This window comes from Medicago sativa, chromosome 6, assembly GCF_051527215.1.
Source record: "Medicago sativa cultivar Bolivia chromosome 6, Bolivia_mono, whole genome shotgun sequence".
NCBI classification, from domain to species: domain Eukaryota; kingdom Viridiplantae; phylum Streptophyta; class Magnoliopsida; order Fabales; family Fabaceae; genus Medicago; species Medicago sativa.
Window position 1 is genome coordinate 61,371,872 of NC_140754.1, and position 144,179 is coordinate 61,516,050.

The 144,179-nt window shown below is 35.9% G+C and overlaps 8 protein-coding genes, 3 long non-coding RNA genes, 1 other non-coding gene and 2 pseudogenes across 41 annotated transcripts; 7 read left to right on the forward strand and 7 right to left on the reverse strand.

The window, feature by feature from the left end:
• Positions 1 to 4,698: 4,698 nt before the first annotated feature.
• Positions 4,699 to 7,660, forward strand: LOC146916091 (uncharacterized). The gene is made up of 2 exons (XR_015014866.1): positions 4,699 to 5,417; positions 7,374 to 7,660. It is a non-coding gene; the product is annotated as an uncharacterized LOC146916091 (long non-coding RNA).
• Positions 7,661 to 9,868: 2,208 nt separating this feature from the next.
• LOC146916092 (uncharacterized) lies at positions 9,869 to 12,310 on the forward strand. Its single transcript, XM_085721542.1, has 2 exons — positions 9,869 to 9,876; positions 11,686 to 12,310. Exons 1-2 carry the CDS (start codon positions 9,869 to 9,871, stop codon positions 12,308 to 12,310), a joined length of 633 nt encoding a protein of 210 aa, XP_085577668.1.
• A 10,950-nt stretch (positions 12,311 to 23,260) lies between these two features.
• On the reverse strand, positions 23,261 to 25,181 carry LOC146916093 (uncharacterized; annotated as a pseudogene). The gene has a single exon (XR_015014867.1). The product of XR_015014867.1 is annotated as an uncharacterized LOC146916093 (transcript).
• Positions 25,182 to 30,874: 5,693 nt separating this feature from the next.
• On the forward strand, positions 30,875 to 46,245 carry LOC146916094 (cytokinin riboside 5'-monophosphate phosphoribohydrolase LOG3-like; annotated as a pseudogene). Its single transcript, XR_015014868.1, has 7 exons — positions 30,875 to 31,050; positions 31,474 to 31,571; positions 43,682 to 43,712; positions 44,183 to 44,282; positions 45,479 to 45,549; positions 45,652 to 45,793; positions 45,889 to 46,245. The product of XR_015014868.1 is annotated as a cytokinin riboside 5'-monophosphate phosphoribohydrolase LOG3-like (transcript).
• Positions 36,458 to 43,699, reverse strand: LOC146916095 (uncharacterized). Its single transcript, XM_085718258.1, has 2 exons — positions 40,717 to 43,699; positions 36,458 to 37,106 (listed from the first exon to the last, which is right to left on the reverse strand). The coding sequence occupies exons 1-2, from the start codon at positions 42,271 to 42,273 to the stop codon at positions 37,086 to 37,088; spliced, it is 1,578 nt and encodes a 525-aa protein (XP_085574384.1). The 5' UTR covers positions 42,274 to 43,699; the 3' UTR covers positions 36,458 to 37,085.
• A 6,529-nt stretch (positions 46,246 to 52,774) lies between the features above and the next one.
• LOC146916096 (uncharacterized) lies at positions 52,775 to 53,987 on the reverse strand. The gene is made up of 2 exons (XR_015013703.1): positions 53,879 to 53,987; positions 52,775 to 53,436 (listed from the first exon to the last, which is right to left on the reverse strand). It is a non-coding gene; the product is annotated as an uncharacterized LOC146916096 (long non-coding RNA).
• Positions 53,988 to 56,381: 2,394 nt separating this feature from the next.
• On the forward strand, positions 56,382 to 66,353 carry LOC146916097 (uncharacterized). The gene is made up of 3 exons (XM_085721543.1): positions 56,382 to 56,985; positions 57,220 to 58,048; positions 66,232 to 66,353. The coding sequence occupies exons 1-3, from the start codon at positions 56,563 to 56,565 to the stop codon at positions 66,351 to 66,353; spliced, it is 1,374 nt and encodes a 457-aa protein (XP_085577669.1). The 5' UTR covers positions 56,382 to 56,562.
• Positions 57,016 to 57,122, reverse strand: LOC146916098 (small nucleolar RNA R71). Its single transcript, XR_015017030.1, has one exon. It is a non-coding gene; the product is annotated as a small nucleolar RNA R71 (small nucleolar RNA).
• Positions 66,354 to 68,527: 2,174 nt separating the features above from the next.
• On the reverse strand, positions 68,528 to 82,771 carry LOC146916099 (protein CNGC15a-like). The gene is made up of 5 exons (XM_085721544.1): positions 82,628 to 82,771; positions 70,632 to 70,694; positions 70,090 to 70,326; positions 69,003 to 69,667; positions 68,528 to 68,644 (listed from the first exon to the last, which is right to left on the reverse strand). Exons 1-5 carry the CDS (start codon positions 82,769 to 82,771, stop codon positions 68,578 to 68,580), a joined length of 1,176 nt encoding a protein of 391 aa, XP_085577670.1. The 3' UTR covers positions 68,528 to 68,577.
• A 9,795-nt stretch (positions 82,772 to 92,566) lies between these two features.
• LOC146916100 (UDP-glucose:glycoprotein glucosyltransferase-like) lies at positions 92,567 to 97,707 on the forward strand. 27 transcript variants are annotated; one of them, XM_085718264.1, is made up of 11 exons: positions 92,567 to 93,005; positions 93,101 to 93,204; positions 94,380 to 94,622; positions 94,903 to 95,130; positions 95,835 to 95,914; positions 96,214 to 96,312; positions 96,415 to 96,561; positions 96,657 to 96,725; positions 97,036 to 97,147; positions 97,238 to 97,337; positions 97,435 to 97,707. In XM_085718264.1, the coding sequence occupies exons 6-9, from the start codon at positions 96,220 to 96,222 to the stop codon at positions 97,078 to 97,080; spliced, it is 354 nt and encodes a 117-aa protein (XP_085574390.1). In that variant the 5' UTR covers positions 92,567 to 93,005; positions 93,101 to 93,204; positions 94,380 to 94,622; positions 94,903 to 95,130; positions 95,835 to 95,914; positions 96,214 to 96,219; the 3' UTR covers positions 97,081 to 97,147; positions 97,238 to 97,337; positions 97,435 to 97,707. The 27 variants fall into 27 exon arrangements, 25 of the variants coding, with proteins under 25 accessions (XP_085574390.1, XP_085574389.1, XP_085574396.1 ...); XM_085718263.1 differs by lacking the exon at positions 94,380 to 94,622 and adding an exon at positions 95,209 to 95,272; XM_085718270.1 differs by lacking the exon at positions 94,380 to 94,622 and adding an exon at positions 95,209 to 95,272 and having other exon boundaries at positions 95,835 to 95,896.
• Positions 97,708 to 99,147: 1,440 nt separating this feature from the next.
• LOC146916101 (uncharacterized) lies at positions 99,148 to 102,022 on the reverse strand. Of its 2 annotated transcripts, none has more exons than XR_015013704.1 (6): positions 101,638 to 102,022; positions 101,154 to 101,241; positions 100,795 to 101,040; positions 100,076 to 100,193; positions 99,543 to 99,622; positions 99,148 to 99,380 (listed from the first exon to the last, which is right to left on the reverse strand). It is a non-coding gene; the product is annotated as an uncharacterized LOC146916101 (long non-coding RNA). The 2 variants fall into 2 exon arrangements; XR_015013705.1 differs by having other exon boundaries at positions 100,795 to 100,889; positions 101,638 to 101,973.
• Positions 102,023 to 108,469: 6,447 nt separating this feature from the next.
• On the forward strand, positions 108,470 to 111,045 carry LOC146916102 (F-box/LRR-repeat protein At1g55660-like). The gene is made up of 4 exons (XM_085721545.1): positions 108,470 to 108,678; positions 108,944 to 109,436; positions 109,738 to 109,934; positions 110,897 to 111,045. The coding sequence occupies exons 1-3, from the start codon at positions 108,509 to 108,511 to the stop codon at positions 109,906 to 109,908; spliced, it is 834 nt and encodes a 277-aa protein (XP_085577671.1). The 5' UTR covers positions 108,470 to 108,508; the 3' UTR covers positions 109,909 to 109,934; positions 110,897 to 111,045.
• A 14,486-nt stretch (positions 111,046 to 125,531) lies between these two features.
• Positions 125,532 to 126,032, reverse strand: LOC146916103 (uncharacterized). The gene has a single exon (XM_085721547.1). The coding sequence runs from the start codon at positions 126,030 to 126,032 to the stop codon at positions 125,532 to 125,534; it is 501 nt and encodes a 166-aa protein (XP_085577673.1).
• Positions 126,033 to 138,869: 12,837 nt separating this feature from the next.
• On the forward strand, positions 138,870 to 140,923 carry LOC146916104 (F-box/FBD/LRR-repeat protein At1g78750-like). The gene is made up of 3 exons (XM_085716862.1): positions 138,870 to 139,784; positions 140,114 to 140,311; positions 140,643 to 140,923. The coding sequence occupies exons 1-2, from the start codon at positions 138,870 to 138,872 to the stop codon at positions 140,288 to 140,290; spliced, it is 1,092 nt and encodes a 363-aa protein (XP_085572988.1). The 3' UTR covers positions 140,291 to 140,311; positions 140,643 to 140,923.
• The last annotated feature ends 3,256 nt before the right edge of the window (positions 140,924 to 144,179 follow it).

Genomic DNA, 144,179 nt, shown 5'->3' on the forward strand with positions numbered 1-144,179 from the left:
ACTCTTTTGGTGTGCTGGCAATTTCATAACGTCTCTTTCACACCTCTATATAAAGGAGTGAAGACTTAGAGATTTGGGAATGTTGAACGAAAGACTCTCGATATTTTTACAAGTGTCCAACCTCTGCTGAAATTGTTCTGCATTCACTTAGAATTTCTGTTTCTCAAATTCTTATTCTAGAAATTCTTAAGTCTTAGAGTCTGTATCTGATTTGTATTGTGAGCACCTCTGATTGTATATCAAGTGTTCATCTTCAAACATTTTTCTTTGTAATCTTGTTTGTTTAGAAGTCTCTTGCAGTTGTGCTTGAGCATAGAAGTCTCTTGATTGTGTTCTTGAGCATAGGAAGACTCTTGCAAAGTGTGCTTGAGCAAAGGAAGTCTCTTGCTGTGTGCTTGAGCAATTGTAATCAGATATTACATTTTAGTGAAATCTCCTTGGAAGTGCAAAGGGGACTGGACTACTTCCGGATTGTGGAAGGAACCAGTATAATTATTTTGTGTCTTTCTTTTTCTCTCTCTGTTTTTATCCGCTGTGTTCAGATTCTGATTATCACTTCAGAAGCTGTCTCGCTTAGCTTCTGACCAGTGTGTTTCAGTTTTAAGAGAATCGAAGAATTTTTCAAAACACAATTCAACCCCTCTTCTTGTGTTTTTCTCACCTTCATCATTCATCATAGATCTTGTGTAGAACACCACAACAAAATTCCAGAGTTGAAGGAAAACATCAACATATCCTTAATGTGGCAAGAGCTTTATTATTTCAATCTAAACTTCCTAAACAATTTTGGTGTTATGCAATCAGTCATGCTGTTTTTCTTATCAACAGAGTTTCTACTCTTTTACTTGGTCACAAAACACCTTATCAACTCTTATATGATTCCTTACCTAACCTTAAACTTTTTAAAGTTTTTGGCTCATTGTGTTATGCTTCAACTATTATGTCTCACAGATCTAAACTTGACCCTAGAGCCAGAAAATGTTGTTTCTTAGGCTACAAGTCAGGTTTCAAGGGTTCTGTTCTTTTTGATCTACATTAGAGAAATTTTCATCTCTAGACATGTAATTTTTCATGACCACATTCTCCCTTACCCCTCTTCATATGAGAAAACTTTATCATATTTTCCCTTTTCTGAATTTCAAGCTTCAGAATCTTCTCATGTCTCTCCTGATTCTCCTTCTTATCCTCCTTTTGTTGACATTCCCATTGCACCTCCACGAAGAGTTTCTTCTCCTCCTTTTGTTGATACTCCAATTGAACCTTCACAAAGAGTCTCCTCCATATGCAGAAATCCACCACCACATCTTAAAGACTACATATGCCAATCATCTTCATCCTCATCTTCTACTAATAATAAACATGCTTATCCTATTTCACATTATCTGTCTTATAATAAATTGTCTAATGATCACCTTCACTTTGCTTTGTCTCTTACCACTCACACTGAGCCCAAAACCTATATTGAGGCTAGAAAATTTGAATGTTGGAACAAAGCCATGGAGACTAAACTCACTGCTCTTGAACAAACTGGCACTTGGAAACTAGTTGATTTACCTCCAGGCATCAAACCAATAGGCTGCAGATGGGTGTATAAGATCAAACATCATACAGATGGTTCCATAGAAAGATTCAAAGCACGTTTGGTTGCTAAAGGATACAATCAAATTGAGGGTTTGGATTATTTTGACACATATTCACCTGTTGCAAAACTTACAACTGTCAGACTCATTATTGCTTTGACATTTATTCATCATTGGTTCATTCACCAACTTGATGTTAGTAATGCTTTTCTTCATGGTGTGTTGCAAGAAAATGTGTATATGCAACTTCCACCAGGTGTTAAATCCTCCAAACCAAATCAGGTGTGCAAATTGATTAAATCTCTCTATGGATTAAAACAAGTAAGCATGAAGTGGTATGAAAGGTTGACATCCTTACTTGTGGCTCAAGGTTTCAAGCAAGCCAATTCAGATCATTCTTTGTTCACCAAATCTTCATCTTCCTCATTCACAATTCTTCTTGTGTATGTGGATGATATCATTCTTACTGGGAACTCACTTTCTGAATTTCAAAACATTAAAGACATACTCCACAATTCTTTCAAAATCAAGGATCTTGCCCAATTAAAATATTTTCTTGGTTTAGTAGTTGCTCACTCTAAACAAGGAATTTCATTATGCTAAAGAAAGTATTGTCTGGACTTGCTTACTGATTCAGGTCTCACCAATTCTAAACCAGTCTCTACACCTTCAGATCCTTCTGTCAAATTGCATGGTGATTCTAGTCCTCTCTATGAAGATATCTCTTCTTACAGAAGATTGATTGGTAAACTGTTATATCTGAACACAACTAGATATGATATCACCTTTATAACACAACAATTGAGCCAATTCCTCACTAAACCTACACATATACATCACACTGCTGCAATGAGAGTACTCATATATCTCAAGAGTTGTCCAGGAAAAGGTTTATTCTTTCCCAGAGATTCCACTCTCCAACTTCTGGGCTTATCAGATGCTGATTGGGCAAAATGTTTAGACTTTAGAAGATCAATTTCAGGCCAATGTTTCTTCTTGGGCAAATCACTCATTTCTTGGTGCACTAAGAAACAGTTAACTGTATCAAGATCCTCTTCTCAGGCTGAATACAGGGCACTTGCAGCAGCCACCTGTGAGCTACAGTGGCTTCTCTATCTCATTCAAGATTTGCAACTTTCTTGCATCAAGCCACCAGTCATTTATTGTGACAATCAAAGTGCACTTCATATTGCAGCAAATCCTGTTTTCCATGAAAGAACAAAACATCTTGAGATAGATTGTCAGTTGGTTAGAGAGAATCTTCAAGCTGGTGTGATGAAACTGCTTCCTATCACTTCTCAAAACCAAATTGCAGATTTCTTCACAAAGTCTTTACTTCCTCAACCATTTCATACTTTACTATCCAAGTTGGGATTGGTAGATATTTACCAACCTCCACCTTGTGGGAGGCTATTGCATGGTGAAGAGATTAGTGATGATACATCTTAGTTATAGAGATAACTTGCTCCCCAAGTTATTTAGTTGTCACTTTGTAATAGAATGTATGATAGAATGTAGCTAGTATATGACAGTTATAGTAGTCTTTCAGTTACCTGTATAAGTTGTAATCATACTTCATTTCCAAGTAATGAGAATTATTTCATTCATTTGTTTCATTCATAATAGTTTCTATTTTAACTATTCCATTGGTTTATTCAAGATTAGATCTCACGAATTTAGACCAAGTTCAATTGGACTATACAAGGCTCTTTCCATATTAGGCTAGGACTGCAAGTATAATTGGTTTTTCTCTATGCTCAATTGATATAAATGCACCTCTGTTGGTAATTATTTTAAATTACACAAAAAAATGTTGCTTTGTTTTTTATTTGTTTCTTTATTGAAACTCATTTGGATCATCGCACTGACATACAAATATAGATAATATGCATGTTACCTTTTAGATATGTGAAATTTATAAAAAGTTAAACAATTTTGTCAAGCTACTAATAATTTAGCTTCAAAATAACCAATGGTGGCCTTTGCAGTGGAATGGTGGGGGTGTGTACTAGACACTCTGACGCTCAAGTCAGTAGAGGTCCGAAATGGGGGTTAAGAGATAAGAGAGAGTCTACCTTGGGGACTGCGAGGAGTCCCCTTTATATAGAGGTGGGTGTTTGCAGAGCAGTTGTTCGGTACACGTGTGTCCGGCGGGTACGAAATCGTGGAAAATGTAACCGCCGGTGAGAGATTTATGGGAATGTGGGAAAAGAGACGTTATAGTTCGTTATTGGTCTCTGTTGCACTGTGCACCCCCCCTCCCCCCCTCCCTTCCTTCGCGAGGAAGAGGTGTGTTGCGAGTAAACTGTCAAATGCGGTATTGGTCTGGATTTGTTATTGGGCCTAAGCGATTGGACCCTATGTCTTTGACAGGTCCCGAACAGTTTTTATAATAAATTATTATTAGTATATTGTAACTATTTTATTTTTTATTTTTATTTAAAAGATAAAAAAAATTATGTTTAACTAATTGATTGGTGACAAAAAGTTGCTCATGTATGAATTGTACTTTTCAAAAGCAATATTTAATAATTCATTTGTAGAAAATAACATGAGAACTTGCCGGTTTTTATTAAAAAATTAACAAAAAAATGTTCTAAAGAAGGACAATTGTCAAAGAATAAAAAGGGAAAGGGTATAATTGTTAATAGACTTAACAATGAGAAGTCCCTAATTGAAAATAGACTTGAGCATCTGCAGGCCAATTTTTATGAGTAAAAACTACCTGAACAATGTAGGCTAGGCTACATTGAATACTGAATAGAATACAAACAACATAAGTTGATTTTGTTAAATTGTGTTTATGACAGAATCAGATTTGTTAGTTTGATTTCCTAGGGAGCTATGTGCTGCCATTCATGAATTTGTGTAGTTCGTGTGCTCAAAGTAGGATCATATGACAGCTATAGCAAAAATCTAATTTAATTATTGACACTTATGACAACAATGCTAAATACGTCGTTGTTTGAAATTAATACAGTTAAACTGAATGCTATTTGTTGAGCAGATCAATTTTAGTTATTCCAGGCACAAAGCAAGAGTACTCAGTGTCATAAGAAAGTAGTGTAACGTGTTTATTATTAGCATGTGATGCCTTTGATGATAATGTTGGCACATATACTCAAGGTTCTAAAAAACGGTCGCGGTCGCGATTGCGGTTGCGTTAAGGTTGTCGCGATTTCGGCTGTAACGGACGCTGCGATACAAATAACGGTCTTCGCGGTGTGAATTAATCAAAACCTTTCACAAAACCTATTAAAACGATTTATATTATCATATAATGTATAATAACTTAGATTAATACTTTTTCCCATAATTATAACATCAAAGTCCCAATTTTTTCTCTAAAATTTCATCTAATATTTGTTACCTAAATACTCAAATGAAATGGTTGTATTGAGAGTGTCAATATAAAATTACGTTAAACTTAATAAATAAGAGATGAATGCACACTTTTTTTTTATTTGAGTTTAATAAATAAATATATGAATAAACAAATAAACCATCTAAAAGTAATTATTAATTATTATTATTAATTTATTATTATTATATGAAGAGTGAAGCTGCACAAACGTGTCTATTTCGTAACCAAGTGATAAGTGATAACAATTAACAAACCTTATTCACTCAAAATAAAAATAAAAAAACAGAACAAACCAGAATCGGCAAGGAAATTGGAAATTGGAAAACTGAATGAAGCAAGAAACCAGAATCGGCAAGCAGGAAGGAATCACACAACACCAGAAGAATAACAACCCAAGAGAAGCATGTTTGTTTGTCCCCACCACCACTGTATGTTAGTAATAGTTACTACCACCACAAGAGAAGAGAATAGAAGTAAGTAATTGATTTGTGTCTGAGAAAGGTTTAATTGAGAGTGAATGAATTGAGTTTCAGATTCCTTCTTCTTCTGTTCTTGTATTCTTGTGCTTTTTTTAATCTGAGATTCAATTCCTTTTCTCATATACAAATTTCTCTTTTTAAGTCTGTAATGGCGTTTTCGCGTCCGTAACGGCGTTTTCGCGGCCGTAACGGCGTTTCGCGGCTGTAACGGCTTCTGTAACGGCCGTAACGGCGTTTTTCCTGTGATTTTCGTTCTCACCGTTAAAAGGTCCAAAAACGGTCACGGTGGCTGCCGATACCGTTTTGTAACGGCCGTTTTTGCCGTAACGGACCGTTTTTTAAAACCTTGTATACTATCTAGAACCAGTTGAACATTTAATGTTCTATTTTCACCCAAAGTTTACCTGTATGATTGGTTTTATTTGAAAGGCAGACACCTGATTTGTTGAGATCATGTTTGTATGTGCCTTAACCTTTAAGATGATCTAAGCTTGAAATGAACCTCTATCATTTTTTGGAGGTTTATGCTCCTTTATAGGCTGGAAAATTCAGTGGATTGAGTAACAACTGTAATGTTTTCCTTTTTCTTTAAATACATGTTATGATTAGCACTTTGAATTAAGTTGTCTCTTAGAATTGGTTTCTCAAGCTGTGTCATTTTATTTTTATCAATGCTTAGCCATGTCAAAACAAGAGAAAAATGAACACTCTTCTAAACAAGAGAAAAATATTAATAACATGCTTAGCCATGTCAAATAAAATATATTAGACTTTTATTGTAAGTCCAATTTATTCTGTTAGATTTTCATAAGTTTATAGGATAGAAAATGTTGTTGAAGATATTTGAGTTTGTTTTTTTCTACATGGCTTATGAATAAATATTTAGAAGTGCTTACTCATTTCTTTTCCTCATCTCAAGTATAGGTGCAAACTTGACTATTGATATGCGTGTGATTTAGAATTGTTATGTATAATGACATGTATGGTTCAGGCACATATGTTTTAATGACTATAATTGAAAAATTGTATCTTATCTATTCGGATATGTTAGTGTTGCTTTGAGTCTTGAAGAAGAAGTAAGAAGGGTATAGCGAAATCTCATTGAGTTCAAATTGGCTTATGTTGTGCATGCTTTCTACTAGGAAAATGTTCCTTCATCTACTCCATGTATAAGCCTAGAGTTGCAATATAAAAATAACATAACTTCACATTCCAAGATGACCACCCATATATTATGTATTGCACAAGTAGGTTTTGTTAGGTTCTGTTTATGACAAAAGCACTTTTTATAATGCGTTTGAAAATTAAATCCAGTATCGTTGAGACGATTTTAAGACACAAAGAAAGATCATTCAATGTCATTTTCATTAGAAATGGTGTCTGCTTACATCAATAACATTATATTTGATTGTCATTATTTTTGCAGATATGTGATGGATGTTAGATAATATAACTTAATATGTTAATAATAATTCAATATTAGTTGTAAAAAAAAAATATAACAGTCTAAACCCATATTAGACCCGTGCGATAACACGGGTCAAGAGTTAGTTGATGAAAATGCTATTGAAACCAATTCATGGAATATGATAATGTTCCCTAGGGACTGTCACGAATCCCAAAAGTTTCCTGAAAAATATTTAGACAAAGATAAGGAATTCTAAAGTTGTTTGGCGAGGGGTGATTGGCATCTAACTAGGGCCGGCACATAATAGATGGGTATAGCTATGGTGGTAGCAATAGAAGACCAGCCTAAATTATTTCATCCAAACACACTATAGATTATTAGTCTTTGACTTCCAAGTGTACACTCTAGACCAACACGTTTTGGTTGGCAATCACTTCACTCCCCCCATGTCCTTCATGACTCATGATGCAGGCATGATCGGTTTGTAAAATTGTTCATATTCCAAAAGCCTGATTTCAAGGAGTTTCATTTTTTTTTTACAGGTTCAAGGAGTTTCATGTTCCTCTAAATTGGTAAAGTGATGGCGTAATCGAGCTTGCATTTTTTTTATGGAGCCACATTGGTCAGTTTTGTCTGTATGTTATAGTGTTTCATGGTGTTTATATAGCAAGAAACTATATGAGCTTTTTACTAGTTGATTTTGGTGTCAACCTAAGAGCAAATGTTTAAATTTTGACGGTAAGAGCGTCTATAATTGTAGCTTCTTGATATTTAAATGGATCTCATGTGTACACATCACTCATTTATAAAAAAAAAAATTTACTGCTCATTTATAAATTTTTTAATAGTGATACTTAATAAACACTCAATTCCTTCAACTCAACATTTCACATAAATTTTTTAAATGAGTCTTACTAATATTAAAAAAAATGTAGATCCCACTTAAGAATGAGGTCTTAAGTGAGACCTTGTGTCCTAAAAGACCCCAAAAATTTATCTCCCCAACGTGGTACCTAATAGATATCGAGTTTTAAAAGTTTAAGACTTCACAATTGGAGATGATCTCAGACCCACTAATCAACTGTTAATAATTTTATAGCATTGCATTTCAAATTTTTAATATTAAAATAGTGTGAGTCCCACTTAAGATTGAGAGTCTTAAGTGAGACTTCGAAAAAATTTCTCCCTAATGAAGATACCTAATAGATATCAGGTCTTAAATGTTTAAGATCATCCATTGAAAATGGTCTAAGATGTGTTCACATTTTGTATTTAACAATACTTCAAATATGATTTTTTTTTTGAAGGAATACTTCAAATATGATTATATTCAATTGAAAAAACATGTGAAAAATTAAAAATAAATAAAATGAAATGATTAAAACTTGATTTGCCGATTGCTATACAATAGTACAACTACAAGACATAAACGCATGCATTTAAAGTTCTTTTTTCACTTTTCCTTAAGGTATTGCAATTTTCTTTTTAAGGTAAATTTTTTCCCAATCGAATTTTTTGTTTCTTTCCTTCATTGGAAAAAGAATAAAGATCATGTAATGCTATCATTATTAGATTATCTTTCGAAAAAATACCACTTTTTTGACTGCAATTTGCGAGTATCTTTTTAGAGTAATGATATTTTGACATCTATTTGATGACAACTTTGTTGGCAACCTTGTTTTTCTCACTTCTTATTGGTCAAAAACAATGGAGAGAGAAAAAGGAAGAGAGAGGATAACAATATCATGTGAGTATGAGAGAGAAAGTTGTCCAAAAGTTGTCAAAAAGTGGTTGTCAAAATATCATTTCTCATCTTTTTATTCTTTCTAACAAAATTTACATTGAGTGAAAACAGAACTTACATACGACAAAACAAATAAAAGCTTCTTTAAATTATGGTAGTATAGGTGGGGAACATGTTTTCCTTTCCTTTTTTAATTAACAAAGTAACAACTTTGTACCCAAAAAAAAAAAAAAACAAAGTAACAACTTCATGAAAATAAAACGTAATTGTGAAATGGGTCTGCAGTTAGATTTTTTTTGGTTACAAAAAGTTTAGGTGGGTTCGGCTCCGGTCACCACCAGGGTCAGGGCACGCCTCTGGGCCCAAAGGGCACTTATAGAGGTACTTACAGATAGGCATGGCAACAAAACCCATACCCCTGGTTACCCACCCGAACCAAATCCAATTTGACGGGTATTCCCCGTTTTGACTGGGTTCGGGTATGGGTTTGGGTTTTCCCCGATGTCAAAACACGGGTATGGGACGGGTAATGGGTATATATGTACCCACCCCGAACCCGTACCCAAACCCGTCCCGAATGCAGAAAATTACTTTATGTTCATATATCATGTTATTTTGTTTGATAATTGCCGTGTTATAAAAACTACCATTGATATTTAAAGAAGCAACTAAATCAAGTGGTCTAACAAATGTTAAAGTGAACATATTGTTGAATAATGCATTGCAACATTTCTCTAAGGGTTGCAAAAAAACTTTTATTTTTTATTAAAAAAATGTATTCAATGCGGGGATGGGGATGAGCCGGGGATACCCGAACCCGTTGGGGACGGGCATGGGGTTTAATTTCTCATCCCCGTTGGGTATTGGTAGGGTAACGGGTAAGTATATAAGAATCGGGTATGGGGATGGGGAATGTAAAACCCGTCCCCACCCTGCCCCATTGCCATGCCTACTTACAGATCACCCACCAACACTGCCCTCACATCGGCAGAGGGAATCGAACACACAACCTTCTGCAAGGAAGTGGCCCGTTCCTTACCAACTGTCTGCAGTTAGATTACTTTCACCTTATTGCTTTTGTTTAGAAAGATAATTGGGTAAATAATTTAACTAACCACTTTTTCATTAAGTGTTCATTACATAAGAATTATATATAAAAATTACATTTATATCTAGGAGGCATAAAAAACTTATACATAATATTTGGAACCCCACACTTTTTGTATCTTTGAAATTCACATCACAATCAAACATTTTTCTGATGAGATTGTTCGTGACTTTAAAATGCTATAAATGAATAGGTGAGTTTTTCATTTGTTTTTGTTAAATGTGATGCCAATTGAGATGCTCCTGGGTTGGCAAGGCTAGCCTTAGCAAGCCAAAAATAGGGAACTACTTTTTATCCATGTTGCTCCAACTCAAAAGAAAAAAAAAAAAACTATCGGAATCTAGGATCCGAGATATTTTAGTAAAAAAAATACCGATCGAAACTTATGTTCCGATATGTTTGTTTCATCGGAATAGTAAAATAACTAAGTAGGTACAATCCAATCGAATAGTAAAATTAAAATAACTAGGTACCACATGTCCATCGATCATACACATAGTGTACCAATTGTAATCTACAAAAAGGAATGATTGTGTCCACCGGTCTTATCAACTTATAGTCACATGCAAGGGTTTTACAAATCGAGAGTTTACCTCAACTCGTTTTGCCTAGGTAAACTCGACTCGTATACTCGACTCGAGAACTCGTACGAGTTTACCTAAGTTAAATTTATATAAAATTTTATTATATGCATGACATATATAAGCTAATATAGTATTGTAAATAGGTCAATATTGCAAAATATGACTTAATTACAAAGACAAATTATACCAAACTACCATAATAAAATGTTATGCTCAACTTAGCATCAAAATACAAAAATTAACTCACAAAATCATAAGATTCATAAGTCTCTAAGTTTAAGTCATCCATAAAACCATCCAAAAAAGTAAGTTTCACAAGTTTTCAAAGTTGTTAATAAAACTATCTAAAAAATAAACTAGTTAATTTATTCAAAAGGTTAACAAACACCACCACCCCAACCCTAACCGACGTCGCAATCACCGGCGTCGAAATCTGAATTTCCAACGTTGGAATCGCAACCCTAATAGGTATGTGCTCCCTTGTTCATTGTTTGAGAACTCAGAGAAGAAAGAAAAAGAAACGTTTCATTTTCATGAACAACGTGTTACTGTAAAGGTAACTATGTAAATGTTTCAGTTTTTGGGCTAGTAGAAAAGGAATCGGGCTTTAAAAAAAATGGGCGCAAAAAAAAAAGTCAATTTTTTTATATAATTTTTTAGATGTAAACTATGTAAACTCGGTCGAGTTTACACAAGTTTACCAAGTGTTAACTCGGTCAAACTCGTCAAACCTTCCGAGTTTACTAGAAACCGAGTTTACCTTAGTGTTAACACGATTTTAGTACCTAAACACGTAAACTCGGTAAATTCGGAGTGTTAACACTCGAATTGTGAAACATCACATGTACAACCTTAGTAACAAATTTACTAAAAAATATCCAAAATACATGACCACAAAAAGATATGCTCTCATAGCAAACCTCCAAAATGATATATCCTCAAAGCATCTAATATCTTAAGAAACAATACTAGGTGGGGTATCCTCCTCCAGGTAAATGAGATGGACCAACTCTCCATAACTTCAAGTACCTCAAATTAGTTAATACATTAAGAGACGATATCAGATGAACCAACTCTCCACACCTTTAAGTACCCATTACCTAACACCCCCTCATAGACCGGTCAGGGAAGTCCCAAGTGGTCACCATCTTCAGATGGAACAGTTGAAGCATCTGGTCTCCCATTGCCAAAGGGCAAAGCCCATATATCCACAAGTAAAGTAGCGAGTCATGATCTAAAAACAACATAAGTAAAAGAATACGACACATATGAAGTATAACATGGCATAACATAAACATAACATTTGATTTCACAAATAAATGCAATGCACATTTCGCCTAACAAAGCATAGTCTACATCAATGTGAATCTAATCCCAAGCTTGTCACATTCATATTATTCGGGAAATCTTGGTGGTAGGCCTTCGGGCCTTCGTGGGGCGTCCTCCTGGTTGTCCAGTATTTCCCTATTGGGTTGGGACAAGGAGGCCACGGGGGATTGGTTTTCTGATGGGGTGGTTAGAGTAGTTGGGGATGGTCTATCTACTCAGTTCTGGCATGACCCTTGGGCTTTAACCCTTTGGGCTAGGTTTAGCCGACTTTACCGTCTATCACTCCAAATGGATGTGAAAGTGGGTAACCTTGGGCGTTGGGAGGTAGGCGCCTGGGTTTGGAACCATTTGTGGAGGAGACCTCTCTTTGTTTGGGAATCAGATCTGCTTGCTGACCTTCTTATGGTCGCGACCAGAAGTTCGAGGGTAGACACGGAGGATATGTGTTCTTGGTCTAACTGCACTGATGGCCGGTACTCGGTGAAATCGGCCTACTCGATTCTTATTAAGGGCTTGCCGATGGTAGGTACCCCTGTTGGGGAGGAGTTGCTTGCTGTCTCCAGGGTCTGGAACTCTTGGGCTCCGTCTAAGGTGATTGTTTTCTCGTGGCAGCTTATCCTTGATAGGATACCTACTAGGAGTAATCTTATTAGGCGTGGTGTGCAGCTCCCTGTGGATGGGGTGGGGTGTGTTTTCTGTGTTGAGCTGTCGTAGTCTACGGTGCACCTGTTCCTTTCTTGCCCGTGTTCCTTTCCGGTGTGGTACCAAGTGTCTAGGTGGTGGTTGGGTTGGGAGTTTGTTATGCCTCTAGGGCTAGCTCAGCATCTCCAGACCTTTATAGGATTGGGGGGGAGTAGGAGGGTTAGGTTAGGGTTGCTTCTTGTTTGGCATGCTGTTATTTGGACCATTTGGGCGTCCTAGAATGACATTATCTTTGCTGGTGGCTTACTCCGAGAGGAACCAGTTATGGATAGAGTTAAACTCTTAGCTTGGAAGTGGTTTCGGGCTAAGTGCTTGCTAGTTCCTGCTCCATCTATGAATGGGAGGTGCAGCCCGTCCTGTGTTTGGACCAGTAGGAAGTTGTGGTGGTTTGGTGTGGTTGGGGTTGCTTGCAGGGTTCGGTGGGGTTGTATCTCCCCGTCCTCCCCGGTGTAGCTCTTAGGTTATTCTGGTTGTTTTTTGTTGTCTACAGGTGATTGCTGAGTTCGTTGCTTTTAAGGGCGCTCGGATCTTGGTGCTTTTTTTTTTAGGTGTTTTGTGCTCCTTTTGGAGCCTTGAGGGTGTGTGTTTCGTCCCGTTTGTGGGGTTATGGCCGTCCCGTGTTTTGTGGGTGTGTCGCTTGACGACTGTTTATGTATATTCGGAACTCATTTCTCCTTTTTATTATTTATATGTATATATATTTGCCTTTCAAAAAAAAATTCGGGAAATAATCGATCTGCAGAGGAGCATATGAAATTGTGTCGCCTCTACACAAGGGTATCACATTTTTTGGGCTATCACAACACATCATCGATTCGATAAAATTTTACAATATTAAGGTGGGTCATCCCGACAACCACACGCCATGCCCTATCAATGGGTTATATATCATGTAATTATGATGAGCATCAGCATACAATATAATTCACCATATATACTAATACAATAGCTTAGACACTCCCTCTGATCTTAAATATAAGCAAAAGTCAAAATGTATTTGACTCAAGCCTAATACATGGCTCAAGCCTTTCTAATCTTTTTTTCTAGATATCATGGACTCATACATGTCATCAAACTTTTTTGCGTGTGTGTCTATATATGATGTCCAAATCTTTGTAACCACACAAGACCTCCTTCGGTATGTCACCTCCAAATTTATCACATGTCTCGTTAATTTTATCACATACTATCAGTTTGATCAAGTAAATTTAGCTTCACTAATGTTAAAAATATGTGCAGACCAAAACCTAAAAATTTGAGAAGACTGAGGAATAATTTAATAAACCCTGAGTATATTCCTTGAATATTGTCCCCTGTGTGTATTATCATGATTAAATTAGACCGGCTTAGACAGTTTGAAAATATTATTACCTTAAGGTTAATCATGCATATGTCTATATGAAAAATTACAAACACACAAAAACATGATTTTAAACTCGCATGCAAGCATGCGGGAGGTTCACATGAATATTTATATAGATATGAGCTCAATTCCATTATGAAATTGTCATTATTTACCTTAAGGTTAATCATGCATATGTCTATATGAAAAATTACAAACACACATAAACATGATTTTAAACTCGCATGCAAGCATGCGGGAGGTTCACATGAATATTTATATAGATATGAGCTCAATTCCATTATTACAAACACACAAAAACATGATTTTAAACTCGCATGCAAGCATGCGGGAGGTTCACATGAATATTTATATAGATATGAGCTCAATTCCATTATGAAATTGTGTTCACATGAATATTTATATAGATATGAGCTCAATTCCATTATTACAAACACACAAAAACATGATTTTAAACTCGCATGCAAGCATGCGGGAGGTTCACATCATTATTACAAACACACAAAAACATGATTTTAAACTCGCATGCAAGCATGCGGGAGGTTCACATGATTATTTATATAGATATGAGCTCAATTCCATTATGAAATTGTCATTATTAATTTTGTCATTATTAATTTTGTTTAGGATAATCTCCAAAGACACGTGAGAGGGCAGTCTTAGAAATCGTGGTTGGGCCTAACACAACCCCACAAAACCGGCTTGTGAGGTGAGGATTGCCCCCACGTATAAACAAATTGTCAGGCCAACTCCTAACCGATGTGGGACTCTTAACACCCCCCCCCCCCCCCCCCCTCACGCTCAGGATTAGGATAATCTCCAAAGACACGTGAAAGGGCAGTCTTAGAAATCGTGGTTGGGCCTAACACAACCCCACAAAACCGGCTTGTGAGGTGAGGATTGCCCCCACTTATAAACAAATTGTCAGACCAACTCCTAACCGATGTGGGACTCTTAACACCCCCCCCCCCCCCCCCCCCCCCCCCCCCCCCTCACGCTCAAGATTAGACATTTGAATGAAGCGTGAACATAAATGACGGGTGGCCCGATAACGGAAACCTGACAACAGATGGCCCATAATCGTGAAGAGGCTCTGATGCCACATAAGTGACGGGTGGCCCGATAACGGATGACGGGTGGCCCGATAACGGAAACCTGACAACAGATGGCCCATAATCGTGAAGAGGCTCTGATGCCACATAAGTGACGGGTGGCCCGATAACGGAAACCTGACAACAGGTGGCCCATAATCGTGAAGAGGCTCTGATACCATCTTAGAAATCGTGGTTGGGCCTAACACAACCCCACAAAACCGGCTTGTGAGGTGAGGATTGCCCCCACTTATAAACAAATTGTCAGGCCAACTCCTAACCGATGTGGGACTCTTAACAAGCAGGAAGTAGACAAACATGTGTAGGTGTTAATCAAAGCTAAACAAAGAAAGCCAGAAAGGCGATATTGGGATTAGAGCTCTCAAACTATCAACTTAAAGGCATGGGTTCAGTGACAGTATAACCCTGACAAAACAGCTACTACTACTAACTTAAACAATTAATATGTCATAGTAATGTACTCCATATTGAATTATAAGCCAAATGGCAAAAGAGTTTTTAATATTAAGATTGAACTAAAATTAAAATATATTCACAATGGGGTTGAATATAAGCTAAGGTATTATGTCATGAGAGGGTTTGGAGAATTATCACATTTAAGTAATTAAAAATTATATAAATGAGAGAAACGTCACAATTTCTAACCTAAAAGTTTAAGACATAGGTTTATGAGTCCCTCACATATAAATTGTTTAACATTCACTTTTCTATTCAATGTGAAACATATTACTCGCATTTGATATACCAACTATATCTCACTCAAATTTGAGCGCATCTATTCTCTATGGGAATGCTACCAATGAAACATAAGTTTTTTCATCCATATCTGCTTGCACAACCGTTGCCGCACTCAACAGAACTTGCCGCCTTAACACCCTTGGGAAGGAAGACTTCTGACACAAGGAGCCTGATGAATCCTTGCCAAGCCTCGACTCTTATACCACTGTTGGTAATGAGGTGGTTCGGTGGATCATCACATTATGTCTTGACCAATCATAAAAGTGATAAAGACACCATACTTTAACTTACAAAGAGAGTAGGCTTCGATATTATATCAAATCAACATTCAATTCAATTAAGAAATATAGTTCTTAAATAGGATAAATACTTTCGATGAAGAGGGGTATGAGAAATCAATATATGTTCTACCGGTACACCTCATTTTACGAGGTATACCGTAGAAGTTCCCTTATAATAAATGCAAAGTGAAAAATATTAACCTAAAAGTAATGTATAACTCTACCGCATTTTATTGTACATCTAAAAACAATTTATTAATATCACATTAAAATTTTAAAATGACACATTTTAGTTTGCAAATGTGTTACTATAATAAGAAAGAGTTCATACTCACGAATTTTGGGGGAATGAATGAGGACAAGATGTTTAAGGAATTGTGGAAGAGAGAATATGGGTAATGGTAATGGAAAGGGGCGTGTGAAATAAAAATCATGTGTTTCCTATGTGTATAACAAGTGTGTCGAGTAAGTGAAGTTGGATAGATGAAGTGATATAGGGCACTACTAGCTTACACTATGTTTTCTTATTTAATCAATCAACGCACATTCCTCATTCTTATTTAATCAATTAATGCACATTCCTCAACACCACTATAGTATAGAGCACCATCTTAACTAGTTTCGGTTTATTATTACCCATAACTTGTTCAGCATAAACAATTTTTATTATTACCTCAGTTTTTTTTTAATAAAGTTTGTGATTTTTTTCCTTTGATGGTGGAGGGGGTTTCGTTAAGCTAGAAAGTTTTTGATGAATGATTTGGTTAATGACACATTCCTCTTATGGATAGAAACCTTTTTCTATGATTTGTTGGACACTTTTGAGTAAAGAACCAATACAAAACAGAACAAGTGGAAAGGAGATGAGGGGAACATAAATACCAGTGTTGCACTTGTACACATAATTGGCACTATAATCACTAGTGACTGGCCTTGTGTGACAACTTATTTTCTTGGATAAACTCAAATTCTTCTCTTTCATGTTAATTGTCTCAAGACACATTCCTCCCCATTTATCAAAGATATTTATCAAACAAATTAGTTGGTGGGTTATTGGCTGTATTCCAATTGTTCTAAAGATTGGTACTTACACGTGTAATAAACAAACCTCCTTGCATTTTGTGATTCACGCATCTAAAATGAAGAGTTCTATAAGACGGGCTCACCTGAGATCTCTAGATCGTAAGATCTCATCTATGTAGTTGTGCGTAAAAGATATCCAATTTACATAAAAATAAAAATGTAAACAAATTTAAATTGTAAAAATAGAATCAGTAAAATTTCCCTCACCTCTAAAATTTACACCAACAATGGATGTTTGCATTTTTTTCTTTCTATCATGGTATAAGTACGAAATTTCCACCACCATTTAACAATGACTAATCTTCGTTGAAAAACATATAAAAACACAAGGTGGATTCTCGTACTTCAATCTAATTTTCCCTGTTCGCAAAAGTCGATACATCAAATTATTGACCACTTATTTAAAGAGTCAGAAACTCTTAACATTTGAATCTGTCATTGTTGATTATTGTTTACTAGTAATAATATTTAACAACAAAAAAAAAAAACAAACTCAATATTGTAATTAAGAGTGTTTAGACGACAAATAGAGTCATTGTTGCATGTATGATTTTATAAACATTAAAAGGATGATTACCTTACATGTTAGTTAATACTCCTATTATCTTACATGTTAGTTAATACTCTTCTGTCCCTCTGTTTCAAAATGAGTGTCACTTTAGCCAAAAACATCTATTTTAAAATGAATGTCACTTTCAGTTTTCAATGCAATAATAACTTTTTCTTTTCAATTGTATCTTCCAACTAATAATCTGCACTGCAAAGTATTACTTTTAAAACTAACCAATAGTTAATAAGGATAATTGGGTAAAATAATATTATCTTTCTTTTAATTATTGCATTTCTTAATATGTGTGTAAACACCTAAAACGACACTCATTTTGAAACGGAGGGAATATTAATTATGTTAGTAGTACTAATGTTGTTTGTTACTGCATGAATAGAAAGAAAAGAATGTTGTGACGATGTTGATTGTTGATTAGGCGGAACAGAACACAAGGACATTGTGTAGACCCCACAACAATAGCTGTCTTGTCCGCGTGCTTCAAACTCACTCATGTGCGATTGCTATTATGTTGTTATTGTTGTGTGTGTTTAGGGTGGACAAAAACTCGCGCCCCGCCCGAAACCGTAATAACCGAATGCAGAATTTGACCAACGGGTGGGTTCTATCGGGTTGTCGGGTCATCTGGTTGTCAATTTCGATTTGGAATGGTTAATACTGGACGAGTTCGGATGTTAATAATACACCCGTAACAAATCCGAAACCGACCGTATTGCAATGTTTATACATAAATACTCCCTCCGTTTCTTAAAAATTGACGTTTTTTTAAAAAAAAAACTAGCAGAATTATTGTCGCTTTGTAATTTCAATGTAGAATTAAGCAAGTTTTTCAAATTTTGCCCCTGTTAGCCTTTTACGCCTCCTGTGTAGTAACTGCATGCACACTTCTTTTTGAAAAAAGCCATCTTGAGCCATGTGTGAAATTAACTGCATGGATTTTGAGAGAATTGCAGATGAAGGAGATGAAGAACATGAATTTGAAAGAGTAGAAGATTCTTTTGATTTTGAGATAGTTGATGATGAAGAAGATGAAGACCAGTGGCATATCCAGGACCCTGGTTCAGGGGGTGAAAAAAAATTGTGAGAAAAAAACTTTGCAAATTCAATAAGTTTTGTCTTGTCAAAACTACTTTTATTTTAATTACTATATTTTTATTTAAATTTGAATTATCATTAAATTATTTTAGATTTTATCTTTACTAGAAAAATTGGGAATAGAGACGGGCAAAATCCGTCTCTAAAATGAAAAAAATATTTCTCTATATGTGTCAGAGACGGAATCAGAGACGGAACAAGGTCTGTCGTTGTTTCTGTCGTCTCTAAACTCTTTAGAGACGGATTTTAATTTTCCGTCTCTATTCAGAGACAGAATAAATCCGTCTCTAACAAATAGAATCCGTCTCCCACACTTTTCGGAAAGTTAAGAAGAATCCGTCTCGGTGGAGATGGAAAATACCGTCTCCAATATAAAAAATACGTCTCTAAAAATTGTCACCTGGTTATGCCAAATCAAAGATGCTGCTGGATCCGCAGGAGGAGTATTCTTTGTAGTCAACAAGTGATAAGAACCACGAACAGAGTAACCCTCATCAGGGTTCGGCAACCACACCCACCTGTCTAAAACAAAATCTTGCAGAGAAACATCACACAATAAAGCCCTACACTCCTCTAACTCCTCTTCCTCCCAAGCCCACAACCTCCTCCTCCACTTCCACGCCTCCCCTCCTTCGACAACACCAAGAGAGAACAAACTTGCCACCGTAATGGATTTGTTCTCAGAAAGATCAAACAACCGGGGGAACATGTCGCTAAAAGAAACCGAACCTAGCCACTTATCATACCAAAACAAGGTGTCTGAACCATCCCCCAGCTTCTTCGACAAGCACTCCCCAAACCAGCCTCCGCCGATATCACCGCCCCCATCTCTAATCTGCCCTACCTCCCTCCACCAAGAAGAACAACTCCGGCCCCCAACCTCCAACCTCCCACCTACTTCGCCATACCGGGCGACTAAAACTCGATACCAGAAGCCACTCCTATCAACTAGCATCCTCCAACACCACTTTCCTAATAAAGCCTAATTAAATTCCTTCAACTGTCTCCCCCCCAAACCTCCAAACTCCTTTTGAAGGCACACATTGTGCCATCCTATCCAAGATATTTTCCTATGGTTCTCACTCCCCCCACCCCCCCCCCCCCCCCCCCAAAAAAAAAATTATTAAATAAAGACTAAATGGAAGAGATTATACCTGATGGAAAGAACCAGACGGCCGCCGATAGATAAAAAACGACTATTCCAATAGAGTGAGTAGTAGTACAAAGTAGTTGATATTGCTATAAGCTTAGTAAGTTGCAAGAAACAAATACAAATGGAGACAAATGGTGTGTCAAAGTTCAAGAGGGTTTGTGTTTTTTGTGGAAGTAGTCCTGGCAAGAAAAGTAGTTATCAAGCAGCTGCCATTGAACTTGGAAATGAATTGGTATATATTAGTAATTAGTAATATTAATGATTTTCCCTTACATTATTTTTTTTTTCATTTTTGAGAGAAAAAAATCTTATTTATTTTTTGTGGATGGGGTGAAAATTTTTAAACTTTATGATATGACATGTTGAATATTCTAATTCCTTTGTAAACTTCAGTTGGGTCAGTTCCTTGTGTTTATAACATGTTTGTTACTTTGTAACTTGAAATTATGTCTCTCTATTTGATGCAAAATATATATTTTTTTTTTGTTTTTTGGATCATTACTTAATCACATGTTCTTAAGTTTAAACTATCCTAAAGTATTTTTCATATATATTTTTTGGATTTCTATGATCTTTTTTTCAGTTTTTTAAAGTATCCATTTTTCATTTCAAACTGTTAATAACTTATCATAATCAATCTTAATGGTTTGTGAAGGTGTCAAGAAATATTGATCTAGTTTATGGAGGAGGAAGCATTTGGTCTAATGGGTTTGGTTTCACAAGCTGTTCATGATGGTGGAAGACATGTCATAGGGTATGACCCTTTATCTCTTTTCCTCAAATATTTCATTTTTATGAAATAGTAAACCATAATAGTCTATTGTGCTTGATTGAACATGTTGGTCTCGTTGTCCATTGACACTGTTTATTTGTCATGTTATTTTTTTTTGAACAAATGAAAATGGAATATATATTAATCACCAAAAGCAACTCCTCTAGCACAAGATGTGCCAAAAGAATTACCGTAAATACAAAGAATCAAAACAAGCAATCAAAATCAAACCATTAAGCGATGCCCAAACATTGAAAAGGACTTGAGCACCACCTATGTGTGCCAAACTTAAAAACGACCTTTTTAGATTTTAACTAGGCTGAAGACATATATTTCACTTTATCTAACAACCTGTTAAAAGAAGTTACAACATTATTGAAAAGCCTGTTATTGCGTTCATTCCATAGAACCCAATCACATAAAAGCCAAATAAGTTGTAAGAATGACCGAGTAGCTTTGCCACCACATGTTAAGTGCACAAACTAAAGAAAATGCTCTTGAATAACATTTGTGTCAACACCTACAATACCCAACCACTGATGCGAAAGAGGCCATATAGATGAAAAGGTATCACAAGATAAAAACAAATGTTGCGCCGTTTCCACAAAGCCACAATCGGAAACACACAAAGAAGAAATTGTGTCTAACACCGCTCTTTTGATAAAATTAGCTTTAGTAGGTAATCTATCACGAAGCAACCTCCAGGCCAATATAGAGACCTTCAACGGCACCTGGTTATGCCAAATCAAAGATGTTGCTGGATCCACAAGAGGAGTATTCTTTGTAGTTAACAAGTGATAAGAACCACGAACAGAGTAACCCTCATCAGGGTCCGGTAACCACACCCACCTGTCTGAAACAAGATCTTGCAGAGAAACATCAAACAATAAAGCCCTACACTCCTCTAACTCCTCTTCCTCCCAAGCCCACAACCTCCTCCTCCACTTCCACGCCTCCCCTCCTTCGACAACACCAAGAGAGAACAAACTTGCCACCGTAATGTATTTGTTCTCAGAAAGATCAAACAACCGGGGGAACTTGTCGCTAAAAGAAACCGAACCTAACCACTTATCGTACCAAAACACGGTGTCTAAACCATCCCCCAGCTTCTTCGACACGCACTCCCCAAACCAGCCTCCGCCAATATCACCGCCCCCATCTCTAATCCGCCCTACCTCCCTCCACCAAGAAGAACAACTCCGGCCCCCAACCTCCAACCTCCCACCTACTTCGCCATACCGGGCGACTAAAACTCGATACCAGAAGCCACTCCTATCAACTAGAATCCTCCAACACCACTTTCCTAATAAAGCCTAATTAAATTCCTTCAACTGTCTCACCTCCAAACCTCCTAACTCCTTTTGAAGGCACACATTGTGCCATCCTATCCAAGATATTTTCCTATGGTCGTCAATCCCCCCCCCCCCCCCCCAAAAAAAAATTATTAAATAAAGATTAAATGGAAGAGATTATACCTGATGGAGCCTTGAAGAAGGAAAGCGCATAGACAGACAGAGAGGTCAAGACAGACTTTAAAAGAACCAGACGGCCGCCAATAGATAAAAAACGACTATTCCAATCAGACAACCTAGCTTTTATGCGAGTCACAATAGGGTCCCACAAATTCAAAAGCCGAGGATTACCTCCGATAGGTAGACCTAGTACAAGAACGGAATCTTACCGACTTTTCAACTTAAAACAGACGCCGCCTCATTCAACCAAGAGGGGGCGATATTCACACCCACCAAAATGCTCTTATGAAAATTTACCTTCAAACCAGACATAGCCTTAGAAATAACAAGAGCAGACCTTAGAGCACGGACATTTGCCCAACTTTTAGTTCCCAACAACAAGGTGTCATCATCAAATTGAAGGTGAGACACCACGACCGGATTAGAAGCCCCTATACTATAACCAGAGAACAATTGTGTCTGAACCATAGATTTCATCAGAATATTAATTCCCTCTGCAGCCAACAAAAATAGGAACGGTGATAAAGGGTCCCCTTGCCATAACCCCCTTTGTAACTGGAACTCATCTGTCGGACTACCATTCACAAGCACCTTGACATTTTCCCAGAATTCTCATTAATGATTTTTAGTGATAAATAAATTATAAAAATGAGATAGAAACGCTGTACATTGAAATCATTCAAGGAACTCTATTATCTAAAATTGAATTTTGTGTACTAAAATTATGCAATTCAAAGTTCAAACAATCCTAATCTCTCTTTCTTCCTCTGCGGTTTACGGTTTGTGTCTGTGATTTGTGAACTCTGATGGTGGTTTGGTGCTGCGATTTCAGATTTGTTGTTTGTCTACCACTTTCAGGAATTTTATTGCGTGGTTGTTTGTTGTAGATCTTCTGCTGTATTCTAACTCTCGAATTTGCTCCCAATTGCAATTGCCAACTAATTTCAATTTCTACTCTTGTAAAGTTGTTTTTATAACACAAGAAATCAATAATAACAATTTTGATGCTTCACGGCTGAAGCTATTTTTTCTATGTTGTATTGAGCGGTAGTTAACTACCGCTGGGTCCAACGGCAGTTAACTACCGCTGGGTCCAGCGGCAGTTAACTACCGGCGCTTATACCGTTAACTACCGCTGGGGGTAAAAGCGTCATTTACTTGTGTCAATAGAATGTATTCTATGTCTGAAAAGCAATTTTCAACTTTATATAAACCCAATGGCCATTTTTATAGTGTAGCGGTGAAGCAAGAAAACAAACCAAGCAATAGCATTTCATTTCAACTAGTTATTAGTCACTGAGTGAACTGTGTAGTTAGAGTTTGTTCATCTTTCATTTTCATAATATTCATTTTCCATTTATATATATAGCATATGCTTATATAATCTTTGAAAGCATTGCATCATCACATAGTGTGAGTAGTAGTACAAAGTAGTTGATATTGCTATAAGCTTAGTAAGTTGCAAGAAACAAATACAAATGGAGACAAATGGTGTGTCAAAGTTCAAGAGGGTTTGTGTTTTTTGTGGAAGTAGTTCTGGCAAGAAAAGCTGTTATCAAGATGCTGCCATTGAACTTGGAAATGAATTGGTATATATTAGTAATTAGTAATATTAATGATTTTCCCTTACATTATGTTTTTTTTCCTTTTTTGAGAGAAAAAATCTTATTTATTTTTTGTGGATGGGGTGAAAATGGTTAAACTTTATGATATGACATGTTGAATATTCTAATTCCTTTGTAAATTTCAGTTGTGTTTATAACATGTTTGTTACTTTGTAACTTGAAATTATGTCTCTCTATTTGAGGCAAAATATATTTTTTTTTTGTTTTTTGGATCATTACTTAATCACATGTTCTTAAGTTTAAACTATCCTAAAGTATTTTTCATATATATTTTTTGGATTTCTATGATCTTTTTTTCAGTTTTTTAAAGTATCCATTTTTCATTTCAATCTGTTAATAACTTATCATAATCAATCTTAATGGTTTGTGAAGGTGTCAAGAAATATTGATCTAGTTCATGGAGGAGGAAGCATTGGTCTAATGGGTTTGGTTTCACAAGCTGTTCATGATGGTGGAAGACATGTCATAGGGTATGACCCTTTATCTCTTTTCCTCAAATATTTCATTTTTATGAAATAGTAAACCATAATAGTCTATTGTGCTTGATTGATTATGTTGGTCTCGTTGTCCGTTGACACTGTTTATTTGTCATGTTATTTTTTTTTTTGAACAAATAAAAATGGAATATATATTAATCACCAAAAGCAACTCCTCTAGCACAAGATGTGCCAAAAGAATTACCGTAAATACAAAGAATCAAAACAAGCAATCAAAATCAAACCATTAAGCGATGCCCAAACATTGAAAAGGACTTGAGCACCACCTATCTGTGCTAAACTTAAAAACAACCTTTTTAGCTTTCAACCAAGCTAAAGACATATATTTCACTTATCTAACAACCTGTTAAAAGAAGTTACAACATTATTGAAAAGCCTGTTATTGCGTTCATTCCATAGAACCCAATCACATAAAAGCCAAATAAGCTTTAAGAATGACCGAGTAGCTTTGCCACCACCTGTTAAGTGCACAAACTGAAGAAAATGCTCTTGAATAACATTTGTGTCAACACCTACAATACCTAACCACTGATGCGAAAGAGGCCATATAGACGAAAAGGTATCACAAGATAAAAACAAATGTTGCGCCGTTTCGACAAAGCCACAATCGGAAACACACAAAGAAGAACTTGTGTCTAACACCGCTCTTTTGACAAAATTAGCTTTAGTAGGTAATCTATCACGAAGCAACCTCCAGGCCAATATAGAGACCTTCAACGGCACCTGGTTATGCCAAATCAAAGATGCTGCTGGATCCACAAGAGGAGTATTCTTTGTAGTCAACAAGTGATAAGAACCACGAACAGAGTAACCCTCATCAGGGTCCGGCAACCACACCCACATGTCTGAAACAAAATCTTGCAGAGAAACATCAAACAATAAAGCCCTACACTCCTCTAAATCCTCTTCCTCCCAAGCCCACAACCTCCTCGTCCACTTCCACGCCTCCCCTCCTTCGACAACACCAAGAGAGAACAAACTTGCCACCGTAATGGATTTGTTCTCAGAAAGATCAAACAACCGGGGGAACCTGTCGCTAAAAGAAACCGAACCTAACCACTTATCGTACCAAAACATGGTGTCTGAACCATCCCCCAGCTTCTTCGACACGCACTCCCCAAACCAGCCTCCGCCAATATCACCGCCCCCATCTCTAATCCGCCCTACCTCCCTCCACCAAGAAGAATAACTCCGGCCCCCAACCTGCAACCACCCACCTACTTTGCCATACCGGGCGACTAAAACTCGATACCAGAAGCCACTCCTATCAACTAGAATCCTCCAACACCACTTTCCTAATAAAGCCTAATTAAATTCCTTCAACTGTCTCACCCCCAAACCTCCAAACTCCTTTTGAAGGCACACATTGTGCCATCCTATCCAAGATATTTTCCTATGGTCGTCACCCCCCCCCCCCCAATTTTTTTTTATTAAATAAAGATTAAATGGAAGAGATTATACCTGATGGAGCCTTGAAGAAGGAAAGCGCATAGACAGGCAGAGAGGTCAAGACAGACTTTAAAAGAACCAAACGGCCGCCAATAGATAAAAAACGACTATTCCAATCAGACAACCTAGCTTTTATGCGAGTCACAATAGGGTCCCACAAATTCAAAAGCTGAGGATTACCTCCGATAGGTAGACCCAAGTACAAGAACGGAATCTTACGGACTTTGCAACTTAAAACAGACGCCGCCTCATTCAACCAAGAGGGGGCGATATTCACACCCACCAAAATGCTCTTATGAAAATTTACCTTCAAACCAGACATAGCCTTAGAAATAACAAGAGCAGACCTTAGAGCACGGACATTTGCCCAACTTTTAGTTCCCAACAACAAGGTGTCATCATCAAATTGAAGGTGAGACACCACGACCGGATTAGTAGCCCCTATACTATAACCAGAGAATAATTGTGTCTGAACCATAGATTTCATCAGAATATTAATTCCCTCTGCAGCCAACAAAAATAGGAACGGTGACAAAAATAGGAACGGTGACAAAGGGTCCTCTTGCCGTAACCCCCTTTGTAACTGGAACTCATCTGTCGGACTACCATTCACAAGCACCTTGACATTTTCCCAGAATTCTCATTAATGATTTTTAGTGATAAATAAATTATAAAAATGAGATAGAAACTCTGTACATTGAAATCATTCAAGGAACTCTATTATCTAAAATTGAATTTTGTGTACTAAAATTCTGCAATACAAAGTTCAAACAATCCTGATCTCTCTTTCTTCCTTTGCGGTTTAGGGTTTGTGTTTGTGATTTGTGAACTCTGGTGGTGGTTTGTTGCTGCGATTTCAGATTTGTTGTGTGTCTACCATTTTCAGCGAATTTTGTTGCGTGGTTGTTTGTTGGTGATCCTTCTGCTGTATTCTAACTCTCGAATTTGCTCCCAATTGCAATTGCCAACTAATTTCAATTTCTACTCTTGTAAAGTTGTTTACAAAACACAAAAAAATCAATAATAACATTTTGGGTTAATATGTGTTTACCCCCCTGTAATATAGGCCATTTCCGGTTTTACCCCCTGTAAAATATTTTTTTTGGATTTCGTCCTCGTAATTTGAAGATTTTTGGTTTTGGACCTTCATGAGTTTTGACAGTACAAAATCAAAGATATGGCAGGGGGTAAACCGAAATTTGCTCAAATGAACAGGGAGGGTAAACCAAAATTTTTTCAAATTACAAGAGGGGTAAACCGAAATTTGCTCAAATTACAGGGGGTGAAATTTTCAATGAAGGTCTAAAACCAAAATATTTTCAAATTTCAAGGATGAAATTCAAAAAAAATATTTTACGGGGGGGAAAACCGGAAATGACCTATATTACAGGGGGGTAAACACATATTAACCCTAACAATTTTGATGCTTCACGGCTGAAGCTATTTTTTCTATGTTGCATTGAGTGGTAGTTAACCACCGCTGGGTCCAGCGGCAGTTAACTACCAGCGCTTATACCGTTCACTACCGCTGGGGGTAAAAGCGTCATTTACTTGTGTCAATAGGAAGTATTCTATGTCAGAAAAGCAATTTTCAACTTTATATAAACCCAATGGCCATTTTGATAGTGTAGCGGTGAAGCAAGAAAACAAACCAAGCAATAGCATTTCATTTCAACTAGTTATTAGTCATTGAGTGAACTGTGTAGTTAGAGTTAGTTCATCTTTCATTTTCATAATATTCATTTTCCATTTATATATATAACATATGCTTATATAATTTTTGAAAGCATTGCATCATCACATAGTGTGAGTAGTAGTACAAAGTAGTTGATATTGCTATAAGCTTAGTAAGTTGCAAGAAACAAATACAAATGGAGACAAATGGTGTGTCAAAGTTCAAGAGGGTTTGTGTTTTTTGTGGAAGTAGTTCTGGCAAGAAAAGTTGTTATCAAGATGCTGCCATTGAACTTGGAAATGAATTGGTATATATTAGTAATTAGTAATATTAATGATTTTCCCTTACATTATGTTTTTTTTTTCTTTTTTGAGAGAAAAAATCTAATTTTTTTTTTGTGGATGGGGTGAAAATGGTTAAACTTTATGATATGACATGTTGAATATTCTAATTCCTTTGTAAATTTCAGTTGTGTTTATAACATGTTTGTTACTTTGTAACTTTAAATTATGTCTCTCTATTTGAGGCAAAATATATATTTTTTTTTTGTTTTTTGGATCATTACTTAATCACATGTTCTTAAGTTTAAACTATCCTAAAGTTTTTTTCATATATTTTTTTTCGATTTCTATGATCTTTTTTTCAGTTTTTTAAAGTATCCATTTTTCATTTCAAACCGTTAATAATTTATCATAATCAATCTTAATGGTTTGTGAAGGTGTCAAGAAATATTGATGTAGTTCATGGAGGAGTAAGCATTGGTCTAATGGGTTTGGTTTCACAAGCTGTTCATGATGGTGGAAGACATGTCATAGGGTATGACCCTTTATCTCTTTTCCTCAAATATTTCATTTTTATGAAATAGTAAACCATAATAGTCTATTGTGCTTGATTGATTATGTTGGTCTCGTTGTCCGTTGACACTGTTTATTTGTCATGTTATTTTTTTTTGAACAAATAAAAATGGAATATATATTAATCACCAAAAGCAACTCCTCTAGCACAAGATGTGCCAAAAGAATTAACGTAAATACAAAGAATCAAAACAAGCAATCAAAATCAAACCATTAAGCGATGCCCAAACATTGAAAAGGACTTGAGCACCACCTACCTGTGCCAAACTTAAAAACGACCTTTTTAGCTTTTAACCAGGCTAAAGACATATATTTCGCTTTATCTAACAACCTGTTAAAAGAAGTTACAACATTATTGAAAAGCCTGTTATTGCGTTCATTCCATAGAACCCAATCACATAAAAGCCAAATAAGCTGTAAGAATGACCGAGTAGCTTTGCCGCCACCTGTTAAGTGCACAAACTGAAGAAAATGCTCTTGAATAACATTTGTGTCAACACCTACAATACCCAACCACTGACGCGAAAGAGGCCATATAGACGAAAAGGTATCAACAGATAAAAACAAATGTTGCGCCGTTTCGACAAAGCCAGAATCGGAAACACACAAAGAAGCACTTGTGTCTAACACCGCTCTTTTGACCAAATTAGCTTTAGTAGGTAATCAATCACGATGCAACCTCCAGGACAACATAGAGACCTTCAACGGCACCTGGTTATGCCCAATCAAGGATGCTGCTGGATCCGCAAGAGGAGTATTCTTTGTAGTCATCAAGTGATAAGAACCACGAACAGAGTAACCCTCATCAGGGTCCGGCAACCACACACACCTGTCTGAAACAAAATCTTGCAGAGAAACATCAAACAATAAAGCCCTACACTCCTCTAACTCCTCTTCCTCCCAAGCCCACAACCTCCTCCTCCACTTCCATGCCTCCCCTCCTTCGACAACACCAAGAGAGAACAAACTTGCCACCGTAATGGATTTGTTCTCAGAAAGATCAAACAACCAGGGGGAACCTGTCGCTAAAAGAAACCGAACCTAACCACTTATCGTACCAAAACAAGGTGTCTGAACCATCCCCCAACTTCTTCGACACGCACTCCCCAAACCAGCCTCCGCCAATATCACCGCCCCCATCTCTAATCCACCCTACCTTCCTCCACCAAGAAGAACAACTCCGGCCCCCAACCTCCAACCTCCCACCTACTTCGCCATATCGGGCGACTAAAACTCGATACTAGAAACCACTCCTATCAACTAGCATCCTCCAACACCACTTTCCTAATAAAGCTTAATTAAATTCCTTCAACTGTCTCACCCCCAAACCTCCAAACTCCTTTTGAATGCACACATTGTGCCATCCTATCCAAGATATTTTCCTATGGTCCTCACACCCCCCCCCCCCCCCCCCAAAAAAATTATTAAATAAAGATTCTATGGAAGAGATTATACCTGATGGAGCCTTGAAGAAGGAAAGCGCATAGACAGGCAGAGAGGTCAAGACAGACTATAAATGAACCAGACGGCCGCCAAAAGATAAAAAACGACTATTCCAACCAGACAACCTAGCTTTTATGCGAGTCACAATAGGGTTCCACAAATTCAAAAGTCGAGGATTACCTCCGATAGGTAGACCCAAGTACAAGAACGAAATCTTACCGACTTTGCAACTTAAAACAGACGCCGCCTTATTCAACCAAGAGGGGGCGATATTCACACCCACCAAAATGCTCTTATGAAAATTTACCTTCAAACCAGACATAACCTTAAAAGTAACAAGAGCAGCCCTTAGAGCACGAACATTTGCCCAACTTTTAGTTCCCAACAACAAGGTGTCATCAGCTAATTGAAGGTGAGACACCACAACCGGATTTGCAGCCCCTATACTATAACCATAGAACAACTGTGTCTGAACTAAAGATTTCATCAGAATATTAATTCCCTCTGCAGCCAACAAAAATAGGAAAGGTGACAAAGGATCCCCTTGCCGTAACCCCCTTTGTAACTGGAACTCATCTGTCGGACTACCATTCACAAGCACCTTGACAATTTCCCAGAATTCTCATTCATGATTTTTAATGATAAATAAATTATAAAAATGAGATAGAAACTCTGTACATTGAAATCATTCAAGGAACTCTATTATCTAAAATTGAATTTTGTGTACTAAAATTCTGCAATTCAAAGTTCAAACAATCCTGATCTCTCTTTCTTCCTTTGCGGTTTCGGGTTTGTGTTTGTGATTTGTGAACTTTGGTGGTGGTTTGTTGCTACGATTTCAGATTTGTTGTGTGTCTACCATTTTCAGCGAATTTTGTTGCGTGGTTGTTTGTTGTAGATCCTTCTGCTGTATTCTAACTCTCGAATTTGCTCCCAATTGCAATTGCCAACTAATTTCAATTTCTACTCTTGTAAAGTTGTTTACATAACACAAAAAATCTATAATAACAATTTTGATGCTGCAAGGCTGAAGCCATTTTTTCTACGTTGTATTGAGCGGTAGTTGCCTACCGCTGGGTCCAGCGGCATTTAACTACCGGTGCTTATACCGTTAACTACCGCTGGGGGTAAAAGCGTCATTTACTTAAGTTAATAGGAAGTATTCTATGTCTGAAAAGCAATTTTCAACTTTATATAAACCCAATGGCCATTTTGATAGTGTAGCGGTGAAGTAAGAAAACAAACCAAGCAATAGCATTTGATTTCAACTAGTTATTAGTCATTGAGTGAAGTGTGTATTTAGAGTTAGTTCATCTTTCATTTTCATAATATTCATTTTCCATTTATATATATAACACATGCTTATATAATCTTTGAAAGCATTGCATCATCACATAGTGTGAGTAGTAGTACAAAGTAGTTGATATTGCTATAAGCTTAGTAAGTTGCAAGAAACAAATACAAATGGAGACAAATGGTGTGTCAAAGTTCAAGAGGGTTTGTGTTTTTTGTGGAAGTAGTCCTGGCAAGAAAAGTAGTTATCGAGATGCTGCCATTGAACTTGGAAATGAATTGGTATATATTAGTAATTAGTAATATTAATGATTTTCCCTTACATTATGTTTTTTTTTCCTTTTTTGAGAGAAAAAAATCTTATTTATTTTTTGTGGATGGGGTGAAAATGGTTAAACTTTATGATATGACATGTTGAATATTCCAATTCCTTTGTAAATTTCAGTTGGGTCAGTTCCTTGTGTTTATAACATGTTTGTTACTTTGTAACTTGAAATTATGTCTCTCTATTTGATGCAAAATATATATTTTTTTTGTTTTTTGGATCATTACCTAATCACATGTTCTTAAGTTTAAACTATCCTAAAGTTTTTTTCATATATTTATTTTGGATTTCTATGATTTTTTTTCCAGTTTTTTAAAGTATCCATTTTTCATTTCAAACTGTTAATAACTTATCATAATCAATCTTAATGGTTTGTGAAGGTGTCAAGAAATATTGATCTAGTTTATGGAGGAGGAAGCACTGATCTAATGGGTTTGGTTTCACAAGCTGTTCATGATGGTGGAAAACATGTCATAGGGTATGACCCTTTATCTCTTTTCCTCAAATATTTCATTTTTATGAAATAGTAAACCATAATAGTCTATTGTGCTTGATTGATTATGTTGGTCTCGTTGTCCATTGACACTGTTTATTTGTCATGTTATTTATTTTTTTGAACAAATAAAAATGGAATATATATTAATCACCAAAAGCAACTCCTCTAGCACTAGATGTGCCAAAAGAATTACCGTAAATACAAAGAATCAAAACAAGCAATCAAAATCAAACCATTAAGCGATGCCCAAACATTGAAAAGGACTTGAGCACCACCTATCTATGCCAAACTTAAAAACGACCTTTTTAGCTTTTAACCAAGCTAAAGACATATATTTCACTTTATCTAACAACCTGTTAAAAGATGTTACAACATTATTGAAAAGCCTGTTATTGCGTTCATTCCATAGAACCCAAACACATAAAAGCCAAATAAGCTGTAAGAATGACCGAGTAGCTTTGCCACCACCTGTTAAGTGCACAAACTGAAGAAAATGCTCTTGAATAACATTTGTGTCAACACCAACAATACCCAACCACTGACGCACAAGAGGCCATATAGACGAAAAGGTATCACAAGATAAAAACAAATGTTACGCCGTTTCAAAAAAGCCACAATCGAAAACACACAAAGAAGCACTTGTGTCTAACACCGCTCTTTTGACCAAATTAGCTTTAGTAGGTAATCTATCACGAAGCAACCTCCAGTCCAATATAGAGACCTTCAACGGCACCTGGTTATGCCAAATCAAGGAAGTTGCTGGATCCCCAAAAGGAGTATTCTTTGTAGTCAACAAGTGATAAGAACCACGAACAGAGTAACCCTCATCAGGGTCCGGCAACTACACCCACCTGTCTGAAACAAAATCTTGCAGAGAAACATCAAACAATAAAGCCCTACACTCCTCTAACTCCTCTTCCTCCCAAGCCCACAACCTCCTCCTCCACTTCGCGGCCTCCCCTCCTTCGACAACACCAAGAGAGAACAAACTTGCCACCGTAATGGATTTGTTCTCAGAAAGATCAAACAACCGGGGGAACCTGTCGCTAAAAGAAACCGAACCTAACCACTTATCGTACCAAAACATGGTGTCTGAACCATCCCCCAGCTTCTTCGACACGAACTCCCCAAACCAGCCTCCGCCAATATCACCGCCCCCATCTCTAATCCGCCCTACCTCCCTCCACCAAGAAGAACAACTCCGGCCCCTAACCTCCAACCTCCCACCTACTTCGCCATACCGGGGGACTAAAACTCGATACCAAAAGCCACTCCTATCAACTAGCATCCTCCAACACCACTTTCCTAATAAAGCCTAATTAAATTCCTTCAACTGTCTCACCTCCAAACTCCTTTTGAAGGCACACATTGTGCCATCCTATCCAAGATATTTTCCTATGGTCTTCACCCCCCCCCCCCCCCCCCAAAAAACAATTACTAAATAAAGATTCAATGGAAGAGATTATACCTGATGGAGCCTTGAAGAAGGAAAGCGCATAGACAGGCAGAGAGGGCAGGACATACTTTAAAAGAACCAGACGGCCGCCAAAAGATAAAAAACGACTATTCCAACCAGACAACCTAGCTTTTATGCGAGTCACAATAGGGTCCCACAAATTCAAAAGCCGAGGATTACCTCCGATAGGCAGACCCAAGTACAAGAACGGAATCTTACCGACTTTGCAACTTAAAACAGACGCCGCCTCATTCAACCAAGAGGGGGCGATATTCACACCCACCAAAATGCTCTTATGAAAATTTACCTTCAAACCAAACATAGCCTTAAAAATAACAAGAGCAGCCCTTAGATCACGAACATTTGCCCAACTTTTAGTTTCCAACAACAAGGTGTCATCAGCAAATTGAAGGTGAGACACCACAACCGTATTAGCAGCCCCTATACTATAACCAGAGAATAATTGTGTCTGAACCAAAGATTTCGTCAGAATATTAATTCCCTCTACAGCCAACAAAAATAGGAACGGTGACAAAGGGTCCCCTTGCCGTAACCCACTTTGTAACTGGAACTCATCTGTCGGACTACCATTCACAAGCACCAAAGCCGTAGTTGTGCCAACACACTCTCTTATCCACTTTCTCCAAAGAACCGGGAAAGACATGCGATCCAATACAGAATCCAGATAACCCCAATCGACAGAGTCATAAGCCTTTTTGAAATCCACCTTAAACATCATAAGCTCTTTCTTCAATTTCCGAGCTTCATCCACAACCTCATTAGCTATAAGAATACCATCAAGAATTTGTCTGTTTTTAACAAACGTCGACTGAATATCCGAAATGAAAGAACCAATAACCACACGCAGTCTATTAGCTAATAATTTGGCTAGAATTTTATACAGACTCCCAACCAAAGAAATGGAGCGAAAATCATTAAGACGTTGAGGGTTGTCTACCTTCAGAATGAGAGAAATGAAAGTAGTGTTGATGCCTTTGGATAATTTACCGTTCCAGTGAAACTCAGAGACAAAACGAAAAATCTCATCCTTAAGATCAAACCAAAAATCTTTGATGAAACCAAAGTTTACTCCATCAGACCCAGGGCTTTTGAAGCTATCCCAGTCCCATACAGCTGTCTTAACTTCATCAATCAAAAAAGGTTTGATAAGACCCACACCATCCGCAACGGACAAAGTTTGAAACTGTAAATTAGTTAGACTGGGGCGCTCGACTACCTCAGACCGAAAGTGATTCTCAAAATGTTGAAAGACAACTTCACGAATAGGGCGAACACCTTCCACCAAGACCCCATCCACCAAAATAGAGCACAGCGACGGCGACGCCTGTTAAAAAGAACAGAATGAAAGAACTTAGAATTAGCATCACCATCACGCAACCACTGAACCCCGAGACTGCTGCCAACAAATACTAGTATTAAGACGGGACAAGGAGTGAATATCCGACGACACCCCATGAATATCTACGCATTCCTCCTCAGGCAACAACTTAGTTTCGCCGTTTTCATCTAAAGATGCCAATCGTTCCTTCAAAGCCGAAATCTTCCCCGGTAAGTTTTGTGAATGAGTGGCATGCCACTCCTTGAGAGCATTTTCTATTAATTTGAATTTTTCTTTTAGGACATAGCCGCCCCATCCGGTAACCTGAAAAGACTTCCACTTGGTACTCACAAAATGTCTATAACCAGGAATATCAGTCCAGCACTTCAACATGCAGAACGGCCTTGTACCCCAATTTTCTTCATCAACAGACAAAACCAAGGGGCAATGACCATACAAGCTTTGCATATGAGCAATCTGCGAACAGTTCGGCCATAACAGACACCAATCCTCTGATAACAAGAATCGATCAATACGACTCATGGACTTACCATCTCCCTTGAACCAAGTGAAATTACGACCCCCCAATGGTAGATCCACCAGAACATTGTTTTCAATGAAAGCATTAAAGTGACTGAAATCCGAAGCAAACTGACCAGTCGACACTGAACGTCTTTCCTCCCTACTTCGAATAGCATTAAAATCACCACACAAACAAACCTTCGTACCCTTCAACAACTGTAGTCGGACAGTCAAAGAATCCCAAAGTAAATTCCTCTCTCTTGGGAATTTTATATGTTTAATGCCCATGAATAAACAAATAAAAGGAATTTTATACGTTTAATGTTTATGCACCTGGTATTCATGGGTTACTTTTGATCAAAGAATCCCTGCAGAACGATTAATTTTGATCATTCTTTACTTATTCATGGGCATTAAACAAATAAAATTCCTCCTTGGATTTAATAAATTGCCCATGAATAAGTAAAGAATGATCAAAAGTAACCACTGACCACACCTCCACCTCTGAGGTATCCCAAACCGTTATCAAACCCCCCGACGCTCCGACAGAAGGGCAGTAGGAAAAAGCAACATCATGGATACCCCACAAAGCAACACCAAAACCATCATCACACACTTGTAGCTTAGTTTCTTGGATACATAAGATAAAAGGACATTTTTCATGAATCAGAGCTCGGACCTCCTTCCGCTTCTCAAGCCCACCTAGCTCCCTGACATTCCACAAAATTATCTTCATCACCACACCCTCACCGTCCCCTCCCCTCCCTCACACCCGACTAACAACCATCAATCCTCATTTCTGCTCCCCCATCCTTCCCCTCACTCCGCCCCTCCTTACACCGTCTCCCTTTTCTTGCTAACACCCCAAACATATTATTATTATTACTCCCATTGAACTGAACGCTAATAGCCTCGCCTATTCCTTTGACATCATCCATTGCCACCTTCTCATTCCCGCGCACAACCACCCAATTAACCCAATCATTGTTAACTGATCCCGAAGAAGAACTACCATCTGAAGCTCCCAAAGATACCACCTTGATGAAGTAGTATTGCATCAAACAAGATAAGTATTTGTGTATCGTCTCCACAGGAAATAGTGCGATATCAAGGACAGTTTAACATCAAATATCATTCCAAGTATTAAGAGTACTTGTTTGTTTCAATTGTAACTAGCCAAACTAAATTCCAAAAGTAAAAGTTGAGATTAATAAGGCTTGAAACTTGTTAGGAGTAGAGTTCCTTAACCAAGCGTCACACATAACCTAATGATCCATACGAATTCTAGCTTTATAATCAAAATTATCACAATCATTTCTACAATATCCTTCGTGTCCAAAGTGATATCATTATCTCTAAGGTATCGTTTAAACATTCATGTCCAAATCCTTTAAACGATCACAAAGACGATCGGATAACTTAATCGACCGTGTCCAGCCTGACTAAATGTCTAAAAACATTATGTTCTTGATTAAAAAGTGATTATCAAAGGTTACCAAAGATGTCAAGTAAGTTAACCTAAGATAGATTGTTACTCTAGGTCTAGATTCAAGAGTTCGTGTCCAAATCATCTTGAATCTCATTGAAAGTATTAAGAGCAAGAACAACAATATTGAATATAAAATTGCTAGAATCATATATTTAGAGATCAAAAGATTACATGTTAGCAAAAATCAAGTACCTCTTACCCCAACAAAGGATATTTAGCTACTCATCATCATGGAAGCCTTGCAAGGATGGATTGAAAGAGAAAGATTCATTACAACTTGTGATGTCTCACAAAGGAGGAGGAATCCAACTTCTAATCACTCTCACTCTATATGCTCTAGCCCTATTTCTCTCTACAATATCTAAATCTAAAAACTAAGAAAAAATAAGAAATATCAAGCTCTCTTCCTCCAAGAATAGCAAGTGTTATTTATAGAATTTTGTTCTGCTTGAGCTCGCAGCTGTGAGCAGCCTCACTCGCCATTGCGAGTTGCTTCTTCTGGACCAATGAGCTTCTGCCACGTCACAACTGAGGGGCTAAACCGCCCTAACTCGCAGTTACGAGTAAATGAGCTAGCAGTTGCGAGTTGCTCGCATTTGATACTCGCAGTTGCGAGTTGAGTGCGAGCACACACTGCCTCCTGGTTCAACTTCTGCCATTTTGCACTTTTTCATGATTTTTGGTCTTCGCTCAGTGTCTTGGGGTAAATTCCTGCATATAAGGATAGAGTAAGATATATAAAGCGTAATAAGTCATTTAACACTTATTTCTCAGCTTTTCCTTCAATAACTTGCAAAACAAGTAACAAAAAGTGCATAAAATAAAACATGAAATTAACACTTCTTGGCACTTATCAAACTCTCCCTAACTTAACTCTTTGTTTGTCCTCAAACAAAAGATTTGAAAATCAAACAAATTACTATGACAAGACACAAGTATAAAAGGCTTTGAAAACTTTTTCAGATGAGTGATTTAAAAGTGAATGTGCGGGCAAGTCTAAGTTTCCAACTAATCTAAAATTCTACTACCAACATGAGATGAGTCCTAAGTACAAAGTTCATGTCAAAAATTTCAAAACAATAATATATTTACTTAAGAACCACACCTAACACACTTCTTTGAAAGTAGATAAACAATTGAAATCATATGAATGATGGTTATAAACACACATCCGGAAATCAAGTTAACATTCCAATCAAGTTATGTGTCCATCCAAATATCGTTTCAAAAGGCACAAAAACATGGATCAAAAGGTCTTTGAGGGTTATAACTTGGCTTGGCTACAAAAGAAATGTCATATGTGGGGCAATTGAAATAAAAAAGCATATCAAAGAGGAACATTCCTTGTATCAACCATTAAAATTCACAACCTTTCCTACCAATTATTACAAACCCTTGGTGTTCACACATGATACACTTTGATCTTGACAACTTATTCTATTTTTGGATTTTTCTTTCTTTTTCTCTTTTTCTCTTTTTCTTTTCATGTACACATTGTTTTCTTTTCTTTTTCTTTTTGTATTTACAACACCATGTTGTCTTGATCAAAAATAAAATTACACCATTGTACTTGACAAAAGATTTACATCTACCTTCTCTCCCCAACTTGAATCAAATCATACCATATTTGAATGTTCCTTTACTCTAAGGCAAAAGGGACAAATAAACATTGAAGGTTTAGGGTTCAACAATTAAAAACATATCAGAGTCCTAAAGTACGTCAAAAATGAACTGGATCTTGAAAAATTTAAAGGCAAGTTCATCAAGCATTGTGCTTATGAATTGACAATTCATAATTGAGGACTCCGATTCATTTGGCTCAAGTGGGTTAGCAAATACTCGCTCTTCTCATAAGGTAGGCTACTTGTGGTCAAGTATGTTTCTCTCAATAACAACAAATGTGCCTTGATCACTTCCATGCCTTCACACAATTTAAAACAATTATTGGATTTAACATAAAGCGACTGAGTTAAACAATGAATGCCGGTTTCCTTGCATATAGTACAACACATTTGAGGTTTCCTCACTTTTAGCTAGAACTAGGTGGTTCACAAACAAATATATTATTGTGAAGAACTAAATGAAATGAAATTTGCACAAAGTACTTGTTTCATCTTTGAGTAAAAACCTAGAAAAACTGGAAACTTGTACCTTGGCTTTGCGCTTTAATCACAACTATGAATCATTATCAATCATCTGAGATTTAAAATTTAAGCAAGAATGATACAAAAGAAACTTCCACAATTTTAAAATTTAAAACAAAATGAAGTACTTATTTAAACCAAAAGTGCTAACACATCACCAAAATACTAATTAAACGATACTAATTAAAATATGAACATCACGATATTAATTAAAAACAATTGTCACCATACAACAATATCCAAAATGATTAAACAAGGTACTGAATAAGAAACAAAGTACGAGTCCATGTGCTAAAATGAAACAAACAACAGAAGCAAAATATTGTTCACAAAGTAACAAAAGAGGAAGCAAATAAAAGATAAATGAGAAGGTAAGAATTGACTGAAAGCTTGATAATATATCAATAAAAAGAATGAGCTTTCAAGTCTTTTCTTCCTTCTCAACCCTGCATGTCATCATCTGATCCCTGGTGAGATGAAGTAGCACTATGGACTTGAACTGGATCATCCTGCTCATTATCATCACCACCTACATCTTCCTCCATGTTTGCATCCTCATGACCTGCAAAGTCTCCACCCCCTCCATAGGGAACTGGCATGTCCTCAGGCCAATTAACATAACTCTGAAAAGCGGGAGGGGTCATAAACTGATCCATGATCTCCGGAGGGTACCCAGACTGCTGCTGCATCATATATTGTGACTGCTGGAAGTACATATTTGCACGGTTGGTGGCTTCCAGCATTTTCCAAGTGTGCATGTTACTCTGCTGTTGCCACTGAGCGTAGCTTGCAAAGTCAAAATCAGCAGTGGGTTGTGAGGGAGGTGCCCGAGAAGATGAAGCTTTCTTGCCTTTACCTTGCCCTTATCTTTGTCATTCCAAATCCAGCTGGTAATGAAAGCGTCATCAATGGGGTTCTTGATGTGGTCATGGACAACACTTAGCATCCTCATAGTGGTGTCTTTGATCAGCCCCATGATTAATCCAGGAAAGGATAGGCGGGTTTTTGGCTCACCATGACCTTGAAGCACAACCAACTTCAGTTGCCAAGCAATTGTTCGGGCAATGTCTACCTTAATCTCCTTGAGAATGTAATAAATAAGGGGACATACATCAACAGTGCAATCAGCCATATGGCTGTTGGGCTTGACATTGTGGAGGATGAACCGAAAGATAAGTTTGGCCGGTTTTGTCATGAGTTTGTATTGGGAAATATGCTCTCTCCCCGCATCACTTAGGTCATAGCTTCCCCCTCTAACATTATGAACCTTTTTATCATTTAAACATTCGTGTCCAAATCCTTTAAACGATCACAAAGACGATCGGATAACTTAATCGACCGTGTCCAACCTGACTAAATGTCCAAAAGCATTATGTTCTTGATTAAAAAGTGATTATCAAAGGTTACCAAAGATGTCAAGTAAGTTAACCTAAGATAGATTGTTACTCTAGGTCTAGATTCAAGAGTTCGTGTCTAAATCATCTTGAATCTCATTGAAAGTATTAAGAGCAAGAACAACAATATTGAATATAAAATTTCTAGAATCATATATTTAGAGATCAAAAGATTACATGTTAGCAAAGATCAAGTACCTCTTACCCCAACAAAGGATATTTAGCTACTCATCATCATGGAAGCCTTGCAAGGATGGATTGAAAGAGAAAGATTCATTACAACTTGTGTTTTCTCACAAAGGAGGAGGAATCCAACTTCTAATCACTCTCACTCTATATGCTCTAGCCCTATTTCTCTCTACAATATCTAAATCTAAAAACTAAGAGAAAAACTAAGAAATATCAAGCTCTCTTCCTCCAAGAATAGCAAGTGCTATTTATAGAATTTTGTTCCGCTTGAGCTCGCAGCTGCTCGCAGCCTCACTCACCATTGCGAGTTGCTTCTTCTGGACCAATGAGCTTTTGCCACGTCACAACTGAGGGGCTAAACCGCCCTAACTCGCAGTTGCGAGTAAATGAGCTCGCAGTTGCGAGGTGCTCGCATTTGATACTCGCTCAGCGTCTTGGGGTAAATTCCTGCATAAAAGGATAAAGTAAGATATATGAAGCGTGATAAGGCATTTAACACTTATTTCTCGGCTTTTCTTCAATAACTTGCAAAACAAGTAACAAAAAGTGCATAAAATACAACATGAAATTAACACTTCTTGGCACGTATCACACCTTCACCGCCTTTTTGAGACTATCCGAACCTTGTAATTTTCTCTTTTTAGATTTTAAGATGTGTAAAACTGTTGAACGGTCTTTGCTAGGGAGTCGTGCCACCTTTTTCAAATTATGAACCGAATGTCTTAAAAACCCATTCACTTTCTTCCTGTTGTTAACAACAGTGTGAGGCTGTGCAATAGGCCGAATCTCTTTCTTGACCTTTTTCTTGGACGATGAAATGACACCAACATCTCCGTGATGATGATCACTTAGCCACTCTAAGCTCCAAGGTCCTGATTCAACTGAACGAGCCGCTCGAGGCGGACAAGATGAAGGTCTTGATCGCCTCCCTATCTCCTTAGGTTCTGTATACTCAGCAACATTAGGAATAGACTCCTCAATAGGCTTATTGATCCGGACCTCTGAATCTACATCTTGATGATTCACATTTGACATAGGAGACACCACACTAGAGTCGCCGGCAACCTTAGAGACAACTAAAGGCTGCTCGACCTTGCTACCCACCTCCACATCAAGCAACTTCTCAGAATTCTGTGTGGTATGAGTCGCATCCTTACCCGCATCAGCAATCTCCTTCACCAGATTATCAACCAACAAATCAGTTTCCCTTTCCACATCCCTTCCTAAGTCATCATGATCAGCATTCGACGAGCATGTTCCATCATCAATATCATAAATGCAGACGTCGTCCCCAATATTAAATCCAAACTCCTCAATAATTCGTATCTCCACAACCTCACCATCAACACTAATCTTTTCAACACAATAAACAACCTCCAAAGAAGACGTCGCAATCAAAATACGAGCATAATCAAACCTGTCTCTATCCATAGAACAACAATCGGTCCATAAAAATCTTCCACAATCAAGAACACACAATTTGAAAAAAATTTCATTCCATGCGTGCAAAGGAATTCCATACAGTCTCAACCAAGCACCTCTCTGACATGGAACAAGTTGCTTATCCCACCGCACAATGTTAACAAAAATGTGATCAAAAAAATCCTTGGCACCTTCAAGAATTGTTAAAGCTTCAACATTTAACACACTCCGAATAAAGACTCTATCAGCACCAAAAGGTATGACATTTAAATCCTTAAAACCAGCGTCTTCAATTCTAGTTTGCACAACCGAAATTGCCTCACCATTATTCACAGAAGCCAGAAAACCATTTCGTGCCCATTGCAAGTCTTCCCCTGTACAACTGTACGAGCGCAACAACTTTTGGATTGGAAGTTGTCGCTTAACATGATCCTGGATCAGTGGTAACTGTTTAGGCTTAACTAATTCTAAAGCACCCCGCTTCGGTTCAGTCCGCCTAACATTCACCAGCTTCCCCCTGTCCAGCAGCACCTTCACCTTCCCCACTCTAACCTCTTCCATCAGTTTCCTACCATCACCTACATCCACCACCGCATGCTTCCCCTTCCCGACAGCCACGCTTTCTTCTTTATCCTCCTGAACCAAGCTCAATATTTCTCCCTCGCACAAGCTCTTCTTCCCCACCACCACATCCAACACTACCTCACCCCCACCCTCCCTCCCCGACATCTTCTCAACAGACCTATCAAATCTCGCTAGTTTTGCTCTAAAATGAAAATTTCTGAAGTAAACATCATTCACTGCTTTCAAAAGTTTACTCACATTTCGGACATTAGCAAACCGAACAAACCCATAACAATCACCATTAACATTTTGCTTGTTTGGAACAATCACTTATACTAACATACCGCACACCTCAAAACCCTTGCGTAAATAGAAATTGGACAAATGTGCCGGAAAGTTCGTAAAATAGAAAGTAACAAACCTCTTAAGCTGTGAACCCTCTGAGAAATCCTTGTCTTTCGTTTGTTCGATCTCAACCCCCTCAGGCTGCTGCTGCTTTGTCGTTGTCTAACCGGAGAAACAAATCGGTCATCAAAATCTCTAGGCTCCTCCCATGAATCCATAAATCTAAGCTACTGGTAGTCATAATCATCCCAATCCATGCGCCGCTTGCTCTCTCTCTGCCAATCCTGACCTCGATCAACCTGTCGCAACGCTTTTCGACGTCTCGGTCTCGCATCAAGCAAATCATCCCCATCCCTCCCTTTTGGTGGCACCCTGCTTAGACCCCTTTCCCCCCAAAATACCACACACCCGGCGAAGAGGAGCACCGGCGTGACTGTCCGAAATGCAACGCGGGCCAGTCACCTCTCTCTCTAAGCCGCTCTTTCTCATTCTTCACAGAACCTTAAAAATCAACCACACCATGAAACAACAAGCAAAAGCACCGGTGAAGGTTTAAGAGTGTTTGGATGACGAAGACGGCAGTGGTGATAGATCGGATAAGGTGGTAGTGGCGATGATAAACGGATGTGAGGAAAGGTGACGGACGAAGGTGACGGCCAGAGATCTGGGGGTAAGGATGACGAGGACAGATGAGAGTAAAGAGGGTTGGGGTGATGGCAGAACGTGATGGAAGGGAAGACAGAGTTGGAGGTTAACGGTGACAAAGTTGATGTTGATGGCGAGGGCGCGGAGGAAGGAGGAAGGAGGAAGGTAGCGACTGTTGAGGGGGAAGGAGACAGAGACAGAGTTATTATTAGCGAAGGCACGGATGAAGGAGGATGATGAGGAAGGTGACGACGGTTGAGGATGATGAGGTTACCGGTGACAGAGTTGTTGTTGTTGGCGAAGGCGAGGCGGATGAAGAGGAAGGTGGTGACGGTTGAAGTTGGAGATGGCAGAGGTGTGGTGAAGAGATTGGACGAAGAAGGTTGTGACGAGGAAGGTGGTGACAGGTGAAAGATGCTGGGGTTAAGGAGAAGGTGGCGGCGGTTGTGGGTGGTGGCCGGTGGAAGGTTGGAGACGATGGTGTGGATGACGCGCTCTCTCTCTCTCTCTCTCTCTCTCTCTCTAAGACACTCTCTAGATTTCAAAAAAAAAAAATTATTTGCCATGTTATTGTCTCTTGCAGAGTTATTCCCAAGACACTCATGCCTAGAGAGGTATGTGAGAAAAGCTTATAGTCTTGTTTCTTATTATTTATTGTGTATTATTTCAAGATTCTCTTCTTTAATTTAATTATTTTCCTTTATTATTCACTTTTTTCATTGATACTATATTCTATTCATATATACCTATTTCCTTGTTCTGTACTTTAAGTTAAGTTAAGCTTCATGTTAATTTCACAGTTTTGTTGTTAAAGTTAGTTTCTTTTGGATAGGAAAAAACAAGAGATATAGAAAAGAAAAATGAGTTTAAAAGTGAAAGTAAAACTAAGTGTGATAAAAGTAATAATAAACAAATGGATCTTTCACTCTTTTGTTTTACTTCAGTGGTTTATACTGTGCTAGAATTTTTCTTCACTTTTGTGTTTTGTTTTTCTCTTTATTATTATCTCTTCACTTTTTGATTTTTGTTTTGTTTTGTTCTTATTTTCTGTTCCATTTCTTGTCCATTGGATCCTATTTTGCAGCTAACTGGTGAAACGGTGGGAGAAGTAAAATCTGTAGCAGATATGCATCAAAGGAAGGCAGAGATGGCTAAGCATTCAGATGATTTTATTGCCTTACCAGGTTAGCCTGAGCTAAAGAATAGTACACCTTACTTTGGTTGCATTACAGAAAGTAGTAGAAATTTACTTCAATAGTGCTTCTACCTTTCTTTAGTTTTATCATGTAGCATTGACCATATCTCAGTCTTTAATGCTTGCTTCAATAACCTAACAAACTTATGTTTTTTAAACCCTTTTGACTTAAAAGGTTTACCATGCCTAACCATGAATATTGTTGCCAAGGTATTTCTGATACACTGTCAGTGTCATATTAAAAAATTGTACACTCTCAACAAAGCATAGTTAATCATATATGCAACTTTAGAAGTAGTTATGATTGACGGTGTAACAAGTCTTTACACTGGCGGTGTACAGAAAATAAAATTAAAGCATGACTAGTATATGCTTTATGATTTGGAAGTCATTCATAAAAGGTAACGAGGATTAATTAGTGCTCCACTTTAAGGAGAATCAAATCAATTAGTCAAATAAATGTGACACTGCTGCTGCAAAATGTGACTTCATATATCCTAATGCCATGATGATTAGAGAGTGACTCTTCAATACTGGCTGATCCTGACTTTGCCTGAGACCCTTAAACATATTTGGCTGAAATTTTGAACTGCTTTGACTCTGAGAAACCATGGTTCTCTGGTTGAAGTACCATTTTTTACATCTACTTTCCTTGGAATCATGACGTTTTTGTACCAAACTTACTCATGGTTTTGATATAGAAAGGAAAGTAAAGCAAAAGAATAACTCTCACGAGATAATGTTTTCAAATAGCACCTGTAACATGTCATGAAATAGTGCTTCTTTTCAAAGACTATTATTTTTGGCAGTACTTATCATTCTGAGATGCTGAAAATTAGTGACTGTTAGAGAAGGCCAGTCACACAAAGAAAAAACTTGTCATTCACTCTTTCTTGGGATCCCTTGCAAGATAGAGGGTGAGAAGGGATCTTAATTTGGTGCAGCATGTAATCAATCTCGGCCATTGATTTGAAATCGGACGACTTAGATTACTCATTCACTATATAAAAAATGGGGTTAACCATTGATTTAGATCGAATGGTCAAGATCAGTAACTGTGTGCTATAATTATTGTATGGAATCTGTTTCGGATGAGAAGCCAGTTTAATAGATGACCTTAAGTGTTCCTGTTCTCCTATGTTTTTTGCATTAAATTCTTGTAAAACTTATGCAAATTACATGCAGGTGGTTATGGGACTCTAGAGGAACTTCTTGAAGTCATAACCTGGGCTCAACTTGGGATTCACGACAAACCGGTAATTGACTTGTACCATTTTGTTAAGGAACCTAAATATTATTAAGTAGTTCACATTATGCTATTACTAGTTTAACTAGATTTGACATTCCACAACCCGCAGGTGGGACTAGTAAATGTTGATAGATACTTTAATTCGTTACTTTCATTCATCGACAAAGTTGTGCAAGAGGGATTAATTAGTCCAAATGCGCGCCACATAATTGTATCAGCACCTACATCAAGAGTTAGTGAAGAAATTGGAGGTAAAATCAAAGTGTTTGTATACGCAATCACATTCTTTTCTTCTGCAGAATTAAGCAAAAAATGATATATATTTATTATGTTTGATTCATCACAGAATTATGTTCCTTGTCATGAAGGCGTTACTTCGAAGTTGAGCTGGCAGATGGAACAAGAGCTAGCCTATCCTGAAGAGTATAACATCTCAAGGTAGCTAGGAGTTTAGTTTACTTGATGTGCAAGGAAGACGAGACTAGATAGAATTTTAGAGGTGGAAAGAAGCTATTGTGGAATATCCCTATTCTGTTTTTCTTCCGGCAAGAAATTTTGTTTGTAAAGTACTGGGATTGACCTGAAAAAAATGTGAAATTAATTTGTACCCTTCTTTTGAAAACTGATTTCCCTTCTAAGTTGTAAGTACTAGGGGCTTCTGAACTTACTAGTCAATGACAACTAATTTTACCCCTTTAAGTAATCTATTTCTAAATATCTAGCACCGACATTTCAAATTAAAGCGTGTCCAATACATGCGGTTGCATTCAAATTATTATCAACTCTGTTTCTGTGTCAATACTTCATTCGCACACTAAATATTTTATGCCTTTATTGTTGGAAAATAGGAGAAGATTATAGTGAAAACTTTGTGAGGAAAACTTTGTGAGGAATTTAGGAGGAGAATATTTGAGAGAGGAACAATTTATATTACTTGAAAGTATACTTCGGTTCTTGTTTGTTTGCTTGCTTTACAAATGACAAGCTCTCCTCTTTTTATAGGCTCCAAGGGAGAGTTCTAGACACATCGTAGGATAACTTTCTGCACACTTCAAGAGAGTGTTCTACACACTTCTTTCATGAGAGTTCTACACTCTTCTCTCAACTACACTTAATGATATTTCTACCAATCTACTTCTACATGACTCTAGAACTTTTTATGGGTTACATCACTTATTAGCTAATCGGGCCTAACACTTGATTAATCCAATGGACCAAATCAAGTTTATTATCCAACATCCCCCCTTAAACTTGATTTGTCATCGCTAGTAAACCTCTTAACTTGATAAAGCCTTCATGCTTGAGTGGCTTGGTGAAGATGTCAGCTACTTGATCTTGAGACTTCATATATTCAACTTGTACATCCTTTCTTTCGCACTCCCTTATGTAATGGTATCGAGTATCAATATGCTTGCTATGATCATGGAATATTGGATTCTTTGCAAGAGCGATGGATGACTTGTTGTCCACAAAAATCGTGGTCGGCTCCTTCTGTGACATTCCCAATTCCTTCAATAGATTCCTAAGCCAAACTGCATGACAAACACATGATGTAGCTACTACATATTCTGCCTCACATGTCGAAAGTGCGACAATTGGCTGCCTCTTCGACATCCAAGTGAAAGATGTGTTTTCCATGAAGAACACAAAGCCGGTAGTACTTTTCTGGTCATCACCATCTCTAGCCCAATCACTGTCACTATAACCAATTAACTTATAGTCCTTATCTGATGAGAACTATAAACCAAGGTCGGTTGTACCTTTGATATAGCGAAGAATTCTTTTTGCAGCCTTGAGATGGGTAATAGTTGGATTCTCCATGTGTCGACTGATGATCCCAGTAGTATATAGGATGTCAGGTCTTGTACATGTCAGATACCTCAAACTCCCAACTAAACTCTTGAAGTTGGTAGCATCCACCTTTTCTGCTCCATCAAACTTTGATAGCTTCAATCCACACTCCACTAGTGTGCTAATTGGTTTATAACCATCCATCTTGAACTTTTTTAGCATCTCCTTTGCATATCTTTGTTGGGAAATGAAGATTCCATCCTCTTTCTGCCTTACCTCTATGCCAAGATAATATGACATGAGCCCAATATCAGACATCTCGAGCTCCTTGATCATAGTTTTCTTGAATTCTTCAAACATATTTGGATTGTTTCCCGTGAGGATCCAGTCATCCACATATATGCACACAATGAAGATATCTCCATTCTTGATCTTGACGTACATGGCATGCTCGTGTGGGCACTTTGTAAAGTTGTTTGCTTTGAAATAGTTATCAATTTGACTGTACCATGCTCTTGGGGCTTGTTTCAAACCATACAATGCTTTATTTAGTTTGAGAACTTTATCTACTTGTCCTTTCTCTTTGTAACCCAAAGGTTGTTCGATGTACACTTCCTCCTCTACAACTCCATTTAAGAAGGCAGATTTCACGTCCATCTGGTGAATTTTCCACTTATGTTGAGCTGCTAGGGAGACTATAAGTCTTATGGTCTCCAGACGAGCAACTGTGGCAAACACTTCATCATAATCAATCCCCGCCTTTTGACTGTAGCCTTTTGCGACTAGTCTTGCCTTATATCTTTCAATTTCTCCCTTTGAATTCTTCTTTGCTTTGTACACCAATTTAACACCGATGGATTTATGCCCTTTGGGTAGGCATACGATTTCCCATGTGTTGTTCTTCTCTATGGATCTGATTTCTTCATCCATTGCATCTCTCCATTTCTTATCTTGCGTAGCTTCTTCGAAGTTCATGGGTTCACAATCTGCAAAGAGACAAAATAATGTGATGTTATCTATCTCTCCTGTTTCCTCATAGAGATCTTCAAACCTTCGTTGTGATAGTGGCTCCGTGTTATCATAAAGATCCTGAAGACTCCGCGTGCGCGTTGTAATTCTTTCACTACTTGTATCTTCAAAAGTGGGTGATGTTGGTGAACAGGGTACTTGTTGAACTTCTTGAGACATTTCTTCTTCGAATTCGGGAAAGAAACTGTATTCCTTTTTGTGTGCTCCAAAGTCCCATTATCCTTCTTAATCAAAAACCACATCTCGGCTAATTACAATCTTGTTGTCTGGATTGTATAACTTATAGCCCTTTGAGCTTTGATCGTAACCAACAAAGATGAACTTCTCACTCTTATCATCAAGCTTTACTCTTTTCTCATCTGGAATGTGAACATGGGCTACACTCCTGAAGACCCTCAAGTGTGAGATACCTGGCATTCTTCCACTCCATGCTTCTTGTGGTGTCTTTCCCCACACACTCCTTGTTGCAGATCGATTAGATAGATAGACTGCACATGCCACAGCTTCAGCCCAAAACTCTTTTGGTAGTTTTTTACTTTTGAGCATGCTTCTAGCCATGTCAAGTATTGTTCGATTCATCCTTTCCGCCACACCATTTTGTTGGGGGATCTTGGAACTGTCAATGGACGTCTGATTCCATTCTCTTCACAAAACTCTTGAAACTCTTTAGAATTGAATTCTCCTCCTCGGTCAGTCCGCATAACTTTTATCTGTCGCCACTTTCTTTCTCCACAACAGCTTTAAACTTCTTGAAGGTTGTAAAGACTTCTGATTTATGCTTCAAGAAATAGACCCATGTTTTTCTTGAAAAATCATCAATGAAAAGAAGGAAATAATTGTTTTTACCTAGTGAGCATGGCTTGATTGGTCCACATACGTCAGCATGTATAAGCTTGAGCGGCCTTTTGGCTCTTGAGTTTGACTCCTTTGGAAAACTCATCCAGAATTGCTTCCCAAGTAAACATCATTCACACAACTGGTCTGGATGGTTGATAGACGGAAGACCTCTCACCATATTTTGTTTTGCCATCAAGCTTAAGCTTCCAAAATTTAAGTGCCCAAATCGGAGATGCCAAATCCATGAAGCATCATTGTAGCAAGCTTTGAGACACTTTGCAACATCATTTTGGATATTCATGAAGAACATCCTATTTCTTGACATTGGTACCTTGGTGATGAGATTATTTTTTTCATCTTTGATGGAGAGACTTGAATCTTTCATGCGAATATCATAACCCTTTTCTAATAGTTGCCCTAGACTCAAAATATTGCTCTTCATATTAGGGATATAGTAGACATTTGAAATAAATTGATGTCTTCCATCTTTCAAGCGAATTAAGATATTACCTTTGCCTGTCACTGGAATCTTAGAATCATCGCCAAATGAGACATTTCCATGCACCGATTCATCAAGCTCCACGAACATGCTCCTTTTTCCACACATATGATTGCTTGCACCAGTGTCAAGGCACCATGAATTTTCATGGATGCCTTCATTACTTCCACGTGCTAGCAGCAATGTTTCAAATTTCATGTCTTTTTCTTCCTCGTAGTTGGTCTTCTCATCTACTAGATTCTTGGAGAATCTACACTCTGAAGCGTAGTGCCCAAACTTGTGACAATTGTAGCATTTAGTTTGAGATTTGCCATACCTTGATTTTGGGTATCCTCTCCCACGTCCTCTAGTTGAGGTCTCTCCTTTCTCGTAACTACTTCTAGAAAAAATTGAACCACATGCACCGTAGCCACGTCCAAATTGTCCTCGACCGCAACCTCGTCCTCGACCTCTGCCTTGACTTTGTTGGCTCCTTTCATTTCTTTAACCTTCATCTTTCTCTTTTAGTTGCATCTTGAAGAGTTTCTCGATGATCTCTTTCTTCTTCATGTGCTTCTCTTCATAAGCTTGCAAAGATCCTTGAAGTTGCTCTATTGTCATAGTCTCTAAATCTTTGGTTTCTTCAATTGTCACAACAATATGCTCGAATTCGGGGTCTAATGATCGGAGTATCTTCTCCATAATTCTCACATCTTCTAACTTTTCACCGTTTCTTTTTAATTGATTTGAGATAGAGATAACTCTAGAAAAATATTCTGAAATAGACTCTAACTCTTTCATATGCAAGGATTCAAACTCGCCTCCTAAAATTTGGAGACGTACCTTCTTTACCTTGTCTTCTCCTTGGCAAGAGGTTTTAAGCTTCTCCCATGCCTCCTTAGCGGATGTTGCATTTGAGATTTTCTCGAACTCATCTTCATCCAATGCTTGATAGATGAGGAAGAGAGCCTTTTTGTCTCTCTTTCTTGAATCCTTCAAAGTGTCTCTTTGTGCTTTAGTTAAGGAATCCTCATCTTGTGATTTTGTATAGCCTTTTTCAACAACCTCCCAAACATCATGTGCTCCAAGAAGAGCCATCATTTTGATGCACCAATTATCATAGGTAATCCCTTTGAGAAGTGGAACTTGGAAGGATGCCGCTCCATCCGCCATAACTATGGAATAATTTATTCTCAGAACCTAAGCTCTGATGCCACTTTGTTGGAAAATAGGAGAATATTATAGTGAGAACTTTGTGAGAAATTTAGGAGGAGAATATTTGAGAGAGGAACAATTTCTATTACTTGAAAGGATACTTTGGTTCTTGTTTGTTTGCTTGCTTTACAAATGACAAGCTCTCCTCTTTTTATAGGCTCCAAGGGAGAGTTCTAGACACATCCTAGGATAACTTTCTACACACTTCAAGAGAGTGTTCTAAACACTTCTCTCATGAGAGTTCTACACTCTTCTCTCAACTACACTTAATGATATTTCTACCAATTTAGTTCTACATGACATTAGAACTTTCTAAGGACTACATCACTTATTAGCTAATTGGGCATAACACTTGATTAGTCCAATGGACCAAATCAAGTTTATTATCCAACATTTATCCATATACTTTTCAGTGCTATTAGACTGAGCAAAGTAGCAAACACACAAAACCATTCAATCAACAGCTCAATCATATCATACACATTGTATTCAACAATCGATGTGTGTAAAGATATATTCTTTAAAAACATAGCATTTTTAGCAGAACATATATGACCTTAAACCATTTTTTGAATAGCATGTTTGCCTAACATATTACTCCAAAATAAACATGGGGTGAGGGGGGCATGCTTCAGTTTGTAGGTCCTTTTGTGTTCAATATTGACATGTGTTACAAAGGGACACATGGGATTCAAACTAAAAGTTAGTGGATCATGTGTCAAATGCATTTGAGGACAATAAGATAACCAATATCATGGACCTAAAGTGGTATCATCTATCAAATGCTAGTGGTTGAAAGAACTCCTTGTGATACACATGGAGTAAAGAGAAGGAGAGCATGAGATGGTAGGGGTAGCACTACTGACAAATTTTGTCCTGAAATTAACGAACTTTTAAAATGATATGTGAAATAAAAATCATTGATCACATTAGTCCATTTGGAACTGTCACAAAGACAAAATTGATTAATGAAAAAGCACTTTGGTGGTTTCTTTTTTAGATATCTTAGAAGTGTTTTTCAAGTGTCAGAACACTTTAAAATCAATTTTTGTCAAAACAGAACCACTTTAAAATCAATTTTACAGAATCAACTCACTTTGATTTCATGATAATTTCCCTAATTTAAGAGTTTAAATTATTTGACATCTACAGTTTCCAAACTCGATGGGAGATTCATTCAATAAAGTATAGTGCCATAATATTATCCTTTTAACATTTTACCGTAGAACTTAATAAAAAAAAACTTTAATACACTTTTGGTCCTCTATTTTAAAATAATTTAAGTTTTGGTTTCCCTATTTAAAAATTGTTGTTTTTTGGTTCCTTATTTAACTTTTTTTCTCTTCTGAATTTTGGTCTTCTATCTCATTTTATATCATATAGTCCACTCACTTATGTTGTAACATCGTCACGTAATAAACAAACATGCATCATCATAAAGTAAATGATCATAAAAAAAATGACTAAAATTCTGATATTTTTTAACTAGGGAACAAAAAAATCAATTTTTTTAATAAGGACCATGAGTGCATTTAAGTAAAATCCTCTTAATATAAGAAAGGAGTATGTTGTGGAAAACCTCAAAATGACCTTTAATTAATTTTTGACACGTCACTTTTTTAAGGGTAAATCATGTCATTATATTACTTTTTGCAACTAAATCTACAATGTTTACAATAGTTCAGTTACTTTACTCATATCCTCTTAATATAAGAAAGGAGTATGTTGTGGAAAACCTCAAAATGACCTTTAATTAATTTTTGACACGTCACTTTTTTAAGGGTAAATCATGTCATTATATTACTTTTTGCAACTAAATCTACAATGTTTACAATAGTTCAGTTACTTTACTCATATACACATACTAAATATTCAAATCCGATTGAAATCTGACTTTCCCTTTGTATATGGACAAACTTCTTAAAGTTTACTATACACAAAAGTATTGTTTCAGACACCCAATCAATCAGTTTTTACACTACTGTCACTCTTATCAATGTATCACTCTTTTTTTTAAGGGTAAATCATGTCATTATATTACTTTTTGCAATTAAATCTACAATGTTTACAATAGTTCAGTTACTTTACTCATATACACATGCTAAATATTCAAATCCGATTGAAATCTGACTTTCCCTTTGTATATGGACTAACTTCTTAAAGTTTACTTTACACAAAAGTCTGTTTCAGACACCCAATCAATCAGTTTTTACACTACTGTCACTCTTATCAATGTATCACTCTTATCAGAACATGTGATTCAAAGTTTTCACAGTCACCGTTCGAATATTTACATATTGGAATAATGCTTGGGCTGTCAAATTCATTTTGGCTATCAAATTTGAAATTCAAATTTCTTTTTCTCATACGTAAATTTTCCACAAATTTCATTCTTTCTTCACACTATTTATCTCTTTTTCAGTTTCTTTTTCTCTCTACATCTCTTTCATCCTCCTCTATTTCTATCATTTTGCTCTTCTTTTTCCTCCTTCCTTTGTAATCTTAAATTCCAATATCTAACTAATGATTGAAAGATTTTCTTCTCTGCACAACGAAGAAGGAAAGGGGTAAGTACAAGACAATAATACCAATTTTTTATCTACACATATGCATTCTTCATTATTTTTTTTATTTTGTTCATATCATCTTTAACATACTACCATGGTTTTTCTTTTTCTTGCTTAGGTTCATCACCACACATATTATACATAAAGGATAATATTTTACATTACTTTTTCAATATTTTTATTCTTCCTTAGATGTAAAACAAGCTATTATTTTTCTTCAACTTCAACATTATGAAAATTCTACAAAAAGATTTGAATAGAATCTAGAAGCAAAAAAGATGCAAGTAAACACTCCAACAACTCAAAATAACATCTATACTTTCTTCTATTCTATAAAATACATTATAATTTCTTTTGTAAAAAAATTTAATTAAAAAACTACAAGCATAAATCAATGATGGAGAAGAAAGTTACGGTACCTTTGTGTTCATATTCATTATTTGCATATTTCATCTTCAAATGAAGTTCTTGCCTCTCCAACAAATGTTTTTTTTTTTTGCAGGAAATGCGAATGATGTTGTCCCTTCAGGAAACTACAAAGAAATACATGCCTAAATAAATGATGAGGAAACCACGGAGAGAGTTTGGAAAGAGTTTGATTATGAGAGTTTGAGTTTGATATGTTAAATTATGATATGTTGTGTGTGACTATATATAATTGTTTTGAAAAAAAATTGTTTAAGAAAAGAATTTAGTTATGGTGCATCCAAAGACAGACTGCATGAAAACAAAATTTTCATGTTGACTTTTTCTTAAAATTTTCATGTTTTTTTTTTTGGTAAAGGTTGCTGGAAGGAGGGTGGGTGTTGGTGGCTCACGGTGGAGAAATTTTGGCAAAAAAAAAAAGAGTAATGATTTCTGTCAAAAATAATTGAGTGATGAAAAAAAAAAATTGGTATAATGCGAGGTAGAAATTTTGATTTGTATGGTTAAAATTAAATGTCAGACCAAAAAAACATGATATTTACAAAAGAGAGATAAAGAAGGAAGAAGTTTTGAACTTACAATAACATTAACTGAGATATAAATTCATGCCATTACCACCAACAAACAATGGTGATTTTAAACTTAGAAACAAAATGAGAATTTCAAACAAAACATGGGATTTTGTGATATGAAGTTTATGGTCGGCTATACTATCTGCAACACAAGAAACTCAAATAATATCAGTCATATTAATAATTTTCGGATTTGGAATAATGAGTTTCAAACAAAACATAGCATTTTAAATATCATTTTTGGCTTACGTTTTTTGAAATGTAAAACATAATTTTCTACTTTTTAAAATCATAATAACCATTATATAAAATATTCTTCTTTTAATAACACAAATATGATTGTTTTTGCAGGTGATGAATAAAAGAAAAAACATAAACAAAGATGAAGTTGTGATAATAGTATCAATAACATAAACAAATCTTTTTGAGTGTCTTTGTTCTTTGTATGGGTCTAAACTCCGGCTTAAAAACTATGGTTTAGCATTCTTTTAAGTGAATAAGGTAGATCTTGGTGAGAGAAGAACAATGGTCGTGATGGTGTTGCAAACAGAGGTTGAACGGTTGGTATGCAAGGGTAGATAGAAACAGTTGTGATGGTGGGAGAGATGAAAAAATAAACAAAAGGATAAATTCTGGTAATGAGGGTGTGGCTTTGCTGGATGCAGAAGAGAACGAAAAAAGGAATCTCAAAAAGTGGGTCACGTGATTGATAAATGAAAGGAAAAAGGAATTTGTGTGGCTTGATGAGTCATAGATAGTCTAATTTATTGCCTTATTTAGTTTAGTTTTATTTTAAATTTGATTTTATTTTATTGCATTTTATTTTAGTTTAGAATATTTTACTTCAAATTGTCTTTTATTTTATTTTAGGAATAAATATATGGTGGAAGGTGCCTTGGAGCAAAAGAAAGAGGACTGGAGCAAAATACAGCGCAAGAATACGAAGATACGGGGCAAAAATATATTCCCCCAACTCAGAAGCTTGGCACGGCCCGTGCCAACATGTGGCACGGCCGTGCCCGTCCCAGAATCCTGTTTTGCTGCTTTTCTTCAAGGCCAAGTTACCCTGTTGCGGCTTTACCGTTTTATCCTTTTAGTTGCTTAGTTTCTAAGTCAATTGTAAAGCTATAAATAGAGTAGCTCTCCACCATAAACAATCATGCTTTACTTTGTTTATTTCAATTGCTATTTTAATAAAAGTCTTTATTTTCCCTTTTACTTTCCTTGCAATTTATTTTACCGTATTTCTCTCTTCTTCCTCCATGTCTACGATGAACATGAGTGAGTAGACTTCTTAGTCTTAGGATTGTTGGGGAGTCTAATGACTCAATCCTAAACAAAACATGTCTAAACCCTAATTTCTATGTAACCCTAATTTCTAATCTAGATTCACCGTCTTAACGTGGATTAACAATTATCAAACTGTGGAAGCGAAAGCGGAGGGTTTGATAATCGTTAATCCATCATCCCAAACATCAATTCATAAAGCGAGAGCGGAGCTTTGATGTTGGAACAAGTGAATCTAGACAATAATTGCAAAACAGTGAAATAGTCTTTGCAATTATTGAGACAAAGAGTAGTTTCAATCCTCTATGCATCTTCTAGTAATCATGTCAGTGAAATAGGCTTGGTTGCTAGAAGTAAACTCTCACCGGACTTTCATCGGAAAGGTGAGGGGCTAAGGGAAACCGGTCTTTAGAAATTAGTGTGTAAATCATGAAATTAGATGTTTAGGTTTTGTCTAGTGAAGGATTAGTTATTAAGATGAACCAATGATCCTAAGGCCCTTTATTATTATTGTTTTTACCTTCAGCAATCAAACTCTTTCTTATCAACTTTCTATCCTCTAATCATTCATTAAAAGTTAATTAAATTGAACAACTCCCTAGTGGAACGAAAACTCTACTTACTACTATTACTTCGATAGGCCGTGCACTTGCGGTTTGGCCCTATCAAGTTTTTGGCGCCGTTGCCGGGGAGTTAACTAATTTAATTAGCTTTTTCTTAGTGATTAGAATTCTCTCTTCTTCTCTTTCTTTTTCTGTTTTTATTTTTATTTTTATTATTTTTCTGTTATCACTAACTTCTTGGGTTCTCAAATTCTTATGCGAAAAACCAGAAATCGAGTTGTAATAATCAACGAGATCGAAAGGTATTTGCATAAACGAAGGAGAGACGCACAAAATAACACCGCCATGGCCAATCGCACTCTCAAAGAGTATGCAACGCCGTCTACGGCTGAGCCACAAGCTGTTATTGTGTACCCAACGGTTGAGGATGACAATTTTGAAATTAAGCCTGCCCTACTTAACTTGGTGCAGCAAAACCAATTCTCGGGATCCCCCACTGAGGATCCCAATCTTCACATCTCTGTTTTCCTACGAATTAGTGGAACCATGAAGGAGAACCAAGAGGCCGTAAGACTTCATCTCTTTCCCTTTTCCTTAAGGGATAGAGCTAGCGCTTGGTTCCATTCCCTCGAAGTCGGTTCCATTACTTCATGGGATCAGATGAGGCAAGCATTCCTTGCCCGTTTCTTTCCACCATCTAAAACCGCTAAACTTAGAGACCAAATCACACGGTTCAACCAAAAAGATGGGGAATCTCTCTATGAGGCGTGGGAGCGTTTCAAAGAAATGCTAAGACTTTGTCCCCACCATGGCCTAGAGAAGTGGCTTATAGTCCACACTTTTTATAATGGCTTGTCTTATACCACTAAGATGTCTGTTGATGCAGCTGCAGGTGGAGCACTTATGAACAAGAATTACACAGAGGCGTATGCCTTGATCGAAGACATGGCTCAAAATCACTACAAGTGGACCGACGAGAGAGCCATCACTAGTTCTTCACCCTCCAAAAGGGAGGCAGGTATACACGAAGTCTCTAACTATGACCACCTTGCTTCTAAAATTGATACACTAACTGAAAAACTTGAAAAACTCAATGTTAGTGCTATCAATTCTGCTTCTACTCCTTCTTGTGAAATATGTGGTATAACTGGTCATGCTGGTGTTGATTGCCAACTAGGTAGTGCTATTAATGGTGTTGAGCAAATGAATTATGCTCAATACAACCAAGGGATGAGACAAAATCAAAATTTTTATAAAAACCAAAATCCCTATGGACAAATAGCACCACCCGGTTATGCAAACAACCAAAGATTCACTCAGAAGTCCAATTTGGAAATTTTGTTGGAAAATTCTATTGCCAACCAAAACAAACAACTTCAAGAACTTAAAAACCAAACTGGATTTCTGAATGACTCTCTTTCCAAGCTCAATACCAAGGTTGATTCTATTGCTACTCACTCTAAAATGCTTGAAACTCAAATCGCTCAAATAGCCCAACAAGTGGCTACCTCTTCCCAAACACCGGGAGTCTTTCCTGGTCAAACCGAAGCCAATCCCAAAGCCCAAGTTAATGTCATATCTTTTGGGGGTAGTAAGTTAGGCGAAACTTTTGCTAAGGTTAAAAACATTGGGAAAGAAAGTGTCAAGCCTTTAGGTGATAAAATTGTGATAGAAGAAGCAAAACCGCTTGAAGAAAACAAAACTCCATCCCCCTTAAATCCTGATAAGCTTAAACTAGAGGGTAAGTTTGAAAAATTTGTAACATACTTAGGAAGATTTGCATTAAACTTCCCTTTGCTGATGCTTTGTCTAGGATGCCTCTATATGCCAAGTTTTTAAAGGAAATTTTTTCAAAGAAAAGGGCTATAGAGCATAATGAGACAATAGCCTTGGCTAAGGAAACTAGTGCAATCATCCAAGAAGCACCCCCTAAGCTTAGAGATCCAGGTAGCTTTGCCATACCATGTGAAATTGGGAATGAATCCATAAACAAAGCCTTATGTGACTTAGGAGCTAGTGTTAGTTTGCTGCCTTTGTCTCTTCTTAAAAGGATAGGGATAGGAGAGTTGAAACCTACCGAGATGGAATTGAAAATTGCTGATCGTTCTACCATGAAACTTGTAGGATTTGTCGAGGACATACCTGTTAAGATAGAAGGGATATACATCCCAACTGATTTTGTAGTCGTTGACATTGAAGAGGACGATGACGTCCCCATAATCCTAGGTAGACCTTTCCTTGCAACTGCAGGAGCTCTCATTGATGTTAAACTTGGTAGGATAGTCTTTCAAGTGAGTGATAAGATGGTAGGATTTGAGTTGGAAAACGTTATGAAAGGTCCCGCGCTTTACTCTTGTTGCATGCTTAACGATCATGTTGTGAAAGAACGTTTTATAGCGTCATCTACACAATATGATATCTTTGATCCATTCTAAGGACCCTTTCTAACCGTCAAGCTAATGACATTAAAAGAGCGCTTCGTGGGAGGCAACCCACGCATTTAATTGCTTTTGTTTGGTTTTTCTTTGTTTTAAGTTGTCTTGTAGGTAATTGTCCAAGTGTAGTTCGAAAAAAATCAAGAAATTGAAGAATTCTGAAGCCCCCAGGAGCAGAGAGGTGGCACGGCCCGTGCTAGCATTGGCACGGCCGTGCCAAGTTTTTAAGGAAAAAGATGATGGTTGAAGTCAGAAAGATGGCACGGCCCGTGCCAATAGGTGGCACGGCCGTGCCCGTACTCTTGTGCCTATATACATAAATTTTTCTCTTCTTCTTCCTCATTCTCAAACCACAAACCTCTCTCTACTTTTAAACTTCTCTCTAAACCTCCATAACCTTCAAACCTTCATATCTCCCTCAATTCTTCACCAAATCACTCAATTCTTTCACCAATCAACCACAAACTTCAACCAAAACAAAGACCACCAATCAAAACCATCCTTCATCCATTCAAACCCATAATTCACCAAAACCCTAATCTTTCAAAACCTAACCCAAACACCACAAAACCTTAACCAATCTCCACATCCAAACCAACAAACCTTCCTTAAACATCAACCCCAACCTTAAACCAATCCTTTCCACCACAAATCCTCCCAAACCCTAAACCTTCCAAACTAATTCCAACAAAGGTCAATGGCTTCAAGAAGAAGTGGTAAAGAACCAGCAAGCTCTCAAGGAGGACCTCCCCCAAAGAAGCAAGCACAAGTAAAGAATCATGGAATAAGCTTCAAGAACAACAAGCAACGGGACAGGTATAAAATTCTAATCTCTAAACACTTGCATCCTGCTCGTTATCCTGGTCCAAATACTTTAGATGTGCTAGAGCTGTTTGATGATGTTTCTAGGATGATAGGAAAGTTAGGTTGGACTGATCTGCTGAAACCTATGCGGGGTTATGAAAACTTCACTTATGAATTTTTAAGCTCAATTGTTTTCACTAAAGATAAGTTGAATTTTGATAACCCTAACCATAGAGTTGTTTTTCGGTTGATGAATATTGATTATGACATGTCACTTCAGCACTTTTGTGAGGCCTTAGGTTTTGCAAATGAGGGATATATTCATGATCATTGGGATCCTAGCCTTAAACCGGATAACTATGACCCAGCTACCTTTTGGACACGTATCACCGGCGTTTCCAACTATGTTCCTAGAGCCAACAAAGCTAGCAACATCCACAACCCCGTACTTAGGTACCTCCAAAGGGTAATGGCTTGCACTATTTGGGGTAGAACCGAGCTAGGAAACACTAGAACCGATGAATTGTTCATGCTATGGGCAATGCTCCACAACCACCCCGTCAATACTTGTTTTTATTTGATTGATTACCTAGACTTTGTCGGTACTAGACCGGCCGGTAGAGGAGACATAGTGGTGGGTGGCATCATTACATATATAGCTAGGTGTTTTGGAGTGGGTGAGAATGAGGGGATCAAGCCAATTGAGGGAAACAATAGGCTTAACATAGAAACCCTCATTGCTATGAATTTCATCAAACATCGTCCACCTCTCCATTACCAACTTAAGCTAAATGTGCCAATTGGTTATATGTTGATGTGCAGGTTCTAGAACAACAAGATGATGAAGGAGAGGGTGCTAACTTGCACCATGATGAAGGAGAAGGTGCTAACTTGCACCAAGAAGGGCACCATGGCCATGAAGCCGGTGAGCTTAATGAAAATCAAAGATGGACATGGATTCATAATGAAATCGAGAGGATGAGCACCGAGCAACAAAGGCAAGGTGTTGAGATCTCCGGCCTTCGCAATGAAGTTCAAAGGGGCAACCGTGTCAATAATGAAAATAATGAGATGCTCCGTCGGATGATGCAACACCTCCAACTTCAAGGTCCTCCTTACGGACCTCAATAAACAAATGTGAGCTTTCCTCTTCCTCCCTTCCCTTCTTCTTCTTCCTATCTCTCTCATTCTTCTACTCATCTCTTTTTCCTATCTCTCTCATCCTTCTACTCCTTCTTTCTTCTACCTCTTCTCTTTTAATTTCTTTTTCTTTTTGAATCATTGAGGACAATGCTTCCCCTAAGTGTGGGGGGGGGGGGGGGCCTCATAAAGTGTCTAGAGTCGTAGTGTTCCCAAACTCCCTTGAACTTTATTCTTTTGTTTTATAGCAAGAGGCATAACTAAGTAGCTTGTTTCTAATGTAAATATGGCGTGAAAATTTTTGTTTTGTCTCTTCCTTAGGTTGCCTCTTGTACATGAAAGTAGTTTCTTGTGTTTCTTATGTTCTTGCTATACCCATATCATGTTTTATTGTGAAATTCTCCAATGAGAAAAGCACCCGGTTGCAATCCTTGAGTAAATGTATGAATAGGTATTTTAAGGAACACGTTCTATCTTTAGTGTTAACTTAGACCCTTTAAAGTCTTAAGAGTAAAAGTAGTATAAGTTTGTGTGGGAAAATTAATCAAATTGTTCTTAATTGTTATATTCTTTAATTTGTTAATGTTATATGGGGCGGGAGAATGGCACCAACATATGGGGGAAAGGACAATTACATCCTAACTTCCTAATTGTGGTGGTGACTCCTTAATTTGAACTTAAAGTGAAACTAATTCATCAATGCTAGGGGGAAAGGACAATTACATCCAAAAAGACTTCCTACGCGGAGATGAAACAAATAATAATTTTGCAGCACTGCTTAGGGTGATTTTGAATCTAGGGGGAAAGGACAATTACATCCGAGAAGACTTCCTACGAGGATAGATAGCCCCTAAGCATCTGCAGCCCCTTGTGCTTAAATGTTAATCTAATTTAATTTAACTTAAATTCCCATCACTCTTATATGAAATGAAGAAAGGACTTTTCTCGGTTACTTTAGCACTAAGGATAGAACCTATTCCTCATAATATCTGTCTTATACAGGAGCAAGAAAAGGGTTGGACTGCACACACACACTCACTTGAGACTTGATGTTAGGTAGAATAGGTTCATGAGAAGTGTTTGAAGTTGTAATTAGTGTACTTGAAGCAAGGCCTTTCTTTTGAGACACATTGTTCTTAATATTGCCATAATCAATCTTTTGTTGCTACTATGTTTGTTGCCTTTTGCTTGAGGACAAGCAAAGATTCAAGTGTGGGGGAGTTTGATGAGTCATAGATAGTCTAATTTATTGCCTTATTTAGTTTAGTTTTATTTTAAATTTGATTTTATTTTATTACATTTTATTTTAGTTTAGAATATTTTACTTCAAATTGTCTTTTATTTTATTTTAGGAATAAATATATGGTGGAAGGTGCCTTGGAGCAAAAGAAAGAGGACTGGAGCAAAATACAGCGCAAGAATACGAAGATACGGGGCAAAAATATATTCCCCCAACTCAGAAGCTTGGCACGGCCCGTGCCAACATGTGGCACGGCCGTGCCCGTCCCAGAATCCTGTTTTGCTGCTTTTCTTCAAGGCCAAGTTACCCTGTTGCGGCTTTACCGTTTTATCCTTTTAGTTGCTTAGTTTCTAAGTCAATTGTAAAGCTATAAATAGAGTAGCTCTCCACCATAAACAATCATGCTTTACTTTGTTTATTTCAATTGCTATTTTAATAAAAGTCTTTATTTTCCCTTTTACTTTCCTTGCAATTTATTTTACCGTATTTCTCTCTTCTTCCTCCATGTCTACGATGAACATGAGTGAGTAGACTTCTTAGTCTTAGGATTGTTGGGGAGTCTAATGACTCAATCCTAAACAAAACATGTCTAAACCCTAATTTCTATGTAACCCTAATTTCTAATCTAGATTCACCGTCTTAACGTGGATTAACAATTATCAAACTGTGGAAGCGAAAGCGGAGGGTTTGATAATCGTTAATCCATCATCCCAAACATCAATTCATAAAGCGAGAGCGGAGCTTTGATGTTGGAACAAGTGAATCTAGACAATAATTGCAAAACAGTGAAATAGTCTTTGCAATTATTGAGACAAAGAGTAGTTTCAATCCTCTATGCATCTTCTAGTAATCATGTCAGTGAAATAGGCTTGGTTGCTAGAAGTAAACTCTCACCGGACTTTCATCGGAAAGGTGAGGGGCTAAGGGAAACCGGTCTTTAGAAATTAGTGTGTAAATCATGAAATTAGATGTTTAGGTTTTGTCTAGTGAAGGATTAGTTATTAAGATGAACCAATGATCCTAAGGCCCTTTATTATTATTGTTTTTACCTTCAGCAATCAAACTCTTTCTTATCAACTTTCTCTCCTCTAATCATTCATTAAAAGTTAATTAAATTGAACAACTCCCTAGTGGAACGATAACTCTACTTACTACTATTACTTCGATAGGCCGTGCACTTGCGGTTTGGCCCTATCATGGCTCATAATTTTCATCTTAATTTTTAATAAAAAAAAAACATTCCTTGATTATTACTCTTCTTTAAACAAAACGGGTATTCCCCTAAAAAAAATAAAAACCGATATTGTTTAAGGTTTTTACATACAAATTAAAAAATGTAATAATAGTGTCAAAAAGACATATTCTATATGTTGTCGATTATAAGTAAATTTGAACTTTTTATGTTCATTCAATTAACGATGTATATGACCCACAATATAGATCACACCATATTAATTGAATAAACCTAAAAAATCAAAATTTGTTTATAATTGACAACGGAGAGAGTAACATTTTTTCTAAACTACCCTTATTTACCGTTGGTGTAATGCTTTGAAAGTAGTGTACATTCAATTAATTAAATGGTACAATTGAAATAGAATCATAATTCTACATTGAAAAATGCAAGTAACATTGATTTTAAACAATTTTTTACTAAAATGACACTCATTTTAAAAACGGAGAAAGTACATTAAAAATTCTTTAAAGTTGTAACTTTCCGTAGGTTTGATATGTTAAAGAGTAAACATCATACATAACATATAACGATATAACACATGATAGAACAACACAATATAACCACACAAGACAAACCTTTATGATAGGAATTTTTGTGTCTTATACGATTTTTTAGTTAAAGAATTTTGTGATAGGTGTAGTTTGAATTACACAAAAATTCAAAACTAACTCAAATGCACAGGATAAGTTGTCACTGACAAATCTAAGTTTGATACACGGGACAAGTTGTTATTAATAAAAATATTGTTCTTGCAAAAACGTTTATACTATTTATAATATCACATCACTTTAAAGATATAATTATATTGAACCCTCATCAACTAAAATGCACGGGGTAAATGGACACTTTATATAATATCGTAAATAAATAAATTGCATGAGTGAAGTGGGCATTTATTAAAATTTCAAAATTAACTCAAATGCATGTGATAAGTTGTCACTAACTAAACTAACGTTGATATACGGTACAAACTATAATTTATAAAAAAAAATCATGTTAAAGCGTTTATACTAATTAGAATATTACCTCACTTCAATTCTACAACTATATTGAATCATCATCGACTAAAATACACGGGATATGTGAGCATGGACTAAAATATTACAATTATACACGATACAAGTTGTCATTGATAAAATGGTCTAAATTTATACTGCTCACAAATACATAATGTCGAGTTCATACTACACAAAATCATCCACGACCAACTAGTACCCGTGCGGATGCACGGGTATCTTACTAGTAAAAATAAAAAAATTACTCAAAAATGTTTGATTGTTTGAGAATAAAGATAGGGTAAGCATGAAGTTGCTTTCTCCAAATCAGTCATCTTATCTTGTAAAATAAAAAAATCTAGTTTTGGCAAATGACAAATATAGTTTTGGCAAATGACTATAGCACAGATTGGTTACTGTATTTGCTAGTTTTGGCTAACATTCACATCTTGGACCGCTAAACCTTGTAGCAACTTTAGGAAGATATTCATGTTACGTAACATGGTTTGTGTATTTGAACTCACATTTTTCTTTCTTTTAAGTTAAAAGGATAGGTACTATCCAACTTCCGTTCCACATACACAGTTCTTTAGCAATGTTACTGTGTGTTGAATAAGGAAGTTATCAACATCAAATGTTGATCATGAGTGTATGCTTCACCACACCACATACAAGCTTTTGTATGTGAAAGTGTAATATGTTAGGAAACATGGTATCCATGGAAGGAAAGAGAGAAATATAGAAAAGCTCTTTGTATTGATTGAAATTGAATATTACAAATGATGAAATTGCACCACTAATGGGGTTATTACAAGTATATATACTACCACAACTAGTATCTCTAATAGTCCCCCTCAAGTTGGAAGGTGTTCAAAACACTTCCAACTTGAAATGAGAAAAAACAAGGAAAGATGTCGGGAACACATCGGCTAAAAAAATTCATCAAACAAGTGTTTATCCATCAAGAAGCAACCACAACTCAAGGTTGAACCAATTGAAGGAAGGAGCATCAAAGCAATGCTTAACCACCATCTGGTAGAAGCCAATATCAACAAAGCCAATTAAGGCACAACGCTTAACCATCAAGAGTTCTCAATAACTCAAGACAGAAGCACAAGAAGAAGAAGAAAACGACGCTTAACCATCCATGACGGAAGCATATCAACATGTCTTAACCGTCATGAACAGAAGCACAAGACAAGAAATACAAGGATATCCAAAATCAATGATGATATCCAAAAAAGAAGTGCAAGGAAGAGCCATAGTCTACAATGGAAGGAGGTCATATGTTGAACAAACTTCACACCAAAGGTACCATGAAGCAACAAGACCATGGTTCCAAAGATAAAAAGTGATGCCCTCCAATGCCGAGCTCAGACAAGAAAAACCAAATGCAAGCCAATAGAGATGCATAGCCATGTGATGTGTCTTCAAACCATAGAAAACAAATCCATGTTGATGCAACTTCAAGCCATAGGCCAACAAATCAATGCTTCCAACAATGAATCTTAAGAAAGAACCAACAAGCCAAAACCATAAATGAAAACAAAATGCAGCAGTAATATTGCACAAAATAAATCCAAACATGCAGCCCAAAGACATCAAAATGAACCCAAGAAGATTCTTTAAAGGTCTCCCCAAAATTCATCAACGATCCAGGAACATAATGAAAGGGAAGCAATCAATGAACCTCCAATCATCCAAAACTGAGTTGGTACCATAGGCTGCCCCAAATACCAATCAGAAGCAATGGTAACTCACAGATGCAGCAGATGCAGAACCTCTAACACCAAAGATGGTAAACCATATAGCCCAAAACAAAATCATAGAACAGGATTGTAGAACAAATGAGGAAGCAATCTCCATACATTCTCATGACAGAATATGCAACCACAAAAAATATGTCAAGGCTTCATCAAACCATATGAGGGAGTTTGTACTTGCAGTAGCAGATATGTACACAATTAACAGCAAGAATAACCAGCTGATGAAACATAACATGACCAGCAAGAGTGAACTACTCATCCAACACTATCAAGAGTGAATATCCAGTTTTGCACAATAACAATGCAGCAAACTCAAGGGCTGTGATAATGAACTACTCACAAGTTGCAAAACACAAAAAAGAGATGCCTCAAAGGATTATTGATTTAGTTTCTCAAGTAACCAAACCATTCAACGAATTTGAGGCTTAAGAATTGAATTGCTCATGATAATGACTCCAAATCAGAAACTATGTCGCAGAAACCGAAGGTAGAAACCATAACCACAACTCCTCACATCAATGTAAATCTTCACAACATATTCCACATGTAAAAAAAAAGAACAAAGAAACAGGTATGAAAAGAAATATCAAAACCTCTGAAGCCGAATTGAATCTTAAAGAACATCTGAAATATGAAGATCCATGAGAATATCAGTGTGAAGCAGAACCAACTCAATCCAATGTCCAAAGGCATGAAGCTTCTTGTCCAACCAGGTATAATCAACAACATCACACCATGCGATATGGATTGAATAATCAACAACATCACACCAACTTTAATAGGTTCATCTTCATTCAGTTATTGATTGTGATGTCCAACCAGAACAAAATCCCAAGAATCGGTTTCTCAAAGCCAACAACACTGTCAAATTGAGCACAATCATCAATATGTTTTCAATGAAGCATTTCAACAAACACCATAAAGTCAGGGAAATGGGAGAAGAAAATTGTGATGAAAACAGAATTTTGATAGTAAAAGCATAAACAGACTCGAATCATATGTGAAATTGATTCATAAAATGGATTCGGATCAACTGAAAACGAATTCGGAAAGTGAAACAGAATCGCATACGGAAATGAAATGTAATGGAAGTCAAAATTATAAACCCTAGACTTTAGGATTTGGGAACAGAGACCTCAAAATAAAATTGATTGGAAGGGATTGAACTGAATCAGAAAGTTGATTCAAATCAAGGAATCGAAGAAAAACAAACAAGAACAACGAAACTGAATTGCGAAATCAAATCACACAAGAGAACCGAAACTCGCACATGAAGAAGAGGCTTCGGATTGGAAAAAAAACGGTTACAACGAACATGTAAAATCAAGAACAATCGATGCAATGAATTCCTCAATCACATGATCAGAAAAACGAAATTGAACAAAAAGGAATCAAGAAGGTAAAACTGAATTGTAATCAGTGAAAAAAAAAGGAAGAGAAAGTGAAGGAAAATGAAGTGAGAAAAAAAATGGAACGAGAAAAAAATGAAGTTGAGAAAAATCCTTCAAGGAGGATACCAAATTTGCTCTGATACCATGTTAGGAAACATGGTATCCATGGAAGGAAAGAGTGAAATATAGAAAAGCTCTTTGTATTGATTGAAATTGAATATTACAAATGATGAAATTGTACCACTAATGGGGTTATTACAAGTATATATACTAGTACAACTAGTATCTCTAATATAATATTCGAAGAATAATGTTATTCTATAGACTTATGTCATTTTATTCTATTAAAGTGTTATTTTATAGTCTGAACAATCATTTCTTCCATTTTGCTTTTCTCCTTCTCTATAGAATTTTGTATTATGAAAAAAAAATTAAATCCTCTATTCAAGTTGAGAGACTATCATTTCTTTTTATTTCCCTTTTCTCCTTTGTTTTATCCAAAATTTCCCCCTCAAAACTCGCAAACATAGCCTTAACAATTAAAGTTTGATATGTTCTACTTTCAACTTAGAATATTTTTTTTTGAATCGGTAAAATTTATTAACGACGGATCTTCCAACTTAGAATATATCTGGGTTATGTTTATCTTGTATATCTCAACCCTACAAAATCAACTCATTTGTAAAATGAGAAATAGTCTACTTATAAATACTTTTTCAATTCATATTACATCTAATACAAAACTCTTAATAGCCATTGTCAAATGGTTTATTCATGCAAAATTTCTCCTAATTCCATCCTTGACCCTAGCCTAAAATTGATATAAGTTATGCATAGTTACAAAGTATTACTATAACTAATTTAACTAGCAAGCAGAACACATAATCCGCTATGAATGACGCTAATTACTCCCTCCATCCCTTAATGTAACCACCCATTGCATTTTTCACATTTCTTAAGAAAAGTTGTCAGTGTAATTAATGTGTCTGTTTTGTGTGTTAATATTACGAAATTATCCTTTGTTTGTATGTGTAGTAAATTTGGCTTTTCATATTTCAAGAAAAGATAGTAGTATTAATTAGGGGTATGTTTATGAAAAATAAATAAATGTATCTAGTAATTTGAAAAGGGGTTTACATATAGGGACAAAAATAAAATCAAATGGGTGTTTAGATATAGGGACGGAGGGAGTAATACACACATCAACACTAATCATTAATAAACCTTCTCCATACAAACAACTTTTCATTCCTTAATTTCCTTTAATCACCATCATCATTAAAATCTGGTTCAATAGGCTTCCTTAATGTACCAAGCACAGGGCCGGACCTTGGGGAGTGCAAGAAGCGCTACTGCACCGAGCCTCTAAAAACTATGGGCCTCAAAAAAAAAATTATAATACCCACCCCCATTGAAAGAATCACAACAATTATTTCTTTTTCGCATAAACCATTCATTTTCCCCTTTCCTACGACGTAGGAGTGACATTCCAAACGACACCGTTAGGTAAATTTCACCTCTCTTTCACTTAATTTTATTTTGTTTTGTTTCGTGTTTAAAAGTTCTTATGATTATGATCTTCTAATGAAGCTTAGCTACACAAAAAAAATTGCGTTTTGATTTTACTGGAGCCTATTTTAAAAATAGAACCGAGCCTCCTATTTTATAGGAACGGCCCTGACCAAGCATATCAAGTTCAGAACCATATCTCATGCTTCTTCCTCTCCTTAGACTACCTACTAGTTTTCCAGAATACATTGAATAACTTGATCCTTTTGGCACCTGCAGAGGTGCAGAGAAATATTGAGAATCATCATTTCCATAATATTTCACATTTGACATCATCATAAGATTCTCCTTTTCCTTAACCTCATTTGTCTCTTTCATTCTCTTATACCGAAACCAATCTGCTTGTATAAAACATGCAACCCATGTCCTCCACTGATGTGAGTAGAATCTAAAGGTTTGTCTCAGTTGTTTGCTATGTAACCGGCGAAATTGTGCTGCTACAAACTTTAAATCCTCAGCAATGAGTGCAAAAGCTTCGACTTCTGTGATGGCTCTCACTGTGCGAGTTGATGAAGGAAGCACAGCGGTCGGTCGAGGGTCTAAGGCCCATGGTAAAAGCTCTTCACCGCAGAAGTCGCCTGAGCCTATTCTGCAGGTGTTGAAAAAACCAGTTCTACCACCGTTGGTCGTGCAAGAATCTAAACGTCCTCGAACGATGAAGAGCATTTCGTCGACATGGTCTCCTTCGCGAACTATGCAAGTTCCTGGAGTGCATAGAGTTGGTTTTAGCCTTTCACGTATTGCATCTAACATCCTGTCGTCCATCTGATCAAATAGTGGTACCTGTGCAATTAGTGTCCAATTAGTACTTCATTCTTATTTTGTTTGCTTGTTTCTCAAGAAACATATCAACAAGAAAAGAAAAAAAAGTGTCGCACACATGGTTTCTTAAGAAAAATTATGTGATTAAGAGTGGAGACATCAAGATTTTTTATTTATCAACGATCACGTTTATGCGACCGAAATTGAGATCGCATTGGTCAAATTTGACCATGAATGAATTTCTGGAATATCAGTGATTGAGACCACAATTGTTACTGATTTAGAAGTTAAAATCTTATTTGCACGTAAAGTAGAGCGGAAACAGATTCTCAGCAGATCCGTCTAATCTAAATTAGTGAATGTGTAATCTAAGTAGTTTAATCCATAATCTGTGTAATAAAAAGCAAATACAGATGCAGAGATGAAAACAAAGATTTACTTACTTGTCTAACTAGATCAAGGCAAAAGTGGCGTTTAATGTCACGTCTTAGATCAACAGGAAGATCTCTAAGAATTGCTTCCTCGTCAACTCCACGAGTAGCTACCCATCTAAATTGGTCATGGCGTCGAACATTTTCCTTCAGGTAACGAGGGAGCTGCCTGTGATGCATCCATCTTTCTGTATCTGTCCTCCTTATTCGCCACTCTTCCAGCCGTATAGTGGTCGATTGAAGGTACGTCTGTTAATGAAAAGATTTGGACTGAGTTATCTGAGTTTAACACTCAGCATAAACACTTGTAAGATTGTTTGGAAGAGCTTATGAAAGCAGTTTGTGACATGTCCATAAGTTGTTTTATTTTCATAACCTCTCTAGTATAGCTTAAGCCGTTTTATCTTTTGTAGTGGAAAATGCTTATGCAAAGCACTTATATGATTAGCATTTATTCTATAAACATTTAAGTAAACCGTTTATCTAAGCAGGACATGCATATATCACGGAAAAGGATCATGACACATTAATAGACTGATAATCGCTATACATACTTGCATATTTCCTATGAGCAGTGCAAAAAGCACCAATCCAGGCAAATCAGAAATTATCTTTAACTTTTAAACAAATATATTATTTTTGACCAAGTTAATTCGTAACTTAAATTTCCATGTGTTTTAGTCATGTAATAATACATAGTTAGTTCTTCTCTTCAGCCTCTTTTTTGCCGTTCTGATTCTGCATTTCAGAAAAGGTGAATCTTCAGCCTCTTTCAGCTTTATCGGATGGCCTCAACTTTTATGAAAAACTTGATTATCTAATGAGCAATATATCTCTATCTAAACTTTCATTACATTCTGCCAGCAATTTCAATTCCACTGTGTTTATTTTTTGAACTTTCACTAAAGGCCTGTTTGAACTTTATTTTTACTTGTCCTTTGCTAGTCAGTATTTTGTGTTGATTGCGGATGGCTGATCACAACCTGCAAAACAAGAAAATGAAATCTAAAACCTGAGGCGTGACTATGTCACTGAACTAAGGAATTATCCGTAGAATTGCGCAACTCCCCCTAGAGTACAACAGGTTCATCTCGGCGGTAATCGTACCGAGGCTATCAGGACACGAGAAATACAAAAATAGTAAACTGTATTATTTTTGTATAAAATGGAGGAATGAGAAATGAATAAAGTAACTTCTCAAGTTTATATAAAAATAAATGAGTTGATTTATGAAAGAAGGTTTTCTCATTACTATCTGGATGCAAAAACGTAACTCTCTTTATTGGCTCCATAACTTATTTTCTTCACAATATAATTAGCTAAATAAATAATAATACTAACACTAGCAATTGAGAAGTTTTAGGAAACTAACTCATGATCAGCAAAGAATAAGGAAAACCGAATTACTCGTATAGATACCAAGTCAAACTTTGTTAGCACAATTAAAATCCATTTAACATAGTTAAGTTTAATAAACATCACTATCAAATTGGTAGAGAAATTCAAAGGAGGTTCCACAAATTATGGTTAAATGACAACGTGACATATCATACCTATTATTCATATGTCATTAAAACTAATATCCAAATTAAATCAATCAAAATAAAATAAATAACTTTGAAATATTTAAAATATACAACAATCCCCCATATATTTCCAAAGTTTTAAATTAAGAAAATATATATATAACCTGAGTCACCTTTGAGTGAAATGCATCGGAACGGTATAGCAAGCTATGGAACCCGTCCTAGAATAATGAGGCTTAACACACAGTGAATTGGTTTAGCAAGCTATGGAACCCAATACACTTGATGTATGCCAGAGGTCTCACAGTCACATTACACCCCCACTATTCTCGTGTAATCGCTGTGTTGCGCATTTAGGCCGTGCACGTGTCTGGTTTTCATGAGTGCTCTAGAGACCCGCCACGGTCTCATGCAAGCGGCCCCACTTGACACTCATATAGGTGATTCCATCTAGTGCATGCTACAACCACACACCACCCTAAAGGCTTATGGTAATCATTAAAGGCATCAAAAGCCTAACCCTCAAATTTTAATTTAATTAGCACTTCTCATAATTATAACACTGTAGGAAAAAGACAAAACAATTTAGTGCTAACATAACTAACAAGTGACTTGTTTTTTCCATTGAACCTTTTTCATGGGATCTCCAATCATAAAAGTTGGGTTCCCATCACTTGTCGTTTTCGAGTGGCATAGTCTTATTTCCTTCTTTTTCTTCCCGGGTTTTTGTCAACGAATTCGTTAAATTCACAAATATTGACTAAGACGTCTCTTAATCAATTAATCTCATATTTCATCGAGTCTAAAAATAAACTCGGATTTCGCCATAAATTTATACAAGTCTACTTAGATGATACTAAGCGAAAACATATTCATCAATAAGATAAATCTAATTATAGATTTATTCTCATTGGATTAAAATCTAGTCATCATCATTGTATATTACTTAATTGTATTAGTTAATACAATGGCTCATTGCCTCATTCACGTTACAAAAGGTCTGTATTTGCTTCCAATAAGTATACGCTAACGCATCATAATGAATTCTCATACTATGAGCATTATATACCCCCACAATAAAGTATATTTCACACGAATTTCATTACACATCATTGTATTAGATTAATACAATGGATAATCCATATAAACCATTTAATATTTTGTGGTACTCAAATATCTCTCATTCTACCATATAAATTTTTTTTCCTACATTCCGAACAATATTTCCTCGATCTACTTCTAAAAATATAAGCATAATATTTCATAACAAAATAAATCTTCTCACAACTACATCAGTATGTATTATATCAAAAGAGTACTACGGCTAAAATGAACTCACAAGTGAACCAAAATTCATCATGAACAAATAGCAGTGTAGATAAATAAAATACTTATCATAACTTCAATCTCATGACCACACTCTGGGCCGGCCCATAGCCCGTCGAGGCTGGGCGACGACACTGGGCCTCCAATTTTTTGGGCCCAAAATAATTTTTTTTTTGTTTATATGTAAGACACGAAAATAATGGTTATATATCTATTGAAAGAGAATTACTTCAGTGTGTACAGCTTGCTTCAGTGGCGTGGCCACTTGTTGTTGAGTGTGAGGTTAGGTGTTCGTTCAACACCCACCAAAGTGTGATTTCTCTATATTCTATATTTTTTTTAAATGACTTATTTGCTATTTTTGGGGTCCAGAATTTAATTTTTTTTGCATCCCTTATAAAATTAAAACCGGGCCTATGAATTAGTTAAGACGGCCCTGACCGCACTATCAAGAAGATTTTAATTAATTTATAATAACATGCATGGGCCCAAAAGAATTACTCCTCAATAATACAATTCCACAAGCATTATTAGTCAAAGAGTCTAAATACAGCAAGCCTTAAAGCACAAATAAATGCTCCAATTTTTGTTGCCACACAGTTTGGTCTAAAACAAATTTAGCAAGAACTACCCACAGAAAATATCATCAAATTTTGAATTGGAACAAAATTTTAAAGTTCATGTTGTTCATGTTGGAAATTTTGGTCTAAATAAACAGATTTCATAAAACATGTTCAACAATTATGAATCAACAACGGAAGCAAGACAAAACAATGAACATGAATATGAACGGATCTACGACATGTTTGATTTATCAAGATATTAAGAAATAGGGTATTAGGAATACTTGGATGAAGCTTTGGTAACAAACCTCTCAACAACAACGGTAAACAGAGAGACTGACTGTATCTAAAACAAGAACAAAGTTCGCGGCGGCTGATTTGGTTCTTCCTCAACCGGTACCTTCATGCTTCAAGTTCTCTTCAGATGGGGAGAAGAGAGAGTTTGCCGTGTACGGTGTATTGGGGACCATAGCCTCTTTTATATTGGATGGCCATTAGGGTTTCCCATTATTCCGTTAATGGGTCATTCAGACATCCACTCATATTGAGTCCATATCAACTAATTAAATATTTAATTAATTATCCAATAAGAAATCTAATAGTCATTACTTAATTTGATCACTAATCAATTAAGGCTCACAATTGATAAATAGCTAATATAATTATTGTTACGATATTTGCCGACAAAATGATATTGGAATATAATTAAATAATAAAATATTCCAACAATCTCCCACTTGGGCTACATATCTTAATAATTATATCATAATACTTTAGGCACGCGTTTGAATGCTATTTATCTTTAGATTTCAACTTTACAATCTGGTCCACCTCATACATTAATAATAGGACCACCGCGGCTGTCGTCACTGACGTATAACGTGACGGAACCCCGACGACCACCACATCAATGCACTTGATGACATAGATCGATATGGATGAGTGGCATGGAAATTTCATGTAATGTGATCTCCAAATCATGTCTATTTCCAACTGATCCAACTTAAAGCTTTAGTGAGATCAAACTGAAGTTTGCAAATTCAATATTTGTACAAAATGATACAGAATGGTTATAACAAAAATAACCTCATGAACTTTATTTCTGCAAACAATCATAACATAAAGTCTGTATCGATACCAAACAAAAATATAGAACATAAAACAAAATAGACTCCCAGTAATCCAAGATATCCTTAATGACAACAAGCATATGAAAGACCTTAGGTGTCATGTCTTTGATTAGTGGTATAGCTACATAGCTAGCATAAAGTTTGTCTCTACATGTTCTATCATTCAACAACAATAACCTATAAGGTAATAAACTAAATGTTGTTCAATAACTATAAGACTGAATTATGTCACTATATAACTTGAGTGGTCTTTCAATACCTTTAATAATATGCAACCAAGTGACATAAATACTTACAGTCATTTATTGAGTTAGGATGTGTATTATCTACTTACATCCAAAGCCAAAGTCTGACACATAAATGATCTCCAAATTGTCAGATCTCTGATGTGAGCATAAACTCTCTTGTTCTCTTTAATAATCCTTATGGTTGCTTTTTCAACAATTCAAACTTTGAATTGCTCAAATATCTGCCAAACAATCTTATTATATATGCTATTTCCAAATGTGTATAATAAAATCATACATAAAAATCCTATAGGCAAAGTGTAGGAAAATACTTAAATTTCTGAATTCATAAGTTTCCTAATGGGCAATGTTTGAGAATGAAAAGTCTCTCTCGATGATTGAGGTCATCCAAAAAATTATGTCATTTCATTTTTCAACTTTATTTGTATAACTCTTTTGTGCTATCCGAATAATACCTGGAGAAGAATCTCTTGTTGGAACAAAATGTGTTTAACAATGAACCTTAAAGAGTTTTGATGATAACAAGGTATTAAAAATTGTAAATTGGACTAGCTAATATTTGTTCAAGTGTACAGGACCATAGTTAAAAAAAGTTACATCATTTATTGGTTCTGAATGAGCAAATAAAGAGCAAAAGAAATCAACGAAATTGAAGATTAGACTCTCCTGAAGGCAATACGCTCCTGAAGATGGAAAGCGCTCCTGAAGTCTAGCTGCTCCTGAAGAATAACGCTCCTGAAGACTAGTGATCCACATCATCATCAGAAGCTAAATTATCAGAAGCTGCCTCATCAGAAGTCATTTCACCAGAAGCTGAAGATCAACTGGATTTGCAAAATCCAAGGATTCAAGAGTTGTTTCAAGGATCGAAATTCATCAAAGGACAACAAAAGATTAGTGGAATTTTGCAACGGTCATTTCAAAGGTGTTTGAAGGCATGTGCTTGCAATTTGGACGAAAGCTTTGACATTGTACTATTGTACGAACTGTACAACCACCTTCTCCACTACTCTGTTTTGTGTCCACACTACAAGACAAGAAAACAACTCCAGAATACAGCTTCGCCTGCAAAGATGTTCCTTTGGATAAGGAATGGATTTCAAATTTGTTCTTCATAGGACAACAACCAAATCAGGCAAAAGATTATTGGTGAAAGATCAAGCTTCAACAACGACTCTTTGATGTGCTGGCAATTTCACAACGTCTCATTCACACCTCTATATAAAGGAGTGAAGACTTAGAGTTTTGGTAATGTTGAACGAAAGACTCACAACATTTTTACAAGTGCCAAATCTCTGCTGAAATTGTTCTGCATTCACTTAGAATTTCTGTGTCTTAAAGTTTCATCTTAGAAATTCTTAAGTTATTGAGTCTGTATCTGATTTGTATTGTGAGCACCTCTGATTGTATATCAAGTGTTCAACCGTAAACAATTTTTTGTGTAATTTTGTTTAGTTAAAAGTCTCTTGCAGTTGTGCTTGAGCATGGAAGTCTCTTGATTGTGTTCTTGAGCATATGAAGTCTCTTGCAGTTGTGCTTGAGCAAAGGAAGTCTCTTGCTTGTGTGCTTGAGCAATTGTAATCAGATATTACTCTTAGTGAAATCTCCTTGGAAGTGCAAGGGGGACTGGACTACTTCCGGATTGTGGAAGGAACCAGTAAAATTGCTTTGTGTCGTTCTTCTTCTCTCTCTCTGTTTTATTTCGCCGCGTTCAGATTCTGATTATCACTTCAGAAGCTGTTTCACTTAGCTTCTGATCTGTGTGTTCAGTTTTTAGGAGAAACGAAGAATTTTCCAAAACACAATTCAACCCCCCTTCTTGTGTTTTTCTCACCTTCAATTGGTATCTAGAGTCTTGGTCTGTTATTTAACACTTAACCGTGCAACAGTAAAAGATCTGAGAAAAACATGTCTGGTCCTATTCCTACACCTCCTCCTGGTCAAACTAGCTACACTAATGTCTCACATGATTATAGTGATAGTAAGAAATCCAGTGTTGGAAAAGTTCCAAAGTTCAATGGAGATGCTGAAGAATTTTCTTGGTGGAAAACCAACTTCTATAGTTATATCATGAGCTTAGATGAAGAACTATGTGATATACTAGAAGATGGTGTTGGTGACTTAGTTCTTGATGAAGAAGGAGCTGTTGTGGATAGAAAGAAACATACTCCTGAGCTGAAGAAACTCTACAAGAAGCATTATATTATCAGAGGAGCTCTTGTCACTGCTATTCCTAAAGCAGAGTACATGAAGATGAGTGACAAATCCACTGCTAAAGCTATGTTTGCTTCTCTTTGTTCAAGCTATGAAGGCAACAAGAAGGTTAAAGAAGCTAAAGCTCTCATGCTTGTACATCAGTACGAGTTATTCAAGATGAAGGATGATGAAACTATTGAGGAGATGTACTCAAGGTTTCAAACCTTAGTCTCTGGGCTACAAATCCTGAAGAAGAGTTATGTCGCTTCTGACCATGTGAGCAAGATACTCAGAAGCTTGCCTGCCAGATGGAGACCAAAAGTGACTGCCATTGAGGAAGCTAAAGATTTAAACACTTTAAGTGTCGAAGATCTTGTTAGTTCTCTCAAAGTTCATGAGTTAAGTCTTAATGAACATGAGCCCACTGAGAAGAGTAAATCAATAGCTCTTCCATCCAAAGGCAAGTCATCAAAAGCTCTCAAAGTGGTTGAATCTGAAGAAGAAGAACAATCAAACTCAGATTCTGAACCAGACGCTGCTGAAATGGCCATGCTCTCCAACAGACTACAGTATCTGGCCAAGAAGAACAGAAAGTTTCAAGCCAAAAGGAGCAACTCCAGAAGCTCAAAGAAAGAAGATCAGAAGGGATGCTTCAACTGCAAGAAGCCTGGACATTTCATTGCTGAATGCCCTGATCTTCAGAAGGAGAAATCTAAGGACAAGTCAAAGAAGTCAACTTTCAAACCAAGCAAATACAAGAAGCAGATTAAGCAGAGTTTAATGGCAACCTGGGATGATTTAGGAAGTGAATCTGGATCTGATAAAGAGGAAGCTGATGAAGACGCAAAGGTAGCTGTTGGGTTAGTGGCTACATCAACTTCAGAAGCAGGATCAAATTCAGACTCAAAAGATGAAAATGAGGTATATTCTAAGATTCCCAGAGATGAACTTGTTGAGTCACTTAAAGAACTTCTTACACATTTTGAAGTAAGAACCAATGAGTTGAAGGATTTAAAAGAAAAATATGCTGATTTGGTAAAACAGCAAAAATCAACTCTATTGGATCTGAAAGCTTCTGAACAAGGACTTAGGGGCTTTGACTTCATGTGTAAAACGTATGAAGATCAGCTCAGGTTCTTATGTCAGAAGCTACAAGAAAAGTGTAATGAAAAACCTTTAAGTAACCATGAAATTGCTCTTGAAAATTTTATCATATCTGGCATTGACAGAAGCAGAGTGGCCTCTATGATTTATAGCATTTACAAGAACAATGGCAGAGGAATTGGTTTTCCAGAAGCGAAACTTGAGAAAACCAATCTAAAATCTTGTTGTGAATGCATCAAGGAAGGTCTGTAAACCTTCTTTATACCTGAAGGTGCTGAATTGGAAACTGTTGTTCTATCAGAACCTGAAGCTTCTAGTTCTAAGGCTAAGATGACTTCAAAGCCAAAGAACTCTAAGTCAAAGATTATGATCAAATCTGATTCCAAGACTTCAAAGGTTAGGATCCTGAAAAGATCAGAACCTATTCCTCAGAGTCTGGTGAAACCAAAATCTGAGGTTCTGAAGTCTAAGTTTCAGAAGAAGACAATTACTGCTTCTGAAGTACCAAAACCTAAGGTAATGGTTAATCAGAAGCAACCCAACTCACAACACAAGGTACAAGAAGTGAAGAGTAAAGCCTTAAGTACTAACCTTCCAGGACCCATAGGACAATGGGTACCTAAATCCAAAATTGTCAATAATGCAGGTATGTCTAAGAGCAGTGCCAAAGCAAAGATCATGGTACCTAGACAGCAGTTGCTCAAGACACATGACAGGAGAGAAGTCAGTGTTCCTCAGCCTAACAATGAAAGAGGGAGGAAATGTGAAATTTGGAGGCAACCAGTCTAGGAAAATCATAGGTACATGAACTATTGGTAATTCCTCTACCTCAATTAATAATGTATGGTTGGTAGATGGTATTTGAGCATTAGTCAATTTTGTGATAATGGTTATGATGTGCTTTTTGAGAAAACCAACTGTACTGTAATCAACTAGGAAGACAAATCCATTGTGTTCCAGGGAAAGAGAGTTGATAATGTCTGCAAAATCAATTTTTCTGAACTGGCTGATCAAAAGGTGATTTGCCTTCTATCAGTGAATGATTCTACCAAAGACATTGTTTCAACCTCCAGACCCTTAGAATTACTCCATATTGATCTATTTGGACCAGTTAGTACTGCATCCTTATATGGAAGTAGATATGGATTGGTCATTGTTGATGATTATAGCAGATGGACTTGGGTGAAATTCATAAAGAGTAAAGATGTTGCTTGTGATGTATTCAGTAGTTTATGCACTCAAATTCAATCTGAAAAAGAATCAAAATTTTTGAAAGTCAGAAGTGATCATGGTGGAGAATTTGAAAATGAGCCATTTGAAGCTTTTTGTGAAAAACATGGAATTGTCCATGAATTCTCTTCTCCTAGAACTCCACAACAAAATGGGGTTGTAGAGAGAAAGAATAGAACTTTACAAGAAATAGCCAGAACCATGATTCATGAAAACAATTTACCAAAATATTTTTGGGCAGAAGCAGTGAATACAGAATGTTATGTTCAGAACAAGATCTATATCAGACCTATTTTGGAGAAAACAACATATGAACTCTTTAAAGGAAGAAAACCCAATATCTCTTACTTTCATCAATTTGGATGTACATGTTACATTTTGAATAACAAGCTCTACCTAAAGAAATTTGATGCCAAGGCCCAAAGAGGAATCTTTGTAGTTTACTCTGAAAGGTCAAAGGCATACAGAGTGTACAATTCAGAAACACTTTGTGTTGAAGAATCTATGCACGTCAGATTTGATGACAAAGAGCTTGAAGATAAAACTTCAAAGCAAGGTGAAAGTTTTGCAGAGATACAGGTTCCTGAAGTTACTCCAGAACCTGATCAGATAGCTGAATCTGAAGATAGTCCAGAAGCTGAACCCACGTCAGAAGTGCAAGATGAAGCTGCTTCTAATGAAGCACAAGATGGCTCACATCAAGCAGATCCTCCCAGAAATACATTCAAACACAAGTCTTCACATCCTGAGGAGCTAATCATTGGAAACAAAGATAGTCCAAGAAGAACAAGATCATACTTCAGACAAGAAGAGTCAATGATTGGACTGATCTCAATGATTGAACCTACAACTGTTGATGAAGCACTTTCAGATGATGGATGGATCTTAGCTATGCAAGAAGAGCTAAATCAATTTCAAAGAAATGATGTGTGGGATCTGGTACCCAAACCTCAGCACTAGAACCTTATTGGAACAATATGGGTATTCAGAAACAAGTTGAATGAGCAAGGAGAAGTAACAAGAAACAAAGCAAGACTTGTTGCGCAAGGTTACAGTCAACAAGAAGGCATTGATTATTCTGAAACATTTGCTCCAGTTGCAAGACTGGAAGGAATCAGGTTACTTCTGTCCTATGAAGTTAATCATGGCATAATATTATATCAGATGGATGTTAAGAGTGATTTTCTAAATGGAGTCATTGAAGAAGAAGTGTATGTCAAGCAACCTCCTGGATTTGAGGATATTAAGTATCCTGACCATGTTTTTAAACTGAAGAAATCACTATATGGCTTGAAACAAGCTCCCAGAGCTTGGTATGATAGACTAAGTAATTTCTTAATCAAAAATGATTTTAAAAGAGGACAGGTTGATACAACACTCTTCAAAAGGACTCTTGAGAAAGATATTCTTGTTGTGCAAATATATGTTGATGATATAATATTTGGATCTACTAATGCATCTCTTTGCAAGGAATTCTCTAAGTTGATGCAGGATGAATTTGAAATGAGCATGATGGGAGAGCTGAAGTTCTTCCTTGGCATTCAAATTAATCAATGCAAAGATGGAGTCTATGTTCATCAATCAAAGTATACAAAGGAGCTTCTGAAGAAGTTCAAGCTTGAAGATTGTAAAGTGATGAACACTCCAATGCACCCTACGTGCACCTTAAGCAAAGAAGATGTAGGAGCTAAAGTAGATCAGAAGTTGTACAGAGATATAATTGGTTCTTTGTTATACCTCACTGCATCTAGGCCAGATATTTTATTCAGTGTATGTTTGTGTGCAAGATTCCAATCAGATCCTAGAGAATCTCATATGACTGCTGTCAAGAGAATCTTCAGGTATTTGAAAGGAACAACTAATCTTGGACTCCTTTATAGGAAATCCTTAGATTATAAGCTAATTGGATTCTGTGATGCTGATTATGCTGGTGATAGGATTGAAAGAAAGTCAACCAATGGCAATTGTCAATTTCTGGGTGATAATCTTATATCCTGGGCTAGCAAAAGACAAACAACTATTGCTATGTCTACAACAGAAGCAGAATACATTTCAGCTGCAAGTTGTTGTACACAACTACTTTGGATGAAACATCAGTTGGAAGACTATCAGATAATTGCTAACAGTATTCCCATTTATTGTGATAACACTGCTGCTATTTGTTTGTCTAAAAATCCAATTTTGCATTCAAGAGCTAAGCATATTGAAATCAAACACCATTTTATCAGAGACTATGTTCAAAAAGGAATTTTAGATATACAATTCATTGATATTGAGAATCAATGGACTGATATATTTACTAAGCCTTTAACTGTTGAAAGGTTTGATTTTATAAAGAAAAATTTGAACATGCACTACGTGTCTGATTAAATTTTGCTTGCTCCTGAATATCATTTTAGGTTCTGAAGTCAGTTCAGAAGCAGTGGTCCATCAGAAGCTCTTTATTGAGATTCTGAGGAAAACTCGCTTCTGATGATGACGTCAGCATCTAAAGTTCAGAAGCTGGATCTTATGCTTCTGAATAGTAGAGTTAGTGGAAACGTTGGGAGTTACTTTTTATGGTAACTTCTGGCCCACTAACTTGGTAGTTACTCTGATAACTTCTGACGTGGCCTATATGTATTGGTGTATAACTTAAAAGGGCAGTGATGATTTAATATCTTTGAAAGTACTTTTCACGCGCCCCCAATTTTGTCACTAATGAATGTTTGTTTGTCTCTTTTGAATTGCAATCGTTTTACTTTTAACACTTTGTCAACTCACACACTACTCACTCACAACAAACACATTTGCTCTCAAACCTCTTGCGAAGTAAGCGCAAAAACCCTATAACCCTCAATCTTCTTCAAATCTTCATCAATGGCAACCTCAAGCTCGCATCAAAATCCTTCAGAATCTTCTGCACATGAGGTCTCTGAATATGACTACAGAGGAAGAAGCATGAAATTGGAAGAATGAGATCTACAGGTTCATATAGAAAACCCAGTGGATTTTGAATCACTAGCTTTTCATAGGTGTTGGATCAGAAACTACTACGAAGAGCAAGGACTTATGCAATATTTCAAAATTTTAAATGGACCAACATACGAAGCATTGGTCAGGCACTTCTGGGTAAGACCAAAAGTTTATAACAAAGCAGCATCTATAGCTGAAGAAAGTCATATGGTTCTGCTTTATCCAGAACTGGAAGGGAAATCTAGAGAAGAAATGGGACTTGAGCCATTTACTGAAGATGAAATCAGGTCAAGTATCTGTGGTATTCTAGTGAGAATTACACAGTGGCAGATAGAAGCTGTACTCGGTCTAAAAGCTTCTGGAATTGATCTTTCAAGTGCTGCTGAAGAACACATTTGGAAAGAAATAGCAAACATGGCTATATACAATTCCAAGAAGGAAGGAAAGTATGCTGAATTGGGCATGGAAACTAAGTTGCTTCTGAAGATTCAAAATGAGAACTTACTACCATGTGGTGGATGTGAAAAACCCAATTTGGTACAGAAAGTCTTTCTCCAGCACTTCATCAAGAAGGAAAAGGTGAACGTGCCAAAATACATGTTCAAGTACTTGATAGAGTGTCTGAAACAGAGTCAGCTACTGGATAAACCCTGGGTTCCTTATGGAAGACTTTTATCAGAGATATTCTATCTAGGAGGTGTTTTGGACAGTCTAAGCAGTTCTCAAGCCTTCACAGATGAGCTACTTGATGCTAAGACTGGAGCATTCATAAATGCTCAAACTCTCAAGAATATGAAGCTGATCAGCAAGGTCACCAAGCTTACAACTGACTTAAGTGAATCCCATGTCATGTCTGATCTTATGAGAGATTTTCCACCTATCTGCAAGAAGGATCCTCTTGATGTGCAGATGTGCTACATCAAGGAGCACTTTGAGACAACCAACGAAAGAATCAGATTGGAAGATGTACCTGAGGAAATGTATGGTGGTGCTCTGCCACGAGCCAGAGGCAGAAAGTCAAAGAGGAAGATGACTGCAGAAGAGTACCTAGAAGTTGAAAAATCTGCGAAGAAGGCTAAAGTCAGTTCTGATAAGCTTAAAATTGGTGGTTCTGGAATGCCATCAATTGAAAAAGCTATTGAAGACATGGACTCAAGTTTGATGCTGGATATTGGCGTTGCTCTTGATCAACCTGCAATACCAAAGAAGAAAAGGAAGCAAGCATTAAGGAGGACCAAGGTTTCTCCTCTTATTGCCAAGAAAGCTGAAGCTGTTACTACTGTGTCATAAGCTATTGAAAAAGCTGTGGAGATTGCTTCTGAACTTTAAGAGAGGGTAATGACAGAAGCATCATAACTTCTTACAATTCCTGGCACTGCTGAAGATGATCAGAAGAGGTCAGCTGGTTGTTCATAACCTTCCACGACAGGTAATGTCTCCACACATTTAGAACCTGTAATACATGAGATATCCAGTAACTCTCCTTCGCCCTCTTCAAAATCTTCATCATCTTCTGATTCTGATGATGATAAACCCATAAGTCTTCTTTTTCGTAAGTCAGTAAAAAGCCATCCAACATCAACCAAGACCAACAAAAAGCCCTCTCAGTCAAGCACTTATGAGCCAGTTGGTCACATAATCAATCAGAAATTAGGAGAAATGACTGAGCAGAGAGACAGAGTCATTGGTACTATCCTCTTCCATCACCCTCAACCTCTTAACATTCAACCCCTCAACATGATTGTACCAGAAAATGTTGAGTCTACCTCAGAAAAAGCCTCTGAGACAACCCCAGAAGCAGATGCTTCTGATAAAGTTGTTTCAGAAGACACCTCACAACAACAACCAGAACCAGAAAAAGCCTCTTCACCCCCTCAACCAGAACCTACAACTTCATCACCCCCAACCGTTCCTGAACATATTGTTCCCGAACAACCAATTACTAAACCCAGTCCTGAACCCATTCCTGAAGCTGCTGCTCCTGAACATCATGTTCCTGAGCCAACCCCTTCTTCCATCACTCCTTTACCCGTACAAGTTGTCAAGATCACTCACTACAATGGTGCGTGTGATATGGACACTGACTCTAAGGATGATCAAGATGATCATTCCTCTGATATGATTGTTGACAACTGTGCTGACCAATCATCAACCAGCCAACCCTCAACTACAAATGATCAACCACCTAACCTAACCATTGTACACATTGCCCCTCCTAAACCTTCAAAACATCCTTCACCACCCACCATTTTCCTAGACTCTCGTGTATTACAAGATGTGTGGGAGGATATTACTTCTGAAGTGCATAGACTGATCAAAAGCAGAAGTGACTTGGGTCACAAAATCAGTTATCAGAAGCAATGGAGGTGGATCAAGGAAAGGGTCATCAATCTCATCTCAACTCTGCATGATTCATGACTACAAGCTCAAGAGGAGGCCAAGCAGAAGTTGGAAAACTGGATCAATGGGATTGATGAGGACATGGATGACATAGAAGTCCTTGGAACCTGGGTGAAGCATCCTATGAGCATCAGAGGAAGAAATCCTGAAGATTTTCTTCCCAATTACATTCATCCCAAGGATCTGGACTTATCTTACCTTTCCAAGATCAACTTGAAGAATGTTGCACCTGACCTGGCTCTAGTTCAGGAAAACCAGGTGCTGAAGAAAAGAAATGAAGAGCTGGAACAGAAGCTACAAGAGCAGGATCAGAAGCTGGTAGAACTTCAAGCTGAAATGAAGAAGAACAAGTCAGATATGGATCAGAAATATGCAGAAACTCAAGAGATTCTGAAGAAGATTCTAGAGAGCCAAAATAAGCCAAACCCTTAGTTGCACACCTTTAGCTTGTTTTTGATTCTTTATGCTTCTAATGTACTTTGATCATTTCTGCTTCTGACGTAGTTTTAACTTCTGACTTTACATGCTTCTGAACTTGTTTAGCTTCTGAATTCTATAACTGTTTATATTACGTATATTAGTTTTGCTCTGATTAGCAACTTAGAAGATGGTTATATGCGTTATTTATTTGATTTATATGCTCTGAACCTATATCCTATGTTTCATTTTTTTTAATTCTTTTTGCTAATGACAAAAGGGGGAGTATATGTGATAGTATTTAAAGGCTCTGAGCCCCATTAATAATATTTGAAAATTTTGAAAAATCTCTATCTTTTTGACGTGTATCAAAAAGGGGGAGTATCAAATTTCAAATAAAATTAATTGAACCATTCTTCTTATAAATATGTCAATTCTTTCAATTTTTTTTAAAAAGCTCTGATATTATTGTGCAAAAAATGAATTTAATTAACCTGGATAGAACTTAGGGGGAGCTTACAAACCTCACCTTAAAGACTATCAGACTCAGGGGGAGTTAGAGTTTACAAACCTCAGACCCTGAGCTTACAAACCTCAGACTCTGAGCTTACAAACCTCAGAACCCCCAAAGTCAACTCGTTAATTAGATTAACAACAATTGATCAATTTTAAATACTATTGTTTGTCATCATCAAAAAGGGGGAGATTGTTGGGACAAAATGTGTTTAACAATGAACCTTAAAGAGTTTTGATGATAACACGGTATTAAAAATTGTAAATTGGACTAGCTAATATTTGTTCAAGTGTACAGGACCATAGTTAAAAAAAGTTACATCATTTATTGGTTCTGAATGAGCAAATAAAGAGCAAAAGAAATCAACGAAATTGAAGCTTAGGCGCTCCTGAAGGCAATACGCTCCTGAAGATGGAAAGCGCTCCTGAAGTCTAGCTGCTCCTGAAGTTTAGCTGCTCCTGAAGAAGGAAAGCGCTTCTGAAGTCTAGCTGCTCCTGAAGAGAGAATAGCGCTCCTGAAGAATAATGCTCCTGAAGACTAGTGATCCATATCATCATCAGAAGCTACATTATCAGAAGCTGCCTCATCAGAAGTCATTTCACCAGAAGCTGAAGATCAACTGGATTTGCAAAATTCAAGGATTCAAGAGTTGTTTCAAGGATCGAAATTCATCAAAGGACAATAAAAGATTAGTGGAATTTTGCAACGGTCATTTCAAAGGTGTTTGAAGGCATGTGCATGCAATTTGGACGAAAGCGTTGACATTGTACTATTGTACGAACTGTACAATCACCTTCTCCACTACTCTGTTTTGTGTCCACACTACGAGACAAGAAAATAGCTCCAGAATACGGCTTCGCCTGCAAACAAGTTCCTTTGGATAAGGAATGGATTTCAAATTTGTTCTTCATAGGACAACAACTAAATCAGACAAAAGATTATTGGTGAAAGATCAAGCTTCAACAACGACTCTTTGATGTGCTGGCAATTTCACAACGTCTCTTTCACACCTCTATATAAAGGAGTGAAGACTTAAAGTTTTGGTAATGCTGAACGAAAGACTCACAACATTTTTACAAGTGCCAAACCTCTGCTGAAATTGTTCTGCATTCACTTAGAATTTCTGTGTCTTAAAGTTTCATCTTAGAAATTCTTAAGTTATTGAGTCTGTATCTGATTTGTATTGTGAGCACCTCTGATTGTATATCAAGTGTTCAACCTTAAACAATTTTCTGTGTAATTTTGTTTAGTTAGAAGTCTCTTGCAGTTGTGCTTGAGCAGGGAAGTCTCTTGATTGTGTTCTTGAGCATAGGAATTCTCTTGCAGTTGTGCCTGAGCAAAGGAAGTCTCTTGCTTGTGTGCTTGAGCAATTGTAATCAGATATTACTCTTAGTGAAATCTCCTTGGAAGTGCAAGGGGGACTGGACTACTTCCGGATTGTGGAAGGAACCAGTATAATTGCTTTGTGTTGTTCTTCTTCTCTCTCTCTCTCTCTCTCTCTCTCTCTGTTTTATTTCGCTGCGTTCAGATTCTGATTATCACTTCAGAAGCTGTTTCACTTAGCTTCTGATCTGTGTGCTCAGTTTTTAGGAGAAACGAAGAATTTTTCAAAACACAATTCAACCCCCCCTTCTTGAGTTTTTCTCACCTTCATCTCTAAGTATTGAAATGCCTAATACCAAAGAGGTGTCCCCTGGATCTTTCATCACTAACTTTTGTTAGAGATTTCCTTGGTTTCACATAAAAAACATATATCATTGTTGACTAAATATAATAAAATAGACATATTAAACTAGGAATATAAACTTACTCCCACTGAACTTGCTAAATCCACAATTCTCCATAATATTATCTCAAACCCAAATGAGACAATTACTTTGTGAGAATTTGTGGTAACACTAATGAGACAAATTTCTTAACTTAACTTATAAGTGGATTTCATGACTTTTCAAACCATTTATTTTGTATCAATTGACACAAATTTTTTATTCAACTGCACCATATTGTATCATTAATGTCACCATTAAGAAACACTATATTGAAATCCATCTTATGCAGCTCCAAAATTATAATAAGCAAACTAGTATCATGACTGTCATAATAGAGTCTTTCAAATATATTAAATAGAATTTCTCTTATCAGTCAATTCTTTATGACACTAGATGCCCTATTTCTTGAGGGTGTTGAGTTTGATCTATATGAATTAATTTCATAACTTGATAGAGAGTAAGAACAATAATGTTCTTATGAGGTTCCAAATACACTATAACAATAGTAACTATATGAATTAGTTTAGAACTAATTCTTCCTCGTTTAGTTTTGTTCCATTACCATATCTCTCCCCCAAACTCAATATCCTCAAGAAAACTTAACAATTTATGTCTCAAAATTTCCTTAATTTGTGGGACGAAAACTTATGTATTTAAAACCTTAAACAATATAGAATGTCTCAAGTCATAAATGAATTGACTTCAATATTTGAACTTAAAAGACACATTGAATCATCATAAAATAAAAAATTTAAAATATCTTGATTCATTCAAAGGGAAATTAAAACAAAAATCAATCCAAGTAATGATTCACCAAATTGTCTTTTAAATACAAAAATAATCCATTAATGACAATCTAAAAAACAGTTCAAAAAAATGAATAAAGAAAATCTTTATCGACTTTGTCCATTCCAAATTGATATATCTTTCAACATCATTGCACATAAGTCAGTCAAGACTATTTTTCTTTGTTTGCCCTTTTTTTTTTATTGAGGTATTTTCCGAATGAGCACTATTTTATTTTCTCTTGCTTCAATTTTTCCTTATTTGCACACTTTATGAATTGATCATTTAAATGATCATTTTTAACTGAAACAGTTATAAACTTAATTGTGCAAAGATAATACTAAATACTGAATTCTTGGACAAGTCATATGATATGATAGTCGAAATTACTGAATTTTCGAACAATTCATATCAGATGATAGTCGAAATTTTAGGGTCTTAGCAAGATTAAATGTTTACATAATATGCTCCTAACATTTTCTTTTCTTAATAAACTTAATGAAATACCCACTCTCCAATGAGAGCTTGTCTTTCTCTATATTGCTTTAAAAGCACCTTATTTTAAGCAAAGAAAATATGACAAAAATTTTGTCATCTTAAATAACACCTCTAATACATATGATATTTTGGCTTTATGATCTCACATGACCTAAGAGATTTGGTGTATACTCACTTGTCAAACTTGATTCTCACATTAGGTGCTAAACTTGATTCACCACCCTTATCTAAGGTCTAGATCCAAGAACAATATTAATATTATTCTTTAATTCCTAAAGGAATTTTTAAGAGTTAATATTTAACTCAAATTAACAGATACATAAACTATATTAGTTTAAAGAGAACAAGAGTAGTAAAAGCACTCACCAAAATACCTAGTGCACCATCAATACCAAGTCTTTAAACAATAATATCAATTGCTAGTGGTATTTTACAGCAATGATCAAACAATGACAATTTACTTTGACAAAGAATAAATTCTTATAATTTTCATATGTTTATCATAATATATGTGAATGTAAACTCTTAAATATGTAAATAAATTTACACTTGCACAACATTATCACACATGTCAGTAAAATATTAAAGAAACGTGCTTCTTTATTTGTAAATAAAAGACCTTAACAAGATGCCACATGGATTGCTAAGAATTAACTGCAAGCGGTAATGTAATGATCAAACATTGGTGATAAGTCCTGTCAAATAATAGTCACCTTTGGGCATCCTATTATCCACATGGATAATTACGTTATAATCACCACATATTTACCATCACAGATATGTAACTATCCGGCCAAGTTGTGCCTTCCTTAGGGCCGACGACAAATCACATAAATAATTACACACTACATCTTTTGTAACTTGAGTTGAGTCGAATCTACGCAACATGGGTTACTTGGGCAACATTATTGTTTCAACCGTCTCAACCGCAATTACTAGATAACCTTACCATATATTAAATGAGGTGATAAATCCTTTCAAAAAATAGTCACCTTCCGGTATCCTATTATTCACATGGAAAATTACTTTATAATCAACACACATTTATTATCTCATGCATGCAACTATCCGGCCAAGTTGTGCCTTCCTTAAGGCCGACGACAACCGGCATGAATAATTCCATACTACGTCTTTTGTAAGTTCAGCTGAATCAAATCTACACAACACAGGTTACTTTGGCAACATGTTGTTTCAACCAAAAAAACCCCAATTACTAGACATTTCACAGTAAATTAAACGGGAATGGTCTGAAATTTACAAGGCACTACTGCCATAATGTGGGCCGAATTAGTTCTTTATGTCGTTGTGTAACTATTAGTCCACTCAGTAACCCTTAAGTGTGAAGACAAATTCACAAGAATTATAAAGAAGATGCAAGTTAAAAACCACACCAATGTGTGTATGACAATACATTTACAGATATCACGTAAAAGCAACAACAAGAACCATAGCATGAAATATATCCAAAATGCATGATTAAAACTATATTATTGTAGACAACTTGATAACAGATAAACTCAAATATGATAATCATGCTATAACCAAATGTTCAATTTTAAGTCAAATAAAAATCGAAACTTTTCATGATCAAAAATATTATTGGAGAAAACTTAATAATAATAAACTCAAATATGGTAATCAGGCTATAACCAAATATTCAATTTCAAATCAAATGAAAATTGAATCTTTATATCCCAAAAAATATTCATGCCACAATTGATTCACATACCAAATAATTCTTTAAATAATGAATAATTCTAGACTAAATTATTTTCTAAATAAGGAAACAAACTTTATATGTTTATAAATAAACAAACAAAACTAGAAATAATATTTTTCAAATTAAAGAATTCAATCCTTACCCTTTGTACTACCATATTATACCACAATATTTTTAGATTCATAATTAAAAGACAACAAATCTTCCACAAGTATATATAATAACCAAATATATATATATATATATATATATATATATATATATATATATATATATATATAACAAAACTTAATTTATAAAAAATAATCGGTGTAAATATATATTTCCAAATATGAACCTTATTATCACAAATATAATAATTACGAGAATTATAATCCTTATAAAACTAATTTTATCCTTATATTATAATTCTCAAATGACAATATTAATTATCAATGTGATATCAAAATATATTTCTCTACGAGAATTATAATCCTTATAAAACTAAGTTTATCCTTATATTATAATTCTCAAATGACAATATTAATTATCAATGTGATATCAAAATATAGTTAGTGAAATATATATTAGAATTAAATTAATTTCTTTCGAAACAAATCACAAAAGACAACTTTTAAATCAAAAAATAGAAATTAAAAGTGTCTCAAATTTACTAAAGCAAGACACTTATGCACAAAATCGGCATTAAAATATTTTACGGCAACAAAAAAAATATTTTTCCCAATCCAAATTCAACCATGATACCCAAAAAAAAAAAGTTTGGCCAAAATAAAATAAGAATTGAACCAGAATTCAATTGATTATTTCCGAACATTAACGAATATTCCAAATTAAAATGATGGTGTTCATAAACTAGAACCAAATTCAAACATGTGTCATTCAAAAAAGTTAGACAAATTATGGTTATGATACATGTTGATCATGGAACGAAACAGTACATGCCACATTTTAAACCAATTAAGAATCAATAGTGATGATAAACAACCAAAAGAAAATCGATTAATGTAACAAACATATGAATCGCAAGAGTGGTTGAGTACTATCGGTGTCAAATATCATGACAAATTGGATTAACATTGCCGGAAAAAAAAATCACAATGATTCAACGAATCAGATTAAATTTTTTTTTCTTCGAAAACAAAGAATTAACAATGATTCCACGAAGGGCATCCCAAATTCAATAATTAAGAGTGCATAACGAATCGGTAAAAAAATTATCGAAATCCCCAGATTCAACAATAGAGTTCATGCGAGTGAAAACCTGTAACACCCATACTAGACGTATCTAGAAAATCTAGCACGTGTGTTGAATTTAGTACTGGATACATTAAAAATTTACAACATAAAAACCTCGAATGAATTTATATACAACAACACGCGTTCGTACAATATCAATACATCATATCTTGTTAACTTAAGATAAATACATCCTTGAAATCCATATTCTCCATGCTGCGGGTACGAACGAACTCTTGCTGAAAAATCCATCTGGCTACCACCTTGACGCCCAACCTGATATCTGAAGTTAAGAACCCATCTTCGAAGTAAATCATGCTATCATGAGAGAGAAGCAACTGTTGAGTGAGGTGTAATGAGATTCATACCCTTGTACCATTCACCATTTTGAACAAAATAAACGATTTTTACCAAATGCAAACAAAATAAGCAAAACGAAATCATGAACAGAATGAGGAACAAAACAAAATGGTGTACTCTGTTTTCATTTTATCAAGAAGTGTCATTCCAAAATGTTTATTCGGAAAGGAAGAATCAAACAACTTTAGGCATGGTTTTTACCATTTTATCAAGAAGTGTAATTCCAAAATGTTTTTGGCCTAGAGCTGCCAATTGGAGCATTCATATATTGAGCAAGAGTCCTACACTTGCTGTTCAAATCATGAAACTACATTCACTACAAGAAAATCTTCAATTTGCGACACTTCATCTGCGACCCTTACCTTAAAACTGCCTCAAAGTATACATTTGCGACAGTTTCTGCGACCCTTGTGCCCAACTGCCGCAGGTTTGAGAAATATTGCGACCCTTACCAAACAGCCGCAGGTTTTGAGATATATAACATTCACACCCACTCTTTCCCAATTTTTTTACTCCCCCTTTTTCAATTTCAATCTCCCGGCTCCCAAATTTCAAACCCTAAAACCTCCACAAAATCGTTCTCTTCCAGTGTTAACCTAATAGATCTCGAAATCGTTCCAGCCAAATCATAAACATTCACAAATCTTCCCAAAATCTCAATGGTTCCCGTAGTTCCCAATCATAACACAATCGATCCAAAACTCTATCAAGGTTCCCATCGTTCCCAATCTGTGAAGGTTTGCTGCTTCACTCTCCCTCAAGATGGATCCCAAATTCTGTTCTCAATCGTTTGCTGATTCGTTCAAAATCTGTGAAGGTTTTGTGCTCGATCTCGCTCAAGATTGTTTTATGATTGCTGCTTCGCTACCGTTCCGTTATTGCAGTTCCAATCGTCTCGGATCTCGCCGTTTGCAGCTTCGCTTGCTCCTTTTCTCTCTCAAAGGGATCAGGTGCTCTCTCTCTCTCTCTCCCTCTCTGTGTGTGTGTTTACCTGTTATGTTTGCTTGTACTCATTTGTTTTTCTTGGATCCTTTGAGCTGTTTAGGTCAATTTGGTTATCAACTATGATCTTCCCCTCAAGTACACTCGTGCCCGTGAACCTGAGCCTGATTGTGAGGTGTATTGGCACAGGGTTGGAAGGGCGCAAGGGTAAGTTTTAAAACTGTAGCATAATGGAATTCAAATTTATTTGTTGAGCAATTTTGCAATTATACTGTTGTGTGAATTGTACTGTTGGCTATTCTTTGTACTGCTCTCAGTCCCTGTTGTGTGAATTGTACTAACTTGTGTCCGCTCAAGACGCACAAATGCTAGTGATTAATAAAAGAATACATCCAAAGCGGTCGCCGCTTACAGGCGATATGTCCGAAAAAAACCGGATGAACAAACCAAGCGTAATGGAAAATCAATGTCTTGAATTGTGTTGTTGTGTTGTAGCAAATATATATATTTGTTAAGCAATTTTGCAATTGAGTATAAGGCTAAACTCATTGTATATGTTTGTCAAACCCGGCACAAGGCGTGTTAAATGGGAAGGCAAAGATACAACAAACAGGCCGAAACAGAAGCTGCAACACCAGCTTACAGCTGCTGTCATGCAGCCATCTGTCACACCCAAACAGCCCAAAAACAAAGCCGAACAAGCCCCTAAAACCAAACCCATCGCGACACTAACAAACCAAGGAGGGAGCAGCCTACAGGGACATATCCCAGCTGCTGTACCAGCAGCCACCAGCACCAAAATTGACGCCAAAACAGTCCCAAAAATTAACATACCAGCTGCGGAAAAAATTATACGACATACATAATACACAGCAGAAAATAGACAGCAGAAAATGCAATTATATAACATACATACACAGCAGAAATTTGACCGCAGAAAATGCAATTATATAACATACATACACAGCAAAAATTTGGGCGCAAGGGTAAGTTTTCAAACTGTGCTTGTTCTATGGCTCATTTAAAATTCAGCATGCTTATGCAAAAGATTATTTTACTCACGTAGTAGAATTTTATTCATATCTTTCAAATATATTAATAATCATGAGAGTAAACTTTGACCCCAAAAATTTAGGTGGTATTATTTTCCTAAGAAAAAGTGTTGTTGCCACCATGTTTCATAAATTATATTATTTCTGTAATTGGACTAGTATGTCATACTTGACTATGTGGATAGTGAATGTTTTTCCAGATTAGACATGGTCTACACAAGAAAGTGTAAAATTCGGTTGTGTATAATCATTATTTTTGTGAGCTTCATTGTCATGTTCCACCCACCTAATTTAGTTGATTTTTTGCACTTTCAATTAATTCGGTTCTAGGTATAAACCACTTATGATTCTGCTCACGCTTCAGAATCATAAGAAGTAAGCCCTTAGCCCACTAATGAAGGTTAGTGCATTCTTGTAACAATTCAACTTTTAACATTGTCTAAGTGGAAAAGGGAGGTTGTTGTCGGATTCGTCGTCGTTCAACTCAATCGAAAAAGGGAGGTTGTTGTGGTTGCTGCATGCATGTGTACGACTTCGATCTTACAATTTTCGCCGTTTATTTTGAAAAAAATGGTATTTGATTTATTAGTTTTGTTTTCAAAAAATTTCATTTTTAGTTTACTCTTTACTTGTTATATTTTAGGGGTTTTTTGAGTTTTTAATTTTTTTGTAATTAGATGTTTGTTGTTGCAATGTTGGTCTTTATTGATATGATATTATTAGTGTGAATTTGCTTTATTCCGTTAATTGTTAGCTATACCTGTCAATTGGTGAATTTAACATGGTTTTGATTCTAAGGTAACTGATAGTGTTCTTGGCTTTGTGTTGCCTGCTTTGTTTCATTGTATGTTAGGCCCAACTATACTGCTTTTGTTCTCAATTATATTAAAGAGATGGTTCTTGAATTTATGACCAAGAGCAAGGCCACAATGAATGGTGATAACTCGGTGAATAACAAATATGTGGCTGGCAAAGTTCGTGCTCAATATTCTGAAAAAGAAGATAAAGAAATACCCTGTTCTTGAATGAAGAAGGTGGGATTACCAACCTTTGAGGGCAATGACCCAATACTAGCAGAGCAGTAGGTCATCTTCCTAACACAACAGATTTATCTGCTGACTTCTAAATTGGCACTACTAATAATTATATTGTTTTGTAGTGTATAGCATTCACATGCATGTTAAGAGACTATAATCACTAATTTGTGGCTGTCATAACCTAAGGTGAAAACTTACACCCTCATAATTAAACGATATGAAGAGTTGAGTTTCATTACAATACATTCAAAGGATGTTGAAACAATCCTTAAGTTTACATTACATATGTTATTATAGTGTTTTGAGGTGCTATATAGTGAGAAGGCCATTTTGGTGTTTTGAGGTCAGAATTGGTTTGTTATCTCAGCTGGGTTTGCTTTTGAAATTGGTAGTTTGGTGGGAGTTCTGTAACATTATTGCTACTAGTATATATACCATACATAGAGGCTAGTGAGTTTCTATAACATTATTGCTTTTGAAATATGGTTTCTGTAACATTATTGCTGAATAACAAATGAATTCATACTTATAACTTGCAATGGAAAGAAGCTAGTTTATAACTTGCAATGGAAAGAAGCTAGTGAGTTTCTATATGTTGAGTGTGTTGAACTGTTAAACTTTTCTTGTCTTCTTATAATTTGCAATCGAAAAAAAATAGTGAGTTTCTATATGTTAAGTTGGTTTCACTGTTAAAGCACAATTGACTTTCATATGTATCTGCGTTCTAAGTCTCAATCTCTCTTTTCAGTGCTTCACAATGGATGACAAGAGAACTAAGGCTGTAACAGAGGCTTTTGCAAGGCTTTACAGGTTAGACCGTATCTATAGGTGAGGTGGATAAGGCAGTATGTATTGTCAATATGTATTGTTTTCCATATTTTTCTGAGGTGCATAATAGTCATGGATGCTGATTCCAATTTTAAATTTATAGTTATGCTCATACACGATTTTATAGAAATTCTTGATTGTATCCGAACAAGGTTTAATCAATGCATTATTATTGGAAACAATATAGTGTACCTAATAAGTATAAGTATTGACTAATAATACTTGATTCTCAAACTAGGCAATATTATTTTCAAAATATCTATCTATAATTTTTCATCTGAACGTAGTTTTTTTTTTAGATCTTGATGCCAGTCTTCCCTGGGCAGCTACGACAAATCCGTAAAAATCTTTTCCATGCTGTTTTTGTTCTTGATCCAGCAACAACTTGTGGTCTTGAGGCAAGTTTATTTCCCCAAGACTAACATTTTCATGCTTATACTTAGTAATTATTTCTTACTGAAATCTTTCATGACATAGCTTATTGTTTGAAAACCTTGCAGTCCATTGATATGATCATGTCATTGTACGAGAATAGTTTTCCTGTGAGATTTGGAGTTGTACTGTATTCTTCAAAGTACATTACGCAGTTAGAGGATCATTTTACCAAAGAGGATGGAGATAAATTTGCGGGCGACATATCTGATATGGTAATCTTCACCTTAACATTTTAATACACGAACATTTTTTAGGAGAGTTTTCTGGCAAGATTGTGATACACTGTTTTTGTCATTTCACTTTTCAGATTATACGTCTCTTCAGCTATATCAAGGGGAACTATGGTATTGAAATGGCTTTCAAGTTTTTGAGCAATGTATGGAATCATTTTCAGTATAAGTTATCTTCTGTTGACAGTGTTTCTACAACCTTGTTTTGCTGCTTTTATTTAGATTAAAAAACCAACAAATTATACACAAGATCAATATGACTTAGGGCCTGTTTGGATCGACTTATCTTTGAGATTATGAAAAATAGCTTATGCAAATAAAAAAGCTTTTATGTTAATTCATTAGTTCTCACTAACAATAATTGTATCCTGTTTAACTATTAATCTTCTTTATGTGCTCAACTTGTGTCTCAAGTTCTAAACTTCTGTTCTTACTTTAATCAATTGATTTTACCAGGAGGCTCTAATGAATGCCTTGAATGATGAGACTCAGAGAATATAGGAACAAGTGTATTTTGGACAAATAAAATCTCACACTGATGTATTGGACAAATTCCTATCAGAAGCTGGTATTCAACGCTATAATCCTCGGGTATGATATTTTAAAAATTTATATTCTATAGTATGTTGTGTGGCTAACTGCTTTCTGTTTGATATAGATTATTTCTGATAACAAACCAAAGTTCATATCTCTTTCGATGTTTACTTTTGGAGAGGCATCTATACTAAACCGCATTAACTACTTACACTCGTCTGGAAGTAAGTTGTTGATATGTTAGAATAAATAGGTGTTCTTTCCTAATTCCTACACACTGGTCTTTTGTCTTATCATTTGGACTGTTTTTATCCAATACAGCCATGGACGATTTGAAGCCTGTGACACATCTTCTTGCTGTTGACATCACTTCAGGAAGTGGGATTAAGTTATTCCACCAAGGCATAAATTATCTGGTTAAATACTACTTTGCACTTCTGTTGAATATTATTCTTCCTTTTAGGCTGGTGCCTGTCATGAGTTGGAGTGTTGGACCTACTTATTCAGGACTGCTATTTTTTTTTATTTGTACATTATGCTACAGATATTACTCTTGAAAGAATTATATGAATGAAATTTTGATATTTTTAGTTATATATTTCAGTAATTTAAGTATTTAATAATATATTTATTTAAATTGGCAACAAAAACTGCCCCATTCAATTTTATTTTTTTTTTAAAAAACTTAACATTTGCGACTGTTGGTGAAGGGTCGCAAGCCCCTTTTTTTTTAAAAAAAACTTGACATTTGCGACTGTTCTTGAAGGGTCGGAAGCCCCTTTTTTCAAAAAAAACTTAACATCTGCGACTGTTGGTGAAGGGTCGCAAGCCTCTTCAAATCTTTTGAAAACTCTTCATTTGCGACTGTTAGCAACTGTCGCAGCGCCTTTTGCGGCTGTTGGTGCGTCTGTTCCACGAAGGGTCGCAAAACACAGTTGCGACCCCAACAAATGTGACTGTTGGGGAACAGTCGCAAATGTACATTTGCGACCCTTCTAACAGTCGCAATCAGCGTTTTTAAAAGTCGCAAAATGCAGTTTTTCTTGTAGTGATTTGGCTGCATTGCATATGCCCACATTCCAAACCAAACAAGAAATCTTGATGACAAGATAGAAAAATGAATTTTTGACAAGTAGAAACATGAAACCTCATCTTTTGACTGATCGCAAGCAACAAGAAAAATTCATTTTGTTTTGTTCCTCATTCTGTTCATGGTTTCGTTTTGCTTATTTTGTTTGCATTTGGTAAAAGTCGTTTATTTTGTGCAAAATGGTGAATGGTGTAATCTGCTTTAACTTTCCCGATATGTTGTTTATGATTTTGCCATTAAATATTTTGTTAGGCCTCTAGTCTCTGCCTTGAAACTTAATAGCCTTACTCACTTGTGATCAAGTATTTTGTCAGGCATTTAGGATTTGTCTTTATCAAAATCGCAATCGTATATTAATACACTGCGAGTGTACGACTATGTCAGTTTTAGTATAAAGAGTTGTCAAATCCATATAGATCAATTCACAAGTACCGCTATCTATCGTTTCTTTGTTTATGTAAGGCTAGTCTAAAGACAATTTGTTTTGCGCATAAAAATAAAATAATGAATACAATTTAATAACTACTAGAAAAATTGAATATGGAGACGGGCAAAATCTGTCTCTAAATCATGGAATTTCCGTCACTAAACAGTTTAGAGATGGATTTAGAGACGGATCATGTTTCGTTGTTAATTTCCTCGTCTCTAATATTTTAGAGACGGATTTTAGCTTCCGTCTCCCTTTAGAGACTGGGTTTTTCCGTCACTGTTAAATAACACCCGTCACTAACAGATGATGATGAATAAAAAGTCCCTCAGTGTTGTTCCGTCTCTAACAAATAAAACTCCGTCTCTGTAGAGACAGACCAAAAATTCCGTGACTAACATTAACATTTTTTTTAAAAAAAAAAAAACTGCATTTAAAAATTCCACCGACAATAAAGTTAGTATTCCTTGTTTATCCTCTTCACGGTCATATTCTACAGCAATTTTTCAATCATTAATTTGTTTACTATATCTAACTCACAAATTAAAATTTCAATCAACACTAATATTACAATATTAACATAAAAATACATGTCATTCTTTCTTACAACAAAACACCAACAAATGCACAACTACATTATATCAAAATTTTAAAGTTGTCTAAAATCTAAAGTAACAAGTTTGTACTTGACAAAGCTGGTACCTCTGTTTCATATGATAAACTTAATTTTCCTGCTTGGTGCATTAGTCCCTGAAAATTATAGAGATGATGTTTAGTACCTAAAGTCTAAACAGAAGCCAAATAGAACATTGTAACAAAATCATCAAAATACAAGATATGAAGTTATTAGCCACATCATACTTAAATTGAGAATTACACATGAAACAAAATACAAGTCTGATGGGATCTTACAGAATCATAAACCTTGACATTTGTTAGCTAGCCATATCATATTTAACTTGAGAGTTACGCATATGAAACGAAGTGCAAGTCTGCAACAATTGAAGGAAAAATTGGTATGGATTTTCATCATCATCAATTAAAATCAGAAAACTATGAAACAGGAGCACTCCATAATGATTCAAACATAACAATTTTAATAGACTCGAGCAGCCCACAATCACATGAGCTATAACAACAAACTCAAACAGGGATTTTCAAAGTGGTTCAGGTGCAAATTTACACAAAAAAGATCCAAACTATAAAATATCATGGTTGTAGTAGTTAGAACGATAATAAATTATAATACAAGTTAATACTATGAGTGTGTAAAATAACTCCTCTTGTATTGGTTAGTGTTTTGGCCCAACTCAATGAGGATAAATGCTGCTATTATATCAAGTAAGAATGTGAATTTCACATGACTCATAAAGTTATTGTGCTGAAATAAGACTTACATATTCGGTAAGAAAATCAAATACATATGAAATTAGATAGATATGCACCTAGTACAATATTTGGTTCTCTGAACCAACACAAATAGAGGCGATGATAAAAGACTGGCATTCTCAAATAGCGGTAACTTGCACCGAGCAAACCCTTAGTTATCTTCAAGTACAATACCTGAAACAGAAAAGAAAGAAATAAGCTATTAAAAGAATAAATTATCTCAAGAAAATGAGAACTAATTGTATCATCTTATCCCTGTTTTTAGCCACAACACAAGGACACTCTGTTACTCGGCAATACACAACTAAACAAGGATAGATTGGAGCAAATAATAGAGCAGAAAACCTCAAGTGTAATCAATTTATGAACAATAATGAACATATCTCTTAAGTGTAATCATGTAAAATAATGAACATATCCACTATGTTTAAGTGGGTAGATTTTCAACTCCATAAAGTATTTTGCTAAGTTTAATCATACATGTTTTAATGCATAATTTAGAAAGTAGAATAGGCTATTAAAGGTAATCTCAAAAATTGAGAAAAAATTCAACTATTCCTACTTCCTAAAAGTACAACTATCATATAAAATTAGATAGATATGCACATATCTCTTAAGTGCAATCATGTAAAACTTGCATGAAACTCCAATAATCATAAGGCAAGTGTAAAAGGCAAAAACCTTCTACAAGTGACAACCTACATTAATATAAACAATCTCCTACAATGCTAACATAAAACATTATTACCAAATGATCCTTAAAAAAAACCATTACCAAAGGATGAGTCTTCAAGCTTAACATAATTATAATCCAACAAACAGAGCTCAGCAAGGTAATAGCATAGGAAATCAAATAGCAACTCCAAAAGTCTGCACAAAAGAGATAAAAGTATTAATCAAACCATGAAGTCTCCAAATTTGTGTTATGTTCTATAAATTCTCTTCTCTTCCCTGCTCTGCCACTTCTTTCTGACTTTCCTAGGAGATTGTGGAGCTAGTCAATAAGTTGCAAATGTTGATCCTAAACAAAATAATAAAATCCCAGAGGTAGTAGATTGAATCCACAGGTCCAAAAACCTCACAAAACTCAATTGTAACAACACGTAAAAAAGTTCAGTATAAAAAGAAAGTGACCAGAAAGTTTTTTGAAGCACTACAATGCCCATAAATATATGGGTGGCTCGTCATAGAAAGACATTCTCCATCTACCTCAGCTTCAATTCTGCAACATCAAATTAATTTGATTAAAATGAAGGTAAGTATACCTCTTACCTCTTTAAGAGGTGCAAACATGAGACATTAATAGAATGGAAATTTGATATTGTTTGTGGTAACCATGATACATGCCAACATAGGAACAACAAAATGACTCAATTTCACGACACGGGGATATATCAGATCTCATTGTAACTAGAACCATATCTTCATGTAAGCATCAATAGAAACTAATATTCAAGAAAATCAGAAATTATAGGACTATACCTTGTCTGAATATTTTTGTCAAACACTTGCTGAACAAAAAATATATATATACTAACTTGATGAGCAACGATATAACTTTTTCTCACAAACTAGAAACCAAAAAAATAAAAACATAGCAGAAAAAAGAAACGCATACCTTGTTGGTCTAAGTGTCAAAATTGAGAGGTGAAACAGGTGATATCGTGTCTACCAGTAAGTGAGAAAAAGTAGAAGATGATATCTTGTTGATTAATTTAGGGTTTCGTTGATAACCATGTCCTTGAGCTCCTTGTGAATCAGGTCGAATAATTCAATGTGACAAACACCAGATCCAGGCCTTCTTGTCCTGACGGCGATGAATTTGTTGTTTCCCGATGAGGTTACTGGTGTGAATGCCTGTAGAGCCGATTGGGTTCCTCGTTACAGCTGACAATCGAATCAGAAGAATCTGTTGTGAGATTTGTTACTCGTTTAGTGATTAATGGTCAAAATTGAGAGAGGGGAGGGTTACGGTTTCTAAAGATGAGAGGGATTTCGATTTAGGGAAGGAAGTGTAATTGAAATAAGGGAACTGAGAGAGGGAAAGTAAAATGGGGAAGTGAAATTTGTTTTAAAAAAAAAATAGAGGGATACTGAAAAAGGTGGAGCGCAAATTTCATTTTGTAGGATATTTACTTTAGAGACGGATACTAGACACGGAATACCTTGGAGACGGCTAATTTCCGTGTCTAAAAAATATTTGACTGTTTTTATATTTAGTTGACCAACTAGAGACGGACGTAGAGACAGACGCAGAGACGTAATCATTTTGAGACGGCTTATTCCGTCTCTATACCCGTCATTGTTTCACAAAACTAAAATTCTGTCTCTAACAGTTAAATTCCGTCTTTAATTCCGTCTCTGTTAGAGACAAAACAAATTCCGTCTCTAAATTCCGTCGGTATTTGGGAATTTTCTAGTAGTGAGCTTCTACGATGCAGTCATGAAACTGACTTTTTTGAAAAAGTTAATTTTGATATTAATGTTTGATTCATTTTTAAATTGTTTATTACTGATTAATGATCAATAGTAATTCATCTAGTAATGCTTGCAATATCTTGGGCTTACAGGTACTATTTTATCATTGGAATCTTTAACATGCAAAGAGAGTTGATGATATTATGTGATAGTCTTAAGTGTTACACTTTGTGAGGTGTTATGCTTAAAAAAATGTAGGATAAAATTAGTTTAAGTGTAGTCTTGTTAATCTGATGAATTGATGATACTATGAGCACTGAACTTTTGATACCATTGTACAAACAGTGGGGTGTTACTCACTACATTTTTGATGTTATAGTGTTAACTTCACCAAAAAAATCATTATCATAACTTCACCATAGAATTTTCCTTCTATAATACCAACTAGAGACTGGAATGTAGTTCTTCTCGACCGTTACAAAAACAAAGTACTTTATAATTAATTTAAAAAGCACTTTCATTATGTTTAACAATTAATTTCCGAATTCTCTAGAGTTTGATACATTTTTTCACTCTTTCGATGCAAAATAGATATCACGGAGTTTCTACTTTCGTATTAAACTTTTAATTTGAAAAACTTTAAATTTGAAAATAGGTATCATTGCTACGACGGACCTCACATTCAGACTCAAAGTAAACTAAACTACTCAGACATAATTAAATTATACAGTAAATTTATCTCAGTTGAATTTATATTAACAGTTCGCAACTTTAATTAATTAAGGAAAAGAAAGAAAACAACGACAGTATATCGTCAATTTAGATTAGAATGAGCAGCGAACATCAACTGTTTGATACGTAGCAGCAGTAGAAACATAGGCAGAGACACCACCCAGCTAGCCCCGGCACTCGTCAGGGCTCAATCAATACTTTCTTTACATTAGGTCAAACCCAATAGCTTACTAACCCACTTAAAAAAAAATTGGGCAAACTCAAATATCTAGAAACTCGTCTGACATGATCATGATGAACCATGAAACCCATATACATTCACACATGATGAACCGAGATGAAGATCATGGTGAACCCAGATGAAGATCATTAGGAACACAACAACATTCTGTTGTATCCTCAAGAACACAACAACATTCTGATGATCAGAATGTTCACCCAGATTTTCAAGTAGAAGCTAGTGGGGCCCAAGACACATGGCACAAGACCATTGGTCGCCCTCCAACCGCTACAAGAGGTCAAGACACTCTATAAATAGAAGTGGAAGGCTCAGCATTCCTTGCACCATTGCAAAGCATATACGAAAAACAACATAAGCGTGTTGTGAAGCTTTAGCAAAAAAAATAAAAAATCACCCCAAAGATTCCAAGAAGTCTTTAAAAGTGTAAATCAATTCTCTCTTATCTTTTTAAAGATAAACTTCTCCCTCCATTCTTCTTCTCTTGTCTGATTTCAACCATTCAAACTCCAAACAAATTGTAAAGGAAGTCTCATCTAGCTTTAAGGGTACTAAAGTGTTAATGTGAGCAGAAGTTGTACAAGTCTAAGTGGGTAACTTAGCAAGAAGGAGCAAGTCTGCGGAGGCTTAGAGAATATAAGTGTTGTAATTATTCAGGTGCACAAGGTTGTAAGGTGCAGGATTTGAGAGGTTATCTCAAGCATCATAGTGGAAACTCTCACAAGATTGTGAGGAGTGGACTAGCCCACATTGGGTGAACCACTATAAATCTTTGTGTGTTCTTCTTCTCTTCCTATACCCTTTATTTTCAAGTATACACTACACACACAAGTCCAAAACTTGATAATCAATTTTAAGTTACATGTATAATTTTTAAGTGGTCACAATTCAAACCCCCTTCCTTGTGACTATTTTATCTACTTCACAAGGATCGTCTAGAAAGCCTCCTAAATTTCAAATTTCGTTAGTTAGGTGTTTTTACTCTCGTCCCTCTTTACCTTTTCATTTTGGGTTTTGGTCCTTATAATATAGTCGTCGATCATCTGCTAGTCCATATAAATGTGTTTAGCCAAGTCAACACCTGCCACTTCACACGGCCTTAGCTAATAAGGCATTTTCGTAACAGAGTTTAACAGGAGTGTGAAAATGCAATATGTTATTAACTTACATGGGTTGTATTTGAAAAAAAAGATACAAAGACGAAAACTACAAACAAGCCAAATTACAGGGACGATTTACATTTTTAAGAAGAAAAAAAAACTATACCAAACAGATACAATGTTCTTCAAAGTAATTTTTTTAAGTTTTAATATATCGCCTTATAGGGTCTATTGGTTATGGATTAAAATAAAAATGATTTTGACTTCTATTATTTAGAGATTTTATAAAACAAATCAGAATCTACGTTTTTTTGTTTATTGTAATGTAACTAGCAACAGACCCGTGCTAAGCACGGGGCCCGTGCTCCGCACGGCTATTCCTTAAATCATGATTTATGCGTCACAACGCAGTTACAATATTATTTACATTGAGAAATAAGAAAAAAGTTTAATGATAAAGATGAAGATAATAATAAAATCATTGAAATAGTTGTTATTAAATGTTATAAAGTGGTAGAATAAAAATATGTAAAAATATTATAAATGATAAAATCACAATAATGATATTGGGGACGGTAATAAGCCCCGTAATTTTTATGTATCATTGAAAAATATTTGTAATCTTTTTAGCATTTTATTTTTATTTCTATATGAATTTATAAACAATAAATATGTATATCGTGCAAGATTGTTATATCAAATTCTAATTAGTATATTGTAATTACTCCCACTATTATTTAGAAGATACAATTAGTCAAGGCAATGGGGCAGGTGGGGACAAGTTTTACCTTCCCCGTCCCCATACCCTACTACCATGTACTTACCCGCTACCCTACCCATATCCAATGGGGATAAGAAATCGAATCTTATCTCCGTCTCCAACGGGTTCAGGTATCGCCACCCATCCCCGCAATGGATAATATTCTTTTAATAGAATAGAGGTATTTTCTACCTCACACACAATGTTGCAATGCATTATCTTGCAAAAAAATGACGACGATAGTCGATAGATCATGGCTATGGTGATGGAGAATAGAGAGAACTATGAGAAGTGAGTGTTATCTGATAGACTGAGACTCTAATTGTGTGACTGAAATGATTTATGGTTTGAGTTTGTTTTTATATAAAAGGGGGCAATAAAATGATTTAATACATTCAGGACAAGTTTGGGTATGAGTTCAGGGTGGGTATACCTATATGGAGTCTCGTACCCATATTTTGAAATCGGGGAAAACTCAAACCAAGTCAAAGTGGGGAAAAAGCCGTCAAATTGAGTTTGGTTCGGATGAGTACTCGCGGGTATGGGTTTTGTTGCCATGCCTAGATACAATACATAAAAAAAAAATCAATTTAACTAATTATTATGTGACTGATTGTTGTCCCATGTATGATTTGTACAACAATATTGGCTAATGTCTAATTAATTAGAGAGTAATGTTTGTCTTGTGTTTTTTTTATAGCCATTCTTTGAAAGGATATAATAATTAATAATGAATAACGATTAAAAATAATAATTTTATAATATGACATTAAGATAAACCAAAAATGTATGAAAATCATTTATACAAAATAAATAATCTTGAAGATGAGTAAATTTATGTAAAGTAGTTGTATTTCTCATAATAAATACTAAACCGTGTATAATTTATAAATGAGAAAGATTTTGTAACTCTCTCAAAGTTATCTTATTTGTGATCATTCAATTGGATATAATTGATTAAATTTAGATGTAAAAATATGTATAAGTGAGAAATAGTCCTATGCTTTTTTTTTTTGTCAAAAATAATTCTTGTTCTTTTTTCTTTTTTATTTACTTTTTTTTCCCGTGTTTTTTTAATTATTGGTTTAAAATGTTTTTCCTATATTTTTTATATTATTCATAAGTGAAATGTATTTATTAATGTTTTTTATTAGAAACACACGATGAGATAAAATCACATGTACGTCATAAAGTTTATTTTTAGTAAATGTAAATTAAATATATGACAAATTTGTTACGAATTAAAAAAAACGACATTCAATAATTTATAGATTTTTTTATCATGATAAAAACCACCTCTTTAAAAAAAATTAGGACCCGTTTTGTTACAAAATAAAATAAAAGTGATTTTGATATCTATTAATTAAGAGAATTTATAAAAATAAATAATGATTTTTTTTGTTTGGTTATTGTAACTAAAATCACATGTTTTTGTTACAAAATTAACTATAAAAAAAATGGATTTTTTTTGTTACAAAATTATATCAACTTTAATAATTAGAGAAATATTAACTTTAATAATTAGAAAAAGATAATAGATTGTAAATTGTTTTTAACTCTTTAGATATTTAGAAGTTGAATTATAGAAAAATTTATTTTGATTGGGATTAAGATTAAGTTTGTTTGTTCTTTAAAAAAAGATTAAGTTAGAGTGTTATCAAGTGAGTTTGTTTTAATTTGTTTTTAAGAGAGAAAATATAGGGGGAGGTTGAAGCAAAAGACACAAAAGAATATAATTTTAATGACTACTCAAAACAATAAGGGGTAAGATTGTATTTTTGGTATACATTAAGTTTCATAATTAGAGAATAGATATTATGGAATAAAAGATTAAGTTTGTTTGTTATATAAAAAAAAGATTAAGTTAGTGTGTTTTATCGAGTGAGTTTGTTTTAATTTGTTTTTAAAAGAGAAAAAATAGAGGGAGGTCGAAACAAAAGACACAAAAAGATATAATTTTGATGACGTGTTAAAAAATTAAGAAGGGGTAAGATTGTATTTTTGGTAGACATTAAGTTTCATAATTAGAGAATAGATTATTATTTTTTAAATAATTTAGTTTGTTTAGAAAAAAACTATTTAAAATACATTTTTTTGTTACAAAATCAACTCATTGTTTGACGTGTTTAGATGATAATTGTATTAGCTGTGAAATTAGGCTTGCATATTAACTTAGCTGTGATTGTGAACCTGCTGCCGCTCACTCGACAAGATTCCAAGACGATAAGAAGCCGACTTGAAATTGCAACTCAGTTGATTCACGATTGAAATTTTTCAAGGTAAATTCGACTTTCCAATCATTCCTAGTATTTTGTGTCTCTCGTGTTGTTATATGTGTGCTACTTTTTGGTTCAACATGAATATACTTAATAATTATATAATCTTAATAATTATATAATACACCTTAGTCGTATCAAGCTGAAATTCAAATCCTAGTTTTGTATTTTATTACTGGCTTAAACACCTTTTTGGTAGCTTATCTTTATGTTGGACTTGGGGTTTATATTGGTCCCTTATTAAAAAAAAATGTAGACATGTCCTTTAATTTTTTATTCGGTACATGTTAGTAATTTCCATCCATAAAAGGCTATCGTCGTTCACTGCAGTATACCTGACATGAGAATTAGCATCTCCTAAATTAGGGTTCATTGGAACTCACTTTTCTCCAAATTCTTCACCCCAAATTAGGGATTGCAACCAATCTTCTTCCCTATACGAGCTAACATGCCAAATTTCCAAGGTTTCTTATCAACTTCTTTTATGAAATCTTTAAACAACCGTACAAAGGGTGGATCCAACATGAATTTGCATGGATCTCGAACAGAACCATGAATTCACAAGGAAAGGACCAATGTGGTGCCAATTACACAAATTGAAGGACCTATCCGCACCTTTTTTTAAATAATGGACCAATATGAACCTCTAAAATATCAATGTGGTACCAAAGTGTTTAAGCCTTTGTTAATTTAAATAAAATATGGAATTTTGTTTTGACCTAGTTTTTGTATTTTATTATTGCATATAGAATATTGAATTTTGTTATTGCATATAGAACCTCTAAAATATCAATATGAACCATGAATATTGAATTTTGTACACGTCTTTAGATTATATTTCTTATACCTCTTGTTATATTTTATATTTCATCCCAAATGGGGATCTTATGACGCCTGTATGTTTAAATTTAATAGGTTAGGTGTGACCGAAGGAAAAGAACGAGTAGTGGAAGTTGAATTGAAAGATGAAGGGTAAAAGAGGTAGAGAAGAAGCCGAAAACGATAGGATGAGTAACTTACCTGACTTTGTTTTGCTCCACATAATGAGATTTATGAACACAAAACAAGCTGTTCAAACTTGTGTGTTGTCGACTAGATGGAAGGATCTTTGGCGACAACTCACTAATCTTTCAAAGTATAGCCAATTTGTGTTTTCATTTTTGTCTCATCGTGATAACTCAATTTCTTTGCATGATATTATTTTAAGGGAAATGTTAACTAGTGCCCCCGGGGCACTGGTTAAGGAATTATAAAAGGAAATGTTTTCTCGGAAATTGTGCATTTTACTTTTTGAAACTTGAAAAAGTATTGCTTTTAATGCTGACTTTCTTTTTTCTTTCCACTTTTAGCTGCTTAACCAGTGCCCCGGGGGCACTGGTTAACACGACCCTTATTTTAAATAACATGACACATCTAAATCTTTCCTTTTGGAGTGTTCCTGGCCAGAGAATACAACTTCCTTCTTCCATGCAGTTGCCTGCATTGAAAAGATTGCATCTTGGATATGTCACTTTTGCTGCAAATGACGAGGGCATAGTTGATCCCTTTCGAAATTGTCACATGTTAAGCACTTTGATCCTTGACGGTTGTGCAGTACGCCGCAACGCAAAACTCTGCATATCTAATTCTAAGCTTTCTAATTTGAAAATAGATATGTTTCCTGCTTTAAGTTACAAAATTGTGCTTTCTACTCCAAACCTTAAATCTCTCACACTCTGGTGTGATTGCCTTCCCGAGGTATCTGCATGTGATCTTTCTTTTCTTAAACAAGTAAATATTCATGTTCTTTATTTTCAATCAAGTGCTGGGAGGAAATATTCAGCCTTAATTATTTGGCTGCAAGTACTCGCTGATTATGTTAAGATATTGACACTCTCTTCAGGTGCTCTTGAGGTAATCTCTTGTGTATGTTTTCTCCTTTATGTTTCTTATATTGCTTATATAATGTTCGATGTGTCTACTTTCTTTTCAATACTCAATCTCTCTATCCAGATCAGTATTATGAATTCGCAAATTGTTGATAATTGTAGTTTGTTCAAATTACGTTATGTTATATTTCTATTGCACCACTATTTGACAACATTATGTACTGAATAGCGTATCAAACAATAATAGCGAGTTGTTCAAGTTCTGCTATGATATAGCTACAATTTAGTACTCTTCAAAATATGTCTAATAAACTTTATTTGTGCAGGTTCTACTTTTCCAAACTTCGGATATAATCATTAGTCAACTTCCTTGCTTTGTTAAATTGAAGTCATTGAAATTGGAAGTGAATTCGTCAGATATATCAGATGGGGAAGTAAAAAGGCTAGTGAACTGCTTTAATACAAAATGTCCATTCGCCGAAGTGTTTATAAATTGATGCGATTTAAAGGCATGCATCTTCAGGTACATATTCTTATGAGTGCTTGTGTATACATATTTTTTTTCCCAGCTTATTCATATTGGTTTTTGAAAATTTGTAATTTGGAGGCTTCTGTATGTTTAATTCTTATAGAAATCTTTCACGTTTACCTTCATTGCTGATCTAGATACAATAGTTTTTGTATGTTGTTAGGATTTTGTTTTTTAAATGGAAAGAAAGCAAGGAAATTGTTGCAATATTATTAGAGCTAAAATGAGATGATGAAACCTTAGGATTCGTGGATTTTTTAATTGTGATTTATTATTAGAAAAATCACATATATAGGGATAGGTTTGAAATTTACTTGTGTTGGTAATTCAGTATGATTATGATCAATGGTTTGTGTTTTTTTTCCTTATGGGAGGATTGTGGTTGAAGTTTATTATCTACTTTGAAAAAGTGAATTTGTTGTTTCGTACCTTGGTAGGGAATTATCTTAGTTTATGTCCCTTTTTATTCATACTAAATTTAGAATATGACGTATGCTATAGATAAAAACCATTTACAGTTCGTAAGGTCTGAGATGTGATTATCTGTACCCGTACACATTTATTCTACTTTTTGGTACATGCATAATGAAATTAAATTAGGAGAATTGTTCTTTAAGCTTCCAGAATTGCTCTCTGGCATCTGAAATTACCTTTTTACTTCCAACGACAGTTAATTGCGGTTTGCTATCGAACGGCAACAACTGCAGTTAACTGCAGATGGGCAGTTCAATGCATTTTTTACCCAACTGTGCCCAATGAATAGAAAGATGAATGACTTACACAGAGACCTTCAAGTTCAACCGGGGCACCTATTTTATCAATTCTACCTTTAAATACTATATATTAGGTTATGAAATCAGAATCATACACTCAATGATGAAAGATACTCTCGCTGAGTACTTAGATTTTGATTTTTTTTTCCTTTTCCTTCTAATGATTTAATATTATCATTCCAGGGATATTATAGTTTGAAGTTGACTCAATTGAAGATGATTACAAGCCATGCTTAAGGAGAATGCATTCTTTTCATATATATTTAAGATTGTGATTTTTATAGTTTGAAGCCATGTTTGGTGGCTCTAGACAACAAAACAAGGAAATTATTGTCATATTAAATTTTATGATATGATCGAAGGATTGTGGTTGGATTTGATTTTATACTTTATATGTTGTGCTGAAAAAGTGAACTTTGTTGTTTAAAACCTTGGAAATGGAAGAGGATTTTCTTAGTTGCTTTTACCTTCGTTTCATATTAAATATAGAATTTGACTCGAGCTTTTTGCATTTGATTTTAATATCATGTTATAGCTAATAAAATTTCCAGTTATTAGAGGTATGAAATGTGATTATAATTACATGGGTTTTTGCCATGATGCTTGGTTGATGCATTGATTGATAACAATAGTTTTGGCTCAAAAATCTGTTTTCATAAAAGTTAGTGCTCTCAATTTGCTCTTGCTAGCTGTTCATAAAAAATTCTGAATTTAAGTCTAGTTTTCAGCATTTTGGGCTATGATTTTAATATCATGTTATAGCTAAAGTGTTTCTACAGTTGTTAGAGTTCTGAGATGTTATTATACTCTATTTTCATTCTCTTGGAGTTTCATGGTCTACTAGACAATTAGTTGTGTTTAAATCCATGTTTTAAAAATTAAAATGGAACTAGAATAGGTCAAGAAATAAGAGTTTTATCAATTAAAAACCATGGTAGAAATTAATAGCAGTTGCATGATTTACATGAATACATAATTGTTGAATATTATCACATAATCAATCAGATTCTGTCTTGTTTGACTTATTGTAAATACTAATTAATTGTAATTAGTTGTATTAGAATTAGCATTTAAAGGGAGAATAAGTAGCATTTACAGATGGAATAATTTCTCCTATTTTCTGGCAAGACTAGCACACTATATGGTGTATAGAGCATATTTCTATATGGTATCAGTGGCAGCAAGAAATCCATAGGGTTTATTTTGCTTCCGTTTGTTTGTTTTTTCAATTTTCTTCCCATCTCACATAATGTCTGATTCCATGAATACCGCAAAAGATCTTTGGGATAGTGTCTCTCAAATGTACTCTGATTTGGGAAACCAGTCCCAAATTTACGAATTAACTCTCCAGCTTGGAGAAATTCGGCAAGCTGAAGATTCAGTCACCAAATACTTCAATTGTCTCAAACGTATTTGGCAAGATCTGGATCTCTTCAATGAATATGAGTGGAAGTCACCTGAGGACTGCAAGCACTACAAGAAGATGGTGGATGTTAGCCGTGTCTTCAAATTTCTTGCAGGTTTAAATGTTGAGTTTGATGAGGTTTGTGGCCGAATCCTTGGTAGGAATCCTATCCCTCCAATTGGTGACGTCTTTGCGGAAGTGCATCTCGAAGAGAGTCGTAGGCAAGTGATGCTCGGAAAAAGATAGCCGCTGTCCCGCCATCGATTGAAGGATCTGCCTTGGCCGTTCCTCAAGTCAATCGGAAATCTTTCCCTAATCCGCGAGGTGGTGACAAGACTGATTTAGTTTGTGACTACTGTGGCCGCAATCGTCACGCTCGAAAAACTTGTACAAGCTACATGGTAGGCCAAACAATAGCAAGGCTGGTAAGTTTGGTCACCGACCTATGCCCACAACCTACGATGCTGCTTCATCTTCATTTACTAAGGAGCAGATGAACCACCTTCTTAAGCTTCTAAAGTTCAATTCATCTCCTAATACTCATGTTGGTACTGTGGCACAAACATGTAAGGATTCTTGGGCACTATCTGTCCAAAACCATTCCAACCCCTGGATAATAGATTCGGGGTCATCTGAACACATGACTAATTGCTCTAATCTATTCAATTCATATTTTCCTAGTTCAGGTTCTGAAAAAGTTAGGATACCTGATGGTAGTTATTCCAGTATTGCAGGTAAAGGCAACATAAAAATATCAGAGCAAATCACTTTGCAATCTGTTTTACATGTTCCCAAATTTGCTTATAATCTTCTATCTGTTCATAAACTGTCTGAGGACTCTAACTGTTCTGTTCTTTTTCGTTCCTCTACTTGTATTTTTCAGGACCAGAACTCGGGGAAGACGATTGGAACTGCTATAGAGATTAATGGACTGTACTACTTTGATGAAACTCCTCTTGGTAATACCGCAATGTTCAGTTCAAGCCGTATAAGTCCACCTCTTGTTTCAAATAAAATCATGTTATGGCATAAAAGATTAGGCCATCCTAGTTTTTCTTATCTTAAGCATCTGTTTCCTGAATTTTCCAAAGAACTAAGTTCCTCACAATTTCATTGTGATGCTTGTCATTTAGCTAAAGATCATCGTGTGTCTTTTAATTCAAGAGGTTATTATGCTTCCAAACCTTTTTATCTAATTCATAGAAATGTTTGGGGTCCTTCAAAAATTAAAACAATGGAATTACCTCAAATTATTTGAATTCCCTTTTTATCTAATTCAAAGAATTTAAAATTCTAGGCAATTTACCTCAATATTTGAATTCCCTCATAACATTACATTTCCTCAACATTACATTACATTCTCTCATCCAAACAATGGAATTCACCTCAAATTATTTGAATTCCCTCATAACATTACATTCCCTCAAAACATTCCCCCATCCAAACACACTCTTAGAGTCTTTGGTTGTCTCTGTTATGTTTACATCCCAAATATTTTTCGTTCCAAGTTGGATCCTAAAGCCGAAAAATGTGTTTTTCTTGGCTATGCTGCCAATAAAAAGGGATACAAATGTTTTAACCCAATTACAAAGAAATTTTTTGAAAGCATGGATGTCCACTTTGTTGAAGATCAACCTTTTTTTGAAAAAAAATTCTCTTCAGGGGGAGGGTCAAAGTAGTAACAAGGAAGATAATTTTTGGGAAATTTTACCTGTTTTAGATGATATTGTAACAAATGATCACCTAGATGCTAAGATAATAGAACCTTGAAAATCTAACCTTGAATTGCCAGAACATATAGTATTTGAAACAGAGGGTGAAGAGGGAGAAACACTGTTTTAAAAATCCTGAACATAAAGTGTATGTTCGGAAAAAATTTCACAAAGATGGTACAAGCCCCATTGTCTTTCCAGTAGAAGTTCAATCGGATTCTCCAAGTGAAGGTCCTACTGATAATCCATCTTCTAGTTCCTCCGGTAATTCTTCTCACTCATCCAATGATTTACCTGATTTGTCTTTTCCTGATATTAATCTTCCAATTGCTTTGAGAAAAAATATTCCAGACCTCAATATCCCTATTGCTGAAAGAAAATGTGCCCGTACATGTACTAAACACCCCATGTCTAATTACTTGTCATATGACAAGTTATCACACACTCACAAAGCATATGTGTCAAGGATTTCTAATTTGTTTGTGCCTAGAACTATTCAGGAAGCAATAGGTGATCCGAATTGGAAATTAGCAGTGAAAGAAGAGATGAATGCGTTGAACAAAATTAACACTTGGTGTATCACTGATCTACCTTATGACAAAAAGGCAGATGTAAGTGGGTCTTTACAGTGAAGTGCAAGGTTGATGGAAGTGTGGAAAGATACAAAGCAAGATTAGTAGCAAAAGGATTCACTCAAACTCATGGTATAGATTATCAGTATACTTTTGCCCCGGTTGCTAAGATCAATTCCATCAGAATTCTTCTCTCTCTTGCAGTAAATTTCAACTGGACCCTACATCAATATGATGTTAAAAACGCCTTCTTAAATGGAGAATTACATGAAGAATTATATATGACCTTGCCTCTGGGATTTGAAGATAAGCTTGGAAGAGGTAAAGTTTGCAGATTGAAGAAATCCTTGCATGGATTAAAACAATCGCCAAGGGCCTGGTTTGAGAGATTTGGAAGTGTTGTCAAGAGACATGGCTTCACTCAAAGTCAAGCAGATCACACTATGTTCTTCAAACAATCATGTGAAGGTAAGATTGCCATCTTAATAGTGTATGTTGATGACATTATTATGATAGGAGATGATATTGGAGAGATTAGTGATCTAAAGAGAAGACTTGAGGCTGAGTTCGACATCAAGGATCTTGGAAAATTAAAATACTTTATCGGTATGGAGTTTACAAGATCGAAAGAAGGAATTTTCCTCAACCAGCGGAAGTATATAATTGATTTACTCACAGAAACAGGGATGGCGGGTGTAAGGCAGCAGAAACATCAATTGATCCTAATGTGAAACTAAAATCAGCTGCTGAAGATGAAATAATAGATAGAGAACGCTATCAACGGTTGGCTGGTAGGCTAATTTATCTATCACATACAAGGCCTGATATAGGATTTGCTGTGAGCGTAATAAGCCACTTTATGCATGCACCAGGGCCAGCCCACTTTGAAGCTGTTTTCAGAACATTGAGATATTTAAAGGGAACTCCAGGAAAAGGGTTAATGTTCAGAAACAGAGGGCATATACAGGTTGAAGCCTATACAGATGCTGACTGGGCAGGTAATATAAATGATCGGAAGTCTACATCTGGTTATTGTACCTTTGTTGGTGGAAACTTAGTTACATAGAGGAGCAAAAAACAAAATGTTGTAGCTAGGAGCAGTGCAGGGGCTGAATTTCGATCGGTAGCTCATGGTTTTTCTGAAGTACTATGGATCAAAAAATTCATGCAAGAATTGAAGATTGCATGCCCAACTCCAATGAAAGTTTATTGCGATAATAAGGCAGCTATTTCTATTGCTCATAATCCTGTTCTACATGATAGAACGAAACATGTTGAAGTGGACACGCACTTTATTAAAGAAAAAATTGACAGTGGTGAGATTTGTATGTCCTATATACCTACCAAAAGCCAAGTATCAGATGTCCTCACAAAGAGCTTACCCAATAGACAGTTCGATGACATGGTGTGCAAGCTTGCTATGAATGACATATTCATGCCAGCTTGAGGGGGAGTGTTGAATATTATCACAGAATCAATCAGATTCTGTCTTGTTTGACTTATTGTAAATACTAATTAATTGTAATTAGCTGTATTAGAATTAGCATTTAAAGGGAGAATAAGTAGCATTTATAGATAGAATAATTTCTCCTATTTTCTGGCAAGACTAGCACACTGCCTATTCTATAAATACCTCCTATGTACTGTTTTACAGATATGTGAATATAGAGCATATTTCTATAATAATACCATTGCAGTATACTATCTTTTCACCTTTTGGAGTTGCATGATCTACTAGACAAATGGAGTTTCTGGTTTTTCATGTCCCTTATGATGTTTTGGATTTAATACTTGTGTTTAAATCAATCTTTTAAAAATTGAAGTGGAACTCAAATGAGTCAAAAAATAATAGTTTTATAAATTGAAAAGTATTACAGAAATTTCTTCACATTGATGGACCATTGTAATAATTCTATATCAAATATATATCTCGTAACTCCTTCCATCCAAACGTCAGGAAAAAGTACTCGAGAAAGTTTTGCAAAGATCCACAATTCCATCTCATAAATGATCACAATATTAATGTTTACAAAATGCACACACTGCGCAGCAACTATCTCCACTATATCCGGTGGTACGTACATATTAATAATTTTGTTCCGTGACAGGCTAAACTAATTAGTTTGAAACCATATACTTCGAACTTTGTCCTAGTTTCTCAATGCTTGTGTTGACATTTTGAGAGTTTTCTGCATTTTGACTATTCTTAAGGGTCTGATATTTGTCTATAACACACATGCCTTGGTTGTATTTTCACTTACACAAATAATGAATTTAGACTTAACCATGATATGTTAAATTTAAGTATTGTAACATATTCAAACCAATATTCATTGAAAACACTTGGTGGAATAGGTTTCTACACTGCTATATAATATTTCCTGTCAGTAATAGACTTTTAATGCAGCCACTACATACGAATAACGATGGAGGGATCATATTCTAGGGGATCCGACAATGGCTCCGTCTAAACCTATTGACTAAATACAGATAAGCCAGTTTCAATTTTTGAAAACAATCGCAAAAATTACAGATAAGCCAGTTTCAATTTTTGAAAACAATCGCAAAAATTCACAAAGTAGATTAGAATGCTTCCTGGTTGCTTGGGGTTAGCAAAACGTATGCTATATCAAAACAAAATTTGAAGAAGTAATTAAGATGCTGATTAATTTTGGAGAAAGAAATGAATACAAAATTAAGAAAAATCCTATATGTATTGTTGTGAAAGTGACTCAAAATTAGAGTTTGGAGGCCAAAATCATGTTTGCTGGAACTGGGAAAATCGGTGGCCGATTTTGGAAATCGGGGCCCGATTTTGGACGCATGTTGGAAGCTGTTGCTGCTGTAAAAATCGACGGCCGATTTTGGAAAATCGGGGCCCGATTTTGCATGCTGTTATTTTTCAGAAACGTATTTTTTGGGCCAGATTTGGTACAATTTTATGGGAGTTACTTTTACTATAAATATAGGCATTGTATCAGTGAAAACCTTGAGATAGAGGGGGCTGAAACAAGGGTTTAGAAAGGCAACAGCAAAACTAGGGTTTGTATAGAGTTTGTCTCTTTGGAACAAACACTAGGTTTTGAGGGTTGATTCACCTTGGGAAACACTATTAGGATTGAGTCTCTTGGTTACGGGAAGAGGCTGGGATTTGGGTAGAATTAGGCGGGAGACTTATTCTTGTAACCCATTGATATCTCTTTTGTAACGTTACTCATCATATAGTGGAACGGAGGGCTGCTCTCTCCCCCAGACTAGGTCAATTTGGACCGAACTGGGTCAACAAATTCTTTGTGTTCTCTCTTCCTTTTCTCTCGCTGTTGTTTTCTACTTTTGGCTTGTGATTATAATTGTTCCATACATTTTGATTTTGGTTGCTTAATTATCCATTGCTCCACACATCAAGTTGTTATTGGTGTGAGTTTTTCATCGAATTCGCAACAATTGGCGCCCACCGTGGGGCAAGGGTCAAAGGACAATCAAGTACCATGGGTTCGAAGTGGGATATTGAGAAGTTTACCGGAGATAACGATTTTGGGTTATGGAAGGTAAAGATGGAAGCGGTGTTAATACAGCAAAAGTGTGAGAAAGCTTTGAAGGGTGAAGGTTCGTTACCGGTCACCATGTCACGAGCGGAGAAGACCGAGATGGTGGACAAGGCCAGGAGTGCCATTGTCTTGTGCCTCGGGGATAAAGTTCTGAGAGAAGCAACAAAGGAAGCAACCGCGGCATTGATGTGGTCAAAGTTCGAATATTTGTATATGACAAAGTCTTTGGCTCATCAGCAATTCCTAAAGCAACAACTTTACTTATTCAGGATGGTAAAGTTAAAGGCCATCATGGAGCTACTTGTGGAGTTCAACAAAATCATTGGTGATTTGGAGAACATTGAGGTGCGTCTTGAGGATGCGGGTGCTCTGATGGTGTGGTGTTGTTTGGAGGATGAGGAAGGTGATGTTGGTCACCTTGGGATTGATGCCTAGTGGAGTGGTGTTCGTCTGGAGAGACGTTAAACACTCAACATCAGCCTGGAAAGGCGGTGGTAAGAATACTCATGATCAGCCTGGAGAGGCGGTGGTAAGAATACTCATGATCTACCTGTTGAGGTGGAGTTTCAAGGTTGAAGACATAGTGGGATGTACTCATTTGGTAGTTGAGGTAGAGTACGCTCAGCTTGAGGTGGAGTTGAACACACCAGTAATGGTACAACTATGGAGGACCTTGGGTGCTATGCTCTATGGTGAGCAAGGGATTTCTTCATAAGGTTGAAGAATGTATAGCACGACTTGCGGGATTACTCTAAAAAAAGGCCAAGGGTGATTGGATGCAAGGAGACCTTCAAGGAAACAGGAGATGTCCTGTGTTGAAGATGTCATGGTGAATGCTTGTGGGACTACCTAAAATACCTAGCATAGTTAGACTGCAAGGACCTTCGAGAAGACGGAAGACATTCCGAGGGCTGAAGGGGGTTGAGGTGTATACTTGTGGATTACTCTAAAAGCCAAGGGTGATTGGGAACAAGTAGATCTTCAAGGAAGCGGGAGATGTCTCGTATTGAAGAAGTATGGTAAAGGCTTGTGGAACTACCTAAAATTCCTAGCGTAGTTGGACTGCAAGCACCTTCAAGAAGGCGGAGGACATTCCGATGGCTGAAGGGATTAGGGTGCAAACTTGTGGAGCTACTTGGTGTAGTGGGAACAAGGGAAAGAGCAGCAAGGTGTTGGTGTTAAATGGGCATCATCACTAATTTGGAGTCAAGGTAGAGATTGTTGTGAAAGTGACTCAAAATTGGAGTTTGGAGGCCAAAATCATGTTTGCTGGAACTGGGAAAATCGGTGGCCGATTTTGGAAATCGGGGCCCGATTTTGGACGCATGTTGGAAGCTGTTGCTGCTGTAAAAATCGACGGCCGATTTTGGAAAATCGGGGCCCGATTTTGCATTCTATTATTTTTCAGAAACGTATTTTTTGGGCCAGATTTGGTACAATTTTATGGGAGTTACTTTTACTATAAATATAGGCATTGTATCAGTGAAAACCTTGAGATAGAGGGGGCTGAAACAAGGGTTTAGAAAGGCAACAACAAAACTAGGGTTTGTATAGAGTTTGTCTCTTTGGAACAAACACTAGGTTTTGAGGGTTGATTCACCTTGGGAAACACTATTAGGATTGAGTCTCTTGGTTACGGGAAGAGGTTGGGATTTGGGTAGAATTAGGCGGGAGACTTATTCTTGTAACCCATTGATATCTCTTTTGTAACGTTACTCATCATATAGTGGAACGGAGGGCTGCTCTCTCCCCCAGACTAGGTCAATTTGGACCGAACTGGGTCAACAAATTCTTTGTGTTCTCTCTTCCTTTTCTCTCGCTGTTGTTTTCTACTTTTGGCTTGTGATTATAATTGTTCCATACACTTTGATTTTGGTTGCTTAATTATCCCTTGCTCCACACATCAAGTTGTTATTGGTGTGAGTTTTTCATCGAATTCGCAACATGTATTATTAACACCTGACTAAAACACAAGGAAAAGTTAGTACTATTTATGTTTTTTTTTGAAATACCACTTATGATTGATGACAATTGACTATTGTAAATGTATACCAATTAAAATCCAAAAAGAATGCATGTCTTGGTTTCGTAGCAACTTTTTGTAGCATTTCACTGCATCTTACACGCTTGGGAATAGTACATGAAGAACAATGAGGATAAAGATGATGGACTTCTATGAATGGGTAAGATGGTGGAAAATAGAGTTTGATAGGCCAATGGCAACACTGAGTTGCTGATCCTGTTCTTTCCCTCTATCACTCTCTACATTTTGCTAATTTCTTATCCTCATGTTTACACTGATTTTTGGTAAACAATCGCTGGTTTAAAAATAGTTACTTGCAAGATCAACCAGTAAATCTTAGAAGCATATTTGTGCTTTTTTGTGTTATTTCGAGAAATGTAACGTGCATAAAACTTAAATAAAAACAAAGAAATGAAAGCAATCGAATTCAACCTAGTCGAATCCAATCGAAACTTGTTAAGTAAGAAAAACAAAGAAATTGTTCAACATGAACAAATAAAATGCAGAAGTATTTAAGATAAAAGGTTTAAATTGCATTGATTGAATGTAAATGGGTACACAGGTTCATACATTGCAACTTGTAACTCGTTTCTCGCTTCCATACGGATAATTTGAGTGTAAGTTTTGTATGATTGAATTGTGACCCCTTTTTCATCAAAAAAACTATTATTTATACAAAATAGAAATAACTACCTAAATTCGAATTCAAACTTGTAACTATAGAAAACTAACAAGCCTTATCCATTAAGTTTGAATTTCGAACGCGCCTTAGAGATATCCTTATCCAAAAATTGCCTTCTCGATAGGTCTTGTTCGTTGAACCGGAACACGTGCTCCCAGCAAGCCCAACTTCGATGAAAAAACCTTTGAGTTAACTTTTCTATTTTTTCGATGATAAGGTCAACTCCCTTTGACTGCATTAAATGATAGCCTTTAAAAATACAGGCTAACAAATTGCCCCCCAGAAACGTCGTTGTCGACTCATCTTAGTGATAGGGAGAGAAAGATGTTTCTGACCCTGATGTGTATTTTCAGATCAATCGACATTTTGAACTCAAATGATGTTATTTGTAAAAAAAACTGTGTTGACAGTTTTTTTTACAAAGTGGTAGTTCCCAGTAACTGGAATGTGGCCCACTAACTTGGTGGGGACACCAAAATCTTTCTTTTTCCAAGCTTACCCTTTTTACTGTTCATTCTTCTTCTTCTTCTTCAAATAGAGACCGAGGAAAACCCTTTTTCAAAATTTCATCTTTTCCCAGAAAAATTTGCACCATTCCATTCATCGTTTCCAATCATCAAACAATCAAACCATGACGAATGCACAAGGTTCTTCCTCTGGAACTACAAAACGCGATGAACCTATCAATTTTTTCATGGAGTTTTCTGTTGGTGCTCCTGTATTTACCGAAGAACCAGACATAAAAGAAGCTGAAGAGAAAATCTGGAAATCCCAGGTAATTATCTCTTGCCCTAAATCAACACATGCATTATTAGGGCCACTCCCTTTAAACAAAGAAACCCCAAAAGGTCTTAGTGCCGTTTTTCCATGTTCTTGAACCTATTCACTTTTAGAGGTCATCTTGGTTTAGACCTTGCTCATATTCGAATCACTTCTCCGATAGGAATAGGTACGACACTATTCAGTTCTTAGAACAAAAATAAACATTAACAAAGGAAAGAAAGTTGCTACTTATCTCTTCGTTTGTTCATTTGCAGCTATTTCTTTGGATTCGAAAGATGGCGAATAAGGTGATGATGATGGTGAATCAAGAACATCGAAGTCTAAATCGGGAAAATCATCAAAGAAGAAAAAGTCTTCTAAATCAGAGAAGAAACAAACTGCACCGTCTCCCGAACCGTCTCCTGAACCATCTCTCAAAGAAACTGAAGATCCTGAACCTGGGGATTATGTAAGTACCCTATAGCCCGATCTGTATCTGAATACTATCTTTCATTATACTATCTAATTCTTAGAAATCCCTTTCAGCCTGACTCTCCTTCTAAGACTATCGAAGTTACTGCAACTTCAGGAGCACCTAAGACCAAAGAAGGTCGAAGGAAAAGGAAACACAAGGTCCAAGAAATCACTGTTGAGACCACACATACTGATGGGTCTCCAGTTAAATCGAGCCCAAAAAGAAGGAAACAAGGTCACAAGAACTCGAAGCCTAACAGTGCTCAATCTTGTGTAGGTGACAGTGTTTCGAAGGTAATTTATCGATCTAATGCCATATTTAACATATTCTATGTCGTTTTGACAAACCCTTACAATATCTATTTTTGTTTTTAGGGTATATTATGGCATTGCTGATACATCTCGACAAGGTCAGATTCTCTCAACTGACAAAGGAACTCCAACTCCAATTGTCGAAGAAGACGAAAACGTCGAGATTAGTTCTCCTGAGGATGTTGTCACTTCTCCCAACCAGCAATCAAAAACACATGATGAGAGTCTAAACCTCAACAAGTTAAATTAGGAAGGAGAACCAAATCTGGAGAAGGACGCCTTAGATCAAAATGATCTTTCGTCAAAGAAAGTTACATCAATGACCAATCTGGACTTGGCAGATGCCATTATAAGCCAGGAAGAACTCGATCATCTTAAACAAGAAAATCCTCTAGATGCCTTTGCTTTCTTGATGAAGAATGGTGTACTTTTCTCGAAGGGTAGTGGCAAATCATCGAATGTTTCCACTGGTGCTCCGTCAGAGACATCTAAAGAAAATCTCCGAGCGGAAATTCGAGAAAAAGTCTTGAAAGTCAATCTACTGGAAGCTATCGAGCAAGATGAGATTGTTGTTAATGAAGTGAAAGGCTTACTTCACAAATTATGTGAACTTCCTTCTGGTTCTAAATTTCAAAACCTCTCTCAAATGTTAGGGCCTCTTCTTGATAGCATCAATCAAATCTTTCAAGAGAAAAAGACTGATCAGGCCCAACTCGAGGAGCAAACACAACGCTGTGACCAGCTTCTAGCAGATGTTTCCACCTTCAATGTTAAATTTGAAGCCTTCCAACAAGAAACAACGGTCATTCGACAGAAGGTGGAAGATATTGATACTGCTATTGCAAAGCACAAAGCAGAAATCCAAGCATTGGAAACCCAAAAGACAAACCTCTTAAACAAAGAAAAACTTATGAAGCAGGAGGCTCATGCTGTCCTTCAAAAGGTCAGGGAAACACAACACTCTCGACAAAAAATCTAGACTCTCACTGAAAATTACAATGCTCTCGATGGAAAGCTTTCAGAATTCAAGAGTCAACTCGACAAACTTTTGTCTGAATTTGTCATTTAGTATAAGCTTTGTTTGTAATAATTTCTTTTTCTGAAACACCTTGTTCTCTTTTATCTTTATTTAATATTTTATGATGGTATTCTTACCATCTAAATGGCGTTAATATTTTCATTGCTTAAATTTTTGACTTGTCAAATTTATTTTCTTTAAAATATTCCAAGAATATTATTTTAGGAACATGTTCCAAGAAAAAGTAATGATGAGAAACTAAAAAGTTTCTTTTGTTTAACCAAACAAGTTAAACTAGCCTAGGAAACCGTGAAACTTAATATCAATTATGATATTAGAGGGAAATAAATAAAAAGTAAATAAGTAATCTTTGCAACTTCCCTCCTTTTCCAAGGTAAATCTTCAGCCATCAACATGCCACGTGTGCGTATCTGAACCGGTTTGAAAACCGTAAAAAGTAACTCCCTCAACTTCTATCTTCTCCATAAATACCAAACTTCTCTTGAAGGTTCCATCATCTTCCCCTCATTTCATTTCTTATAAGCTTTTTCAAACTTTCTTTTAATTTTTTTTCCTTAGAAAAGGATTTTTCAGGTGATGATCTTCTCATCATCATAGCCAAAAGAGTTGCTAAGCACAATATGTACGATCTCTTTTATTTTCAAAGAACCAACAAAAGGCATGCAATGATTTGTAGGGATCCCATTGTCACCAAATATTTTAGTAACGACTGCATTCGTCTGCTTACTTACTTTGAACCAACTCATGAAAAACTCGATTTCATGATGCGTTTATGGGACCATGGCAATCCCATGTTTTGCCTCCTTCGGTGTTCTCAACAAATGTTGCATGAAACACCAAACCTTGGTACTATAGACAGTTTATTGGAGAAAACTGCTCCCTTTGAAAGTGCTAAATACTTTCAACTTCTCTTGAGGGCTCTTGGTCCCCCTCATCTCAACTATGAGAAACTCTTTGAGGATTTTCGGGAACTGTTGATGACTAGGCGGATGGAAAGGTTCCAACTGGATATCCAGGGAGGTACTACTCCTTTCGGGTTCTGCAGCACTTGGTACAGGAGAGCCCTGCCTGCAGGTCTGATCCGTCGACAATTTTGCAACAACTGGCTTAACTGCCCAGGAGACGGAAGGGCGGGGCATTATCACGGTTTTCATCCTGCTGCTGATGAAGATTACAGATTCCACAACTTCTGCATCGATTGTCGTCTGGACAGCGAAGTTCGACGGTTCATCGAAGTTTTTGGAATGAGTCACCAATGGTAGATTCATCGCTCTTCAGAATCTGACTTCAGACTAGCATCGTTTAGGCTTTTAATCTAAGATAGTTTATTTTATTTGCACTCTTTTTTTTTTTGGTTAGTTTATCCATTTTGGGACTTAAGATGTACATTGCCCGTTAGTTGGCACTATCTTTTAATGCCATGTTTCGCTTTTTCATTTCGAATTAATCTTGTGCAATTTTAATTTCTTGCAACATCGATTTATATTTTTTCAAATATTTTCCGTTTATGCGCATAACTCCTTGGTCATCACTTAATTTTTTAATTTCATACGCATTATTCGAAAAAACTTTTCGAATTTCCCATGGTCCTTCCCAACTAGGAGACCATTTCCCCAACACTCGATTTTTATTGTCCATTGGCAGAATAACTTTCCACACAAAGTCTCTTTGAGCAAAATACTTCGATTTAACTTTTTTGTTATAAGCCTTCGCTATTCTCTCTTTTTGCTTCGTGAGAACTTCTAATGCCATCAATCTTTCTTCATCCAGATCTACTAATTCATCCCAGATCATATCCCAATAATGATTTGTTAGAATCTCAAATTGTCTTTGGATTCTAGTTGATTAAAGAAAAATTTCGACTGGTAAAACCGCGTCATGGCCAAATGTAAGCCTATAGGGTGTAGTATTCGTTGATTCTTTAGGAGAAGTTCGACATGCCCACAAAGCTTCGCCAAGAAATTCATGCTAGTTTTGGGGTTTGCTCTTGGCTTTCTTTTTGACTATAGAAATAATATTTTTATTTGCTGCCTCGACTCGACCATTTTCCTGGACATAATAAGGTGTCGAAGTTAATAGTTTGAAACCTACTTTATCAGCAAAGTTCACTATCTTTCGACCAGTAAACACAGATCCTTGGTCTGTGGTGATAGTCTCAGGAATGCCAAATCTGTATATAACATGTTTTTGGATGAAACTTATCACTTCATCCTGTGTAACTTCTTTTAGTGGGATTGCCTCTATCCATTTGGTAAAGTAATCTATCCCAACTAAGATATATTTGTGGCCTTACGATGATTGGGGTTTTACTTCCCCAATTACATCTAAAGCCCAACCTCTGAATGGCCAAGGTTTGACTATCGAATGTAGTTCACTTGCCGGCACACGTTGGATTCCAGCTTGTTCTTGGCAACCTTGGCATCCTTTGGCAAACTCTATGCAATCTTTTAGCATGGTTGGCCAATATACTCCTTGTCGAAATAAGAGCCATTTCGTCTTATGGCCTGCTTGATGCGAACCACATGCTCCACTATGAGTATTGGAAACAGCCAAATATGCCTCAGTTTCTCCAAGACATTTAAGTAAAACTCCTTCTGGAGTCTTTTTGAACAAATCGTTCCCCACAATCACGTAGCTCAAGGCCTTGTATTTTATTTTCCGACAAGTTGTACCATCAGGATTTTCCAGATAGTTAACAATAGGTTTTCGCCAATCATCATCAGATAAATTGTTAACAACCAAAATTTCGACTAAGTTCATACCTTGTACTTGTCTATGAGATGCCTCCATGCCCCCAAGTTTTGGTGTTGACAATTTTCTGGGGAGAGATCCTTTCGAACTACGCTTATTCCTGATCTAGATTGGCTCCTGCTCTTGATCTTTCAAATCCTTATATCCAGAAGCTGCTTGAGCAAGGTCATTTGCTTCTTGATTATCCATTCGAGAAATATGCTTTATTTCGACATGGACAAAACGTTTGAGTAATGTGTTTGCTATAGTGAGGTATAGAATTAAACCTTCGTTGATACATTTGTATTCTTTGGTCAATTGTTTCAACACTAATTCCGAATCTCCTTTGATTTCTATGTTTTTTTGCCCCCAGTTCGAGTAATATCTCTAAACCAGTGATACTCAGCCTCGTTGTTTGAACAAAATTGGTTAATTCGAAAATGATGTTTAGTTTTAGTGTTGTTTGGCGAAACAATCACAATTCCAATTCCAACGCCCTTTTTATGACTAGACCCATCGAAATACAAATTCCAACACTGATTTTCGATGCCCCCAGGTAATGGTTCTTCGACCGAATGATCAACAATAAAATCAGCCACAATTTGGCCTTTAACGGATTTCAAGGATTGATAAGTCAATGAATATTCCGTAAGCCCTAAAGCCCATTTTCCCACTCTGCTTTGCAAAATAGGTTTTGACAACGTATGTTTAATTATATCGAAATGAGAATAAACACAAACATCAAAAGGCTTTATATAATGCTTAAGTTTTGTACATGAAAAATACAAACAAAGACATAATTTTTCACTGGGGTGATATCTTGTTTCAGCATCATTCATTACCCTACTGAGATCATAAATGGCTCTTTCTACACCATTTTCATCCTCTTGTGATAGCATACTTCCCATAGTATTTTCAGAAGTTGCTATATACAACTTCATCTTCCTATCTTTTAAGAGAGGTGACAAGACATGAGGGTTCATCAAGTAAGACTTGATCTCATCGAAAGCCTTCTGGTGCTCTGGTCCCCATTTGAACGCATCTTCTTTCTTCAATCGAAGTAGTGATGTAAATGCTTGCGTTCTACCACTTAAGTTCGAAATGAACCTTCGAAGAAAGTTGATTTTCCCTAACAAAGACTGCAACTCTTTCTTGGTGGAAGGGGCTTTAGTCTCCATTATTGCTTTGGTTTTGTTTTGATTTATTTCGATCCCTTTCTTGTGGACAACAAAACCTAGAAAATCACCTGCACAAACACCAAATGCACATTTTAATGGATTCATTTTTAATCCATATTGCCTCATTCTTACAAATGATCGGCGTAAGTGATCTAAGTGCTTGTCTTCTGATGAAGATTTAACCATAATGTCATCGATGTAAACCAGCATGAAATCTTCGATGAAATCATGAAACATCAAATTCATTGCTCTTTGGTATGTAGCACCAGCATTTTTTAGGCCAAATGGCATCACTAGGCACTCATAACAGCCTAATGCCCCTGGGCATCTAAATGTTGTTTTAGAAATATCCTCTTCAGCACTAAAAATTTGATTGTAGCCTGAATAACCATCAAGCATACTCAGATATTCGAAACCTGCTGCTGAATCCACTAGCATTTCTGCTACAGGCATGGGATATTCATCTTTGGCAGTGGCGAGATTTAAATCTCTAAAGTCAATGCAGACTCTTATTGTCCCATTTTTCTTTTCAACAGGCACTACATTTGCTAGCCAATCTACATACCTGGCCGGTCTGATGAAACCGCATTTCAAGAGTCTTTCGATCTCTTCTTTAATCTTTGGTAAGATTTGTGGCGCAAATCTCTTGGGAATCTGCTTCACTGGTTTTTTATCTAGTCGAATTGGCAATTTTAGTTCTACCACTTTTCGATCTAAACCAGACATTTCATTGTGATCCCAAGCAAAACAATCTTTGTATTCTTTCAGAAGCTCAACAATTCGAACTTTGAATTCTTTGGGAATCTTGGCGCTCACATAAGTTGGTCTTTTGACTGAACCATCTCCCAAATCTACTTCTTCGAGGGGATCTTGCGCCTTCATCTTGATAGTAGAACCCATAGGATCTTCTTCGAAACCCAGAGGTTCGTCATCATATATACAATCCAGTTTTTGATCCTCGAGCAAGTCATCAATAACATCTTCAAACGGAGTTTTGACCACCTCTTTTTGTGGAATCTCGGCCTCTTTAGCCGTTTTGTATCGAGTTTCGGCCACATAGGCCGTAATTTTCTCCCAAAAATTGGGCTCAACCATGGATCATTTTTCGACGTCCCACCTAGTTGGTGAGATTGCATACTCTGTCGATCTTGGACTGAGGTCACTAACAACCTTCTTGTATGCTGAATTTCTTGTTCTAAGTACATTTTCTTCTTCTATGGGAATTTCTTCACGATTCACCATTACGTAATCATGATCAACAAGTTCTCTTTCCCATACAAGGCAATCTAGATGTAGTCTCATGGTGTACATTTCATCTTCTGAAACTACATACTTAGGACACAAAGAAAGGACTGGAGAAATTTATGCGAGTTGTTTATCGAAATTCTTCTTGGTGATGGTATTGACTTCAGCCAAATAATAACTTTGATCGGCCTCGACATTTTCCACCAGACCATCTTCTCTCCAGATAGCAATCCTTTGATGCACAGTAGAAGGTACCGCCCCCACACCATGGATCCATTCCCTTCCTAATAACGCATTAAAATTAGCCTTAGAGGGAACTATCATAAATGTTGTTGTTCTTTTGACACTTCCAACTATCAAATCTACTTCGACAGCCCTAAGGAAGTTGCCAGTTGTTCCTTCATAATTGGTGAGAATTATGTTATGTGGTTTCAAATCAGAATCAATAAGTCCAATTTTTCCTAAGAAAGATTTGGGTATCAAATTAACGGTGGCACCTCCATCCACCAATACTTTATTCACGCCCACGCCATTTATCTTGGCTTGGATAAATAAAGGTTTAAGGTGATGCATCATCGAGATCTCAGGCCTTTCGAACACAACATGTTGATCCTCGACACAACCATTGTTCATCACGTAATAACATAATGGCCTGTGAATAGCCATTTCTTCAGTGAAATCACTCTCCACTTCATTTACTTCAGAAGGTACATCATACTCAACTGGCAGTACCGACACAACATTACATACTATGTCTAGACTTGGGTCGGATTCAGAAAAATTCGAAGTCATTTCTTCATCCTCCTTTGGAAAGTCTTCTTTCAAAGTTGATAAAGGGGGAAATATTCTTTCGGTGGCCGGTCTTTTGACCATTTCAAAAACAGTCTCCAGTTTTTCTTCCTTTTTCTCAACATTGGTGATGTCTTTCAACACGTTTGCCTTCCTCTGGCATTGATACCTCCGCCATTGTGTTTTTGTCATGGGGTTCTTACCCTTGTAATTGTTGTGGTAAGCATATTTATTAGAATTCTATGTCTCTTGTTGATGAGACGTTGTGGCCACTCTCTTTACCCATTTTGTTGGTCGGGTGGAGTAACCAGATTTTTTGCCTCCAGAGAAAACCCAAGTATCTATAGGAGCCTTCGAGGGAGGATTAAAAGTCCTCCTGTGACTTTGGTTTGGATTTTTCTCTGAAGGTTTCATTTTATAAGGGACACCTCGCTTGTTGAAACCAAACTTTGGACGGTTATCAGCCCATCTGTCTTTACGCTTGACTTGGGGTCGAAATCCTTCGACGGATTTTGTGGCTCCTTTGTCGAAAATCGCGCTGCATCTTGGGCAAAGCATGGCATGTGCATTGGAGATCTTGCACCTATTGAGAAAATCTATCAAATCTTCCTCGGCTTTAGGGTATGCCACTTTCATTTTTTCAGCAAGTTGGTCTTCAGTGACCATTGTGTTCTCGGATTGATGGACTATAGTATCCATTTCCTCGTCAATTTTTAGATCTGCATTCGAGGCTGGGGCCAAGGAAGGGGATTCAGTGCCCAACTCTTTAGAGATATCCACCATGTTTATGGAAATCAAGTCAGCATACATTGAATCAGCCTTCTTCAGAGGATCTGTATCTATCTGCATTGGCTATTTGGTCTTATCTCCAAATTTCAGCCTCTCTTCATCGAGAGCTTTTTGCTCAGAGTCCCTGAAACGAGTACAAAGAGATAAGTTATGGCCTACGAACCCATGAAATTTACAAAATCCCCGCTTCTTCCTTTGTTATAAAGGAGGGAGTTTCATATTTTTTGGCACCAAAATTATGCCATCTGTGACTAAGAGATCGAAGATCTCTTCACATTTAGAAACATCAAAAGTATATGTTTAGGGGGGTATTTGTCGTTTTTAGGCTCTTCGGGATTTTTCCCATTCGATGGCCTTAACAATTTGCATGTGTAAGGCAATCCGTCTTTTAATTCTGCCAAGTTTATCTCATTTTCTTCGACAGTATCTGATCCGCAATCGAATTCAGGATCATTGTCTCCTGCCTCTACATAGGCAATTTTTTCCCTCTTGGGAAATTTATTCATCCAGGCTTTTTCAGCCTTAAGCCTTTCGACTTGTCAGACTCTATCTGCTAATTGTGCCATGTTTCTGAGATATTGGGTATCCAATTTCTTACGCACAGAGTAATCGAGACCACCAGCAACCATTTCGACCAATTCATGTTTGGGCACTGAAGTAAAAATCTGGCTTTGAGAAGATGGAATCTATTCAAATAATCATCGATTGATTCATGCGTCCTTCGACGAACGCTGGCCAATTCTTTCAAACTGATCTTAGACTGGCCCATATAAAATTGTTCATGGAAGGCCTTTTCTAATTGATTCCAACTATAAATGGAATGAGGAGGAAACATAGTAAACCAAGTGAAGGCATTCTTCGTTAAAGAACTTGGAAAATATTTTAATTTTAAGTTCTCATTGTTTGCCATTTCTTGGTAAATCAGTCTCTAAAACATACTCCGATAAGGCCGACACGAAATTTGGCCTATGTAAACCCATGTTAAAACCATTTTGGGCTAATAAAGCCTCGACAACATTTGCTATGTTATTATGGCCCTCATAATTGTTCCGACGGGCTTGCATGACCACTTGGTCTGCATCTTGGTGCCTGTTCACCAACATTGGTGCTCTTTCTGGTTCTTCTTGAACCGGCTGTTGTAACCCTAGTGGTTGGGTTTGAGTTTCAGGCACTTGATTATTCTGACTAACTGCAGGATTTTCTACTGATCCAACATTTGGGTTTCGATTCACAGGCCTGTGTGCGGCAGGAGTGCCAAAGAAATCGGCTATCCGTTCCATTTGGGCAGACAGTGCCTAGTAACTATTGTTTGTTTCTCGAATCAAAGGATTAATTACTGCACCCATTTGTTGTGTTACTAAATTGGCCATATCATGGTTGGCCTCATCCATTTGTTGCCTCAATGCCATCATGGATGCATTTGTTAAGGACTATTGGGGTTTTGCAATCGGAACGCTCACCCCAGGGGCGAACAATTGGGGCATTGACACATTTAAACTCTCAGAAAACGAGGATGGGTTCGTATGTAAGCCATGCATTAAGGAAGTTGGCATGCCGTACTGCATATTTCGACGACTCGTGCCAAGATTAAAAAATCCTTGGTTCGATGTATTAGGACTAGCCTGCGAAGTCTGCGCGGCCAATGTGAATGCTGGACCGGCCTGAGTCATTTGGGTAGTCATAGTAGAACTCGCCGGAGCGGCCTGAGTAGTTCGCATGGCCGACGAACCACCGACGTGGCTTGACTCGTCTGCATGGCCATTGTCGATTCGACCGGTTCTATCACGGTCGTCATGGTACTAGTTGGTACCGCTTGTGTACCACCAGACGATGTGGATGGGGATGTTGTTGTTGTTCCTGACAAACTAGCGGCATTCGATCCCGCTGTGTTTGGAATGGGCGGAGGGCATGTCATTTCAGGAAGTACTTTTTTATTCCTCAATAACATGCACAACACTAATCAACAACATTGAACAACTAAAACGTGAAGTTATTAAAAAGCAAGCACAAAACAGTCCCACTGGGCGTGCCAATTTTTTTACACTGATTTTTGATAAACAATAGCTGGTTTAAAAATAGTTACTTGCAAGATCAACCAGTAAATCTTAGGAGCATATTTGTGCTTTTTTGTGTTATTTCGAGAAATGTAACGTGCATAAAAGTTAAATAAAAACAAAGAAATGAAAGCAATCGAATTCAACCCAGTCGAATCCAATCGAAACTTGTTAAGTAAGAAAAACAAAGAAATTGTTCAACATGAACAAATAAAATGCAGAAGTATTTAAGATAAAAGGTTTAAATTGCATTGATTGAATGTAAATGGGTACACAGGTTCATACATTGCAACTTGTAACTCGTTTCTCGCTTCCATACGGATAATTTGAGTGTAAGTTTTGTATGATTGAATTGTGACCCCTTTTTCATCAGAAAAAATACTATTTATACAAAATAGAAATAACTACCTAAATTCGAATTCAAACTTGTAACTATAGAAAACTAACAAGCCTTATCCATTAAGTTTGAATTTCGAACGCGCCTTAGAGATATCCTTATCCAAAAACAACCTTCTCGATAGGTTTTGTTCGTTGAACCGGAACACGTGCTCCCAGCAAGCCCAACTTCGATGAAAAAACCTTTGAGTTAACTTTCTATTTTTTCGATGATAAGGTCAACTCCCTTTGACTGCATTAAATGATAATCTTTAAAAATACAGGCTAACACCTCACATCTAACTTTGTTGTATTGACTTTTTATTTTTGGCCTATAAATGATATGCAGGGAATGAAGTGGGTATGAAAGTCCTCTTCTCCTCCCTTTATATATATATATTATCAAATTGCATTACTTTTTTTACATTGGATTGCTTTGTTGTTTGTTATAGTAGAACCCAAAAATCATTTGCAAGGTTTGAATGTTTGAATTATTTTGTATAAGTAAAGTCTTAGCAGTTAAAAGTAACAGGACTAGGACTCAAAATAGAAGATGTCTTCTTGAAGTAGTTTTGGATTGAAGGAAAAATATCACAACTTTTACCTGTAAAATTATGCAGCAAAGGAGGTGGTCAGAATGTTACATTACTATTTAAAGGAATTTTTCAAGTTTGGTGCCAGCTTTTTTACATTGTCATGGAGCTGATTAAGTTGTAGAAATTAGCTCATTATGGGCTTATGGCAAGGGCTGAAAGGCATGTTGTAGGAGTAGTCAAGCTTTGCCTCAAATATCATTTATGGATTGGTAATGGTTTGTTAAGGCTATGTTGAATTGAATGACGGATATGCAGAATCTTCCTCATGCTGCATAATCTTTTATATAAATAGTGTTGCATGTTTTATGAAACAATTATTGTTATTACTGATAATTTATGGTAGACAAGTATCACAATGACTTTTATCAATTTCACTTTATTATGATAGACAAGTATTACAATGGCTTTTATCAATTTCACTTTAATTTGTTTGTCATAATTTGACAGTATAAATTAGTCTTTGAATTGTTTAGAGACTAAACCTGTTGAATAATAAATGAGAATCTAGCACTTTATTTTTTTTTACATTTTTAGAAAAATAAACGAGGAAAAATGTATTTCAAGAAGAATTAATCATGTAGAAAAAGTTTTGAAGGAATGTGTAATAACATTTACCATAAAAAAGAGTTCATGAATATCTATAAAAAAATTACAATAGATTGAAGTATTTAAATTTTATATTTTCCCATTCAAATGTTATCTATAGTAAGATTATACTTCAACGTTTGGGATTCTTAATGGAAATTTGTAGTAAAATTTCTAATGGTCTTTTTTTAATTCATATATTCGTTATTTCATTTTGCTGGTTAGACTCTTTTGCTTATTTCAAGCAATTTGAAATTCATGAACTCTTTTTTTTTTATTTCATAGTCATTTTATGTATCTGTCGCACAGGTCAAAAGGATTCAAAGGTGAATGTGATAAAGGATTCAGATCACATGGTCATGTTCTCACACACTAATGATGGCTCACAAATATTAGATATGCTTTTATTGGATCAACGGTTATAAGACCTTCATGGTTCATGCTTATTAGTTTGTGATTTTATAGACGTTGTGTATTATTTTTTAAAATAAAGGGAGAATGGTGAATATTTTTTTTTTTAATGAAATCGACACTTGATCATTTTAATAAAAACCCCATTGAGGAGATTTTGACATTTAAGATTATAACGTTAAACTCTTACTATTGAGCTTATATGATTTAGGATAATTCATGTGTATACTAATTCACTTATGTTCCAAACAAAGAATGATCATCACATTTCATACATAGAGAGAGAAAAATGTAAAATTTTATGCAATTGATTTATTGAGTCTATGTTTTGGAGTTTTGGAGCATGAAACTGCATAAATCGTTCATGTGAGCTGCGGTGTGTGTAACAGCCCAGGCGGGTCCCGGCTAGGCACTGTACCCCCCGGCACAGTTACTCACAAGCTTAATCACTACCCCTCCCCCCCTATAGTAGTGTTTTTTTCCTCCCGTGGGAATCGAACCTAGTACCTGGGGTTAAGTACTAGTTCAATGCATTCCCACTACCAATTAAGCTAGCTCAATTGGTAGTGGGAATGCATTGAACAAGTACTTAACCCCAAGTACTAGGTTCGATTCCCACGGAAGGAAAAAACACTACTATAGGGGGGTAGTGATTAAGCTTGTGAGTAACAGTGTCGGGAGGTACAGTGCCTAGCCGGGACCCGCCTGGGCTGTTACAGTGTGTCTATATATGTATCACGTTGGAGTGCCATCATATATAACAATTTGCATAGATAACCATAACCAAATTTTTTGTGCGGACTTGCGTATATATAAAGAGAGACCAACTTTCCCTAAAGAAATAGAGAGTCCAACTCAAAAACTTAATCCATTGTGTAAGAATTTCATGCATATGCCTTAACTATCTTATTGAAAACATTTTTTCCGAAAGATCATTGAACGCTTTTATTTTGTGATTTCTAACATTTGTATAACTAACTGACATGTATATTATTTAATGAACAAAATAATTAATTAAGTTAAAATGATAAAATATAGTTCAAATATAATTATATATACATCTTATAAACCAATTTATATGGAGTGCCATCATATATAACAATTTGCATATATAACCATAACCAAATTTTTTGTGAGGACTTGCGTATATATAAAGAGAGACCAACTTTCCCTAAAGAAATAGAGAGTCCAACTCAAAAACTTAATCCATTGTGTAAGAATTTCATGCATATGCCTTAACTATCTTATTGAACACATTTTTTCCGAAAGATCATTGAACGCTTTTATTTTGTGATTTCTAACATTTGTATAACTAACTGACATGTATATTATTTAATGAACAAAATAATTAATTAAGTTAAAATGATAAAATATAGTTCAAATATAATTATATATACATCTTATAAACCAATTTATATACTTGAGTTAGAGACTAATAAAATTCAAATATCATATTTCTTATGAGTTTCAGTGATGACTGTTTCCAATTTTATATCAATGATTTGATAGGCTCAATATTTGAACGTTGAATGTATCGAACATGGATGTAACCACAATCTTTGGATGTTCAAAGAAATCTTGGGCTCATGAGTCAACTTGCAAAGTGTGTGACACAACGTCAATTGGGGAACGATTAAGTTGTTGTCAACTGCAGTGGATTATCCAGGATCCTGAGTCAGGGGTGTAAAAATAATAACTTCATTAAAAAAAAAAGGATATTTATCATTAGGAACCAAAAAGAATAATTGTATTATAATGAATTGGAAGTAATGTTTTTAACTATATATGACCCGTGCGGTAGCACGGGTGGACTTCCAAACTCCACCCTCGCGGTGGTCTTCCAAGCTTCCCCCGTCAAATCCAATAGGTTGGAATTTGTGGGACATAAACACAACCATTCGAGGAATGACAAGAGCACAAGTCATTGTTGTATTTAATGATGATAACAAGGTTATGGCTATCCAACTAGTGTAACTTAAATCCTACATTGATATTATTTACCAGAGATTATCATTTGAAATCTAGAACATGAAAGATCCAGACAATGCGCCAAAACTTTTAACGATACTTTGCAAATAGGGAACTCTCTCGTGAATGGAGAGATTATTAAACATAATCTTAAAAAAATATAGAGAACTTGAATTCTAAAGGGAAACTGATCTTGATTGGAGATTATGCTGCCAATTCATAGGAGTAAAATGTAAGTTTTTAGCTTTCTCTTCTTATAAACTAAAACCTTATAATTTTTCAGTTAATAAAAAAAGAAAACCAAAACCCTGCATTTTTCACCGTAGAGTTGATAGCACAGTCACCAATCAAGACAAGCATCCTTTTAGCATTCAAGTTCTTTGTATTTAGATTATATATATATATTGAATAATCTACCAAGTCATGACAGAGCGCACCACTTGTTTTCATGTACTGGACATTGAACGACAACTTTTGGTAATTAATTTCATATTAGGATTTAAGGTACAATCTTTAAATAGTCATAACCTTGTCAACATATTTAAACACATTGATGACTTGTTCCCTAATCATTCCTTTGGGTGGTTAATCTCAAACCTGTCGAGAGACGGTGCCTTTTTTGTTTACAAACCTATCCTCCTCTCTAAGTAACCTGAGTGCATTTCGTGGCCCTTTTTCAAAACATTTTTTCAATCAAAACCTTTGCACAACTTGCTCCTTAGATCTCTAGTTCGGTCTTGCTTGTATTAATCAGAACTAGCCCGTAGTTTTCCGAAAACACAGGCAAACACAAACTAGATCAAATATATGTCACTATTAATATAGTCAATAAGAAAATAATCGTTATTTTTTTTGGTCAAGTAGCCTAGTGGCTAGAATTCACCTTATTCAAGGTGAATAAGTGGGGTGTCCGGGTTTCGAACTTCGGCCACTGCATATAATAATGCATGTTCCTACCAACTAAGCTATGCTCACGGGGACTATTTTATTTTTATTTTATATACATGCAAACCAAAATATGTCGAGTTGATAAATAATTTGGTTATATATTTTGTAGATAAATTGATATACAAATAATTCCCATTAAAATATAAAAATTGTAATCAAAATTATACAAACAAACATAATAAAATATACACACACGTTAGCGTAGTAAAAAAAGTGGACAGACGGACACAGTAGTTGCCTGTCTTTCAGCTAGTTTTAATATAATTGTTAATTTTTTAAATAATATATTAGTTTGTTTAAATATAACTATTTAAAATGATTTTTTTGTTAAAAAATCACCTTAATCGATATAACTATTGAAAATGATTGTTTTGTTAAAAAATCACCTTAATCGTTTGACACTTATTTTATCCCTCCTTTTTTTGTTATAAAAGACTAGGCATGGCAATCAGGCGGGGTGCGGACCGGTTTTGCCCTCCCCATTCCCATCTTCTACTCGCATATACTTTCCGTTACTCTACCCATGCCAAACGGGGATGAGAAATTGAATCTCATCCCCGTCCCAAATGGGTTCGGGTATCCCAGCCCCATCCCTGTCCCCGTAGTGAATCAATTTTTTTTTATTAAAAAAGAGATTTTTTAAGCTTCAATGGTAATATTGTAATACACTATCCAATAATTCGGTTGCTCCATTAACCATCAATGAAAGTTCTTATATCATGATAGTTATCAAACCAAATAACATGGCATATCATTATCAACCCTCCTCAACAAAAACAGACACATGACCTTTCTACATTCGGGTAGGGTTTGGGTATGAGTTCGGGGTGGGTACATAGATCCCCGTTACCCGTCCCGTACCTGTATTATGAAATCAGGGAAAACCCAAACCCATACCCAAACCTAGTCAAATCGGGAAAATCCGTCAAATCGGGGTTGGTTTGGGCGGGTACCCATGCGAACGGTTTTGATGCCTACAAAAGACCTAAAAAGGTAAAAACATGCTGATGTGTCTAGTGGTAATTGTATTTTTTATTTTTTTATTTTTTTTTAAGGAATTGTATATTTACAGGTGAACTTTAAAAAGATAGATAGATTATTGCGAAAAATGAGATTTTAGGGCTTGGAATTGGGTTTTTGAATTTGGGCTTTGCATATTAACTTAGTTGTGATTTTGACTCCAAAAACCAACATAAACCTGCTACTCACTCGACGAGATTCCAAGACGCTAACAAGCCGACATGAAATTGAAATTCAGCTGATTCACGATTGATATTTTTCAAGGTAAATTCGATTTTCCAATCATTCCTTGTATTTTGTGTCTCTCGTGTTGCTATATGTGTGCTACTTTTTAGTTCGGCATGTATAAACTTAATATACATTACACCATAGTCGTTTCAAGGTGAACTTCAAACCCTAGTTTTGTATGGTGTTCTGTTTCTTCGTGCTGTTTGGGGGATCAGCAGCCGGGCACCTTCTGTTTTGGGGTGCTGCGGTTCTGCTGAGCTATTATTGGCAGCGGTCTGTTTTTTGGAGTTTTTGTTCTGTGGTTTGGTGGGTTTTTCTCGGCCTCGGCCATGTAACAGTTTGTATTCTTCGTTCTTATGGCTCCCTTCACTTCTTGCGGGGTTGCTGATTAGTAAAATTTAGCTGTTTAGAAAGAAGAAGAAAAAACCCTAGTTTTTTATTTTATTATTTTAAATAAAATATGGAATTTTGTTTTGGCCTAGTTTTTGTATTTTATTATTGCATATACAATATTGAATTTTGTTTCGGATCACACTTCTAAAATACAAGTCTTCAGATGATATTTCTTATGCCTCTTATTGCATATACAAGTCATTTTTAGGTACAATACAAATATTTCTTTCTAAATGGTGATCTTATGATGCATGTATGTTCAAATTTATTAGGTTAGCTCTGACCGAATATAAAGAGTAGTGGAAGTTGAATTGAAAGATGGAGGGTAAAAGAGATAGAGAAGAAGCCGAAAATGACAGGATGAGTAACTTACCTGACTTTGTTTTGCTACACATAATGAGATATATGAACACAAAACAAGCTGTTCAAACTTGTGTGTTGTCGACTAGATGGAAGGATCTTTGGCGACAACTCACTAATCTTGCATTGAGTTATTCGGACTTCACTAATGGCCATTCAAAGTATAGGCGATTTTTGTTTTCATTTTTGTCTCATCGTGATGACTCAATTTCTTTGCTTGATATTACTTTAAGGAACACGAGCAGCATTGGACTTGAACCTAAACTCATGGATAGGGTCATGACATATGTTGTGGCACATAATGTCCAAAATTTTACACTTCATTTTAATTTGCGTGTCAAACATGGTTACACATTCAACCCTTGCATCTTTTCTTGCCATTCTTTGACACATCTAAATCTCTCCTTTTGGAGTGTTCCTCAGAGCATACAACTTCCTTCTTCCATGCAGTTGCCTGCATTGAAAAGCTTGCATCTTGGATATGTCACTTTTGCTGCAAATGACAAGGGCATTGTTGATACCTTTCGAGATTGTCACATGTTAAGCACTTTGGTCCTTAACTGTTGTGCAGTAGGTCGCAAAGCAAAAATCCTTTGCATATCTAATTCTAAGCTTTCTAATTTGAGAATAAATATGTTTCAAGATTTTAATTACAAAATTGTGCTTTCTACTCCATACCTTAAATCTCTCACACTCTGGTGTGATCTTCTTCCCGAGGTATCTGCATGTGATATTTCTTTTCTTGAAGAAGTAAATATTGATGTTCTTTATTTTAAATCAAGTGCTGAGAGGATATATTCAGCCTTAATTATTTGGCTGCAAGTACTCGCTGATTATGTTAAGATATTGACACTCTCTTCAGGTGCCCTTAAGGTAATTACTTGTGTATTTTTCTCCATTATGATTCTTATCTTGTTTATAAAATGTTCGTTGTGTCTACTTTGTCAATACTCAATCTCTCCGTTGAAATCAGTATTATGAATTTGCAAATTGTGGATAATTGTGGTTTGTTCAAATTACGTTATGTTATATTTTTATTGCACCACTATTTAACAACACTTTGTACTAAATAGTGTATCAAACAAAATAGCGAGTTGTTCAAATTCTGCTACGATTAGCTAAAATTTAGTGATGCAGTGTTTCTATTGGACAACTCTCTTCATTACTCTTCAAAATATGTCTAATACACTTTATTTGTGCAGGTTCTACTTCAACAAACTTCGGATATAATCATTAGTCAACTTCCTTGTTTTGTTAAATTGAAGTCATTGAAATTGGAAGCGATTCCGTCAAATATATCAGATGGGGAAGTAAAAAGGCTAGTGAACTGCTTTCATGCAAAATCTCCATCTGCCAAAGTGTTTTATAAATTGATGTGATTTAAAGGCATGCATCTTCAGGTAGATATTCTTTTGAGTGCTTGTGTATACATATTTTTTTCCCAGCTTACTCATATTGGTTGAAGAAATTTTTTAATTTGGAGGAAATGTATTTCAATGGACAGTGAAATGTTAAACTAGCAAATACCCATTTAGCTTAAGCTACGAGCTTAAGACTTGGAAAAATCAATTGGCTACCTTATGCTAGCCATGGAGAAATTATGGTTAGAACAAACCATCTTCAATGTGAAATTGGCTACCTTTCACGTTTAAGTTGAAAGATGCTCTCGCTGAGTACATAGATTTTGATTTGTTTTGTTTTCCTTCTAATGATTTCATATTATCATTCCAGGCATATTATAGTTTGAAGTTGACTCAATTGAAGATGATTACAAGCCATGCTTAAGGAGAATGCCCTCTTTTCATTTATGCTTAAGATTGTGATTTTTATTGTTTGAAGTTATGTTTGGTGACTCTAGACAATATCCTAAATCTAAATAGATGTTTAATTGTGGTTAGTATTAATTAAATTTGTTTATCAATTATCAGATTCACCTTTTCTCAAACAAGAGGCTAAAGAGAAGAGATAATTGATTTTCGAGGAATAAATAATTAAATTGTTGTTCTTGTTTCCACCAAGAGATATATGGTTTTGGTTATTGGGTTATTACTTTATACACAATGTGGATCAAATGTGCACATCACAATTATTGTCAAGTAAATTTCGAAACTATTCGGTTTCTATATCAATGAAAATATTTGATATGTACGGTAAGAGACCAATATAGACAACGGTGACGGAAAGTGCTCCAATACGGTGGAGTTGAGTCTTAATGGTGGAACAAAGGTGAAATGAATGGTATTTTAAAAAAAAAAATATTATATCTTATTAATATGATAGATGTTGATGTGATATTAGGCATGGATTAGTTGGCTTCTAATCATGCTAAATTAGATTGCTTCAGTAAGGTGATAAAGTATAAGATACCAGGGAAACCAACTTTCAAATCTAGCAATGATAAGAGACGTAAATAGCACTCCTATGAAGCTTAAACATGTTCCCATAGTATGTGAATATCCTGATGTTTTTTTGAAGATTTACCTGGTTTACCACTTAATAGGGAGATAGAATTAAACATTGAATTGATCCCTGGAACTCAACCAATATCGATACCACCATATCGGATGGCTCAAGCTGAACTTAAGGAGTTGAAAGAAAAATTACGAGATCTTCTTGACAAAGGTTTTATTCACCCTAGTTGTTCTCCTTGGAGTTCGCCAGTATTATTTGTAAAGAAGAAAGATGGTTCATTCCGATTGTGTATTGATTCCCGACAATTGAAGAAAGTAATAGTGAAAAATAAATACCCTTTACCACATACAGATGACTTATTTGATCAACACCAAGGATCTCAGTGCTTCTCAAAGATTGATTTGCGATCGGGGTACCATCAATTGAAGATTAAGAGTGAAGATATTTCTAAAACGGCATTTCGCACTCGTTATGGTCATTATGAGTTTTTGGTCATGTCGTTTGTACTCACCAATGCTCCTGCAGCCTTTATGGATATGATGAATTGAGTTTTCAGGCCATTCTTGGACCAATTTGTGGTGGTTTTCATTGATGATATCTTAGTGTATTCCAAGAGTGAATCGGAGCATGGGCAACACTTAAGGCTAACTTTGCAAAGCTTAAGAGAACATAAACTATATGCAAAGTTTTCTAGATGCGAGTTTTGGTTAGACAGTGTGGCTTTCTTAGGCCATGTCGTGTCTAAAGATGGCGTAACTGTGGATCCACAAAAGGTGGAAGCAATTCAAAATTGGCCCAGACCTACATCTATAAAAGAGATTTGTATTTTCCTTGGTCTTGCTGGATATTATTGTCGGTTCATCAAGGATTTTTCTAGATTTGCATCCCCTTTAACTGGATTGACACAAAAGCATGTTTCATTTCAATGGAATGACTTATGCAAACATAGTTTCCAACAACTAAAGGATTGTTTGTCATCTGCTTCGGTATTGGCTTTGCCCTCAAGTGGCGGTGGTTATGTAGTTTATTGCGATGCTTCTAGAGTTGGTCTTGGTTGTGTGTCGATGCAACATGGGAAGGTAATTGCATATGCTTCAAGACAACTTAAGAAACATGAACAAAATTATCCCACACTTGACCTTGAAATGGCAGCGGTGATCTTTGCTCTTCAAATCTGGACGCATTACTTATATGGTGAGACATGTGAAATTTACACTGATCATAAGAGCCTTAAGTATATTTTTGAACAGAAAGATTTGAATTTGAGGCAGAGGTGGTGGATGGAGCTTTTGAAAATTATGACCGTACGATTTTGTATCATCCTGGAAAGGAAAATGTGGTTGCGGGTGCATGGAGTAGAAAATCTATGGGAAGCCTTGCACATATAGCTGAAATCAGGAGACCGATAGTGAAGGAATTTCAGAATCTTGTCGCTAGTGGAGTTAAGTTTCAAACGACTAATACAATGTCACTACTAGCAACTGTTCAAGCTCGTTCTTCTTTGGTGGACAACATTAAGGGGACTCAAGATAAATATCCTCATTTGAAAAAGGTTATTGAGGATATCAAAGTTCAAGCTCGTTCTTATTTGGTGGACAACATTAAGGTGACTCAAGATAAATATCCTCATTTGAAAAAAGTTATTGAGGATATCAAAATGGGAAAAGTTTCTGAATTCAAAATTGATTCGGAGGGAATTTTACGTCTCGACACTTGTTTATGCGTACCAAATATTGATGATTTAAGGAAGAGAATTTTGGAGGAAGCCCATAATTCTTCTTACACTGTCCATCCGGGTTCTACTAAAATGTAGAAAGACTTAAAAGTGATTTATTGGTGGGAAGGGATGAAGAGAGATGTAGTTGATTTTGTATCGAAGTGTTTAGCATGTCAACAAGTTAAAGTGGAGCATCAGAAAGTTGCAGGACTCTTACAAAGGATTGAGATACCAGAATGGAAATGGGAAAGGTTCACTATGGATTTTGTGACGGGGCTACCTAGAACCTTAAGAGGATTTGATTCAACGTAACTTGGATGATTGTAGACCGATTAACAAAGTCAGCACATTATTTACCAGTGAAAACTACCTATTCAGTAACTCAGTATGCCAAGCTTTATGTGGAGAGGATAGCGTCTTTGCATGGTGTACCGTTATCTATAATATTTGATTGTCGACCCCAATACACACTTTGTTGAATAGGATACCGCAATGCTAAATAATATTTGCTGTCAATAATGTATTGCCATAAAGCATGACAGATATGAGAAATATATAGACTATTAATGCAGCCACTAGATACGAATAATTCAAAGTAGTTTCATATTCTAGTGGATCAAATAATGGCTCCTTCTAAACCTATTGACTTAATGTAGATAAGCCAATTTCAAGTTCTGAACACAATTGCAAAAATTTACAAAGTAGATTTGCGAATGCTTCCTGAGTTCGAGAAAGAAATGTATACATAATTGAGAAAAATCCTATATGTATTAATACATGACTAAAACACATGGAAACATTGAAGTTATGAATTAACTTGTACAATTTTCTTTAATCGGGAACGATGGGCTTATCAAATGAGCTTTTTAAAAAATATTCTTAGCATCTTTGAAAGGGGATGTTTTGAACAAGGAAGATTAGAAAACATCTTTTTCTTTTATGGCTTTATATCAGTCCTAACAACTAGAGACACCTTGCCAATATCAAATTTTTCAACATGTTGTCTGATTTAAAAGTCGAAAACAACATCACTGTCTGATGTCCTCTGTTAAGAAAAATAATAGTTCGAACCAAAAAAGTTCCTCTCTGTCAATTGCAATATCCAACTCTTTTTGTGCTTCTTTTTCTTGTAACATAAG

Coding starts and splice junctions, on each gene's coding strand:
- LOC146916095 (XM_085718258.1), bottom strand. CDS start 42,273: ATGTCGGGGAGGGAGGGTGGGGGTGAGGTAGTGTTGGATGTGGTGGTG. Junction 37,107..40,716: donor GTCTCAAAAAGGCGGTGAAG/GTGTGATACGTG, acceptor CCTTATATGCAG/GAATTTACCCCAAGACACTG.
- LOC146916099 (XM_085721544.1), bottom strand. CDS start 82,771: ATGTTTGCTATTTCTTTCCAAATGTGTTCTTCAGCAGCACTTGAAAGA. Junction 70,327..70,631: donor TGCTCATAGGAAATATGCAA/GTATGTATAGCG, acceptor TTTCATTAACAG/ACGTACCTTCAATCGACCAC. Junction 68,645..69,002: donor TATGGTTCTGAACTTGATAT/GCTTGGTCAGGG, acceptor GCACTCCCCAAG/GTCCGGCCCTGTGCTTGGTA.
- LOC146916103 (XM_085721547.1), bottom strand. CDS start 126,032: ATGGAGGCATCTCATAGACAAGTACAAGGTATGAACTTAGTCGAAATT.
- LOC146916100 (XM_085718264.1), top strand. CDS start 96,220: ATGCCAGTCTTCCCTGGGCAGCTACGACAAATCCGTAAAAATCTTTTC. Junction 96,562..96,656: donor CGGGCGACATATCTGATATG/GTAATCTTCACC, acceptor TTCACTTTTCAG/ATTATACGTCTCTTCAGCTA. Junction 96,726..97,035: donor CTTTCAAGTTTTTGAGCAAT/GTATGGAATCAT, acceptor TGATTTTACCAG/GAGGCTCTAATGAATGCCTT.
- LOC146916104 (XM_085716862.1), top strand. CDS start 138,870: ATGGAGGGTAAAAGAGATAGAGAAGAAGCCGAAAATGACAGGATGAGT. Junction 139,785..140,113: donor TCTCTTCAGGTGCCCTTAAG/GTAATTACTTGT, acceptor TTATTTGTGCAG/GTTCTACTTCAACAAACTTC.
- LOC146916097 (XM_085721543.1), top strand. CDS start 56,563: ATGCGAAAAACCAGAAATCGAGTTGTAATAATCAACGAGATCGAAAGG. Junction 56,986..57,219: donor AGATGAGGCAAGCATTCCTT/GCCCGTTTCTTT, acceptor CTTATGAACAAG/AATTACACAGAGGCGTATGC. Junction 58,049..66,231: donor TGATAAGCTTAAACTAGAGG/GTAAGTTTGAAA, acceptor ATAACAATGCAG/CAAACTCAAGGGCTGTGATA.
- LOC146916102 (XM_085721545.1), top strand. CDS start 108,509: ATGAAGGGTAAAAGAGGTAGAGAAGAAGCCGAAAACGATAGGATGAGT. Junction 108,679..108,943: donor CAACTCACTAATCTTTCAAA/GTATAGCCAATT, acceptor CCTTATTTTAAA/TAACATGACACATCTAAATC. Junction 109,437..109,737: donor TCTCTTCAGGTGCTCTTGAG/GTAATCTCTTGT, acceptor TTATTTGTGCAG/GTTCTACTTTTCCAAACTTC.